General features: G+C 43.5%; 1 protein-coding gene across 1 annotated transcript; it reads left to right on the top strand.

The window, feature by feature from the left end:
- The first annotated feature begins 30,165 nt into the window (after positions 1-30,165).
- On the top strand, positions 30,166-99,571 carry UBXN2B (UBX domain protein 2B). The gene is made up of 8 exons (XM_073583959.1): positions 30,166-30,390; positions 61,798-61,898; positions 67,615-67,735; positions 69,119-69,211; positions 78,121-78,230; positions 83,037-83,174; positions 86,295-86,456; positions 90,447-99,571. The coding sequence occupies exons 1-8, from the start codon at positions 30,229-30,231 to the stop codon at positions 90,607-90,609; spliced, it is 1,050 nt and encodes a 349-aa protein (XP_073440060.1). The 5' UTR covers positions 30,166-30,228; the 3' UTR covers positions 90,610-99,571.
- Positions 99,572-144,179: the final 44,608 nt, after the last annotated feature.

Raw genomic sequence — 144,179 nt, 5'->3', positions numbered from 1 at the left:
TGGGAAGTGCATTCCAAAGAATTGGCGCAGCACGTGTAAAGTCTTGGAGACGGGAGTGGGAGGTTCTGACTATTGAGGATACTAACCTCAGGTCATCAGCAGAACGGAGGGCGCGGGTAGGGTGGTATACTGAAACAAGGGAGGAGATGTAAGGTGGTGCTGAGCCATGGAGGGCTTTGTGGGTGAGGGTAATAAGTTTATACTGAATTCTGGAGTGGATGGGTAGCCAGTGTAATGACTGGCACAAGGTAGAGGCATCGGTGTAACGATTGGTGAGGAATATGATCCTGGCTGCAGCATTCAAGACAGATTGGAGAGGGGAGAGTTTGGTAAGAGGGAGACCGATTAGAAGAGAGTTACAATAGTCGAGACGAGAATGAATAAGAGAAACAGTAAGAGTTTTTGCAGAGTCAAAAGTAAGAAAAGGTCGAATTCTAGAAATGTTTTTGAGGTGCAGATGACAAGAGCGAGCCAGTGATCGAATGTGGGGGGCAAAGGAAAGCTCGGAATCAAGTATGACCCCAAGACAGCGGGCATGTTGCTGGGGAGTAATAGTGGAACCACACACAGAAATAGCAATGTCGGGTATAGGTACATTAGTAGCGGGAGGAAACACCAGGAGTTCAGTCTTTGACAGGTTCAGTTTCAGATATAGTGAGGACATGATATTAGACACAGCGTTTAGACAATCGCCAGTGTTTTCTAGAAAGGCTGGCGTGATGTCAGGAGAAGAAGCGTATAATTGGGTGTCATCAGCATAGAGATGGTACTGGAAACCAAATCTACTGATTGTTTGACCAATAGGGGCAGTGTACAAGGAGAAGAGGAGGGGGCCTAGAACCGATCCTTGAGGAACCCCAACAGTAAGGGGAAGGTGAGAGGAGGAGGAACCGGCAAAAGAAACAGTAAAGGAGAGGTCGGAGAGATAGGAGGAGAACCAGGAGAGAACGGTGTCCTTGAGGCCAATGGAATGGAGCATAGTGAGGAGGAGCTGATGATCCACAGTGTCGAATGCTGCAGAGAGATCCAAGAGAATTAGCATGGAGTAATGACCATTTGATTTAGCTGTTAGCAGATCATTAGAGACTTTAGTGAGGGCAGTTTCAGTGGAGTGTAAAGAGCGGAAACCGGATTGGAGAGGGTCGAGAACAGAGTTTTCTGAGAGATAGCGGATAAGACGGGAGTGGACCAGGCGTTCCAGGAGTTTAGAGATGAAGGGAAGATTAGAGACAGGTCTATAGTTAGCGGCACAGTTTTGGTCGAGGGATGGTTTTTTAAGTAGTGGATGTATGATGGCATGCTTAAATGAGGAGGGAAAAATACCAGAAGAGAGAGAGAGGTTAAATATTTTAGTTAGGTGAGGGGTGACAGCAGGGGAAAGGGACTGGAGGAGATGTGACGGAAATGGGTCACTGGTGCAAGTAGTTGGGCGAGAAGATGCAAGGAGCCTGCTTACTTCTTCTTCTGTGACTGGTTCAAAATCAGAGAGTGAGTTAGATGCAGTGGGGAAGGGAGGACAGTGCATGGTATGAGGGGATTTGGAGATAATTTCCTGTCGGATCTGGTCAATTTTTTCTTTGAAGTAATTGGCCAGATCGTCAGCTCGGAGCTCCGTGGTTGGGGCCTGTACTCTTGGATTGAGTAGAGAATGAAAAGTGTCAAAGAGACGTTTCGGGTTATTGGACAGTGAGGTGATGAGGGTGTTGAAATAGGCTTGTTTGGAGAGGTGAAGGGCAGTGTTGTATGGTCTAAGCATAAACTTAAAATGGATGAAATCTTCGTGTAGATTGGATTTTCTCCACAGACGTTCGGCGCACCTGGAGCACCGCTGCAGGAAACGTGTTTGCACCGTGTGCCAGGGTTGTCGCCGTCTGTGTTGTGGTGTTCCATTTATAGGGGGTGCAATAGATAGACAGTAGGAGACCGCATAATGTGAGGCTCTGGATTCCTGCAGAGCAGACGCAGAAACCTGACGCCTAACACACATGTGGTGTACTACAGATGTGTGAATATAGCCTTAGAAGCCATTAGGACTTTACACAGCAGTAATGACTTGACTTGCTCTATTACTTGATATTTTATTTGGGCAGTCATCCTTGAAATGAGATGGAAGTGGAGTAAAGTGTCACTTCATCTAATCGTAGATGTGTTTATCTCTGCAAATACCTACATGTTTCATCAATATAGGTTTGGAATGTGGATTTCTTTTTACATGTTTAGCGTAATGATGTAACTTCCTTGGTGTTGTCCCATATAAGTGCATTTTGTACCTTTACTCTATTATTGATAAAAGCCTGGGATGGGCTGAAAAGTTTCCAATTGGATTTCCATGAAATGAATTAAACATCATTTGTTCAACAAATGAGTGCCTGAACCTGTTTCTGCATTTGTACTTTTCTCCACGAGCACCACGATCTTACGGAATGCTGCTCACCGTCTATTATTTTATACAGCAGTACTGAATGGTGTAGTTGCGAATCCTGCACTTGGATAAGCTATATTAAACTGCAGGCGGATCTGGCTGGTTTTCCAACTCTGCTCCACTCTCTTCCTGCCATTTTATAGGCTTCAATATGCTGTGTAACCTGACAATCACTGTGCCGGTAGTACATCTTGCCTTGAGAAGATAGATTTGAGTTGTTTTTTCCTAGTGGATGATGAGTTCATGAGATGGGGGAGCGGATCTGATGGATCACCAGTGGACAAAGAAGTACATTTCTTATATTCTTATTCAAAATTTGTTAAAACTATAGGCCCATTTAAAGGGAACCTATCAGCTGTTTCAGCATCAGGCTCCATTATTGATGCCTTGTATGTTCAGTCTGAAACGCAGAAAAAGCAAATGATGTCACGATTCCTCTGCTCAGAGTGTCTGGGACTCAGTGATGGACAGTTCTGTCATCCTATCCTGTGCTGGGGCATGCTGAGCTGTCTGTGCTTTGATTGACAGCTTGGTTGACCTATCTGACTGGAAGGTGCAGGGATTTCCACAGGTGCTCCATGTTCTTGGTAATTGCCCTGCTATTTAGGTGATCTGTCTGGCCCAGATCATTGCCAGGCAAAAGCTTATTCTAAGCCTGTGCTCTTTGGTTTGTTCGTTTGAACCCTGTGCTGTAAGTTCTGATCTTCTTCTGCTGCTGACCTTTGGTCCGTGTTTGGACTATCCGTTTGTCATTGCCCCTTTGCATCTGATATTCTGCTGTTGACCTTTGGACTGTGTTCAGACTACATGTTTGCTATTGCCCCTTTGCTTATCCGCTATTTCTCTGGCATTCTGACTCTGGCAAGTGACCAGACTTATGACTTTGTATTTTCCCTTATTTACTACGTCTATGTCTTTCGGTATTGACCCTGGAACGTCTGACTACGCTGATTCACGGCCTGGCCGTAGGTTATGACAAGCGTCACACTTGAAAAAGCAATGTGGGTCTATACCAAGGATGACTAGTCCAACTCACAGGTTCCCAATGGGTATTTTATAGTCTCGCTCTCGTAGATCGACAGCGCTCTCCCTATAAGTGTACACCGTGTACGTAGTGCCAGGAACATGCCTTTTAGACAAGTTGTTCTCCGACCACCTCTTCAGAGTATGTTTTCTCTGAAAATAGTGTTCGAGAGTGAAACTTGCAGCTACAATATCGGAGCAGGTTTTAGCTGACAGGTTCACTTTAAACCATACGCCCTGTTAAAACAGTAAAAACTACACAATAATCATTATTTTAATACATTTCTATTATTGTTTCTATTATAAGTTATTTTGCTCTGAGTATCCGCGCAGAACGGCCGCAGTCTCTGTAGCTGTAGTATATAATGTGGTTGTACAGAACTGGAGATGGAAACCTAAAACAACAGCAGAGACCGCGACCGCTAACAAAGTGATTTCTACTTATCATGTACCTCTATGTCTGGATGACAGGGGGAACACATTAACTGAAACTGTTAAGAGTCTCCCTTTAGGCGCCCTCTTTCCATACCAGAAGATGGACATTTTTGCACTTAGTAAGATTTGCTAAGGTCAAATATCGGATGCATGGTTTCAGCCTCTGCTGACCAATTCACATGACTTTGTTCAGTCTGAGTGGATGGGAAAGTATCTGTGTCTCACAGAATTTTTTACATTTTTTTTTTTAATAGAGCTTTATAAATGTTACTATTCATTTTATGAGCGCCATCTAGTAACTGAGGGGGATCATGTCAACACTTTTGAAATTTCACCAGCATTATCAAGATATTCAAAATTGGGAGTCCATCAGTGGGTGGTTAACCCCTTAATGTCCAATGACGTGCACAGTATGTCATCAGACATTTCCCCCGCTTTGATGAGGGCTCTGGTGCTGAGCCCGCGTCAAAGCCGGGACATGCCAGCTGTTATGAACAGCTGACATGTGCCCGCAATAGGCGTGAGTGTAATCGCCGTCCGCCCGCGCCTATTAACTAGTTAAATCCCGCTGTCAAAGCTGACAGCGGGCATTTAAATAGTATTTCCGGCCACCGGGCCGGAAATGACCTCATCGCCGACCCCCGTCACGTGATCGGGGGTCGGCATCGTGTTGCCTGGACAACCAGAGGTCTCTATGAGACCTCTATGGTTGTTCCAGGCATATGGCTTTCAGCGCCACCCGGTGGTCGGCGCTGAAAGCACAGCAGTAAATCTGCTACATATGGGCGATCTGCTCATCGCCCATATGTAGCAGAGCCGATCGGGTTGCGCATGCTTCTAGCTTCCTATGGACAAATAAAAGGGGATATAGTGGGAGACCAATCAATTTCGTATAGTTGGTACATACACCACCCCAGACTATATTATAGCAAAAAGGACAGTCATAAACCTAATCTAGATAAAACGACAACACATGACCATAGTCCTATCAATAAAAAAATATTTTTATTTGATAATACCATAAAAACAAGGTTAATTAGTAAATTGGCAAAGCATCATTATTGGTATGTTGTTGTGGTAACACATGTTTATAATCACATATTTTCATGACACTATTATATCTTTTATGCAACACTATTGTATCATGAGTATATCATGATTCTGTACACTGTTTTCAGCGGTCACATTAATTTAATAATTTATCTGCGATAAATTTCTGATGTATGGGATCCTACACATATATGTAACCTCTTTTCAAGATTATGGTTAGTTGACCCTTCAATTTTTTATATGATCATGTATACTTGATGCTTTGCCAATTTACTAATTAACCTTGTTTTTATGGTATTATCAAATAAAAAATTTTTTTATTGATAGGACTATGGTCATGTGTTGTCATTTTATCTAGCTTCCTATGGAGGCTATTGAAGCATGCCAAAAGTAAAAAAAAAAAAAAATTAAAAAAACCTAAAAGTTCAAATCACCCCCCTTTCACCCCAATAAAAATAAAACAGTAAAAAAAAAAATCCCACATACACATATTAGGTATCGCCGTGTTCAGAATCGCCCGATCTATCAATAAAAAAAAAAGCATTAACCCGATCGCTAAACAGCGTAGCGAGAAAAAAATTCAAAACGCCAGAATTACGTTTTTTTGGTCGCCAAGACATTGCATTAAAATGCAATAATGGGCGATCAAAAGAACGTATCTGCACAAAAGTGATATCATTAAAAATGTCAGCCTGGCACAGAAAAAATAAGCCCTCACCTGACCCCAGATCATGAAAAATGGAGACGCTACGGGTCTTGGAAAATTGCGCAATTTTTTTTTTTTTTAACAAACTTTGGAATTTTTTTTCACCACTTAGATAAAAGAGGACATAGACATGTTTGGTGTCTATGAACTCGTAATGACCTGGAGAATCATAATGGCAGGTCAGATTTAGCATCTACTGAACCTAGCAAAAAAGCCAAGCAAAAAACAAGTGTGGGATTGCACTTTTTTTGCAATTTCACCGCACTTGGATTCCCATTTTTGAGTACACGACATGGTAAAACCAATGGTGTCATATAAAAGTGCAACTCGTCCCGCAAAAAATAAGCCCTCACATGGCCATATAGACGGAAAAATAAAAAAGTTATGGCTCTGGAAAGAAGGGGAGGGAAAAATGAAAATGCAAAATCAAAAATACCCCTGGTCGTTAAGGGGTTAAGTAGATAACTGACCATATGGTAATAAATAGCAAGATTTCAAGACTACTTGGGTCTGTTAGTATAGCACAAAATCTGAAGAGTCACATATTTATGCACAATAGGACATAGAAGAATGCAAGAATTAAGACAAGAGATGGGAGGCAGAACTATCAGTATGGGAAGGGGAGGGACAGTTGTGATAGAAAATATTGATCATCTCATAGATAAGGAGTGTGAAAGTTTTACTGTTCTATGATGGCAGTCTGGTCCAGGGTCTCAAATGATCTGAGGAGCGCATTGCTTAATTGATGTATAAAGACTTAAATCAATGTGACAAATTTGTTCTTGTTCTGTCACAGGTTGTCATGAGCTTGTACTCCCAGACTATTCTGTCTTTCTGTGATATGGACTTTCATACTAATATTTTCATGACCATGATTCTGTGATCAGAGCTACAAAAATCCTTTGCAACAGGTAGATCTAATCTTCTCTCTTTTATTGTGTTGATATTACGACTCTGTTGTTGGGTGTCCTGAGACCAGGGGCTCCTTCTCTGTCCCTAACGCTAGGGGCACCGTAGCTTTCCCTGTTCCTCTTATTACTTCTGATGGTGAAGACGAACAGGGATAACGAAAAATATCAAACAAACAAATATACTCACACATACAACAGAGGAATGCATCGGGGAGTGGAGGATGGGGTTAAACCAAAGTAGGAGAAGAAAAGGAATTATCACACACTCAAACAACATTCACTGATAAATCCATCAAACGCCTTCTCCGACAATAACCACGAATAATCTTCAGCCATGCAGCAAAAGCTTGCTCTGACAATGAGTGCTAGTAGCCAGGGTCCAGTTTATATAGGAGAGGGGAGTGGCTAACTGTACACAGCTGAGTCTTAATGCAGGAAAGCTTCCAGGAGCTCTCAACTGAGAAGATTAACCCCTGCACTGCTAAAAGAAACTTTCACCCTTTAATATGAAGGTGAAGTGCTTCTAATCAGTGCAGGAGTAGGAGAAATCAGATGCTGCGGTCTTTTGGCTCCTCTCTGTTGCTGTAAACCCGTGACAGTTGAGAATTCATCCTTACTCTGTGCTTTTGTCCTGTTTTCCCTACATAAAGACCCACAATCAGACATATGGTACATATAGTTGGGTCGCCCTCCCAGGGCTGTGGGGTACTCGGTACTGGGCTGGTATCAGCGGGATGTGTCACAGCAGCAGTGACCCGGTCCGTGACCCTGGGCGCCCAAGTAATAGGGAGATTGAATGGTGGAATGTAGTTAATTGAATGAATAGCTCGTGACGCAACCTGTGGTGTTCAGCAATTGAGGTGTTAAGCCGATGCTGCATGCAGATCCGCTGGGACTGATGGTATGGTGCAGCAAGGATGTAAAAGCTCCCCACAGGTGAAGCTGTAGTCCCAGGGCAGTGTAGATAGAGATGATAGTTGGGAGACGTGGATGGTGCAGAAATGTAGCAGTGCTGAGGGTGTTGGCGCTAGAATGAGTGGAGGACACCAGGGCTTGTAGTTCCAAAGCTTTACTCACAGTCTGTTGTACACACAGGTGCCTGACTCCGTGCTGTGTCCTCCGGGTCAGGGACTCAGTCAACCTCCAGGCAAGATGGAATCCTCCCTTCCAACGCTCCGCCAACATGTGCCTTTCTGAACGTCTCCTCTATAGCGCCTTTAAGTGTGAAGTACTCCTAGTACTTAGTTACACTGGAGTTCCTCCTAACAGATGTTCCCAAGAACTATCCTTGTACGGCAGACAACTGTAGCCTGCTTCGGGGACTCCTTGCTCCTAAGTCACGGTTCACTATCAATGTTGCTGTTGTGCCCTCAAGTCTTATATGGGAGTAGTGCATTTACAGCCCACTACTCCTCCGGTGTCTGCTGCAGGACCATTAGTATCCATATAACCTCGGGGACCGGGCCCCGGCCTTGCGCTTAGAACTTCTAGGTAGGGTTCTCTCCTAACCCACGTCCTCTGTTCCCTTTTACTTCTACGTTCCGTACTAGTCTTTCCTTCTTATAGAAGATCAGGTTTCTGTTCAATGTCTTTCTCCTTCTTTCCTTTCCCGTGCCAGCAGACCCAGGTCACTGTGATCTGCTGCAGCACCTCCTCCCTCCATCCCTCTCTCAGGGATCCTCTCTCCTCCGACTGACTGGCTGACTTACTGAAATTCTAAACCTTCCCGCTCTTTTATGTATTCTAACTCCACCCGCCTCCCAGCACGTTTCGTGTTCCAAGCAGGGAGCCACCAAAGGTGCTCTGCTACACTCCAAGCAGGGAGCCGCAATGTGGCTTTGCTACACTACTTTGTGATGATGGGTGCAGGTGTTGGAGCGTGGTCAGGAGCCTTCAACTTACCTGGATGGTGGGGTACCACACCTCAGGAGGAGGTGCAGTACCCCTGTGGCAACTGAATCCTCAGGCAAGATATAGAATAAACGGGCACCAACCACAATATCAATTTAGGTGGGATCACCTAGTGCATATAAATGGATTGACATGAGAACACATGAAAAGAAGAAAGTATATGCACACAAATAGGGATCACCACAAAGATATGAAAAAGTATCAATTTTATTAATGGACACAACAAACAGACACTTTGTGGTTAAAAACAATTAAAAAGTCTGAACAACCAGACATTAATAACAAAACAAAGACAATGGGTCATTTTGATACATAGTTAAATGCTATGGGTCCCAAGACCAACCATACAGTATAATGCCAGGTATCTGCTAGTTACCATAACCTAGGGTCTATCAAATCAATTGTTATGACAATCATGACCTTAAATCAAAAAATACCATATTATCAATAACTACTATGGTTACATAGAAATTCTACATATACCATGGACAGAAAATTGAATGCTTATCATGTTGCCAACACAAATAAACATACATTAATAAGTCCCTTTCCCTAGCATGATATCACCTGGTTTCTGAGGATGAACAAGCTACCGGGTAGGTTTGGGGGTCCCATGTAACCTACCCGGTAGCTTGTTCATCCTCAGAAACCAGGTGATATCATGCTAGGGAAAGGGACTTATTAATGTATGTTTATTTGTGTTGGCAACATGATAAGCATTCAATTTTCTGTCCATGGTATATGTAGAATTTCTATGTAACCATAGTAGTTATTGATAATATGGTATTTTTTGATTTAAGGTCATGATTGTCATAACAATTGATTTGATAGACCCTAGGTTATGGTAACTAGCAGATACCTGGCATTATACTGTATGGTTGGTCTTGGGACCCATAGCATTTAACTATTTATCAAAATGACCCATTGTCTTTGTTTTGTTATTAATGTCTGGTTGTTCAGACTTTTTAATTGTTTTTAACCACAAAGTGTCTGTTTGTTGTGTCCATTAATAAAATTGATACTTTTTTCATATCTTTGTGGTGATCCCTATTTGTGTGCATATACTTTCTTCTTTTCATGTGTTCTCATGTCAACTGAATCCTCAGGGGCGCCACATAATTAAAGGGAAATTGTCCTCAGGTTTTTGCCACCTAATCTGAGAGCAGCATAATATAAACACAGAGACCCTGATTCTAGCGATGTGTCACTTACTGGGCTGCTTGTTGTAGCTTTGATAATCTCCTGCTGAATAATCAATGATTTAATTAGTAGAAAACTAGCAAAGCTACTGCCAGGTAGTCTTCCATATTCATGAGCTTTCTAAAACCCCCACCCCATCACTGATTGGCAGCTTTCTGTGTACACTACATATGTTAGATCTAGCGCAGATAAAACAAGGATTTTATCAAAATGACAAGCAGCCAAGTAAGTGAAATATCACTGGCTTCAGTGGCTCTAACCCTACATTATGCTGCTCTCAGACCGGGTAGCAAAAACCTGGTATTAGGTTCCCTTTAAGTAAACCACATTAGGTGTAAAGCAGCTGAAGATACCTGGCATCTTGTATTTATCTTATTATAAGTAGTTTCAGAGAAATGTTCCTGTTGTTGAAGATGAAAGGGGGCTTCTGACAAACATACTTCTCAGATTCAGCAGGACCCTAAAATACAGGAATCTGGAAATATGGATTTTAATGGGGTTTCTTTTTCTAATAAAGGTTATAGTTCCCATGCAGCCCCACCAGATGTGGATTGTAGGTGGCTACTAGAGGCACCAGGTTGCTTTCTTATTTAGTTCTGTATTGTAGGAGATTCCTTGATATTCTGGTGGCTCTTGCACTCTGGTTTTCAATTGTTCTCGGGTGGTAGCGCACATTCAAAAATGTCTGTCTGAGGCCACAATGGTGTTTGACTATCTTTAGGGTGGATATGAAAGGTAACATCAAACCTCAGAGAGACAGAAGAGTCTGTGAGTACAAACTCATAACAACCTGCGACAGAGCAGGAATGAATGTTATCACATGGAGTTATGTAATTCTACTTCAATTAAGGAATGTGCTCCTCAGACCTCATGGAGGCATTGCAACCCTGAACCAGACCTCAATCAGAGGATAATAAAACTTTCACACTCCTCATTTATGATCTGTCCAAAATGTACAGCCACTTCCCTTAGTGATAGTGATAGTTCTGCTTCCCATCACTTGTCTTCTTACTGAACTCTTTTCCTGTTGTGTATGACCTGAGTAGTCCCTACAACTGCTATTTGTTACCATCAACAGGTACCAACCACTGAAGACTCTCTATCTAATGGCTAATATGGTGCAACAATATACTTTTCCAATAACAAAGTATTACCAGTGTCTCCATAAGATTTTATGCAGTGCCTGTAGACCTACATCATGATAATCTTGTGCTGATGTACAGCCCCATGAGACAAAGTGCCAACTCCTGAAATCCATACCTGCATAGATGCCAAAGACAGACAAGCAGATACAGCATTGTAACACCTTGCAAAACCCAGAGCGTCACCGTGACAGTCGCTGTCACATTGTGGTATAACACTGACCACCTGTGTCATTTACAGTGACCTGTCAGTGTCATCTACCTCTAGGAAACAGCATTTTCTGCCCCTAGACTATCATCATGATGATTTTTTTCTGATAGTGGTAACATTGTAAAGATGCCTCTTGTCACAAGTGCCTCTTGGGACATAAAGTAGAAGACGAGGTTATAAGGCAAGGCATAGTGTATATGTCATTACATACATACTGTATATATCGATGATGTGAAGAGTCAAGAAGATGCTGCTGGTCTCCTGACAAGGTACACCCTCCGGATTACATGCCATTACGAGGCTGTGCAATGAAGAAAGGTGTGCTGATGTCGGCTTTATCTGCACATTAGGCATGCACTGAAGGAGGATTGTAATTGGGCAGTGGAGTCAGAGTTATAGAGTCGAAATCGGAGCCGGTCTGGAAAACTAAGAGGAGTTGGAGTTTTGGGTTATCGACTCCCTATCTCTGATTGTAATGACAAATCCCTGACCGTGCAAGAACAAGGTTGACTTGATGTCACCAGGGATTGGCTGCAGTTGTCACATGTCAAGATGACACAACAGAGGAAACACAGACTAGCGGACTTACCATTTCTTTCTCCCCTGGCAGGAGGAGTTGTTGTCAGCGGGGCAGTGGTAGTGAGTGAATTTCAGCAGACGCCCAAGACAGCAGGGTATAAACCTCAATCGAGGACTTTCAGCTGTATCTGGGACAGTTGGGACTAGAGATGAGGGGATGTATACATGGATCTCATGGAAGACAGTGGTACCTGGCGACTGAAGGGAGGCCACGAATCTCTAACCTTCTGATGTCCCTAGCGCGGCTTTTGATTAGCCAGAGCTATAGCAACGTCATCTGTGCCTCATGCTCATCTCTAGATCTCTAGTTATGACCTCTGGATCTAGCGTCCAGACCGGTGGTACTGGGCAGCTGGACAAGAGGCCGCAAATCTCTTACCTTCCGGTGTCCCCAGTTCGGCTTCTGATTATCCAGGGTTGGCGTGACGTTATCTGGGTGTCATGCTTATCTCTAGCTGGGAACTGTGGATTTTTGCTCATTCACAATTGAAGCTTCCAGAAGCTTTTTGGTGTCTGTGACGCCGTGTTCATACATTGCAGAAATACTGATGTCCTTGACCAGGGGTCCCACTAGATCCATGGCTATGCAATCAAATGGCACCTCAATAATGGGCAAGGGCACTAACAGGCTACGAAAGTGGGCCACTGGGGAGGTCAGCTGGCAGGTGGGACAGGACCTACAAAAATTCACAATATCCCGGTGACAACCAGGCCAGTAGAACCTCTGGAGGATCCGTTTCTGTTTTGTTCTATGCCCAAGTGACCACCTAACACATGTGTATGGGCCATGTCTAACACATTGGCTCTGTACAGCCCTGGCATCAGTAACTGTTCAATTACCTCCCCTCTCAGCTTGGTGAACCAATATATCAACTCCCCATTCATGGCAATATATGGGTATCGGATGTCAGCCCCCGGCTCTTGAGCAACAACATTAAGCACCGTTACATTTTCAAGTGTCCCTTTTAGAGTTAAATCCCAGACTTGGGCGGTTTCCAAAGTTTCTCCTGGACTCCTCCAACTTAAGGACATTGGCCTCAGTAGATGCTGCCTCATCCTCATTGCCAACCAGCACACAAAACGGAAACCTGTCTCTGCAGCCTGCGATGCAATTTCCCCTTTCCTCCACAAGTCGTAAAATAATGCAAAGTCCCGCCCTATTAAAATAGGGTGCAACAGGTCTTTGACCACGCCAACCTCATGGGACTCGGTGCCACAGTTTGTGTTTATGACCAATTAGGCCACAGGGTAGTCCTTAGTGTCACCATGGATACAGCGGACACCTACTTTCTTTTCAGGAATCAGCTGGTGGGGAATTGTGGCCCTCACCAGGGTTACCAAACTCTGAGTCCAGCAGACCAGTCATTTGCACTCCCATTTACTATCACGGGGCATGCCTGAGGTCCCTCGCCTACTTGAGGGACAGCACTGCAGGCGGGATATACAAAATATGAGCAGCACCATCCTATGCTGCTATCCATTGTCTCAGTGGTCATGGGGAAACGGTCGGCTATGTGACCTGAGTATGAGACCTCCAACAAATTATACTATTGGACAGGTCATTTGACTCAGTTACCTCCTGGGCTAGTGGAAGTCCCCCCCCTTTTTGGTGTCCACCCCCTTTGGGAACCCCAGTATGGGGATGCTCTGCCCCCTTGCTTCCCTAAGGAACTCTCAACTGCCTGGCATTACAGGGATCTCCCTGGTCAACCCAGGATTGCCCCGGCCTTGGTAGGGAGTGTATTAGCCTGTCCATGACAACCCTCTCCACAATCTGTGCTGGGGAGGAGGATTCAGGTTTCAACTATTTTTGGACCAGATGTGAAGGTCAAATATTAGGGACTGGGGAGGTTTGTCACTTCGATAAGCCCACTGCTGCACCCATTGCTCCCTTACAGTCAGAGTCACTCCTAAGCATGCCAAGATCTCAGACTTTAACTTGGCGTACTCTTTTGCATCCTGCAACGCCAAGTCATAATTCGCCTTCTGCGGTTCACCGGTTAAATATGGCGGCAGAACCTCCGACCACTGCTCCGGAGGCAGTTTCTCCCGCTCCGCCACCCTTTCAAACACCGCCAGGAACGCTTCGACAACATTACCCGGGGTCATCTTTTGCAATGCTCTTCTTACAGTCTTCCTCACGTGAGATTTGGGGTTGGGGCGGTTGCCCTACCACGGAGCGCCTCGGCTAGGTGTTCCATCTGTTGCCGCTGTTGCTGTTGCCACTGCTCCTGCTGTTGCTGCTGCCATATCTGTTGCTGTTGGAGATTAGCCTGCACAAGTTGCTTTATTAATTCCTTCATGTTGTCAGATTTCGCTCCTGCAGCCACTTTCACCCAGGACATGCGATATCTGTGCGATAGTCACACTGCCCTGTGGGATTCGTGCCCTTGCTTCTAGTACAAATTGTAGAGGTTTGTACTTAGCTGCGTTTGAGGTAGTCACAGGAAGCGGTATAGCTGCAATGTCCAGGCAAGTTTAAAGTTCATAACCCGCTCCAGATGGCAAAACAAAAACACAGCCTTATCTGGCACAAAAACATAAAGTAAAAAGTCCATACAAGACACACAATTGGTCCGCCTGCTCAAGATAATGTCCGGTTCTCTAGGCCTTAGCACAGACCAACACAATGGAGATCCACACATTTCCAGCTCCAGATACTAAATGAGACATTCGCCTCCATTTTATCTGCCAAACCACTCCTCTGGGGTGGAGATATGTGTGCAGCTCGTAAAACCCGGCCCTGGAATGCCCTAATAACTCTCTCAGTACTATATGTGCCGGAGCATGCTTCCAAGCTCACATTACCGCAGCTAATAGCCGCAATGAGACATATCTCCCCGAAGGGCTCATCCGGCGGCCATCTTACAGCCCGCAGAAATAAATACATAGAAATACACTGTTGACTACAACGTCTGACTGCAATACCGCTCAAGATCACCAAATTCTCCCGTCTACATCTTGATGGGCTGTGGTTCATTGCTAGAGCTGCTACGTGTGAACATGAGATTATCAGTTTGAGTCTTGAGGAAAGCAGATCACAAAACAAAAAATGAATAATGGAATTTATGGACTAAGCAGACAAGCGGCCCCGCCCCACGAGGACCTACGGAGCGATGAAGATGTCAGAGAGAGGTATTAGAAATCAGGAAGGCAAGACTGTGCCCTCAAATTGGGACAGTCCTGTTGAATTCGGGACGGTTGGCAGCTATAGGTAATGTATTACTAATCCCAGGCTACTGATCTGTTCTCACTGCTGGAAGAAGTCACCTTCGCAGCCCCGCTCTTACTACTCAGAGCAACCCTACAGTGATAACTTCTTCCAGCGATGAGAATAGCTTAGTAGCCTGGCATTAGTAATACAATGCCAGGCTGCCGACCCGTGCCTTTGCTCACCGCCTTGCGTCAGCACTCGCTGCAGCATACTGTATGAGCAGTGATAGGGGTAAATTGTAGCTCAGAGCACAGCTCTGGACTACACCAAAAGGAATGTAGCAGATGTGGACGGCCACAGACCGAATCTCCTATGCCCAGTGGCTGCCGTATTTGCTGTTGTGTCATGCTCAGACACTTACCAGCAGATAAAAGTAGTAGCCCCCGGCAGCTGCTTAAAAAACATTTGATTTAGTAAAAATAACTGATTCAATAATCAATAAACAATTATTAACATAAGAATGAATATCGTGACATTCCCTAATCGAGCACAGTCCCTTCAACTGAGCCTACTGCTCTTATATATTTACCTTCTACTGACACCTAGTGGTCATATTTTATAACAGTGAGATTTAATGTGGATAAATGTAGAGTAATGCACCTAGGACGGAGTAATCCTAATGCTGCATATACACTAAATGGGAATATACTAGGGACTAGAGATGAGCGACTTTGCCTTTTTTAGGGTCGAGTCGGGTTTCATGAAACCCGACTTTCGCAAAAGTCGGGTCGAACGAAATCGGCCGACTATAGGGAAAAATCGGAGGTCCGACTGAAACACGAAACTCAATGCAAGTCAACGGGGAAGCAAAGTTGGCAGGGAGTGGAGGACAGTAAACACACCTACAGTGCCCATTTCAATGCCAAAAACATCAATTCTTATTACTGAAGCTTGTCAACCTTAATTTACTTCATAATAATAGTTAGGCATTGAAAACTGGGGGTTATTTGGCTAAAGTTGTGGGGGGGTAGGGCTGGCTCCAGGTTTTCGTGTGCCCTGGGCCAAAGAGTGTCAGTGCGCCCCTTTAACACATACCACAACTCATGATGCTCCAATATGGCACAGAAATATAGGTATAGTACAATGACAAATACTTCACTGCTTACATGACTGATCTATTTTAAATTCTACAATAGCTAAAAAAAAAAAAGGACAGTATATTACTCCACACAGTGTTATGGCCACCACATTGTGCGCCATACAGAATAATGAGCCCCATATATTTCTCCATACAGAATAATTGGTCACATATAATGTTCTATACAGTATATGATGAGCTCCACATAATGCCACAGTATATGATGGTCCCTATGGACGATGCTCCAGTGTATGATGGGCCCTAATAATGCTCCCTATATAGTGGGCTCCATTTGTAATGCTCCAGTGTATAATGGGCCCCGTAAATGCTGCTCCAGTGTCTGATGTCCCCCATTTGGAATGCTCCAGTATATGATGGGCCTCATGGATAATGCTCCAGTGTATGATGGGCCCTACTAATGCTCCATATATAATGTGCTCCATTTCTAATTCTCCAGTGTATAATGGGCACTGTAAATGCTGCTCCAGTGTTTGATGTCCCCCATTTGGAATGCTCCAGTATATGATGATGGGCCCCATTTTTAATGAACCGAGGTATGGTATGTGAAAAGAGCTACATGGAGTTATCTTAAGGGTGTGCTGCCGCATCCTTCACTTTTGATGAGGGTGAAGGGCACAAGGAAAGGGGTTGCTCCTGACCAGAAGCCTGCACTGACGACTCAGTGCTTGTTTTTTTTTAAACTTCAGAACAGTAGGCGATAAGAGCTGGAGGCTGTTCCACCAATGTATGGCAACACCAGTTCCTGATGCTCCGGCTTTAAAAGCAGTCTACCTACTCCTATAAAAGGGAGCCTTACATGCCTTCCGGAGCTACACCATGATGCAGGCTCAACACCTCCTGCCCTAGCTGCTATTGTGTTTTTGGCACTACCAGCAGATGCATCACCACCACCATCACTAACAGGTGGCCCCCCATGCCCACGACCGCATCCTCTTCCAACATACTTCCTCATGTTTTTTAAAATGGACTCAAAATACCAGCAGATATATGGAACTGTATCAGAAGCGTACAGCTCTATACCGTCAACGGAACAGTAAATCTCCATATATATTTCATGAGTCATACACAGACGCTCACAGGCTCAGTATGGATTACTCAATAAAATAACAAGTTGAAAAAGGGTTCAGTATCACCAGATACAAGGTATATATAGTATAGTGTAAACATTCTGAATCTCTGTATATATTTCAGGAGGCAGACACAAATGCTCTCAGGCCCAGTATGGATTACACAAGAGTATGAAAAGCTGTAAATGGGTTAAGTAACACAAGCGTACAGCTGTATATAGTGTTGGGGTAATCTTAAATCTCCAAATATATTTTCGGAGTAACAGACAGACGTTCACAGGTTCATTATGGATTACACTTGAAACTAAATAGCAAAAAAGGTTACTGTATCAGAAGCGTACTGCTGTAATCAGTGTTGGCCAAATTTGAAATCTCTGTATATATTTCCGGAGTCACCCTCACACGCTCACTCAGTCAGGGTTTGACCGTAATAAAAAATGTTATTAAAAAGGTACTGTATAACAAGAAACAAGCTGTATCGAGTATAGAGTAAAAATTGGTATCTCCAATTCACCGTCTATATAGAAGGCGGAAACCACACACGCTCACTCACTATGGAGGATACCTTACTAAAACATTTTGAACAAAGGTACTGTATCAGCACATACTATACCAGGTGTATCCAGTCTAGGGGTAATTGTAAATTTTCATCTACACTTACGGAGTCAGACACAGACACTCAGGCTCAGTATGTATTACACCATAATTTAAAAAGTAGAAAAAGGGAAAGGTAATCAAGGCGTACACCAGTATACAGTGTTGTGGTACTTTTAAATTTTCGTATATTTTTCAATTTCAGTAAGCCAGTCCAGACTCTCTGCTACTGCAAACTACATGGATAAAAGTACAGACGGAAAGTCGATTGTTTGCAGAAATTTGGGAATTACTCATCACGGGAAAACCTCACGGTAGATGTTGCAGAGGCAATGCAGACCCTCAATTACTGTGTCTGTGGAGACAGTGAAAACGCTTCTTTGTGAAGAAAGGATAGCTTTATCGCAGTAGCGTGGATCACATCACCGTTACTCGTCTCCATCAAATTGTGATCACAGGGAGAGATGTACACATGGTCCTCACTACCTATCATGATGTGTCTGGGCATTTTGGAGGGCAAGAGACAGAAACAACAAGCTGTAGGCGATTCTATTAGATTGGCATGAGAGGAGACATTGGAAAATGGTGGCAGGAATGTCACACGTCTGTGACTAGGAAAACTGTGAAAGCTGATCATAAAGCACCACTGCATCCGATTGTGATTTGCCGTCCATTAAAAATGGTAGCCAATGATCATCTGAAGGTACAGGCCAGTAGGACAGGCCATAGCTACATCTTAACCATCATTGATCAATACACCAAATTTCTAGTGGCCGTCCCTGTGAAGGATTTAACTGCCCAGACTACACAGCGGTGGAGCAGGGAGAGTTAAGTATTGCAACTTGCAATTGCTGTGGCCATGACCAAGCAGGGGAGGCACACTCGTGGGCGACGGTACTGGCACAGGGACCCTCATAGTACGCTGGTGTGTCTGACAGCAAGTGGGCCCCCCCACCGTCAGAGACACTGTGTTGAACTATGAGGGGCCCTGTGCGAGTGCAGTCGGCCATCAGTGGGCCCATCCACCTGTTCAGAGCAATGGCACTTGCCCGAGTGCGCCAGGTGTTGACTCCAGCCCTTGGGGGGTGTGGGCAGCCCAGTTACGGAGGTTTAAAAAATGCCATATGTTGATGTGTTGGCTGGACATTCAGCAGCTGTAAATGGCAGAATTGGGCAAGTCAGAGGAAGAGGAGAACAAAAGCGAGGCAGTTTTCTGGCAACCTAGGTGTCATCAGGGGAAGGTGGGACAAAATCCTTGGAAACCCATGCATGGTTCATTTTAATGAAGGTTAGATCATCAACATTTTGGGTCGACAGACGGGTCCTTTTTTCTGTCAGGATTGATCCAGCAGCACTGAAGACTCTTTCAGATAACACACTAGCAGCAGGGCAAGCGAGCTCCTGTAAGGCATATTGTGCCAATTCAGACCAGGTGTCCAGTATAGAGGCCCAATAGTCAAAGGGGAATGACCTGTGAGGGAGAACATCGATATGGAAGGATAAGTAGTTTGTAACCATAGTTGACAACTGCTGTCTCCTGTCACTTTGAATCGATGCAGTGTTAACTGTCGTGTGAGTGGTACTTGAGAAATCAGTCCACAACATGGTCATGAAACCCGTCTCCAACGCCACTTCAGCTGTGTGCACCACGAACACCTCTTCCATTGTGCCCACTATGGCTCGAGGGAGAAACAGCACCGCTGCTGTGTGCTGGGAAAGCCTCAAACGGTTTACCAGAGTTGCTTGTTTGTTAGCCAATATTATCTCTAGGCTCTCCTATGGCATGATGTTGTGTAATGTGCCTTTGTAGCATGGATCGAGGATGCTGGCCAGCCAGTAGTCGTCATCCTTCATCATTTTGGCAATGCGGGGGTCCCATTTTAGGGTCCGCAAGGCATAATTGCACATGTGGGCCAATGTTCCAGGTGTCAATAATGCACTGCCACTGCTGGGTGGAGGAGCACTTTCTGGAAAATCCACATCCCTACAGTCATGCATAAACCCTGTACCTGACCTTGGAACGCCAACATTTTCTCTTGCCCCATGAGAAGCATCCTCCTGCCCAAAATAATCATCCCCCTCATCCTCCTCTTCTTCCTCCACCTCTTCCAGGACAGTTCCCTGATCAGACAATGGCTGACTGTCAGCAAGGCTTCCCTCGTCCTCCTCCTGTTCCTCCTCCGCTGCAGACGCCTGTTCCTTAATGTACGTCAAACTTTGCAGAAGCAGACGCATAAGTGGGATGCTCATGCTAATGATGGCATCATCAGCGCTTACCAGCCGTGTGCATTCCTCAAAACACTGAAGGACTTTACAGAGGTCTTTCAGCTTTGACCACTGCACACCCGACAATTCCATGTCTGCCCTCAAACTGCCTGCCCGTGTATCCTCCCACAAATGCATAACAGCCTGCCTCTGTTCGCACAGCCTCTCAACCATGTGCAGGGTTGAGTTCCACCTTGTTGCAACGTCTATAATTAGGCGGTGCTTGGGGAGGTAGAGCAATCGCTGCAGCTTCTGCATACAACTGGAGTGTACGGGCGAGCAACGGATGTGCGAGCACAGTCTTTGCACCTTATGGAGCAGGGATGTTAACTCCGTATAATTATTAAGGAAGCACTGCACCACCAGGTTCAAAGTGTGAGCCAGGCAAGGTATGTGTGTGAGTTTTGCAAGGCCTACTGTATGGCTGCCACAAAATTACAGCCGTTATCACTGACTACCTTGCCTGGCTCAAGATGTAGACTGCCCAGTCATGACTCAGTTTCTTGCTGCAAGTAGTCGGCCAGTACCTCCGCGGTGTGTCTGTTGTCGCCCAAACACATCATCTTTTACACAGCCTGCTGATGCTTACCACTAGCTGTTCGATAGTGGGACACCTCATGTGCAACACTGCCAGCTGCGGATGGAGTGCTCGTGCGACTGCGCTCTGTGGACAAGCGTTCGCTTATAGAGGAGGAGGCTCAAAAGCCTACAGGCAACTGTTTTCTATACCGTGGGCTAGGCAGCACTGTTCCACCGCCGCTGTGCCCTGTGGAGCCTGCATCCACCACATTAACCCAGTGCTCAATGATGGACACGTAACGGCCCTGGCCATGCCTACTGAACCATGCATCTGTTGTGAGGTGCACCTTTCCACTCACTGATTGCTTGAGGGCATGAACAATGCGGTCTTTCACATGCAGGTGGAGGGCTGGGATGGCTTTTCGAGAAAAGAAGTGCCGACTGGGTAGGTCATAGCGTGGGACAAAGGAGGCCATGAGCTCGCGGAAAGCTTTGCTTTCAACCAAACAGTAGGGCATCATCTCTAACGAGATTAGTTTGGCAATGTAGGCGTTCAAACACAGTGTACGTGGATGAGAGGATGAGTACTTTCTTGTCCTACTCAGAGTGTCTGGTAGGGTGAGCTGTACTGGAGAGCTGCATATGGGGGAACTAGCGACGACACCTCAACATTTTGTGCTGGGGGTGTGATTAACGGTGGCAGTGGTGTTACAGTGGGGGAAGTGATGGAGCGTTGCTGGCTACCTTTAGTCGTAGCAGGTGCACATGTGCTACCTGATGTTTTGTAGTCAGTCCACACTTGCAAGTGCATGTTGATTAAATGTCTAAGCATGCAACTGGTATTCAAATTTCTGAGTTGTTTACCTCGGCTAAAGGTCCTTTTCTCACTTCTTACAGGTAACCTTTGCCTCATCAGTAGGATTTTGGACAAAGAAGTGCCACACTGCACTCTTCCTACTATGGTAGACATTTTCTAATAACTTGACCGTCTGGCCAAGCTGTCCTGCAACTCTTTTATTTTTTGGTCCACGTTTTTGGACAGCTACAGGTCTGCCATATCACCGCTGCTGCGATGTCAATGCCTACTGCGGATCCTTCTCGTTATCTGAATTATTGCCAGCGCCACCCTACTCCCCCAATGGATGCCAATCCGGGTCAAGAACTGGGTCATCCATCACCTCCTCTTCAAAGTCATTTGCACCTTCCTCTTTACCTTCCTCTGTGTCACCGTGTAAGGTGGTATAGTATGCGGGAAAGGGCACCTGAGTTTCGTCAGGGTCAGATTCTGGCTCAGTAGAGTGCGAGAGCAATATAGTCAATGTACCAGCAGAATCATCTAGCAGTGGCTGTGCATCAGTGCACGCCATGTCAGATTCATCTTGGACTGGGGAATTCAGGATTTGACTGGATAACCCAGGCATGGTATGTGAAAAGAGCTCCATAGAGTAATCTAAGTGTCGGCTGCCGCATCCTTCACTTTTGGTGGGGGTGAAGGTCACAAGGAAAGGTGTTTTTCCTGACCAGAACCCTGCACTGATGACTCCGTTCTTGCAGGTTTGGAACGTTCAGAAAAGGAGACAATAGAGCTGGTGGCTGTTTCGGCAATGTACGCCAAAACCTGTTCCTGATGCTTCGGCTTTAAAAGCGGTTTTCCTACTTCAAGAAAAGGTAACCTTACAGGCCTTCTTGGGCCAGACAATGACGCAGGCTCAACACCTCCTGCCTTAGCTGCTATTGTGCTTTTGCCAGAACCAGCCGATGCACCACCACCATCAGAACCAGCCGCGCCCCCCTGCCCACGTCCGCGGCCTCTTCCACCATACTTCATGTTTGGGAAAATGTCCCCAAAATACCAGCAGAGAGATGGTACTGTATGTGGATCATCCAGCTGTGTAAGGTGTATTAAAAATATTAAATCTACGTATATTTTTTGTTAGTCACAGAAGCTCTTCCAGTATGTATTTGACCATAATACAACAAGCAGATATACCGTACTGTGTTATGAATGAGTCACCGTAGGAGGCAAAAACAGAAATACTAGCTAAGTCCAGAAAACCAGAGAAGTTGGCAGCTATCGGATTGCAGACCCCTGAACCTAACAACAACAACTAGCAGTAGCCGTGCCGGGTTCCTACGGTGCGCTAGACCACTCGATCACAGCCGGAGAACTACATAGCCTAAAGACAGAAAGGGAAATCTAAACTGCCCCAGAGCAGACCCCAAAGCAATAGGCAGCCCCCAACATATAATGACGGTGAAGCAAGATGAAAAAACACTCACACAGAGAGAAAGATAGGCTGAGCAAATGATGGGGCCCAAGCTAACTAAATAGGACAGAATAGAAAAGATGCTGTCTGCAATCCGCCAAAACCCTCTCAAAAACAAGAGCCAACAGACTAATAGGGAAAAAAGCCCTGAAGATGCTAGGTTTCAAAAAGACTATATCAGTACTCAGGTATTTTCTGAAGACAGAGCAAAAAGGAATTCAGCTCACTCAGCAGGGAAAGGCAGAAATCCAGAAAAACAAGGCAAAACAAAACCAAAACACAAATGCAAAAAGTAGAGAAGAAAACTTAGCTTTTGAGGAACAGGAATCAGACTGGTCTCCAAGAATCCCTCAGAGTAATCACCCGCAAGGCAGAAGGGTGTCGGCTGCCTTATATCCAGTCAGCAATTCTAGTCACCCAGTCATCATCATTCTGCTCAGGTGCTTTGCAATCAGCCTCACTACCTTCCTTCACCAGAAGAGGGAGTTCATCAGACCTCAATGGTGAAGGGGAAAATGAACTCACAACAGTACTGTATCAGAAGTGTACAGCTGGATATGTTTTTTGTGTAACTAACAATCTCCGTATATGTATTTAAAGAGTGTCACACACACCCGCTGTCTCTGTATAGTTTGGACCGTAATCAAACAGCAATATACTAAACTGTTTGCAAAGCCCACAGCTCTATACGGTGTAGGTCTGGAAAACTGGCAAATCGCCTCGGCTTGTTTTTCCAGAGTACCACACAGATAGCTTGTATTTGTCCGTGATCCCAGCCGGTACACGGTAGTGTGTGAGGAGCGTACACCGTTATCCGGTGTCTGTATGGAAGATTGTAAATCTCAGGCTATGTTTATATGGAGTGACACGCTGTCTCTGTATAGTTTGGAACCTAATCAAACAGCACATATACTAAACTGTTTGCAAAGCCGACAGCTCTATACGGTGTAGGTCTGGAAAACTGGCAAATCGCCTTGGCTTGTTTTTCCAGAGTCACACACAGATAGCTTGTATTCGTCCGTGATCCCAGCCGGTACACGGTACTGTGTGAGGAGCGTACACTGCTATACGGTGTCTGTATGGAAGATTGTAAATCTCAGGCTATGTTTATATGGAGTGACACACGCTGTCTCTGTATAGTTTGGACCGTAATCCAACAGCACATATACTAAACTGTTTGCAAAGCCGACAGCTCTATACGGTGTAGGTCTGGAAAACTGGCAAATCGCCTCGGCTTGGTTTTCCAGAGTCACACCCAGATAGCTTGTATTTGTCCGTGATCCCAGCTGGTACACGGTACTGTGTGAGGAGTGTACACTGCTATATGGTGTGTGAAAAAATGAACGCTCGGTAAATGAGCAGAACAAAATAATAAAAGTTGGAGTGCTTTGAAAAAAGCAGTTTCAACAGCAGTGTACACACAGCAATGCAGCTATCAGGTAGCCTTAAAAGGCAGCCTAATCACCACCAGCGCTGCTGCACACAACTAATATCCTCCACTTTCACTGCACACTAACTGTGTATTGAAAAGCGCTAGCAGCAGAAGCTATTTTTTTTTCTTCTTCCCTGCCTAACGCTCTCCCTATTCAGCATCAGCAGCAGCACCTCTCCCTGTTCTAAGATCGGCAGAAGTAAGATGGCGGTCAGCGGTCACTGCCTTTTATAGCCCCTTTGACGCCACACAAAGCCAGCCAATCACTTCAATGGCCTTCTCTAAGATGGTGGTGGCTGCTGCACATGTCATCGCGTTGCCCACAGTGTGCGTCCTCCATCATTGGCTGAAGAAAGGCACTGGACGCATCATTTGAAACGCAACATTGCCGCGCGGATCGGCGACCTCATGGCCAACCTTACGCTATGGTCGGGTTTCGTTTAATTTGACCGACCTGTTTCACTCAACTCTACTCGGGACTACAGAATAGGAGAAGGACTTGGGCATTCTGGTTACACGTAAGCTAAGCAGCCGTACTTAATGTCAAGCAGCAACTGCAAAAGCAAACAAGATTTTAGGATGTATAAGAAGAGAGATAAAATCCTGCGATCCCAACGTATTGTTACAGTGGGAAAAAAAAGTATTTAGTCAGCCACCATTTGTGCAAGTTCTCCCACTTAAAGAGATGAGAGAAGTCTGTAATTGACATCATAGGTAGACCACAACTATGAGAGTCAAAATGAGAAAACAAATCCAGAAAATCACCTTTTCTGATTTGGCAAGATTTATTTTGCTAATTATGGTGGAAAATAAGTATTTGGTCATTAACAAAAGTTCATCTCAATATTTTGTTATATATACTTTGTTGGCAATGACAGAGGTCAAACATTTTCTGAAAGTCTTGACAAGGTTGGCACACACTGTTAGTGGTATGTTGGCCCATTCCTCCATGCAGATCTCCTCTAGAGCAGTGATGTTTTGGACCTGTCGCTGACGCTGGGCAACACGGACTTTCAAATCCCTCCAAAGGTTTTCTATGGTGTTGAGATCTGGAGACTGGCTTGGCCATTCCAGGACCTTCATATACTTCTTTCTAAGGCTACTTTCACATTAGCGCCGTGCGACGACCGTCGCCCTGCGTCGAGGCGACGTACCATCGCACGCTGTGAAAGGCGTGCACAACGGGGGCAGCGGATGCATTTTTTCATCGCATCCGCTGCCCAATTGTAATGTCCGGGGAGGAGGGGGCGGAGTTTCGGCCGCGCATGCGTGGTAGAAAATGGCGGAGACGACGCATGAAAAAACGTTACATGTAACGTTTTTGTGTGCGTCGCGGCCGCCAAAACATGACGCATCCGTCACACGACGGATGCGACGTGTGGCATTGCGTCGCTAATGTAAGTCACTGGAGAAAAAACGCATCCTGCAGGCAACTTTGCAGGATGCGTTTTTTCCCCAAAACGATGCATTGCGACGTGCGTCGCACGACGCTAATGTGAAAGTAGCCTTAGCCACTCCTTCGTTGCCCTGGCGGGGGTGCTTGGGATCATTATCATGCTGACTCATCCACGTTTCATCTGCAATGCCCTTGCTGATGGATGGAGGCTTGCCCTCAAAATATCATGATACATGGCCCCATTCATTCTTTTATGTACACGGCTCAGTCGTCCTGGTCCCTTTGCAGAGAAACAGCCCTAAAGCATGATGCTGCCACACTCATGCTTCACAGTAGGTATGGTGTTCCTTGGATGCAACTCAGCATTCTGTCTCCTCCAAACACGACGAGTTTTGTTTCTACCAAACAGTTCTACTTTGGTTTGATCAGACCATATGACATTCTCCCAATACTCTTCTGGATAATCCAAATGCTCTCTAGCAAACTTTAGACGGGCCCGGATATGTACTGGCTTAAGCAGGGGGACACGTCTGGCACTGCAGGATCTGAGTCCCTGGCGGCGTAGTGTGTTACTGATGGTAGCCTTTGTTATGGTGGTCCGAGCTCTATGCAGGTCATTCACTAGGGTTCCCGTGTGGGTCTGGGATTTTTGCTCACTGTCCTTGTGATCATTTTAATACCACGGGGTGAGACCTTGCGTGGAGCCCCAGATCGAGGGAGATTATCAGTGGTCTTGTATAGCTTCCATTTTCTTATTATTGCTCCCACAGTTGATTTCATCACACCAAGCTGCTTCCCTATTGCAGATTCAGTCTTCCCAGCCTGGTGCAGGGCTACAATTTTGTTTTTGGTGTCCTTCAGCAGCTCTTTGGTCTACACCATAGTGGAGTTTGGAGTCAGACTGTTTGAGGTTGTGGATAGGTGTCTTTTATACTGATAACAAGTTCAAACAGGTGCCATTACTACAGATAATGAGTGGAGGGCAGAGGAGTCTCTTAAAGAAGAAGTTACAGTTCTGTGAGAGCCAGAAATCTTGCATCTTTTTAGGTGACCAAATACTAATTTTCCACCATAATTTGCAAAATAAATCTTGCCAAATCAGACAAGGTGATTTTCTGGATTTGCTTTCTCATTTTGACTCTCATAGTTGTGGTCTACCTATAATGTCAATCACAGGCCTCTCTCATCTTTTTAAGTGGGAGAACTTGCACAATTGGTGGCTAAATACTTTTTTCCCCACTGTACCTTTATAAATCACTTGTGCAGCCACATCTAGAATATAGAATCCAGTTTTGGGCTCCACATTTTAAAAACGATATTCAGAAGTTAGAGTAAGTTCAAAGGCGGCAACTAAATTATTACAAGGGATGGAAGGCCTCTCATATGATGAGACTTTGGGAAAGTTGGGCTTGTTTAGCTTAGAAAAAAGATATCTCTGAGAAGATCTAATTTACATGTATAAATATATGTGTGGGGATCTTTAGTTAGAGCAGTCAGACTGTGGAATACCCGACCACAACAGGTAGTAATGGCAGACATCATAACAGCTGTTAAAAAAGGGCTGGATGATTTCCTTGATACACAGAACATTGTGAGTTATAGTTAATTTAGTGACAAAATGTACAAATGGTGGAGAAAGGTTGAACTTGATGGACCAAGTTCTTAAACAGAATCTGTCACCCCATTTTAGCCCTATCAGGGGCTTTTGCAATGCTGTAGATAAGTCCCCGATGTAACCTGAAAGATAAGAAAAAAAGAGTTATATTATACTCACCCTGGCATTCGGTCCGGTCCGATGGGTGTCGCCATCCCGTCCGGCGCCTCTCATCTTCATACGATGATGTCCTCCTCTTTGCTTCTCCCTCAGCTCCTGCGCAGGCGTACTGATCTGCCCTGTTGAGGGCAGAGTAAAGTACTGCAGAGTGCAGGCGCGGGACCTCTCTGACCTTTCCTGGCGCCTGCGCACTGCAGTACTTTACTCTGCCCTCAATAGGGCCGATATGGTACGCCTGCGCAGGAGCCGAGGGAGAAGCATGAAGGAGGACATCATCGCTAGAAGATGGGAAGCACCGGATGGGACTGCGACACCCATCGCAACCGACTGCACCTCCGGTAAGTATAAGTTAACGTGTTTTTCTTATCTTTCAGGTTTCATCGGGGGCTTATCTATAGCATTACAGAATGCTGTAGATAAGCCCCTGATGGCGGTGGCCGCAGCTTATAGGGCTAAAATGGGGTGACAGATTCCCTTTAATTCAACCTATGTAACTAAGTATGGCCTTATCAGTAACACCCCCTAGTGGCCACATTGTGCTACTTATTCCCTATTTATTGAGTATGTTCACCGCAACATATAGATTGCTCTAAAAGGGAATCTGTCACCCCCTGGGACACTTTTCAGCTATTACTATGGGCATACAGGTAATAGAAACTATGAGGCATACAGGTAAGACTAGGTTAACATTTCTGTCTAGATGTGGAGAAATAGACTTTTATCTCATTATGTTAATGATTTCTTCCAGGCTCCGGGGTGTGCGCTGCTTGGAAGAAATCCCTTCCTCCGCCCTTCATTATACTATCACCCCCTCCCTTCAGCGTCACACTGACCTGTGAAGTGCAGTTGTGGTTCTTGAATCCCACGCCCTGAACTTCCTCAACAGTGTGTACCTCTTCCTTCCTTATATGGTCTGGTTCTTGCACGCTGGCGCCGGTGCACAGGAACGCTGAATACACGGACCATCGAGAGAAGAAAGAGGTACAGATTGTCGCGCGAGTGCAGGAAGCATGCACGGAATTCCGGAGCCACAACTGCATGTCACAGGGGTGATGAGGAGAGGAGGCAGGGATTTCCTCCAGGCACCGCACGCATAGGAACAGCGAAGAAATCATTAGCATAATGAAATAAAAGTCTATTTCTCCCCATCTACACATAAACTATGAGGCATACAAGTAAGACTAGATTGACATTTCTGTTACCTGTATGCCCATAGTAATAGCTGAAAAGTGTCCCCGGGGGTAACAGATTCCCTTTAATCCGATATCTTGCTGTGAGCATCATCTGACACATAGGGTGACTGCCCTCTATGCTATATTCTCATTATGTAAGCATTATGTAGGGGCAGACATTAATTATAGGCTGTAACCCCACTTACACCCTCCTCCAAAATGTTTGCCGAAGAATCTTTTTTTTTGTTGTTTTTTTTTTGCATACACTATTGATATGATGGGAAGGAAATATCCCGCAGTGTTGACACTTGGCCTTCTTTACCCATTTCTTTTATGAATGATAGATAACTGTACTGTGGACACCATGAATATTCAGTGTGCAGGGATTTAGTGGCCATGTGATGTGTCTTTCTATGAATGGAGTCACTAGTGGGTGTGAGCACTTGTGAATTACATGTTTGTTGGATCACTATATCCTTTTCACATATTGTCACAATGACACAGGCATTGTTTGCACAATATTTATGGAAGTGATATCTAACACACAACGTTGATATGATTGATCGCTGTGCTTGATGCTTTTTTTCTGCTTAATGACACGATGATGAAATTAATGACTGTTCACACATTGTTTCGATGAAGAAGAGCTCACTGGAGCTGAAATGATGCATGGGTGAATAAAAGGTTAATTTCAATGGCTGTGCTGCCTGAATCTCCACGTTTTTGCCTTTAGCTCAAGATTACTACTCACCCCCATACACAGGCTGTGTAAGATGAAAGCTAAGAAGTGTTAGTTGTAGTCAAGCGCAGCTCTGCAGCCAAGCTGATAGTAGGAGAGAAGTGGTGCTGCTGCAGATGTCTTTGTAATGAGACAAATCTCAGTTCAGCTGTACTGTGCCAGTTATACAAGCAGCTCTGCACTGAGATCAGAGATCAGCCATTACACATAACACAACATTATAGTTTATGGAGCATTATACTGTATAGAGCAATATATGGGGCCCATTATTCTGTATGGAGAATTATATGGGGCCAATATACGGTATGGAGCAATATATGGGGCACGTAGTGTATGGAGCACTATGTGGTGACCATAATATTGTACGGAGGACTATGTGGTGCCCGTAATACAGTATGGAAGACTATGTGGTGCCCATAATACTGCATGGAGGCCTATTTGGTGCCCATTATACTGTATAAAGGACTTATATGGTACCCATAATACTGTACGGAGGACGATGTGTGCTGACCCTGCGTGTACACCTACTGGAGACAGACACCCATAGACTTTTGCATCTGGGTGTCCATCTCCAGGCGGCGTACATGGCCAAAGATGATGAACGTTGACTGTTTGCACCATTACAGTCCATGGCCCCCATCGGTGCATCCTCGACGGGACCACTGAGCGCGGACAAAAATGCAGTGTGAAAGCCCCTAAGATATCTGATTGCAGAGAGCAGGGTAACATTTCATTCAGCTTCCTATGACCTACATGCCATATACAGGCTTCCGAGGAACCATCCTACTGACAGGCTCCTGTGACTTCTGTAAGGCACTGGGGCAATAACAGTGAAAATATCCACTGCTCCTGGAAGGGTTAACCTGCCTCACTGCCAGGCGTCCGCTTTACAGGCAGCGGTCCTCCATGGTCTCCATGTGCCCCGCAGTAACGCCGGAGCGCCCGCAGCCCTCACCGGTCTCACCCCGCACAGAACTGAGCCTGCGCCGACATGTTACCATAGTGACGAGCGCAGCGCCGACTGGTGACAGGCATGTCAGGGAGCACAGGGCAGTGACGTCAGCGGCGGGGATGCGGTCACCTGCAGCTGCTCACTGAACATGGAGGACTCCCGAGCAGAGGAGACCGGACAGGACGAGGCTGAGGGTCAGGAGGGAGAGGAGGAGGGAGGCGGAGGCTGCGGGGAAGATGAAAGTCACAGGGAGGAGGCGGAGCAGGAGGCGGGGCCAGCGCCTCTCAGACCCTCCGTGCTGGACATTCAGGTGTGTGGGGTCCCGGCGGCGTCCTCTCCTCCCCGGGGGGAATCTGCCAGTGCGGCGCTGTCTGCAGTGTCTGGTACTGGTGGGCGGCGACGTCGTCATTCTCTGTGCACAATGCATAAGGTGCCATGTAACTACCCTGTATACACCCTATACCCACCCTATACACACCCTGTACATGGCCAGTAAATACCCTATAAACACCCTGTACATGGCCAATAAATACCCTATATACACCCTGTACATGGCCAATAAATGCCCTATACACACCCTGTACATGGCCAATAAATACCCTATATACACCCTGTACATGACCAATAAATGCCATATACACACCCTGTATATGGCCAATAAATAACCTATACACACCCTGTATATGACCAATAAATGCCCTATATACACCCTGTATATGGCCAATAAATACCCTATACACACCCTGTATATGGCCAATAAATGCCCTATACACACCCTGTACATGGCCAATAAATAACCTATATACACCCTGTATATGGCCAATAAATACCCTATATACACCCTGTACATGACCAATAAATACCCTATATACACCCTGTACATGACCAATAAATGCCCTATACACACCCTGTACATGACCAATAAATACCCTATACACACCCTGTATATGGCCAATAAATGCCCTATACACACCCTGTACATGGCCAGTAAATACCCTATACACACCCTGTATATGACCAATAAATGCCCTATATACACCCTGTACATGACCAATAAATGCCCTATACACACCCTGTACATGGCCAATAAATACCCTATATACACCCTGTACATGACCAATAAATGCCCTATACACACCCTGTACATGGCCAATAAATAACCTATACACACCCTGTATATGACCAATAAATGCCCTATATACACCCTGTATATGGCCAATAAATACCCTATACACACCCTGTATATGGCCAATAAATGCCCTATACACACCCTGTACATGGCCAATAAATAACCTATATACACCCTGTATATGGCCAATAAATACCCTATATACACCCTGTACATGACCAATAAATGCCCTATACACACCCTGTACATGGCCAATAAATACCCTATATACACCCTGTATATGACCAATAAATGCCCTATACACACCCTGTACATGGCCAATAAATAACCTATACACACCCTGTATATGACCAATAAATGCCCTATATACACCCTGTACATGACCAATAAATGCCCTATACACACCCTGTACATGGCCAATAAATACCCTATATACACCCTGTACATGACCAATAAATGCCCTATACACACCCTGTACATGGCCAATAAATAACCTATACACACCCTGTATATGACCAATAAATGCCCTATATACACCCTGTATATGGCCAATAAATACCCTATATACACCCTGTACATGGCCAATAAATAACCTATATACACCCTGTACATGGCCAATAAATACCCTATACACACCCTGTATATGGCCAATAAATGCCCTATATACACACCCTGTATATGACCAATAAATACCCTATATACACCCTGTACATGGCCAATAAATGCTCTATACACACCCTGTATATTACCAATAAATGCCCTATATACACCCTGTATATGACCAATAAATAACCTATATACACCCTGTATATGACCAATAAATGCCCTATACACACCCTGTACATGGTCAATAAATAACCTATATACACCCTGTATATGACCAATAAATGCCCTATACACACCCTGTACATGGTCAATAAATAACCTATATACACCCTGTACATGGCCAATAAATGCCCTATATACACACCCTGTATATGACCAATAAATACCCTATATACACCCTGTACATGGCCAATAAATGCCCTGTACACACCCTGTATATTACCAATAAATGCCCTATATACACCCTGTATATGACCAATAAATAACCTATATACACCCTGTATATGACCAATAAATGCCCTATACACACCCTGTACATGGTCAATAAATAACCTATATACACCCTGTACATGGCCAATAAATAACCTATATACACCCTGTATATGACCAATAAATGCCCTATACACACCCTGTACATGGTCAATAAATAACCTATATACACCCTGTACATGGCCAATAAATGCCCTATACACACCCTGTATATGACCAATAAATGCCCTATACACACCCTGTATATGACCAATAAATGCCCTATATACACCCTGTATATGACCAATAAATACTCTATATACACCCTGTATATGGCCAGTAAATAACCTATACACACCCTGTACATGGTCAATAAATAACCTATATACACCCTGTACATGGCCAATAAATGCCCTATACACACCCTGTATATGACCAATAAATGCCCTATACACACCCTGTATATGACCAATAAATGCCCTATACACACCCTGTATATGGCCAATAAATGCCCTATACACACCCTGTACATGGCCAATAAATGCCCTATACACACCCTGTACATGGCCAATAAATGCCCTATATACACCCTGTATATGACCAATAAATGCCCTATATACACCCTGTACATGGCCAATAAATAACCTATATACACCCTGTATATGACCAATAAATGCCCTATACACACCCTGTACATGGTCAATAAATAACCTATATACACCCTGTACATGGCCAATAAATGCCCTATACACACCCTGTATATGACCAATAAATGCCCTATACACACCCTGTATATGACCAATAAATGCCCTATACACACCCTGTATATGGCCAATAAATGCCCTATACACACCCTGTACATGGCCAATAAATGCCCTATATACACCCTGTATATGACCAATAAATGCCCTATACACACCCTGTACATGGTCAATAAATACCCTATATACACCCTGTACATGGCCAATAAATACCCTATATACACCCTGTACATAGCCAATAAATGCCCTATATACACACCCTGTATATGACCAATAAATACCCTATATACACCCTGTATATGACCAATAAATACCCTATATACACCCTGTACATGGCCAATAAATGCCCTATACACACCCTGTATATGACCAATAAATGCCCTATATACACCCTGTATATGACCAATAAATGCCCTATATACACCCTGTATATGACCAATAAATACCCTATACACACCCTGTACATGGCCAGTAAATGCCCTATACACACCCTGTTTATGACCAATGAATGCCCTATATACAACCTGTATATGACCAATAAATGCCCTATATACACCCTGTATATGGCCAATAAATGCCCTATACACACACCCTGTATAGGGCCAATAAATAACCTATATACACCCTGTATATGGCCAATAAATGCCCTATATACACCCTGTATATGGCCAATAAATGCCCTATACACACCCTGTATATGGCCAATAAATGCCCTATATACACCCTGTATATGACCAATAAATGCCCTATATACACCCTGTATATGACCAATAAATGCCCTATATACACCCTGTATATGGCCAATAAATGCCCTATACACACACCCTGTATATGGCCAATAAATGCCCTATACACACACCCTGTATATGGCCAATAAATGCCCTATACACACCCTGTGTATGGCCAATAAATGCCCTATACACACCCTGTCTATGACCAATAAATGCCCTATACACACCCTGTATATGACCAATAAATGCCCTATATACACCCTGTATATGACCAATAAATGCCCTATACACACCCTGTATATGGCCAATAAATGCCCTATACACACCCTGTATATGGCCAATAAATGCCCTATACACACCCTGTATATAGCCAATAAATGCCCTATATACTACCTGTATATGGCCAATAAATGCCCTATAAACACCCTGTATATGGCCAATAAATGCCCTATACACACCCTGTATATGGCCAATAAATGCCCTATAAACACCCTGTATATGGCCAATAAATGCCCTATACACACCCTGTATATGGCCAATAAATGCCCTATATACACCCTGTATATGACCAATAAATGCCCTATACACACCCTGTATATGGCCAATAAATGCCCTATATACACCCTGTATATGACCAATAAATGCCCTATATACACCCTGTATATGGCCAATAAATGCCCTATATACACCCTGTATATGACCAATAAATGCCCTATATACACCCTGTATATGGCCAATAAATGCCCTATATACACCCTGTATATGGCCAATAAATGCCCTATATACACCATGAATATGGCCAATAAATGCCCTATATACACCCTGTATATGACCAATAAATGCCCTATACACACTCTGTACATGGCCAGTAAATGCCCTATATACACCCTGTATATGACCAATAAATGCCCTATACACACCCTGTACATGGCCAATAAATACCCTATACACACCCTGTACATGGCCAATAAATGCCCTATACACACCCTGTATATGACCAATAAATACACTATACACACCCTGTACATGGCCAATAAATACACTATACACACCCTGTATATGGCCAATAAATACCCTATACACACCCTTTATATGACCAATAAATACACTATACACACCCTGTATATGGCCAATAAATACCCTATACACACCCTGTACATGGCCAATAAATGCCCTATACACACCCTGTACATGGCCAATAAATGCCCTATACACACCCTGTACATGGCCAATAAATACACTATACACACCCTGTACATGGCCAATAAATGCCCTATACACACCCTGTACATGGCCAATAAATACACTATACACACCCTGTATATGGCCAATAAATGCCCTATATACACCCTGTATATGGCCAATAAATGCCCTATATACACCCTGTATATGGCCAATAAATACCCTATACACACCCTGTATATGGCCAATAAATGCCCTATACACACCCTGTATGTGACGTTTCTCGCTAAATACGTCCGAGAGTGGACCCTCTGGGTCGTGGATCTGGAGCCCCTGGGCCGAGTACACCAGGTGAAGACCGACCCCTATACAGGGATCGTTAGGGGCAGGACCGCAGGGGGCAGAACCGCGACAGCCGGTACCAAGAGGGACGGCTCGAAGGACAAGGCAGGACGGGAACCAGAGTACCAGGACGGGATAACGGAGGGCACTAGGCAGAAGACCACAGGAGGGAGAGTCGGAGCGGAAGGGACAAGGAAGAGACAGGCAGAAGGGAGCGGAGCAGGACACAAGGCTAGCCGAGGGGAACAGGGCAGGACACAAGGCACGCAGAGGGAAATAGCCCTAGACAAAAGGGCAGGCAGGGTTACTCTAGAGCAGATATGCGGCCGGAGAGTGCAGGGTAGCCACACAATCACCAGGCGCCCTCCATATAGGGAGGACGCCTGATATATCCTGAGCCAGGAAGTACGTCCTGCAGCCCCGCCCCTCAGCGACGCCCCCCACTAGCGGAAGAGAGCGGGGGAACGCGCGCCCGCGACCTAAGGCCGGCGCGGGTACCCGCAGCAGGGCGGAGGGCAGAGCGGAAGTGCGCGTGGACAGGAGCGCGCAGGTGAGGGAACGCTGCGGCGGGCACCGCAGCTGAAGGGGCATCGGCGGGCACGGCCGCCGATGTCACAGTACCCCCCCCCTTATGTCCTCCCCTTCTGAGGTTGGCCAGAAATCTTTTCATGATAAGGGGGGCATCGACATTCTCTCGAGGCTCCCAGGACCTCTCTTCGGGACCAAAACCCTTCCAGTCGATACGAAAAAGAGTCTTTCCCTTGACCCTTTTCATGACCAAAATGTCCTTTACTTCAAAGACATCGTCCGAACCAATTGGTGAAGGAGGGGAAATGGAAGTTGGTTGTAACCGATTCAGAACTACAGGTTTAAGGAGCGAGACATGGAAGGCGTTAGGGACTCGGAGTGATGTCGGCAACCTCAATTTGTAGGCTACCTCATTAATGCGCCCAAGTACTTCAAAAGGCCCGATGTATCGAGGACTTAACTTGTAAGCAGGGACTTTTAGGTGGATATGTTTGGTCGAAAGCCAGACTTTGTCCCCGGGATGGTACGGGGGTAGATCCCTTCGTCTCTTGTCTGCGTGTCTCTTAATTCGGATGCTGGCTTCCTCGAGCGCCTCCCTGGTCTCCCTCCAGATTTGCGAAAATTCCTTGGCGAGAGTATCTGCTGCAGGAACTCCAGACGATGCGGAAAAGGGCAGCGGAACACCAGGATTTTGCCCAGTTACTACAAAGAACGGCGACTTGGCGGTTGATTCGCTGGGATGATTATTATGAGCAAATTCTGCCCAAGGTAGGAGAGAAACCCAATTATCCTGATGGGCGTTGGAAAAGTGGCGTAAGTAGGTAGTCAAAATTTGATTAATTCGTTCCACTTGGCCATTGGTTTGCGGATGGTACGCTGAGGAGAAATCGAGAGATGTGCCCAGAACCCGACAGAGAGCCCTCCAGAATCGGGAGGTAAATTGGACCCCCCGATCAGTCACAATTCGTTGAGGAAGACCATGCAGTCTGAAGATCTGGTGGATAAAGATCTCGGCCAACTTCGGAGCTGATGGCAGTCCGGACAAGGGAATGAAGTGGGCCATCTTGGAGAAGCGGTCTGCGACGACTAAGATGGTAGTACATCCAGCAGAGCGAGGCAGATCAGTCACGAAATCCATTGCGATTTGCTGCCAAGGAGCCTCTGGCACAGGCAACGGGTGAAGGAGACCGGAGGGCAGAGTCCTCGGAACCTTGTTCTGAGCACAGGTCATGCAGGAGGCTACAAAGTCCCTTACGTCTTGGTGGAGGGAGGGCCACCAGTAATACCGGGAGAGAAGCAAAAGGGTCTTCTTGATCCCAACGTGCCCAGCAACCTTGGAGGAATGCCCCCAGCGCAGCACCTCCAGACGCCTGTTCTGAGGGATGAAGGTCTTGCCTGGCGGAAGAGTAGAGAATCTTACAGGAGCCACGGAGATAACTTTAGCCGGCTTGATAATATATGATGGATCCTCCTCCTTCTCAGGTGACTGCAAGGACCTGGAAAGTGCATCAGCCTTGATGTTCTTACTGCCGGGCCGGAAGTGGAGCTTAAACTCAAAACGGGAAAAATACAGGGCCCACCTGGCTTGTCTGGAGTTGAGTCTCTGGGCGGATTGCAGGTAGGCCAAATTTTTGTGGTAACCCAAGAAGAACAGCATGGGCTAATTGCGGCAGGACATAATAGGCTATTCTCTCGAGGTGGAGTGCTCCGATTTGAAAATCTACTTCGACGGTAACCGTGGTGATGAATCCGGGTAGAGGTTTACCATCGACGGAGGAAATTGCACGAGGGTTCCTCAGTACATTTACCGGGATCCGGAGTCTATCAACCTCCTCCTGGCGGATGAAATTACCAGCTGCACCCGAGTCCACATACGCCTCCACAGATCCACGCTCCCGACCTGCAATTATCAAAGCTGAAAGGGTAAGGGGGAGAGAGGAATCATGATCACCTAGGGGGTCCTCTCTTACCTGACCTAGGTGGAGGCATTTCCCGGTCTCTCTGGCCTCTCTGGACAAGAGCGCACAAAATGGTTGGCCCCTCCGCAGTACAGGCAGAGTCCATTGGTCATCCTCTCCCTGCGCCGCTGCTCGGACAGTCTGACACGATCAATCTGCATGGGCTCAGGAGCGGTGCTAACAGGAGATGCAGGGAAATGAGGGGCAGGAGCCTGGTACAGCCTAAAGGGCCTTCTCTCCCTGGCCGCCTCTCGAGCGCGTTCCTGAAACCGCAGATCAATACGAGTGGCCAGAGAAATGAGATCCTCCAGGGTGGTGGGAGTGTCTCGCCCGGCAAGCTCATCCTTGATCTTACTGGAGAGGCCTCTCCAAAAGGCTCCCACAAGAGCCTCATTGTTCCATCCCAGCTCTGAAGACAGGGTCCGAAAGCGGATGGCGTACTGCCCCACGGTAAGGGAACCCTGGCGGAGGTTAAAAAGTGCCTCCGTAGTGGACGCTAAGCGACCCGGTTCATCGAATACCTTGCGAAAGGTTTCCAAGAAATTCTGGATGCTGGACACTACGGGGTCATCCCTCTCCCACAACGGATTCACCCGGGACAGGGCCTCACCCTCGAGATGGGACACAATGAACGCCACCTTGGCGCGGTCAGTAGGATACTGCAGGGGTGCCAGCTCAAAGTGCAGTCTGCACTGATTCAGAAAACCCCGACATAACTTAGGGTCTCCGCTATACCTGGGGGGTTTACCCAGACGGGGAGACGGGGCTGAAACTACGTCCCGGAAGGGAGTTGGAGCGGCCGCAGAGGATTGCAGGGCAAGCAATCGATTATCCACGGACGCCATGTAACCTAAGATGTGGGATTGAGCGTCGCGCTGCTGCGCGAGCTCCTGCTGGAGGCTGGCCAGGAGGGGGGCGTGCCCGGGGTCTGAGGTCTGCAGGGCGGATAGCCGGGTGTCCATTGACTTCATGAAGGACATTATCCGGGTCTGATTTTCTCGTAGGAAAAGCAGTTCCTTCTGTGTAGCGGCCGCGGCACCGGCGGGATACATGGCCTGGTGATACTGTGACGTTTCTGGCTAAATACGTCCGAGAGTGGACCCTCTGGGTCGTGGATCTGGAGCCCCTGGGCCGAGCACACCAGGTGAAGACCGACCCCTATACAGGGATCGTTAGGGGCAGGACCGCAGGGGGCAGAACCACGACAGCCAGTACCAAGAGGGACGGCTCGAAGGACAAGGCAGGATGGGAACCAGAGTACCAGGACGGGATAACGGAGGGCACTAGGCAGAAGACCACAGGAGGGAGAGTCGGAGCGGAAGGGACAAGGAAGAGACAGGCAGAAGGGAGCGGAGCAGGACACAAGGCTAGCCGAGGGGAACAGGGCAGGACACAAGGCACGCAGAGGGAAATAGCCCTAGACAAAAGGGCAGGCAGGGTTACTCTAGAGCAGATATGCGGCCGGAGAGTGCAGGGTAGCCACACAATCACCAGGCACCCTCCATATAGGGAGGACGCCTGATATATCCTGAGCCAGGAAGTACGTCCTGCAGCCCCGCCCCTCAGCGACGCCCCCCACTAGCGGAAGAGAGCGGGGGAACGCGCGCCCGCGACCTAAGGCCGGCGCGGGTACCCGCAGCAGGGCGGAGGGCAGAGCGGAAGTGCGCGTGGACAGGAGCGCGCAGGTGAGGGAACGCTGCGGCGGGCACCGCCACTGAAGGGGCATCGGCGGGCACGGCCGCCGATGTCACACTGTATATGGCCAGTAAATAACCTATACACACCCTGTACATGGCCAATAAATACCCTATACACACCCTGTACATGGCCAATAAATGCCATATACACACCCTGTACATGGCCAATAAATACCCTGTACATGGCCAATAAATTCCCTATACACACCCTGTACATGGCCAGTAAATACCCTATACACACCCTGTATATGGCCAATAAATACCCTATACACACCCCGTATATGGCCAATAAATACCCTATACACACCCTGTATATGGCCAATAAATGCCCTATACACACACCCTGTATATGGCCAATAAATACCCTATACACACCCTGTATATGGCCAATAAATGCCCTATACACACCCTGTATATGGCCATTAAATGCCCTAAACACACCCTGCATATGGCCAATAAATGCCCTAAACACACCCTGTATATGGCCAATAAATACCCTATACACACCCTGTATATGGCCAATAAATGCCCTATATACATCCTGTATATGGCCAATAAATGCCCTATATACACCCTGTATATGGCCAATAAATGCCCTATACACACACCCTGTACATGGCCAATAAATGCCCTATACACACACCCTGTATATGGCCAATAAATGCCCTATACACACACCCTGTATATGGCCAATAAATACCCTATACACACCCTGTATATGGCCAATAAATACCCTATACACACCCTGTATATGGCCAATACATGCCCTATATACACCCTGTATATGGCCAATAAATACCCTATACACACCCTGTACATGGCCAGTAAATACCCTTTACACACCCTGTATATGGCCAATAAATACCCTATACACACCCCGTATATGGCCAATAAATACCCTATACACACCCTGTATATGGCCAATAAATGCCCTATACACACACCCTGTATATGGCCAATAAATACCCTATACACACCCTGTATATGGCCAATAAATGCCCTATACACACCCTGTATATGGCCATTAAATGCCCTAAACACACCCTGCATATGGCCAATAAGTGCCCTAAACACACCCTGTATATGGCCAAAAAATACCCTATACACACCCTGTATATGGCCAATAAATGCCCTATATACATCCTGTATATGGCCAATAAATGCCCTATATACACCCTGTATATGGCCAATAAATGTCCTATACACACACCCTGTACATGGCCAATAAATGCCCTATACACACACCCTGTATATGGCCAATAAATACCCTATACACACCCTGTATATGGCCAATACATGCCCTATATACACCCTGTATATGGCCAATACATGCCCTATATACACCCTGTATATGGCCAATAAATACCCTATACACACCCTGTATATGGCCAATAAATGCCCTATACACACCCTGTATATGGCCAATAAATGCCCTATACAAACCCTGTATATGGCCAATAAATGCCCTATACACACCCTGTATATGGCTAATAAATGCCCTAAACACACCCTGTATTTGGCCAATAAATACCCTATACACACCCTGTATATGGCCAATAAATGCCCTATATATACCCTGTATACGGCCTATAAATACCCTATGCACACCCTGTACATGGCCAATAAATGCCCTATACACACACCCTGTACATGGCCAATAAATGCCCTATACACACACCCTGTACATGGCCAATAAATACCCTATACACACCCTGTATATGGCCAATAAATGCCCTATATATACACCCTGTATATGGCCAATAAATGCCCTATACACACCCTGTATATGGCCAATAAATGCCCTATACACACACCCTGTACATGGCCAATAAATGCCCTATATACACGCTGTATATGGCCAATAAATACCCTATACACACCCTGTACATGGCCAATAAATGCCCTATACACACCCTGTATATGGCCAATAAATTCCCTATACACACCCTGTATATGGCCAATAAATGCCCTATACACACCCTGTATATGGCCAGTAAATAACCTATAAACACCCTGTATATGGCCAGTAAATAACCTATACACACCCTGTACATGGCCAATAAATACCCTATACACACCCTGTATATGGCCAATAAATACCCTATACACACCCTGTATATGGCCAATAAATGCCCTATACACACCCTGTACATGGCCAATAAATACCCTATACACACCCTGTACATGGCCAATAAATGAATCATAGAATCATAGAATCGTAGAGTTGGAAGGGACCTCCTGGGCCATCTGGTCCAACCCCCTGCTCAAAGCAGGATTCGCTAAATCATCCCAGTCAGATGTCTGTCCAGCCTCTGTTTGAAGACTTCCATTGAAGGAGAACTCACCACTTCTCGTGGCAGCCTGTTCCACTCATTGATCACTCTAACTGTCAAAAAGTTTTTTCTAATATCTAATCTGTGTCTCCTCCCATTCAGTTTCATCCCATTGCTTCTAGTCTTTCCTTGTGCAAATGAGAATAAAGTTGATCCTTCTACAATGTGACAGCCCTTTAGATATTTGTAGACAGCTATTAAGTCTCCGCTCAGTCTTCTCTTTTGCAAACTAAACATTCCCAAATCCTGCAACCTTTCCTCATAAGACAGGGTTTGCAGACCGGTCACCATTCTGGTCGCTCTTTTCTGAACTTGCTCCAGTTTGTTTATGTCTTTTTTAAAATGTGGTGCCCAAAACTGGACACAATATTCCAGATGAGGTCTGACCAAAGAGGAGTAGAGGGAAATAATGACTTCACGTGATCTAGACTGTATGCTTCTGTTAATACATCCTAGAATTGCATTTGCCTTTTTTGCTGCTGCATCACACTGTTGACTCATATTCAGTCTGTGATCTATTAGTATACCCAAGTCTTTTTCACATGTGCTGTCACTTAGCCCTATTCCTCCCATTCTATATATGCTTTTTCCATTTTTATTGCCCAGATGTAGTACTTTGCATTTCTCCCTGTTAAAAACCATTCTGTTAGTTGCTGCCCACTTCTCCAGTTTATTTAAATCTTTTTGAATCCTCTCTCTCTCTTCTCTAGTATTAGCTATCCCTCCTAGCTTTGTGTCATCAGCAAATTTAATCAGTTTACCCTCAATTCCTTCATCTAAATCGTTGATAAAGATGTTGAACAATACAGGGCCCAGGACAGAGCCCTGTGGTACCCCACTTGAGACATTCTTCCAACTGGATGTGCAGCCATTTACGACCACTCTTTGGGTCCGATCACTAAGCCAGTTATGAATCCACCTAACAGTTGCCTTGTCCATTCCATACTTAATCATTTTTTCAATAAGGATTGTATGAGAGACTTTGTCAAATGCTTTGCTGAAGTCAAGATATACTATATCTACAGCATTTCCTTGATCCACCCAATCAGTGATACCGTCATAGAAGGAAATTAAGTTAGTCTGACATGACTTATTAGTTACAAACCCATGCTGACTCTGTTTAATCACTTCATTCTTATCCAGGTATTGACATACATGTTGTTTAATAATTTGTTCAAAGATCTTTCCTGGTATAGAAGTCAGACTCACCGGCCTATAGTTACCTGGGTCCACCTTCTTCCCCTTTTTGAAGATAGGAACAACATTTGCTCTTCTCCAGTCTTCTGGCACTTCTCCTGTTCTCCAAGAATTTTCAAAGATTATAGAGAGGGGTTCAAAAATTTCTTCTGCTATCTCCTTCAGTACTCTGGGGTGTAATTCATCTGGACCTGGAGACTTGAATTCATTTAGGCTAGCTAAGTGTTTCCTCACTATCTTTCTGTTTATAGATATCCTGGATTCTTCTATTCCCTTAATAGGACAGTGAATAACAGTTGATGTTACATTTCCTTTCTGAGAGAAAACAGATGCAAAATAGGAATTTAAAAGTTCAGCCTTCTCAACATCCTGTCTTACCATTTCATCATTTTCATCCTGTAAAAATCCTATGGCATCTTTGACTTTTCTTTTACTTTTGACATATCCCCAAAATCCTTTATTATTGCTTTTGACATCTCTTGCAAGCCTCAATTCATTTTCAGCTTTAGCTAATCTGATTTGTGCCCTGCAGGTTCTGCAGACAGCATTATATTCTTCTTTAGATATGCCTCCCTCTTTCCATTTTATAAACATTTGTTTCTTCCTTTTTAGCATGTGCTTAAGTTCTGTGTTCATCCATCCTGGTTTCCTTAACTGCTTCCTATTCTTCCCTCTTTTCGGAATTGTTAACAACTGTGCTTTGAGAATTTCATTTTTCAAGATTTCCCATCCTTCCTGGACATTTTTGTCTTTAAGGATATCCAGCCATTGGATCCCTCCAATTCTCTTTCTGAATCCCTTAAAATCTGCCTTTCTGAAATCTAACCTTGACGTCTGAGTCTTCACAGGTCTTCCGCCTCTAGTTATCCAAAATTCTAAAATAGCATGGTCGCTACCTCCTAGGGTCCCAGCCACTTTTACCTCCTCAACCATTTCCTCCCTGTTTATAAGGATTAGATCCAAAGTAGCAGTTCCCCTTGTTTTCTCCCTTACCTTTTGGAAGATAAAGTTGTCAGCAAGAGAGGATAAGAATTTCCTTGACCTGTTAGTTTTGCCTGAGAGAGATTCCCAACAAATGTCTGGATAGTTGAAATCTCCCATGACAACTATGTCATATTTTTTGGAGAACTTGGCCATTTGATGCATAAAGAGTTCATCCATAGCTTCAGGTTGCACAGGCGGCCTGTAGTAAATGCCTACAATGGTGTCCTTTCCATTGTTCTGTCCTTGTATTCTTACCCAAACAGTTTCCACAGAACTCCCAGTCTCTGAAGCTTCAATCTCTGTGCAGATATACGCGTTTCTAACATACAATGCGACACCCCCTCCTCGTTTATCAAGTCTGTTTCTTGCAAATAAGTTGTATCCTTCTAGTCTTGTATTCCAATCATGTGTATTGTCCCACCAAGTTTCAGTGATTCCAATGACATCATATTTCTTTTCCTGTGTTAGTAGTTCCAATTCTCCTTGTTTGTTGCCCATGCTTTGTGCATTAGTATAGAAACATTTTAGTTTGTGATTGGTTTCTCTTTCTCCAATATTTTTATTAATTAGATTCTTTCGTCTTTGTTCTTCCTTTCCACTTCTAATAGCAGAGTTCTCAATAGCATTTGTCAGGTGTATGGCTTTTTCTGGTCTTTTGCTTCCCTTCCCATGTTGTTCTAGTTTAAAGCTCTCCTTACAAGTGTAGCAAGGCGACTTCCAAATACATGCTTTCCAGTCTTCGTAAGGTGCACCCCATCTCTAGCAAGTAGTCCATCGTATAAGTAGTTCACTCCGTGATCCAGAAATCCAAATCGTTGCTGACGGCACCATCGACATAGCCAGTTGTTCACCTGCAGAATCTTATTCCACCTCCTTGTTCCATGGCCATCCACTGGGAGGATGGAAGAGAAGACCACCTGCGCTCCCAGTTCTTTCACTTTCTTGCCTAAGTCTTCAAAGTCTCTGCAGATGGTTTCCAGGTCGTTTCTTGCAGTGTCATTTGTCCCCACATGTAGTAGCAGGAATGGGTAGTCATCTGTAGGTCTGAAGAGTCCTGATATCCTGTCAGACACATCTTTAATTTTTGCACCTGGAAGACAACACATTTCTCTTGAAGTTATATCCGGTCTGCAGATAGCGGCCTCAGTTCCTCTCAACAGGGAATCCCCCATGACCACCACTCTCCGTTTCTTCTTCACAACATTTTTCTTTCTCCATCCAGGAGGACTCTGAAGGCGTACAAGGTTGCTGCTTGTTGGCAAAGTCTTTTCCTGATGTATTTCTTCATTGTTTTCCTGCGTGAGAGCCTGGTACTGGTTTCTGAGCAGTATGGGTGCTGACTGCCTCCTGATCCTCCTGCTTCTCTGGGTCACATGTCTCCATTCCTCTGTTTCTTCAGGTGCACTTCGAATTTCTTCTCTTTCTGTAACATGAAGAGATAATTCTGCTCTGTCCAAGAACTCTTCACCTTCCTTAATGATCTTCAACGTAGCTAACCTCTCTTCGAGATTTTGCAACTTTTCCTCCAACAGGGACACAAGCTTGCATTTGTGGCATGTGAACTTTGGCTTTTCCACTGGTAAGTCTGTGAACATGTAGCAAGAAATGCAGCTCACCAAATGGCTCCTGGCCTCTTCCATCTTGAGATTTCTTAAAAACGATGAAAGATGAGCCTGGTTTTCCGATTTCCTCTTTTCAGCTGCAACGGCCAAAACCCAGTGATCGTTGAGCTCGCGGAGACTCTTCACTTATCCCAGAAGGCACTGGGAATATGCAAATGATCTCCTCAAGACTCTTCCCCTGGTTTTCCGATTTCCTCTTTTCAGCTGCAACGGCCAAAACCCAGTGATCGTTGAGCTCGCGGAGACTCTTCACTTATCCCAGAAGGCACTGGGAATATGCAAATGATCTCCTCAAGACTCTTCCCCTGGTTTTCCGATTTCCTCTTTTCAGCTGCAACGGCCAAAACCCAGTGATCGTTGAGCTCGCGGAGACTCTTCACTTATCCCAGAAGGCACTGGGAATATGCAAATGATCTCCTCAAGACTCTTCCCCTGGTTTATACACACCCTGTATATGGCCAATAAATACCCTATACACACCCTGTACATGGCCAATAAATGCCCTATACACACCCTGTACATGGCCAATAAATACCATATACACACCCTGTATATGGCCAATAAATGCCCTATACACACCCAGTATATGGCCAATAAATAACCTATACACACCCAGTATATGGCCAGTAAATAACCTATACACACCCTGTACATGGCCAATAAATGCCCTATACACACCCTGTATATGGCCAATAAATGCCCTATACACACCCAGTATATGGCCAGTAAATAACCTATACACACCCTGTACATGGCCAGTAAATAACCTATACACTCCCTGTGTATGGCCAATAAATGCCCTGTACACACCCTGTATATGTATACCAAAAGAAAAGAACCTCTGGACCTGAGCTAAATTAAATGTACCATAAAACCAACCATATGAAGGAAGATAAAATACCTTTATTAATACAGGTAAATAAGTAGTAATCTACATAAAAAATGGTTGTGCGTACAGAGTTTAAATATAAACGAAATCTTCGGATATATAGAATCATCAAAGTGCATATATTATCAATAACATATACAGAAAGGAGCATCGACCAAATTGGGACTAAAAAAACTGATTAATACTCAGCAATGTGACTAGTGCAAAAAGTGCATCAATATAAAGTGATAATATTAAATCTCAATGCATATATCAAAAGAAAACATGATGGGATCAAATCACACAAAAATAAATATAAAGATGAATTCAAATATAAAGTGCCAAAGTGCAATTAAGCAAGAGTAACAGGGTGTTCAAATAATATAAGCCCCGCACATGGACGTGCTGAAATGTAATCAATGCAATACAATATAGCAAGTACCTGGTATAGATGAGACACATGCACAACGCAGCCCGACACGCGTTTCGGTATTACTCCTATGCACACCCTGTGCCCTATGCACACCCTGCATATGGCTTATAAATGCCCTATACACACCCTGTACAATGGCAATAAATACCCTATACCTAGCTATATACAAATAAAAAAGCCAAGAAGCCAGCGCTGCCTATGGTCAGAACACAATACATAAATTGATCAATTCTTTGAGCCACCCCGCCACGTCACAGCATTCTCATATGGGGCACTCGTACGGTGCGTTTTTTATATATGCTGTGCCATTACAGCCTCCTAAATGTATTAAAATCAAGACCATATCAAATGCCAACGTACCCGAAGCGTTTCTGTATTTTATACATTGGCCTCCTTACGGACACCCGATTTGACATTGGGCCTTTGGATTTTGATTTATGGGATATATGTCACACTAATTACTCTATGGTCACTGAACCTACAGTACAGACCAAAAGTTTGGACACACCTTCTCATTCAAAGAGCTTTCTTTATTTTCATGACTATGAAAATTGTAGATTCACTCTGAAGGCATCAAAACTATGAATTTACACATGTGGAATTATATAATTAACAAAAAAGTGTGAAACAACTGAAAATATGTCTTATATTCTAGGTTCTTCAAAGTAGCCACCTTTTGCTTTGATTACTGCTTTGCACATGTGGCGCCCCTGAGGGTTCAGTCGCCACAGAGGTACTGCACCTCCTCCTGAGATGAACCGGGACTTGATAGCAAGGAGTCCCCGAAGCAGGCTACAGCCGTATGCCGTACAAGTAGAGTTCTAAGTAACATCAAGAAGGAAGAACTTGGGTTTAACACACAACTACAAGTACCTTAGTATAAGTGCTAGTGTGGAGACGCTCAGAACAGGCACACAAAAGGGAGAGCTGGAAAGGTTAATTCCATCTGCCTGGGAGTTGGCTGAGACCCTGATCTGGAGACCGCGGCATGGAAGCGGGCACCTGTCTGTGCCAAGAACGTGAGTAAAAGAACTAGAACTGCATTCATCTGTCTCATTGCCTTTTTCCTGCGCCAACCCACTCAGCACTGCTACATCTCTGTGCCTAACACTGCACCGTCTGCTTCTCCTCATTTGCCAACCTCATCTACTCTGCCCTGGGACTACAGCCCTCCCTGTGGAGGGCTACAACATCATTGCTGCACCACACCATCCGTCCCAGAGAAGCAACCCTGCAGCACTGGTCAAACTGCCCAGAAACCACAGGTGGCATCACGAATCATCTTAATGACTTTATCCCCATCACTCTACCCCCCTTTTACATGGAAGCCCAGGGCCACGGACCGGGTCACCGCTACTATGACACTTCCCTCTGAGATACCGACATACCGGCCCGGTACCGAGTACCCCACGGCCCTGGCGGGCGACCCACACACTCTTGGCATTCTCTTGATGAGCTTCAAGAGGTAGTCACCGGAAATGGTTTTCACTTCACAGGTGTGCCCTGTCAGGTTTATTAAGTGGGATTTTTTTGCCTTATAAATGGGGTTGGGACCATCAGTTGTGTTGTGCAGAATTCAGGTGGATATACAGCTGATAGTCCTACTGAATAGACTGTTTGAATTTGTATTATGGCAAGAAAAAAGCAGCTTAGTAAAGAAAAACGAGTGGCCATCATTACTTTAAGAAATGGAGGTCAGTCCAAAAAATTGGGAAAACTTTGAAAGTGTCCCCAAGTGCAGTGGCAAAAACCATCAAGCGCTACAAAGAAACTGGCTCACATGAGGACCGCACCAGGAAAGGAAGACCAAGAGTCACCTCTGCTGCAGAGGATAAGTTCATCCGAGTCACCAGCCTCAGAAATCGCAGGTTAACAACAGCTCAGATTAGAGACCAGGTCAATGCCACACAGTTCTAGCGGCAGACACATCTCTACAACAACTGTTAAGAGGAGACTTTGTGCAGCAGGCCTTCATGGTAAAATAGCTGCTAGGAAACAACTGCTAAGGACAGGCAACAAGCAGAAGAGACTTGTTTGGGCTAAAGAACACAAGGAATGGACATTAGACCAGTGGAAATCTGTGCTTTGTTCTGATGAGTCCAAATTTGAGATCTTTGGTTCCAACCACCATGTCTTTGTGCGACGCAGAAAAGGTGAATGGATGGACTCTACATGCTTGGTTCCCACCGTGAAGCATGGAGGAGGAGGTGTGATGGTGCGTTGCTGGTGACACTGTTGGGTATTTATTCAGAATTGAAGGCATACTGAACTAGCATGGCTACCACAGCATCTTGCAGCAGCATGCTATTCCATCCGGTTTGCATTTAGGCTACTTTCACACATCAGTTTTTTGCCGTCAGGCAGGATCCGGTTATTTTTAGAAAAAACGGATCCGGCATAAATTTTGGAGAACTGTAGAAACGTCTAGCAGGTTATAGCTGTTTCCTGGGGGCTGGCCAATTGGATCTGAGCATGCGCAGACTTAAAAAAACAGATCCGGTGGCTGGATCCGTCTTTTTCTGGATCCGGCGCCTTCCGGCGCCCATAGACTTTCATTGTGGCAAAAAGCTGGAAGCGTCGGATCCGGCGCTTCCGGCTTTTTCGCCGGAGACAAAAAACGTTACAGTAGCCGTTTTTTCCAGACGCCGGAACGAGACAAGTAGCCGTATCCGGCAAAAAACGGATGAAACGCAATGCCATCAGGCGCGATCCGGCGCTAATGCAAGTCAATGGGGAAAAACTGGATCCGGCATTGCATTTCGCCGGATCCGGTTTTACAAAAAAAAGCCGGATCGCGCCTGACGGCGAAAAACTGATGTGTGAAAGAGGCCTGGACCATCATTTATTTTTCAACAGGACAATTACCCCAAAGACACCTCCAGACTGTGTAAGGGCTAATTGACCAAGAAGGAGAGTGATAGGGTGCTACGCCAGATGACCTGGCCTCCACAGTCACCAGACCTGAGCCCTATCGAGATGGTTTGGGGTGAGCTGGACCGCAGAGTGAAGGCAAAAGGGCCAACAAGTACTAAGCATCTCTGGGAACTCCTTCAAGACTGTTGGAAGACCATTTCCGGTGACTACCTCTTAAAGCTCATGAAGAGAATGCCAAGAGTGTGCAAAGCAGTCATCAAAGCAAAAGGTGGCTACTTTGAAGAACCTAGAATATAAGACATATTTTCAGTTGTTTCACACTTTTTTGTTAATTATATAATTCCACATGTGTTAATTCATAGTTTTGATGCCTTCAGAGCGAATCTACAGTTTTCATAGTCATGAAACTAAAGAAAACTCTTTGAGAAGGTGTGTCCAAACTTTTGGTTTGTACTGTATATACATTTAAAATGTTCCTATTTAAAGGGAATCTGTCACCCCTTTTTTCGAATATGAGCTTCCGGCACCGCCATCAGGGGCTTATCTACAGCATTCTGTAGGCCGGAGCCTCAACAGGAAGGAAAGAAGTGGACGGCATAGTATGAAGATGGGAGGTGCCGGACCGCAACATCCATCGGACCAAGGCCAGACCGCCCCCAGGTGAGTATAATCTAACGTGTTTTTCTTATCTTTCATGTTGCTTCGGGGGCTTATCTACAGCATTACAGAATGCTGTAGATAAGCCCCTGATGGCGGTGGCGGCAGCTCATATTCGAAAAAAGGGGTGACAGATTCCCTTTAAACCCAGGTTACCCATAAATCAATAATATTGGAATGTAACCATGCTTGGATTGGATTGGGGTTCCCCCTACTGGGCACTTTGTTATAAGATATCTGCTGTTTTAACTAGTGATTTTATTATTTAAAAACAAAGTTTAATTTTTACTCTCATATATGGTTCTCTTCTCTTGGCTAACTAAAATGTAAGTCCGAATTTGTTATACCTATGCACACCCTGTAACTACCCTATTCACTTCCTGTACGTGCCCAATAATACCCCTCTTGGGGTATTTTGCTGGGTCTGTTCTACGTGTTATCTGCCTGTTTTGTGGTTCAATAAAGCAAAGCCACACTGTTTTACTCTCCACAGTACCCTTTACACACCCTGTAACTACCCTAGACACCCTGCACATGCCCAATAAATACCCTGTAACTACCCTATGTACACCCTGTATCTACACTATACACACCATGTAACTATTCCATATACACCTTGTACATGCCCAATAAATACCCTGTAGATACTCTATACACACACATTGTAATAACCTATATACACCCTGTTCATGTCAATTACAACCCCAATTTCAAAAAAGTTTGGACAAGTGTGTAAAATGTAAAGAAAACAAGAATGCAATAATTTGGAAATCTCTTCTAGCCTTATATTATTCACAGCAGGACATTGGACACTGGATCAGAAAATGAAAGGTAGACATTTTTTCATTTCATTTAATATAACTTGATGACAGCAACACTTCTCAAAAACGATGCGATGGTTAGCAGGACACTGGAAAAGTAAGTGCTACTAATGAAAAACAGCATCAAAAGAGCCTGCTACAGAGGCAGAGTCTCTCAGAAGCAAAGATGGTCAGAATTCTGCCAATCTGTGAACAACTGGGTCTAAAAAATTGCGGAAAAATTTCAGAAAAATATTCATCAAAGTAAAATTGTAAAGACATTGACTCAGTGATTCTGGAAAATCCATGTGCGCAAGTACAAGATCGACGATCAATATTGGATGATCTACGGGCTCTCGGGCAGCACTGCCTTAAAACCAGGCGTGATTCTGTCATTCGCTTCATGTGCTCAGGAATACTTTTAGAAATCATTGTAAGATAAAGCTCTATAAGGCAAAGAACCCTCCATATATCAACACAATTCAGAAATGCTGCCGTCTTCTCTGGGCCAAAAATCATTTAAAGTAGACTGTGGCAAAACTGAAAACTGTTCTGGGGTTGGAAGAATCAAAATGGGAAATTCTTTATGGAACCCACAGATGCCGTGTGCTCTGGAGAGGAACCATCCAGCTTTTGTGAGCGCAGAGTTCCGGATCCTCCATCTCTGATGGTATGGGGTTACAATTGTGCCTATGGCATGGACTGGTTACACATCTAGAAATGCTGAGTATTATATAGAGACGTTAGAGCAACATATGCTCCATCCAGACAACATCTATTTCAGTGAAGACCATGCATATTTCAGCAGGACACTGGTAAACCATATACCACATCCATCGCAACAGCATAAGAAGAGTTCGTGAGAAGAAACGACTGCCTGTTGTGTGTGACTCCAGCCTAACGCAAAGTCTCTCAACACTGTCCCCAATTGCCATAGATCTTTAGTAATATTGGTCTTCTTATTTTGGCCAAAGGGGCCTTTTAGGCCTTCCTTGCCCAGGCCTTTTCAGTGCCCAGGTGCAACTTTAACCCCTGCAATCACTATAGAAACGCCCCTTGCTGCTATATCTATTGGAGGCGAATCCTAGGATTTAATATAATATTAGTGATTAGTGACACAGTTTTTTCAAAGATCCACAAGATGGCGCTCTCAGCCGGTGATAATTTATCCCATTGAAAACCGTGTATGCCATTGAGCAGGGTGCCTTTGAATTGAAAAGATTGGTCAAATACAGTATAAAAAGAACAAAAAGGAATCTGACACATTGTGTCGAGTAGGATGACAATGTTCGAGTACACAAACGTCCATAGATACTTTTGTAGCAGGCGTATTCTACACCATATGGGCACTGCAAATGCAGTGGGAATGTCTCAGGTTCGCATTGATTAATACGGCACTCTTGTGTGTTGTGTTCCGTAACCCGTACAGCAGGGATCCGCACTCCAATGGAGGTGAATCTACACCTTTCAACATTCCCTGACAGCCTGTATCTGTCAAGGGCTTCTGAACCTTGCCACACGGCATAAATGTAAGGAAACCACAGCGCTCAGCAAATCTATACATTTATTAGCCGATGCATGGGTGAGAAAAATATCACTTCATCTAAAATACATATGAGATTCCATTTCAGCATAGAGAGATGACCTCTATCAAGCCAAATCTGAAGGACAAGCAGCCCCTATGGATGAAGAATCAGGCCCTGAGCTCATACATCCATTCATACTGATTCTTCTCGCCAATGGCTGGGCCACAAGTCCTGTAAGTTGTTAGTTGGGGTTTCTAGGATAGGTTGGATATGTCAAAGTGTGCTGAACCAAGAAGTTTCTCAAGCAAAAGTTTGCCCAGACAGCACACTGTTTCTGCTAGTGAGTCCTCATGGTATCGCTACCTGTGTAAGCAACGCACACTCGTCTGAGTGGCCACATGGTGTCTAGGAAAAGTCATTGCTCAGACCATCAAACTGTCTCTCATTGTTCTGATGATATAATCACGCTAATTAGCATACTGCAAGCCCTGTTCTAAAATGTTTTCATTTATATCGAGATTGAATACTTTATAAACCACAATAAGGGGCTTTGCTGCGAAGTACAAAGAGGGTTCAGTAAAGTCAAGGTTGGGAGTCCTGGGGAAGCAGACTCTCTATACCCCACAGCCTTCCATGCTGGTTGCAGCAGATGGAGAGCAGCCTTCGGCATCTTCTGAGGGCCCTTCTAAAGGGGGTTTTACACTAAGCGAGATCGCTAGTGATATCGCTCAAGCGTCACCGATATTGTGACGCGACAGCAATCACGCTAGCGATCTCGCTAAGTGTGAAATGTAGTGGCGACCGGACCCCCCGTCGGCTATCGCTGATCGTGCTCGAATGTGCAGGTACATTTTTCCATCGCTGGCGTCCCGCTGTCCAGTAATTATCGTTGTGTTTGAAGCTTAAAAACGACGAGCGACGTCGATAGCGACGCATGGCTCAGCGACACAGGCGTGACTTACCGGCCACGCCTCCTCTGCCCTATTGGTCTTTACAGCGCTCACAATGTGCGAAATGTATCTGACAAAGGTATAAAAGACAACGCTGGAGCGCCTCATTCAACACTTTGTTCCCATGCATAGTGGATGTTAACCGGTTTGGCTTCAACGTTCCAGTGTGAGTCGCTACAGCGTTTATATTTAAACGGCTTTCACAACGCGGTTGCTTCGGCGTCCCTATTGCAATCGCAAAATCAAACCAAAAATGCACTTTTGTCTCTAGGGAGAAAAATGCTGGTTTAGGCTAGTTTCACACTTGCTTTTTTTTGCAGCGCGTTTTTCCCGCAAAAAAACGCATTAAAAAAACGCATACAAATGCATACAAACGCTGCGTTTTTTTCCAGCATTTTAATGCGCATGCAGGAAAAAAACGCAGCGTTTTTGCGCGTTTGTATGCGTTTTTTGTGCGTTTGCGTTTTTTTACAGATTTTGGAAAAACCCCACAAAAAAGAAAAAACAACCATTCAACAACACACAAGACCAATGGGACTTCATTGTGGGTGTGGTATGTTAATATATATACACCCTGTCTACAGTATTCTTCACATTTGCTTGATTCTTCTCGTGACCATGGATCTGCGCTGGAAGAGTTTTCACTTCAACTTGGATTTGGACATCGCGATGGCTCAGGCGTATGCAGTTGCTTGCCATGAACAAAGGAAGAGAGAGAGGCAGCGAAGACGGCGGCGTTTGTGGATACATCCGATTGTTGAACTCCGGGAGAGCCGTGGGGCATACCACACCCTCTACAGCGAGCTACGTGCAAACCCGGAGAAATTTACTGATTATATCCGGATGTCCCACGAAAGTTTCATGGATTTGCTTGCTCGTGTCCAACAATCCATCCGGAGACAGGACACACAGCTCCGTCGTGCGATTCCTCCTGAGGAACGGCTACTGGTGACATTACGGTATGTTTTAAAAACAAAGGGGTGTGGTCTGATGTTTTTTTTTGTAAATTTAGTATTCAAAACCTTGGGTAATTAGTTTTCGTGAATGTACTAATATTTTTTTTATAGTTTTTAAAAATAATATACATAAATATTAATTTTACTTCTTTGTCTGTTCACAGATTCCTGGCGACTGGAGAAACCCTATCCTCACTACACTTCCAGTACCGTATTGGAATCTCTACCTTGTCTGGAATTGTTGCTGACACCTGCCGGGCTCTCTGGAATGTTCTTTGCCCAGAATTTATGCCCCTGCCCACCGCTGAAAAGTGGATGGAAATTGCTGACAAATTCTGGACAGTATGCAATTTTCCCAACTGTTTGGGAGCTGTTGATGGGAAACACATACGGATCATCAAACCCCAAAGAACGGGATCTGAGTACTATAATTACAAAAAGTACTTTTCAATAGTACTCATTGCAATTGCGGATGCCGGATGTATGTTTGTAGCAGTGGACATTGGAGCATTTGGCCGTGGTAATGACTCGCAGGCTTTTAAAAACTCAGACATGGGCCGGAGGTTGTATGGCAACCAATTTAATTTCCCTATGCCACGGCCTCTTCCTCACACCGAAGCTCCGCCACTGCCCTTTGTAATGGTTGGCGATGAGGCTTTTCAAATGTGCGGAAACTTACTGAAACCCTACTCCAGCCGGGACTTGGACCACACCAAAAAAATTTTTAATTACAGGCTGACCAGGGCCAGAAGAACTGTCGAGTGTGCTTTTGGGATTCTTGTTTCCAGATGGCGAATTCTGGGCACGGCCATTAATCTTAAACTTGAAACAGTCGATGAGGTGGTGAAGGCCTGTGTGGTTCTACATAACTTTGTGATGGCTAAAGAGCACCCGACCTTTGAACTGGACGATGATGCTCCTAACCCATTGCCTGAATTCACTCAGCACACTCTCAGGTCATCCGTTGAAGTTGGCCAAATGAGGGACAAATTTGCGGCCTACTTTATTTCTGATGTAGGACGGGTGCACTGGCAAGATGAAATGGTGTAATGTTGTTGTTTATGGTAATAAAAATCCTTATTTGATACCATTACTGAGTGCACTATATTTTTTAAACTCCGATTAATTAAAAAACTTCCCATGTATAACTGAATTTTGTTATGTTCACACACCTGGGCAGGTAAATACACATACGAGTTAAAATGCAGCATTGCTAGTCTGCGTTAAATATATTGGAATGAGCAAAGCTGCAGGCCATGAATCAGGAAACCATTTTTTTTCAAGATAAAATTGTGCAAATAGTTTAAAACAAAGTATGTGATTTTCTCAAAACACAACACTCAAAACCCAACCCCAATGAAAGTCCATGGGGAATACAAGTCAGCATTGAGTGGATGAATGTAATCTGCTCCATTAAAAGTTATTACACTAGGCCTTTGAATGACTATACTAGGCCGTGGTATTTCAAATATGAGTATACTAGGCCTTGGGGCTAGTAGTATAGTAATATGTGAAATACCACGGCCTAGTATAGTCATACCAAGGCCTACTGTAATAACTCGATTTTTAACAACTAGCATCTTGTTTCACCAAAAACAAACTGGTGAAACTAGAAAGAAACTTATTTTTTAGACAAGTTTCAACAGTTTGTTTTTCATGAAACCAGATTCTATTTTGTAAAACTAGAGTTATTACACTAGGCCTTGGAATGACTATACTAGGCCGTGGTATTTCAAATATGAGTATACTAGGCCTTGGGGCTAGTAGTATATGTGAAATACCACGGCCTAGTATAGTCATACCAAGGCCTACTGTAATAACTCGATTTTTAACAACTAGCATCTTGTTTCACCAAAAACAAACTGGTGAAACTAGAAAGAAACTTATTTTTTAGACAAGTTTCAACAGTTTGTTTTTCATGAAACCAGATTCTATTTTGTAAAACTAGAGTTATTACACTAGGCCTTGGAATGACTATACTAGGCCGTGGTATTTCAAATATGAGTATACTAGGCCTTGGGGCTAGTAGTATATGTGAAATACCACGGCCTAGTATAGTCATACCAAGGCCTACTGTAATAACTCGATTTTTAACAACTAGCATCTTGTTTCACCAAAAACAAAGTGGTGAAACTAGAAAGAAACTTATTTTTTAGACAAGTTTCAACAGTTTGTTTTTCATGAAACCAGATTCTATTTTGTAAAACTAGAGTTATTACACTAGGCCTTGGAATGACTATACTAGGCCGTGGTATTTCAAATATGAGTATACTAGGCCTTGGGGCTAGTAGTATATGTGAAATACCACGGCCTAGTATAGTCATACCAAGGCCTACTGTAATAACTCGATTTTTAACAACTAGCATTTTAAACAACTAGCATCTTGTTTCACCAAAAACAAAGTGGTGAAACTAGAAAGAAACTTTATTTTTTAGACAAGTTTCAACAATTTGTTTTTCATGAAACCAGATTCTATTTGGTAAAACTAGAGTTATTACACTAGGCCTTTGAATGACTATACTAGTCCATGTTATTTCACATATGACTATACTAGCCCTTGGGTTGGTTTTTAACATGTATTTACCCATCAGTGTGTGTGAGCGGCGCAAACAACATTAATGAAACTTATTAATGGTGAACCACAAATGTAAATTTATTTTTTATCACAAAAAAAAAATTTAAAAATTATTTTTTACGGCGTTTGGGGGCAGATGGTTTCAATTTGGGGGTGTGCAGGGAATATGCAACACTTGCAGTTGAAGACGGTGTTTGAGGGGAAGGGGCAACAAAACTTGTGGGGGAAGGTAGTCCAGTTAAGGGAATTAAACTTGGAACACTTGTAGGAGAGGAAATCTGTTCAGTTACATTAGTTGTAATGGCATGTCGCCGTAGGCTTGTGTGCCTGGACCGACTTTGGCCCAATGCCCGCCTTGATTGATTTCGCCTTGAAGTAGGGGCAAATATGGAATGTAGGTCCCCCGTCTGCTGGTATGGCTGCTGCTGCTGAGGTGGCGGCTGCTGCTGCAGAGGTTGCGGCTGCTGCTGAGGTGGCGGCTGCTGCTGAGGTGGCGGCTGCTGCTGAGGTGGCAGCTGCTGCTGAGGTGGTTGCTGCTGCTGAGGTGGTTGCTGCTGCTGCTGAGGTGGCGGCTGCTGCTGAGGTGGTTGCTGCTGCTGCTGAGGTGGCGGCTGCTGCTGAGGTGGCTGCTGCTGCTGAGGTGGCGGCTGCTGAGTTGGCTGCTGCTGCTGAGGTGGCTGATGCTGCTCTTCTTGGTCAGTGCTCGTCCTTGCAGGAGGACTGGTGGCGGCAGTGATGGCCCAGGTTTGCAGAGTGGTGGTGGCAGGGCTACTACATGTTGTTGTAGCGGCAGGGCTGTTCCATGTTTGCCTAGTGGTGGCTGAGCTCCACGCATGCATGGGATTGGCGGTGGTGCTCCAGACAGGAGCAGCGCTTGCCATGGTGGTGTCGGTGAAGTGACCAGCTGCACTCAGACTTGTGGTGGTGTAACGGTGGGTGTCCAGCCTTTGAAGAGAGGTGTCCGTGCAGTGGTATGCAGCACAAGTCGGTAGTGAGGTGAAGCGAGTCAATGGTGGCACAGGTGGAAAGGACACCACTGACTGCTGACCGTACCGATTATGCTGCATAGCCTGCAAGAAAGCATTGTTGCAGGCCTGCAGCACATTCAGCTGTTGATCAGGACTAAGGTGTTCCGCCATGCCCTTTTCAATCTTACTAAAAAAATGGTGTGCTGGTCTGTTGAGGTCGGCCTCCAGACGGTCAAGGCGCTGTTCTACAGAATTGAAGCGGTGTTCAAAGTGGTTAAAACCACGTTCCATCAGTGCAAAACCGCTTTCAACTCTGTCGGACAGTGACTTGAGGCTGGAATTAAATGTCTCGCTCAAATGCATAAACTCGGGCAAGACATTCCTGTCCAAGGCCCTCTGCCGCTGGCGGGTAGTGCCCGCATAACCAGTGGCAGAGACCTGGGACAGGGGAACACCTGATGGCCCAGCTTCCTGGTCACCAGCTGTGTGTGTGTGGGACCTGCAAGGTGCTTCCTGGCTGTCGGATGGCTGGGACGGGTCAGAGGACGTCCGACGAAGGACCGCTCCAGGGCCAGGTTGCAGGGTGCTGCTCCAGGTGCTGTGGAAGAAAGGAAAATCATTACTACCATGCCTTTACAAGAAGCATCAGCTGTGGATTAGAAAAACACAGATTAATAAAAATAAAAACCCAAAATGTATAATACTTACGATCTTGTGGCAAGGACCGGTCTTAGGAACTGCAACGCGTGATAGTGACGGTATCTAGTTCTGGTCCTTGACGCAGATCCACTGCGAACCTGGCCCTCAGCACGAACATCACTGTTGAAGCGGTCCTTGATCGAACGCCAACGTGTTCGGACTTTGTCCACTGTTGATAAAAAAAAACAGTGCCGTCAAGTACAACAGTCACTGCTTCACAATTTAGCAATACAATACTCAAAGCAGTCACTGTACACCCCGATGACACTGTTGGGTTTCCTGCTAGAATACGCCTAGCACGAAACCCAACAGTGCCGTCAAGGACAACAGTCACTGCGGCACAATGTAGCAATACAATACTCAAAGCAGTCACTGTAGACCACGATGACACTGTTGGGTTTCCTGCTAGAATACGCCTAGCACGAAACCCAACAGTGCCGTCAAGGACAACAGTCACTGCGGCACAATGTAGCAATACAATACTCAAAGCAGTCACTGTAGACCACGATGACACTGTTGGGTTTCCTGCTAGAATACGCCTAGCACGAAACCCAACAGTGCCGTCAAGGACAACAGTCACTGCGGCACAATGTAGCAATACAATACTCAAAGCAGTCACTGTACACCCCGATGACACTGTTGGGTTTCCTGCTAGAATACACCTAGCACGAAACCCAACAGTGCCGTCAAGGACAACAGTCACTGCGGCACAATGTAGCAATACAATACTCAAAGCAGTCACTGTAGACCACGATGACACTGTTGGGTTTCCTGCTAGAATACGCCTAGCACGAAACCCAACAGTGCCGTCAAGGACAACAGTCACTGCGGCACAATGTAGCAATACAATACTCAAAGCAGTCACTGTACACCCCGATGACACTGTTGGGTTTCCTGCTAGAATACACCTAGCACGAAACCCAACAGTGCCGTCAAGGACAACAGTCACTGCGGCACAATGTAGCAATACAATACTCAAAGCAGTCACTGTAGACCACGATGACACTGTTGGGTTTCCTGCTAGAATACGCCTAGCACGAAACCCAACAGTGCCGTCAAGGACAACAGTCACTGCGGCACAATGTAGCAATACAATACTCAAAGCAGTCACTGTAGACCACGATGACACTGTTGGGTTTCCTGCTAGAATACGCCTAGCACGAAACCCAACAGTGCCGTCAAGGACAACAGTCACTGCGGCACAATGTAGCAATACAATACTCAAAGCAGTCACTGTAGACCACGATGACACTGTTGGGTTTCCTGCTAGAATACGCCTAGCACGAAACCCAACAGTGCCGTCAAGGACAACAGTCACTGCGGCACAATACAGAGCAGGGAAATACTCACTAAACGCCTTTTTGGCGGATGCTGTGGCGCTGTCCCAGCCATCCATCAACGCTGCGGCCACCTCATTCCATAGCCGCCGTGTCACCACATTGTCCTTGTACAGCCGGTCACGGCTGTCCCACAACGGCGAACGCTCCTGGACCAGGCTGATGAGCTGCTCATTATCCAGGTAGACGTCTTCATCCCGTTGTGGAACCTAGACAAAACACATTCATTAGAATAATCAAATTTAAATTGACTAAAAAGTTACAAAAAAAGAAAAAAAAAAAAGAGTAAAAATAGAAGATAAAAAAAAAAAAAAAACATTACAAATCATTTGATACTTACATTACGTATCACCACCGGGACTTGGCTTCGCTGCTCCTGCTGTTCGCCCTCACTATTCCCGTCCGCAGATGATGATGACGATGTCTGAAAGTTGAAAAAAACGTAAGAGATTTGGAGAAGCAGCAGATATACTTACCAGATGCACGAAAATAATCACCTCACGGTCTGCTTGCGCCAATTCCTGCCGCGATGGGGAATACTCCGATTCTGAAGACATACTGCATGTAAAAATAATAAAAATCATTAGTACATACATAATTTAAAAGGACAGGCATATAATGTAATATACTCACATTCTTCGCTGATATAATGGGTTCTTGGTTGAATGTCTGCTCTTCAATCTGTCTAGTGTAGTAGTGGCAGAGTTTTGGCAGGCACCTCCTTTATATAGCCTTTTTTTTTTGGACTTTAGAAGATTCTAACTAGGATAAAAAGTGGACACCACCCAAAAAACGCTGCGCTAAAAAAGCGCATACCTGCGCATGCCAGTGCGCACGTATGCGCATCCATAGGCTATAATGGCCATTTTTAGCGCAAAACGTGCGCATACGTGCGCATGCGATTTTTTCAAGGGCCAAAAAATGCAACATGCAGCGTCTGGAAAATACCAACGCACACCCCAAAAAAACGCAGCGCATGAAAATCGCATACATGCGCTTACAAGTGCGCAGGTATGCGCACCCATGTTAAATATAGGGGAAAAATCGCATGCGCACGTATGCGTTTTTTTCCAGCGCTAAAAAACGCAAATGTGAAACCAGCCTTAGAAGCTAACCACGGCGCTCCAGAGATTTAAACTGAAACGCTACTACGTCCTCTTTAATGATGCCGCCGGCCAATGACAGCGCAGCGGTGACCACCAATCGGCGCTTTGGGGGGCGTTGTAAATTAAACGCTGAAGCACGCCCACCGAGGTCTGAATCGTTTTTTGTTTAGTAATGTGAAAGGTACTCAACGAGCAACGAGGTCGCTATGCAGATCGCTGATCTCTCTAGAGTCGTTGACGAGATTGGACTGTTTGAAAGCTATCTAGCGATCACGTAACGACACAACAGCGATCTATGCCTGGTCGGATCGCTATCGTTATCGCTGGTGCGTTGCTTAGTGTAAAAGGCCCTTAAGTCATCCGGGTCACAGCAGGGCACCATAATCATTGCTGGTCCTTGATGTTTTGCTTCTTCTGTCTTTTTGTATAGTTGGCATTGGAACGCTTATGTGAGGATGGATTCGGAGAGCAGCAGTCAGAATCTGACAGACATAATTCCTTGGAAACCAGCCAGGAGGATTCGCTTGAATGGTAGGGGCGCTAAGCAAATCCGGTGTATATGTGCATTTAAGGAGGACATGCTGATCCTTTTCATCTGTCTGATCTGTGAATTCTTGCATTTCCTATTACATGACAATTCAGGGTCATCATTTCTTCTAACTCTCTGGTGCAGCTCCTCATTTACTCCTGCGGGAAATGTGCGAAGAAATTGGAAACTGTTACCAGTTTTGGGGGGGGGGGGATGTCCCATCTGACACTGTGGAACCAGCGCTAACTATGTCAGGACAGCCCTCTTTAAGAAAAAGGAAGAATCACACATTGCAGAGCCCTACGGACAGTAAATACGTATAGAATAGGTAGATATATAGATGTCAGTGACAAATACAATTAGTACAGTGTGTGTGCAGCTTACTGTACATGTATTTAATTAATCAAAGATTATTTTTCTGAAAACAATGGCGTGAGCTCCCGCGTGATTTTCGTAACCAGGGAAAGCCGACGGCTTGAAAAAGGCTTACACACAGAGCTGAAACGTCGCACACAAATGGGCTGTTAAAATAGCTTTTTTACACTAAAATGATGGTGTTCTGCTTCTTTGTTTTTTCTAAAATAAGGATTGGTATGTACCTGTGAAACCTTGCACCCAACTATTGCCATTGTTCAGGTGCTGCTCCTTGCTCAATTCTATCCTATCTATCTATCTATCTATCTATCTATCTATCTATCTATCTATCTATCTATCCTTTGTATACAGTGTACAAATGACTCAGAGAATTGCTCTTTGTAAAAGCTCATGTTAAAATCGCACTGCATTCGGATGTAAATAGGATACTAAGTGTGAAAAATTGGATTGTACTTGCATGACACTTGTGCGACTCTCGGAAGGGGGCTCGGACCGATTTTTCATACGTTTGGTGTAACTCCAGCCTTAGACATAAAGGAGGACCTCCTACACATTATTTTTAAAATTATGTACAGTGCCTTGTGAAAGTATTCGGCCCCCTGGAACTTTTCAACCTTTTCCCACATATCATGCTTCAAACATAAAGATACCAAATGTAAATTTTTGGTGAAGAATCAACAAGTGGGACACAATTGTGAAGTTGAACGAAATTTTTTGGTTATTTTAAATTTTTGTGGAAATTCAAAAACTAAAAAGTGGGGCATGCAATATTATTCGGACCCTTTAACTTAATACTTTGTTGCGCCACCTTTTGCTGCGATTACAGCTGCAATTCGCTTGGGGTATGTCTCTATAAGTTTTGTACATCGAGAGACTGAAATTCTTGCCCATTCTTCCTTGGCAAACAGCTCGAGCTCAGTGAGGTTTGATGGAGATCATTTATGAACAGCAGTTTTCAGCTCTTTCCACAAATTCTCGATTGGATTCAGGTCTGGACTTTGACTTGGCCATTCTAACACCTGGAAACGTTTATTTGTGAACCATTCCATTGTAGATTTTGCTTTATGTTTGGGATCATTGTCTTGTTGGAAGACAAACCTCCGTCCCAGTCTCAGGTCTTTTGCAGACTCCAACAGGTTTTCTTCAAGAATGGTCCTGTGTTTGGCTCTATCCTTCTTCCCATCAATTTTAACCATCTTCCCTGTCCCTGCTGAAGAAAAGCAGGCCCAAACCATGATGCTACCACCAACATGTTTGACAGTGGGGAGGGTGTGTTCAGGGTGATGAGCTGTGTTGCCTTTACGCCAAACATATCATTTGGCATTGTTGCCAAAATGTTCGATTTTGGTTTCATCTGACCAGAGCACCACCTTCCACATGTTTGGTGTGTCTCCCAGGTGGCTTGTTTCAAACTTTAAACAACACTTTTTATGGATATCTTTGAGAAATGGCTTTCTTCTTGCCACTTTTCCATAAAGGCCAGATTTGTGCAGTGTACGACTGATTGTTACCCTATGGACAGACTGTCCCACCTCAGCTGTAGATCTCTGCAGTTCATCCAGAGTGATCATGGGCCTCTTGGCTGCATCTCTGATCAGTCTTCTCCTTGTTTGAGATGAAAGTTTAGAGGGACGGCCGGGTCTTGGTAGATTTGCAGTGGTATGATACTCCTTCCATTTCAATATGATCGCTTGCACAGTGCTCCTTCGGATGTTTAAAGTTTTGGAAATCATTTTGTATCCAAATCTGGCTTTAAACGTCTCTACAACAGTGTCACGGACCTGCCTGTTGTGTTCCTTGGTCTTCATGATGCTCTCTGTGCATCAAACAGAACCCTGAGACTATCACAGAGCAGGTGCATTTATACGGAGACTTGATTACACACAGGTGGATTATATTTATCATCATTAGTCATTTAGGACAACATTGGATCATTCAGAGATCCACAATGAAATTCTGGAGTGAGTTTGCTGCACTGAAAGTAAAGGGGTCGAATAATATTGCACGCCCACTTTTCAGTTTTTGAATTTCCACAAAAATTTAAAATAACCAATAAATTTTGTTTTACTTCACAATCGTGTCCCACTTGTTGTTGATTCTTCACCAAAAGTTTACATTTGGTATCTCTATGTTTGAAGCATGATATGTGGGAAAAGGATGAAAAGTTCCCAGGGGCCGAAAACTTTTGCAAGGCACTGTAGTGGGACTCTTACACTCATGAAGCCTATGCACTAAATGCAAGGGCTGCCAATAATTTGAAGTCGGGACTGCAATACGCCATGGAAGACATATAGATGAGGGCCTCAGAAAAGATTTTTGAAGGAGGACATCATACATATCTTGGAAAAATGTATGCGCAGTCAAGGGAAGATGGTAAGGGTACAGACTGAGGGCAAGGCAAGGTATGTGCCCCCGGCGTCTCCACCATCAGAAGTAATCAGGGGAACAGGGTGAGCTAGGGCGCCCCTAGGGACTCCCGACAACAGAGCCGTGACTGTTAGCTTGCCAAGCTTCAGAGCCGCCATCAGATTACAGCAATTATGGCATGCAACCATGCCTGTTTGTAGGTTCAGCGACGAGAACCACAAATCTGTCTGGTCTGTTATACCTTTCCACTACTTAGTTTCAGCAGAGCCTGTTGCCCCTTCATCGAGGTAGTGCAGTGCTTCCAGCTTGCGACCGAAATGGACAATGTGCTCCAAGATAACAATTTTGAGGGGGTGGAAGGGGTGCAGGAACTGGTGGAGGAAAGCCTGATGAAAATAAGGCCCACTCATCGGCGTCAACTACACTCTGTGTCGTCCCCGGCCTCCACAAGGTTCACTCAGTGTGCTGTCAGCGCAATATAGTGTCACTAGCCACAAGCACTTGTCCATGTGTTGGTCATTAAGTGGACCTTCCTAGTAACTGCTTTGGTCAGGGCATGGGTGAAGGTATGGGATGCGTGCTTGTTGACGGAATAACGGGACAAATAGTAGCAGCTGGGCACCGAGTACCAAGGAATGGACGCCATGAGGTTGCGGAAAGCCTGTGTCCACAAACCTAAATGGGCACAATTCCAGGGCAAAAGCAGTCAGGAAATGTGCCCATTTAGTCTTTGGGCCTGTGAGCGGGTGGCCGGGTATTTGCATTTCAAGGCCTGGGATAGGAACAGCTGAGCGCTGCGCTGGGACAAAGAATTGGATATGTAAAAGAAGGAAAGACTGTCTTTTTCCCCTCATGTTACCTGCCCGTCCTTTATTGTGTGACCTTTAATGGTTGAATAAAGAAACACTGCACTGCAAATCTGGGTGAGTGCCGCATCTTTTTCCTTCTTTTACAAATTTAGCATGTTTTTTCTGATCCTGAGCACTGTTATTCCCAGCAGTGTTTTACACACACTGTGCCTGTGATTGATCCTCGACTTGTTGCTGGTGGATTAGAGCCTTGGTGCCGTTTATCTGGGCTTTCTTTGAATTGAAAAGAATTGGATATGTAGCACAGGGGAAGAGGCAGTAGTGTCACCCATGTTCGGCCCACCTAGCTGGTGGTGGTCAGGCTGGGAGTGGTCAGGCCCCTGCTGATCATGGTACGGTACAGGTTGGAAATGACCATTCTTTTATCATCCTCACTTTCTTTAAAAAATTGTAGACTGTTAAACACCTAACACTTGGCCTGGGATCTTGCTGTGTGTAAGTGCTCTGGGGAACAGTTGCCTACCTTCTCCCTCTGGCCACCCCACAGCCTCTTCCTTCCTGTTGCAGTGCTGTGGATCCCTTCCCCTCTGTGCTTCTGTCCTCACTCTGCATGGAACCTTCCTAGATTGGGTCAGTGACGTCATCGTCCATCACATCGTATTCCACTTCCACACTCTTCCTGACTCGTTGACTTAAGAACATCACTTGTTGGCAACTGTGTCTCATCATCATGTACAGTACCTCTTGAGACATTAATTGCTGTTCCCCACTGTTGTCTTCTGACCATGACTGCTCAAATATTTATAAATTTATAGTGCATTACTGCACATTATCTCCTCATGTCTTTCGAAACCTGAAGAGCGAGAGACCAGAATCAATAAATGGAAATGTAAAGAGCTCCTTGAAGTAGTGAGTGTGGAATCACTTGTGTCCTGGGGCTCGCCATGGTGGGAGGAAAGAGGATCAGGGTGAGGATTATTAGGTCCAGATTCTTGGCTGCTAAAACTGTTCCGTGTGGAAGACAGGGTGGTGCTGGGAAACATAATGGAAGCATTATCTGCCATACAACAGAGCACCTGTTTGCACTGTTATGGCTTCAAGAGAGTTGTCCCGCGCCTCCCTGCAAAGTGGGACAGGAAGCTACATTTCGTAGATGAGTGTGCTTGTTGTGATTCCTCAGCAGGTACAGTTTTACCTGGCCTCTTCTACATGCACCATCAGCAGCATGTTTACTTCCCCATCCTTCACCGCACACCTTACATATTTTAAATGAGGTATATAATATATGCCTGCAAACTTTACGGTATTAATAGAGAAAATAAAATATATAGCCCTGAAAAGGACTTTTGGGGAGGGAAGGAAGCAAGAGTGTACAGCACAAGATCGCAAATAATTCTTTGAGGTAAAAGATTTTTTTGAAAACAAGCCGGAAAATGCTTTATCTCACAAGAACAATTAGCTCTGATCCCATGCTGTAATACCTGTATACTCTCTTGTTCTCCCCTCTGCTGCCCATGAGCTGTGGTATGATCAGACCATGTTCCTGCACGGTAAGGCACAGCCATTACACAGCACACAGCAGAGGCACATTTATAAGATTATCTCAGCACAGGAACATTTTTTTAAACACATCCAATTGTGGAAATTATCATTCCAAGATGTATTGATTAAAATCAACTTTAAAATTAACTTTGCTCGTGGGAAAACCCCTTTAAATGCCCGAATCCACTGATTGAAATAAGAAAGACTCATAGTAGACTCCCGCATTGGCTCCATTTCAGCGATGTCGGGTTTCCCTGCGATCATGTTATATTGTGTGTCACTTGAGTACTGTAGCCAGTCAAACAGTTGCTGATCACATGTAGCTCATCAGTATTCTGTCAGAGCGAAATACTGCTCTAAAGAAATAGTAGAGGCTGCAGCCAGTCAGTGGCCGCTGATTGACTGCAGCATTCACATGACAACATCATGGAGACTCAGCGCTGCCATTGATGGAACGGAGCCAGTGCCGAGGTGACTATATGTTTCACTCAGGGGACTTGGGCATTTAAGATAAGTTTGTCCAAGTGGACAACCCCCTTAACATCATAGATATAATTGATAATTATTTTCAAATTCTTTATTATGTAGAGTAATCGAATGCTAACATCGTTTTTGTTTTTATTAGTTATTCTAGATTTCATTCTCCGGGTAAGATAATAAATGAGCTTTTTAAAGAAGCAAAGGAGCATGGAGCCATCTCTGTGGAAGAAGCCAGTAAAATGTCAGAGGAACTGTTTAAACCAAGGGTATGTCTATTGCTTAACAGTGAAGGCCCCCTTTTACTTTTTGCACATCATCACATGATGATTTATAGGCCTCCTCTGTCTCTAACGGTTTCCCTCTTCCCAGATGTTTTAATTTTCACTTGAAAAGTCTCATCAAAAAGACAAAAATAAATGTTGAAAATAATAAAAGTTCACAAATGAATAAAATTGCAATGCAAAAGAATATCTATATATGCCTTATCATGTCTGTCTGTAACCGAAATCCGGCCGCGCTGATTGGTTGCGGCTGCCACGAAGATTCTCTTTAATAATTCATTTTATTGAATATAAAAAATATTTACTAGTAAAAAACATAAATAGGCATTCCCAAACTCCTCATCACCCATACAATAACATTGTTTTCTCAGAAATACTATGAGAGAATTGCCTTTTCCTTGTATTCTGATATTACAAATAAAAAATCATATCAAACTGTGACACATATTTTGTATGTACTCCAGAATGGGGCGAGGCAGAAATAAAAGTTTGTGATCCACAAGTTGTCTCAATACTTTAAGTGATTAAGGAAAATGTAATTTATTCACGCCTGCAAATTATGCATCTATAGTTTGTATAAGAGCTCAAATTAGGATGCAGAATTACAGATTTATAAGTTCGATAATAGTGTTTCCATAGATAGAAAAAAGCTGACTAGCACTTCCGAACCAAAAAAGACAAGTGTGAACAGGCGCAAGCAAAGAGAGCCACTCTATGTAACGAACAAATAAAACTGCACTCTGAAAAACTATAATATGTACACATTTAATATATGAAATTGGAACAGCATTACTGCTCTAGAAAACAGGTTAAAAAAGTAAGGCACTTGGCGCACAAATTGGCCAATTCGTGTGAGCCCAACAGCCAACGACAAGGCGTACCCCTTTGTTGGGACTCTAAACCTAACATGATGCCTCTCCTCAGCTAAAAGCTTACAATTATCTGGGCAGTTATTGGTCAATTTGCGTGATAAGTACCTTCATTTTTTCACGTTCTCTACAGCAGTAATGCAGTTCCAATTTCATTTATTCAATCTTTCCATATTATAGCGTTTGAGTGCAGCTTTAATTTATTAGTGCACCCGTAAGGAGACATGCACCGTCCCCAAAGGTACTGTATTGTAGGGGAGAAGATACACTCGTAGCCAAAAGTTTGAAGTCTGACACAGTTTTTGTTTATTCACAAAGTTTGCTGCGTCAATATGTATTGACAAATACATGAAGTTTATGCCAAGACTCAAAATTTTCAGTGTTCACCCTTATTTTTAAGACTTCTGCAATTCGTCCTGGCAGCTATTATGACTGTCATAAAGTTATTACTGAAAGACAAAGATGTATTACTGGTTGATGTCTTTTTTTTTTTTTGCAGTCTTTTTCCGGTGGCGGCTACATTCTGGGCGATTCATCAATAAGGCAATCTGAATACGTTCACGGGGAGGAGCTCTTTTCTGGAGGACCTGATGTAAGCGGTTTTATAATAAACTGTAAATACCCTTTTTAGAGTGTCCGTACACTTAGTAGTATTAGTGTCCCGCATGGCAAAATCACACATGATTTTACTGTGAATTGCCATGTGGAATCTGGAACAGGTAAGGCCTGTTTCACACTTCCGTTTTTGACCATCAGTCAAAGTCCGCCATTTTGCAAAAAAAACGGATCCGCCATTTTTTTTTTTTGGCGGATCCGTTTTTTTCCCCATTGATTTGCATTACCGGCGGATCTTGACGGATGGCTATCTGTTGGATCCGTTTTTTTGCGGATCCGTCAATTTTTTTGCGTCCGCCGACATGCCTGGACGGACCATGCAATGTTTTTTTTGCTGCAGGATCCGCATTTTATAGTGCGCATGCCCGGAGGAATGAAGTCAGCCGGAAATGTAACCCTGAACTCATTTCTGGCGGACAGAAAAAATTCTCTCTCTCTCCTGCGGTTCCATTAAAATTCTTCATTCATCGGATCCGTCAAAAAACCGGTCCGGTGCCATCCGTTCACATCAGTTAGCAACGGATCCGCTTTCCGCCATTTTGGCGGATTTTAACTGACATAAAAAAATTGAAGTGTGAAACAGGCCTAAAGGATATGTTTTTAATGTGTTTCTCAACTAATAAAGGAGACTTGTAATCCCCTTACCAGAGTGTAGAGGTATTACAGAGACATTGTCTAACTTCTCAAAACCTGTCCAGCATTACAAAGACAATCTACTAATTTGAAGGAGAAATATCTAATATTTAACCCCTTCACCACCTTGGGTTTTTCCGTTTTTGTTTTTCGCTCCCCTTCTTCCCAGAGCCATACTTTTTTTTTATTTTTCCATTAAAATTGCCATGTGAGGTTTTTTTTTTTTTTGCCCGACGAGTTGTACTTTTGAACGACACCATTGGTTTTACCATATAGTGTACTGGAAAATAGGAAAAAAAAATTCAAAGTGCGCTTAAATGGCAAAACGAGTGCAATTCTACAATTGTTTTTTAGGTTTATTTTTACCATGTTCGCTAAATGCTAAAACTGACCTGCTATTATGATTCTCCCGGTCAGTACGAGTTCATAGATACTAATCTTGTCTAGGTTCTTTTTTATTTTAATGGTGAAAAAAATGCAAAGTTTTGTCAAAAAAAGAAAAAAAAAATGTTTCCATTTTCCGAGACCTGTAGCATCTCAATTTTTTGTGATCTGTGGCTGGTTAAGGGCTTACAGTATTTTTTGGGTGTCGAGCTGACATTTTTATTCATACTATTTTGGGGTAGATGCAAGGTTTTGATTCCTCATCATTGTATTTTAATGCAATGTTGCGGCAACCTAAAAAAAAACATAATTCTAACATTTTTTTTTTTTCTCATTACGCCGATTACCTATCGGATTAATTCTTTTTATATATTGATAGATGGGGGGGATACTAAATATGTGTACTATTTAGTTTTCTTTTTATTGTTTTATTTTGAATGGGGCCAATGTGGGGTGATTTCAACTTTTTATATTTTATTGTTTTTAAAAACGTTTTTTCTTAAACTTTTAATGGCTTCAATAGCCTCCATGGGAGACCAGAAGCTGCGATTGCTTGTGTTACACAGAGCAGTGCTAAGGTCCTAAGGTCCTGCAATTACCTGCACATGAAGAAAAAGACATAGCGTGTCTTTTCTGCCTCTTCCTGATGGCTGCGAATCCCAAGCGTTCTAACTATCAGCTTCTTAGATAATTGTGTAACTCGTACTCACACCACCAGGCGTCCGCAGATAGGTTAACTCGAGTGGCAATGCAACTGTAGAAAGACCTGGAGAAACAATGTTGTTTTCTTCCAACATCTTGTATTAGTTACAATGAACCGTAGGTAAAAAGGAGTAATCTTTACTGGGGAGTACACATGAGTCTTGAGTAATGGCTGCTTTAGGCTAAACTGAAGAAGAAGGGAGGAGCAACCTAATACAGAGCTCAACTACGGGAGGGGCATAGGGACAATCTTCATGCAGTCTAATCTACCTAGCAACAACAGGGAATTTGCTAATTGGAGGAAAAACTCAACACAGAGAAATATGTAGATTACAGGTTGTTCCCATTCGTGGGACACAACAGTATCCGAAAAACTACTACATTTCTAATTGGAGATATTTGCTAATATTATTATTACATCTACTACATATTGGGATAAGATCTTGGAGATGGAAATACCTCTTTAATGATGTAGAGAAATAGGACATCTACTGCCATGTTTTCTACATACAGCTCTGGCAAAAATTAAGAGACCACTGCAAAATTTTCAGCTTGATTTCTCTTTATAGGTATATTTAAATTTTGTATTTTCAGAAAATGAGAAATGGTCAAAATAAAAAAAATTCAGTGCTTGCAGACCTCAAATAATTCTAAGAAATCAAGTTTATAATCATTTAGAAACCACAATACTAATGTTTTAACTCAGGAAGAGTTCAGAAATCAGTATTTTGTGGAATAACCATGATTTTTAATCACAGCTTTCATGCGTCTTGGCATGCTTTCCACCAGTCTTTCACACTGCTTTTGGGTGACCTTATGCCACTCCTGGTTCAAAAATGTAAGCAGTTCTTCTTTGTTTGATGGCTTGTGACTATCCATCTTCCTCTTGATTACATTCCAGAGGTTTTCAATGGGGTTCAGATCTGGAGATTGGGCTGGCCTTGACAGGGATTTGATGTGGTGGTCCGTCATCCACACATTGATTGACCTAGCTGTGTGGCATAGCGCATTGTCCTGCAGGAAAAACCAGTCCGCAAAGTTGGGGAACATTGCCTGAGCAGAAGGGATCAACTGTTTTTCCAAGATAACCTTGTATGCAGCTTGATTCATTCGTCCTTTGCAAAGATTAACCTGCCCAATTCCAGCCTTGCTGAAGCATCCCCAGATCATCACCGATCCTCCACCAAATTTCACAGTGGGTGCAAGGCACTGTGGCTTGTACTCCTCTCCAGGTCTACATCTAACCATTAGATGACCAGGTGTTGGGCAAAGCTAAAAATTAGACTCATCAGAGAAGCTTACCTTACTCCAGTGCTCTATGGTCCAATCCTCATGGTCTTTGGCAAACTTCAGCCTGGCTCTCCTTTGCTTCTCATTGATGAAAGGCTTTTTTCCAGCTTTACATGACTTGAGCCCTGCCTCAAGGAGCCTGTTACGAACTGTTCTTGCTGTGCACTTCACTCCAGCTTCCATTTGCCATTCCTTTTGTAGGTCACTTGATGTCATCCTGTGGTTGCTGACTAACATATAAGATAACGGTCATCCCAGTTAGTGGAGAGTCGTTTTCGCCCTCTGCCGGTCTGTGGCTTTGTTGTCCCCAATGTCTGATGCTTGACCTTGTTATAATGGACTGCCGTTTTAGAAATTTTAAGGATGGAATAAACATGACGCTCACTGTATCTCTCTGCTAGTAAAGCCAGAATTGAGCCCTTCTTTTCCTCACTCAAGACTTTTCTTTTCAACTACTTTGGCATGGTTAAAAGTTATTTTTTAATTCCTATTACTTTTGGGATATTACTAGCACTTGTTTTGCCCTCCAGCTTGTCCTATTGCAAGAGGATTGTGAACACTACAGCAGGGTTTTTTATAACTTCCTTTGTTAATAAGATTTGGTTCAGGTGATGGCCTTATCAGAAGCACATTAAGTAGAATGAGGTGTACTCTGGTTGGGATTCAACTGATAATGGAATGGAATGGCTGTCATACACGTAGAGAAGCTTATTTTTATAAAACTGTGTAGTGCTCTCTTAATTTTTGCCAGAGCTGTATTTCATTGGATCGCTGGAGTACCCATCTGGGCAGCGCTTTGTGTTCAGCTTTTTGTTAAGAGACTACAACACGTAGGGATTGTCCAAAGTTAAGCTAAATTTAAGCATTAGGCTGCAGAGAACATGAGTGTTATGTCCTGGCAGTATATACAGGGTGGACCATTTATATGGATACACCTAAATAAAATGGGAATGGTTGGTGACCCAGATCCGCACGATGAATTTGCCAAATGGGCAAAACAGAAATTGGAACAGGACCCTCAGTTTACACGGAACATTATGTTCAGTGATGAGGCAAACTTTTTTGGATAGGCCATTTATATGGATACACCTAAATAAAATGGGAATGGTGGCAGTTTTCTAGCATAGGGTGTCTTGCATTGAAATCTGCTGCAGTGACCCGGGTACTGCATTCACCAGACATCAACACAATTTCTATCTGCTTCTCACGTGTTAATTTCTGCGACATGTCAATGGCTGCAATCAAAGAGAGGCTTGTAAATAACTCATGAAAGAATAAAGTTACGTTAAAACCAAGCACACCATTGTTTTTCTTGTGAAATTCTCAATAAGTTTGATGTGTCACATGACCCTCTTACCATTGCAAAAAATAAAGTAGGATCCAAAATGGCCGACTTCAAAATGGCCGACATGGTCATCACCCATCTTGAAAAGTTTTCCCCCTCCCATATACTAATGTGCCACAAACGGGAAGTTGATATCACCAACCATTCCCATTTTATGTAGGTGTATCCATATAAATGGCCCACCCTGTACTTTTGTAACTGTGACTTGAAGATCAAGAGGGCTACAAGTTAGGTGACATTTTAAAGATAAGAGTTTGGCATCTGAGCAGGAAACGGTAGATTTGTAAGTAAGAGCGACTGTGACTGTCATGCTGTGATCCCGCTCCTTAAAAACCTTCAGGTGTGCTCGCTCATAGGAACATATCAGGGGTCTTTTTTCTAAAGATTTCATCTAATGTCTCCCTTGTACCTATTCAGGACATATGTTATTATATGCCACTTAATCTTAAAATGTGTGGTATCTTTCAACTGTGTCACAGAATTTCATTTTTCTCTTATGGCAGTGTCCTTCCCCATATTGCAGCCTGCATTTTGTGTGTTAATTAGCTCAGCCTCCAATATTTGCAAAGCTTCTATTCTGTACTTATTTCCTTTTTTATATAACCTGTTTTGTCTGCTCTCCCTGAGACTCTAAATGCTTTTCCTTTTCTCTAGATATGGAGATCTGTGTACAACATTCACAGCAGCCAGTTCTAACATTAACAGAAGGGAGGGGAAGAGCAATGATTTAAATCAGAATTGAGAAAAGCTTTTAAAGATTTGTATCTGCTTTCCACATCTCTGTGTTTTACAGAAAACTTAGAAACACTTTGCAGCTGGAAAAGGTTAGATTTTTTTGATGACTAATTGAGACTTATCTGCACTGAAGTCCAAAATTCTTACATTTATTTGTCAGGGTAAAATGAAGACGATTCCCCTTTTACCTTGTTTTCCTACAAATCCTTGGGTGGATTAAGAGTACTGCATCTCGAAAAATACTATAATGCAGCCGTGCTAGCCCAACCGAGTTCAAATTGAGCTGTATTCTCACTCCCATGTTGGGTTTCAGTGGAGAGAAGAGCAGTACTTGACTTCAGTATTAAAATGCTCTTGTTCTCTATTCATTCCTCCCAACCTGCTATATTATCTCCTTCGCTGTCCCATTTCCTGGCCCTTTTGAATTGCCTATCAAAATTGTACACTCTTCACTTTCCTCATACTCCTCCTTCCACACTAGTTAAGAATACAAATTTACCTTCTGGTCAAAGTGTGGGGGAGTTACTGTGCTAGGCAAAAAATGTCTTCTACATATTGTTGTGTTTGTAGATGGGACAAGAATAAGATCCAAAGATTAGAGATCGTTGAACCCCTAAATGTTCGGGTTCTGCCTAACAGTTAAAAAAGGTTCGGGTACCAGAGCAGTACCTGGACTCAGACCGGGCCCGAACATCCAGTACTCCCATCAACTGCTTCTATTCTCGCTGTTATTAGTGGCACTGAGTGTAGGCTGATGGGAACTGCGGCTGTCTGACCGACGGCAATGATTTTATGTCCAATCAGAAGCAGTGTTTGCCACGCTGTTATGCACATGACAGCGCGACAAACACCCGGTGTTCGGGGGGCCGAACCCGAACAGTAACACGGACTTCCTCGTGAAGTCTGTGTTCGATGTCCATACCCAAACAGTAGGTGTTCGGAACGGACGACAAACATTACTCTTTGGTTTCGTCCATCTCTACCGAATATACTGGAGGATTATGAAATGTATCTACATTGTACAAGTGATTTTTCGCTTTTTCAAGCACAGCGCCATGGCAGTGAAGGAGTGGCTTCGTAAGAAGCATATGAAGGTCCTGGGGTGGTCTAGCCAGTCTCCAGATCTCAACCCCATAGAAAACCTTTGGAGGGATTTGAAAATCTGTGTTGCCCAGCGACAGGCCCAAATAATCACTGCTCTAGAGGAGATCTGCATGGAGGAATGGGCCAATATACCACCAAGAGTGTGTGCCAACCTTGTGAATGAAGAATTACAGAAAACGTTTGACCTCTGTCATTGACGGCAAAGGATATATAACAAAATATTGAGATGAACTTTTCTTAATGACCAAATCCTGGATTTGTTTTTTCATTTTGACTCTCATAGTTGTGGTCTACCTATGATGTCAATTACAGGCCTCTCTTATCTTTTTAAGTGGGAGAACTTGCACAATTGGTGGCTGACTAAATACTTTTTTTCCCCACTGTATATAGTGGTCCTGTCACAGATGTGCCACTTTTAGGTGCGCTTTTAATATCTTTTACAGTCTATCACTGATATCTCCCCTATATGGTACCCCTTAAATGGCATTATTGAACAGTCCCAAAGACACTAAAAAACTAAACTCCTTCATGTTTCTGGCTGCCAGAATCACAGTCTCAGGAGCTTGGAAAGCGGCTTAACTTTGGCAAAATAAAACTAAAACTCTCCTATATAATGGTCAATAAGGAACTATTCAGTATCTTTCAGGACAATTTTACTTTATTTTAAAAAAAAAAAACCTGGTTACCTTGGATTAAGAGAGAGAGAGTTTTCCACATCAAGCTGACTGTGGCAGACTAATATTTTTTCTCTCTTTGAGTGATTGATGACCAGTGCAGCACCCTTTCTACCTTTTCTTCTAGTTCTTTTAAGAACCCCATAGACATTAGACAAATGTCGGCCAATATTGACAGCTATGGCGATGACGTGACTGATGGTTGATAGATGTATGATGTTGGACTGTCAATCGCATTGTTTTCTTTCAGATAGAGAACACAGGAGTTCTTTGTCGAATGAGTCCTCCTGATCTGGCTGTCGGCTGCACGATCGGCCAAAGCATTATTTGACTGCCTCTTATCTCTCTTAAGGTCCTTTTACATACACGGACCAGCAGCGTGATACTATCGCCGGTCAATACATTTTTATAGATCAGCGGTTGTTTGGCTGCCTGTTTACAATGACAGACCAAAGTAAACCATGTGCACTGAGCAATCTATATTACATCACTCTATGTATAGGCAGCCATAGTTTGCAGCGGTGTGAGTCCTGTTTACACAGGACGTTACATTGCCAATAAAGTTGATGTTTTAAGCTGTGCAAAAGATAATTTCACCTGATGAGCGAACAAAAGGCAACCTGTTTACACGGCAAGATAAATCTGAAACTAGTGTTTTTAACAACACTCGGTCATGACTATCTTGCAGTGTAAATGCCCCTTTACTTTCTGAGCGAGGGGATAGTCACCCGCAGATTCCACTGTGCATACCCTGTACTTTCTCTGTTGTCTCTTCCTGTTTTTTCGTTTTCTCCCCTTCTTTCTCTCTTCTTCCTTATTTTTTCTCACCTTCATTTGGTTCTACTTTACTCTAAGAATAATAGAAGAAGAGGCGGAAATCACACTAGGTAATGTCACCAAGAGGGTAATCTTGTACCAGCCTCAGAATTCAACATTCTTGATTTAATTCCATTTGTAATATCTAAAGAACATGTTACTATTGTGGTCAAAAAATCATTGTAGCATGGACTTCTACCTCCCACCATGCGATATTATGTGTATACATATATGTTGTTTTGATTCTTCCTTTCTTTTATTGTAATATTGTTTCTTATATCTCTTTTATTAAATGTATCACATTTTTATTTCTAAACTTTGAGAAAATAAAATAAGTGAAAAGAAATATTTTCTGTCCGCATAACCCCAAACGCATTTGTAGCCCCCTTCCAGAATGAATCCACGCACATCAGTCTCTGTGACACAATGGAGATCAATATTCCTAGTATGCACATATAGCAGTAAGCTATTTTAAAGTATGCTGACCTAATAAAATCAGCCCTAATTCTTTTGTATACCCAAGTATAGCTTTATGCCAGCTCTGTGCGAAGAGGAGCCGTGCTATGAGAGTGCCCCAGACCTTAGCTCGTGTGCTGTCGACAAGACATGTCAACATGCTGTTGTAGAGCCAGACCTCATCCAACAGGGCATCCAACATTGCCAAATAGTATAAGACTGGAAGAATAAGAGCACATCCGGCAACAATGAAAATGTAATTACGTAACTTGCTGTTTAGCTAGGCTTCTTTTTATAATGGATGACACAAAGAATATATTTTGATGTGCTACTTGTAACTATAGGCATGTAGTATCAGTTTTATTACTGCCTAGCTGTGCGTGTTGTTATTTGCTGCTCTTATCGTTCCGGTGCGTCACTGATTGTCATGTCAAGGCTGATTGACCATTTCAAGGGCATTAGCCTGTCTCTGTGCCAACACGTTGGTAATCCTCTCTGCTCTCATGCCTGTGATCCTAATTGTCCATGAACTTTGACTTGGAGCTAGAGAAACTAACAGTGAAAGTCCACAAATCTACTAAAGCAAATAAGACGGCCGCGTCTGTAGTTATTGTACAGTAGTTTTCTTTGTTACATTGTGGCGTTTCCACGTACAAGTAATAACTGGACTAGTGTTTCTGAATTCCATTATAACGTGTTTTATCATTTTTTACATCAACCTGACTGTTCATTATCGTTTTTTGACAGGTACAAATATTGCTCAAACTATGGAGCAATGGCTTTAGTTTAGACGATGGAGAGCTTCGTTCTTACACAGATCCAGTCAATGCTCAGTTTCTGGAATCCGTTAAAAGAGGGTAACTTTCTTTTTAAGTACTGATCCTATTCTTTTGAGACTCCGGAAATAAATGAAATGCTTTATTTGTGGCACATGCATTTATGGAATTGATCCAGCTCCATGTGGGAACTCTGGGACAAGGGATCCAGACATGCACAATTAGCAGAATACCTCCAGGTCCCTCTGTGTGTGTGCCTATGCTGCTACTACATCCCAGATGCCCATCCATGTAAATGGGATTGAGCTGCAGTGCCAGGCTCCACCGCATAGCCAGGTGTATTGCTTTGTGGGGACTGTTGCACTCCAGTGAGGACCTCCTTCCTTCCTTCTGTTGGGGCTGTCATCATTCTTGAATATTTGAGCAAAAAGTAATTTGCAGACTTTTAAATAACAATAAGCTTTCCTCTTGTAGTAAAAATAATGACTACATAATTATACTACTTATAAATAAATATATATTTATATATATACTGTTTATATGTGTGTATATATACAGTGGGGGAAATAAGTATATGATATGATCCCTTGCTGATTTTGTAAGTTTGCCCACTGACAAAGACCTGAACACTCTAACTTTAAGGGTAGGTTAATTTTAACACTGAGAGATAGAATAACAAAAATAAAGTCCAGAAAATCACATTGTATAAATTATATAAATTTATTTGTATTTTGCAGTGAGAAATAAGTATTTTATCCCCTACCAATCATTCAGAGTTCTGGCTCCTACAGACCAGTTAGAGGCTCCTAACCAACTCATTACCTGCCTTAGGCTATGTGCCCACGTAGCGTTTTAAAACGCTCACTAAAAACCGGACTCCTTCCCAGAAATCGCGTGGCTTTTTCCGTGCGATTTCACCGCGATTTCACCGCGATTTTACCGCGATTATGATCGCGATTTTGCCGCGATTTTCGCATGCGATATTCAAGCACTTTCCAAGTGATTTGAAGCATCGCTTGGAAAGTGATTGACAGGTTGGTCACACTCGTCAAACATAGTGTTTGACAAGAGTGAGCAGCTTTTTACTATTGAGGCCGCCTATGCAGCATCAATAGTAAAAGATAGAATGTTAAAATGCTAAAAAAAATAAAAAAATCGGTGTATATTTACCTTCCGGCGTCCCGCGCTGCATTCCCGGGCCACAGCGTTCCCAGTAATGCCTTGCGAGACCTGTGATGACGTAGTCTCGCGTTGTTTTAGCGATCTCGCGAGACCACGTCATCACTGGACCGTGCCGCAAGGCATTACTGGGAACGCTTAGGCCGGGAATGCAGCGCCGGACGCCGGAAGGTAAATATACACCGATTTTTTATTTTTTATTCTTTTTTTTACAGTGGTATGGTACCCAGGGCCTGGAGGACAGTCTCCTCTCCTCCACACCGTGGGTACCAACCGCACATGAGACGCTTACCTTCCCGCATGGTGGGCATAGCCACATGCGGGAAGTAATCGATTCTCATGCATTCCTATGGGTGCGGAATCGCGGCAATTCTTTGCGATTCCGCACAAAAGAATGAGCATGCTGCGATTTTTTCCACGATGCGATTCCGCCGCGGAAAAAAGCGCAGCATTAGCACAGCATGTGCGGAATGCCATAGGAATGCATGGGGGCGTTTTGTGCACGATTTTTAAACGTTTTCGCGCCGAAAATCGCGGCAAAAACGCTTAAAAATCGCTACGTGGGCACACAGCCTTAGAGACAGCTGTCTTACATAGTCACCTTTATAAATAACTCTTGTCCTCTGACTCAATTAATCAGTCAGACTCCAACCTCTCCAACATGGACAAGACCAAAGAGCTTTATAAGGATAAAAATATATAAGGTTAACTTGCGCTAAAATGTACACAGGTTATATGCAAAACATACAGCTAAAACAAGTCCAATAACCAAATGACAGGGCGAATTACCTTGAATAAACCTTGGTTGGCAAGGGAGGAAACATACCGAGGAGGAAAATCTTCAGGAGTAAATTCAAGGAAAAGGTCCTTTCCACTGGTAATCAATCTCTCTGAGATAACGGTTGTCTCTGATGCAAAAAGGGTCCAATCTCCCTGCACGAGACTAGCGTGCAGCTGGAGATATGAAGCGCCAACCTGTGCAGCTTACAGGCGCCGCATAAGGGGCAAGCCTGCAAGGTCCAAAAACGCTACAGGACCTTGCGTGACGTCACAGTCACGTGATGTATCATGTGACAGGCAGAAAATAGCTAAGGAGCGCTGTGAGAGCCAGAAACAGGTGCAAATCCTACGCATTACGGAATTCTCGGATTCCTTCTTCAGGGATGGCTACAGAGAGTGAAAGTAACCCCTTATATAGCCAACAGAGACATATCATCACAAATTGAAAGCGAACAATTCAATCTCACTATTGAGACCATTTATATATATATAATATATAGAGAGAGATTTATTCATAATTTATTTTGCTACTATAATTACTACTGCTATAATAATTCATAAGTGCATGACAGTTTTCCCGCATTTTTTTTGAGGCTTGATATTGCTAGAGGCCTCAATAAGGGGGGATTGCTAAACAATGCATACACATAATATTATGTTTGGATTACCCCAGTTACTTGCTGGACCCCAGAAGGTGCATTACTTCTAGGAAAAATCATAATAATCTTTGAGATATTTCTGTCAACTCATTCCCATTCATATCTGCTGCCATACAGTCCAAACACCATGCCTGCTGTAATGTCTGTATGAACAATACAGAAGGAAATCTCCAGTATGGAGGATCCTAGTAAAGTTTTTGAAAATTAAAAAATACTTGGCTACTACACAGAACACATCCATTTGGTCACTTCCATTGCCAATTATTTTAACATTCACCCTAAGAAAATCATGCTGGTGAAAGAAGCTTTACAAATAGTATGAGTTTACCCATCTTAGATGTGGATGGATGCTTCATTTTTTGCCATGGATGTGGCTATAATGGACAAAGTGGATTACAGTGTTTCACCATGTATAAAAGTCAAAGCAGATCGGTCATCAAACTATCAGACAGTGTAATATTCAGGCAGGACCAATGTAGCCAAAACATCTTATCACGATTCCGTTGTCGGATGTCTCAACCAGTGGCTCCTTCCCTGTCCCTAACACTAGTTGTGCCCTAGCTTGCCCTGTTCCCCGGATTACTTCTGGTTGTGAAGACGCCAAGGCTACCTTGACTTATCTCCTGAATCTGCTCTCAGTCTGCTCATTACCCCCACTCAGGGAAGAGGAAAGTAGTAGTGTACCATAATACACCAACCAGACTAACAAGGTAAAACAAACAGGGATAAAGGAAAATACATATACAAATAAACTCACATAAACAGCATAGGTAAACACCGGGGAGTGGAGGATGGGGTAAAACCAAAGTATGAGATGAAAGGGAACTAGCACACAACCAAAACCTAACAACAGTCTCAGATAAATCCACAAAACGTCTTCTCAAACAATAACAACAAACCACCATCTCCTAACCATGCATCATAAAGCTAGCTCTGGCATTGAAAGCTAGCCCTGGCATTGAAAGCTAGCCAGGGCCCAGATTATATAGGACAGGGGAGTGGCTTACAGTGAACAGCTGAGAGCCTTTATGCAGGAAAGCTTCCAAGAGCTCTCAACTGAGCAGAATAACCCATGCACTGCTAAAAGAAACCTGCACCGTTTAATATGAAGGTGAAGTGCTTCTAAACAGTTCAGGAGTAGGAGAAATCAGACGCTGCGGTGTTCTGGCTCCTCTCTGTCGCGGTAAACTAGTGACAACGGCAAATAAAAATATGTTGTGCGGAGCGCTCTCCTCATTAATGCACTGGACTCAACCATGTGTGTGAACTTCTAATTGGTCCTATTAGTCAAAGGGTCCAGTATATTCCAGCTGCAGGAATAGGTAAATGGACTTTCAATAGTGACGTTTCAGCAACACTCAGAGATACAAGAGCGATTTATAATGGATGTTCTGCATCATTTGTTTTGTTAAATTTACCTTATTTTTCGGATTATAAGACGCTTTGGATTATAAGACGCACACCAAATTTTGAGGAGAAAAATAGGAAAGAAAACTTTTTAAATAAAATGGTGGTGCTTCTTATAATCCATGCGTCTTATTGCTTACCAGGGTTGGTGGCTTCGGTGAAGCGGGGTCCCAGAGTCGCTGCAGGAGGAGGCAAGAGTGGAGCATTGCTGCAGGCCGAAGGCTGGGATGATGGGGTGTTCCGATGTGCGGCATGCTGCTGCGGGTATCTGGTGGCGGTGCCGCGCTGTTTCCCCGGTGCTGCGGGGGGCTTGGCTGACATTTTGTGAAAGGCCAGAGGCCCCGGCAGTTCTTCCAAGGTTTCCTGTGCGGTGGACTCCGGGAAAATGACTGCCGGGGGCGGCGCATGCGCAGACGGAGACCTCGGCACCAAGATCTCGGGAGATGAGATTTCAGCGCTGAGATCTCATCTCCCGATGTGGCACCGCCACCGGGGACACAGCGCCGCAGCGGCGCGCCGATAAGGTATATCCGCATTATAAAATGCACCTCCATTTTCACCCCAAATTTTGGGGAAAAAGAGTGCATCTTATAATACGATAAATACTGTAAGTGTATTTTTTATTCACCAGTTAAATAAAATGTAATATTCCCTTAGCATAGGTACTGGGGGGTAATGGGTATAGAGGGTAGATACATAGGAGCACTCAAACCCTTAATCAGCTCCTGACTATCACCAAAGGCAATGCATTATTACATTAGATGTGACATACTGTATCATAGGTAGAAAATATTGTACCTGCTATGAAGCAAAAAAAGTTTCTTCACCTGTTCCTATGTATTATCTATCCATTATATTTTAGGGAAATTCCTTTAGAGCTGCAGCGAATGGTACATGGCGGTCAAGTCCGCTTAGATATGGAAGACCATCAAGACCAAGAATATGTTAAACCAAGGCTAAAATTCAAGGCCTTTAGTGGTGAGGGCAAAAAACTTGGAAGGTATAAGTGTAATTTATTTAATTTCAGATGTTTTTTTCCATTGCTTCAGTTCACTTGAGTTAATGAATATATTAGTTATGAGGCATGACAAAACTGTATTTAGGCATTATTTGCAGGGAAACACGCTGGCCCACATTTATCAATCTTATTTGCACAGATTTTAACTTCGCCCCTCAATATTTATCAAGTTTTGCACATTATAATAAATGTAATATTAATTATATAAGTACTACTTTTTAAAGGGTTTGTCCAGTACTTTTCTTTTGAGGGCCTAGCCTTATGATAGGTCATCAATAGGTTGGTGTAGGTGAGACACCCGGCACCCCCACTGATCAGCTGTTCCTGATGCTGATGGAAGCCGGCTGTGATCACTTTTGGAGCATAACAGGACATCTCCATCAACTGTATAATGGCTGCAGTTTGGAGCTACACATCCACCCATATTCATTCAACGTACTACATGGCCACAGCCACTATGCATTTTGACAGAGCTGTGTACTGTATAGTACACCAGAAATAGCTGATCGGCGAGGGTGCTGGGCGTCACACCATCATTGATCTGCTGTTGATGACCTATTCTAAGGCTAGGTCCTCAATAAAAAAAAAAGTACAGGACACCCCTTTAAGCACTGTAATATACATCCCAATTTTAGATAAGGGTCTGAAACCAATGTGCCAAATGTTGCAAGTCAATTCAAAATATTGTACAAACTGCAACTTTTTATGCTTGTTATTTGGTATACTTCATGATTGTACATAAGAACAGTAGATAAATATGTGAAATGCTGCTTGTTAATATAGCATGTTGCAAAAAATGTGACTTGCATGGTAAAAGGTATCTGTCGGTAGGATCAACTCTCTAAGCCGTTTATATGGTCATGTAGGTCCTAGGAAGCTGAATAAAGTGAGTGATATCTTGATATCTGCAATCCAATGTCTTATTCCAGAGAAATCCACATTTATCTTATATGTAAGTGAGCTACTAAGAACTATGGGCCGAACATAGATCTCCCTGAGAATCTGCCCCAGAGCTTGTTTTAAATGAAAGAGGGAGTTACCAGTGTGAGACATGTAATGACTGATAGACTGTTCAACTGATGTAGTGTCTCACATTAGTAATGCCCCCTTTAATGAAAATTAGCTCTGGGGGCAGATTCTCAGGAATATCAATATCCGGCCCATGGAGCTAAGCAGTTCATTTACATATAAGAAAAATGTGGATTTCTCTGGAATAAAATATCAGCTCACAGATATAAAGGCGTCATTTTATTCAACTTTTTAGAACTTGTGTCTCCTTATAAACGGATTAGAAGTGCTGATCCTACTGACAGATTCCCCTTTTAAAAATGCAAGACAAATGTATTTATTTCCCACTACAATATGTGACTTTTTGGCAGTTTTTTCTATAGAAGTCTAATCGTAAGTGTGTTGTACTTTATTCTGGAAGGTTAACCACACCTTTCTCATCATCTTTAAGTTTTGGTAAAGGTATTAAAACAATTGTAATAAATGGAGTAAAACATTGATAAATTTTGGTTTTAACATATCCAACAATGTCAACAATATTTGTAAAAATTTAGACGTAATTACAATGATAAATGTCCCTCTCTGTGGGTGGGGAAATGTAATATGGCACATTGTATAGTATAAAAAAGTCCTTTATTGTACAAGGCCAAATAGGCACAGACAACACTATTGGGCTTCCCCTCTGCTGGCTATAAAAATTACGTGGGAGACCACGACTTTTTTAAAAAATTTAATTCCTAATTTTACACACAGGATGTACACAGCGGGTGCTGAATACAACTCCCATCATTGTCGCCTGGACACGCGGGTCCGTGTGAAAAACCTAACGTGTGCACCACTATGGAATACAATGGGTGTGTGTCCGTATTTTCAGTCCTTAAAATAAAGCCCACATACGGACGCAAAAAATGGACGTGTGAAGGAGGCTTTAGATACAGTCAGTAATACAATTAAAGAACTTAAAATACTAGGAATTTAGGGAGGACAGGATAGAAGAAAAAGAAACTCAGAAGTAACTCGTGGGGTCTTCCACTTGCCTCGTAGCTAGTGGTAGTCAGTCCATTGGGATTGTGTATTATACCGTGTGCCTAGAACATTTTTTCACACATCATCTGAATCTTTTTCCATGGTTGCACTTTGATTGTCCTATGTGTATGATTTTGGAGCCCTGGTCATCACTTAGCGAAGCCTATTCTGCTATCTTTGTGGCTGCCCATTATTTGGAAGTACATTTTTCTGAGAATCCGAAGCAGATTTGCTTGCCAGCTTTCCTAGATAGTTCAATCTAAGGCTAGGGTCACACAAGCGTATATTCTCTCATCTTAGAGGATCTGGTCATTTATGCAAATCACAATCTGATCAGATTGTGTTCCAAATCTCCATCTTCTCCATTCTGTCAGTCCTTGAAAAACGGACTGCACCCAGATGTCATCCATGTGCAGTCCGATGGTTTCTCAGACTCATTGACTTGCGTGGTTATCCGAGCTGGATATCGTGTCCTATTCGGATATGCTGCAATTTTTTTCCTTGGACTGGCTCTGTCCATTGAGAAAATCGGGCATGTGCATGGCCCCATAAAATAAAATTGGTCCGAGGGCAATCCGATATTCTGTTCATATTTTATTCTTCAATATTATTCATATTTCATTCTTCATTTCAGCTAGTTTACTGGTCATTGCTGCTCCAGGATGCAATGTTTTCTACAGTCTCCTTTCATCTATTACCTCCCTGGAAGGAAAAGAAGAAAAAGATAGAATTACAGTTGTATGGAGGCTGCAGTGAGAGGAGAGGACAGTCAGTGATCAGTAGGTTTGATACCATCTTAAGACCTTTATGCTAAATAGTTTTTTTTTTCAACCTGAACCTGAGGTTTGTTAAAATCTATGACTTCTAAGGGAGAATATATTGTCAGACATAGGCGCCACGTGGTGATACAAGGAGGATCTGCAGCACGTTAACGCTTCCGGTGCTTATTTGCCTGGTCTCACTTTTCTGGGGCCTTCTACTCAAGTAATTGCATCCATTCACCAATGCTGATTGACCATGTTAATTTATTGATATATGCATCCTTGTTTTTTTGCTTCTGTCATACAGCTTGACTCCCGAAATAATCAGTACACCATCCTCCCCTGAAGAGGAACACAAACCATTTGTAAATGCTGAGGTAGAACTTGATGAGCATGTCCCAACAACGAAAATTCAGATTAGACTAGCTGATGGAAGTCGCCTCATCCAGAGATTCAACCTCAGTCATAGGTAATGACTTTACAACTTTACTTATGCATTTTAGGACATAGATCTGTACTATAGAGGAGGCTATGGACCCCCGCATTTCCTATTCAGTGGATCTGTGTAAGGGTATGTTCACACAGCTTTTTTTTCAGATGGGCAAAAACATCAAGTTTTTTTAGGCTTCAGGATAGACCTGCATTTTTGTTAACGTTTTGTTAATGCTTTTCTTTTCTAGTCTTCTGTTAGCCTTTCTTCAGCATTTTTCAGGAATCAAGAAAATGTTGGCTTTTTTCAGGAGAAAAAGGATACAAAGCTCTCAAAAAGACGCCAAGGTGTCTTCAAGGAATTTTTAGCCTTTCCATTAACTTGTACTGTACAGTATGGAGTTGCTTCACAGCAGAAAACATCTGAAGAATGATCCAATTACTTCTTTTAACTCCTTGTTGTGAAAACCTGAAGAAGATGTTCAAAAGAAATAACAATTTCATTTTTCAATTAAAAATTAATAGGAGTCTTTTAAGCATTTTTCCAACTGCTTTTCCAGGCATTTTTAAAAGCATTTTAACACTTTATCAACATGAGCGCATGTAGCTCGTGCTACTTTAAGTGGCCTGCTTAGACTGACTTTGTCTCCCATTGAGTACATCTGGGACATCATTGATCGGCAATAGCACAGGGAGCTGCCAGGAGTGGATCTTGATGATTTGTTGAAATGCATTTAGTGTGGCAGAAAATTCCTGAAGACAACCATTAATAACCTAATACCTTGACTTTATCTTCTTATTATGGTTATTTCATTGTTACGAAATGTGTATAGCAAATTTTTCAGTTTGTAAGACGCACCTTTTTCCCAAAAAAATTTGGGAGTGAAAGGGGGGTGCTCCTTATAATCTGAATGTAGCTTACCAGCTACGGTGAAGGGGGTCCCAGGGGACACTGCTGCAGGAAGCTGACGGCAGTGCAGAGATCTGAATCTGCGCATGCACCGCCTCTGGTGGTCATTTTCACAAAATCCACATAATTGAAAACCTTGGAAAGTGCGGGGATCCAGGTTTTACAAAATGTCAGAGGAGCCCCCGCACTGCTGAACCCATTACCAACCTGGGACCAGCAACATCGAACCTCCAAATATCCCTTCCTAGGGACCTCTGCATCGCACCATTCCCATCTCTGCCGCCAGCTTACTGCAGCAGCAACTCTGCTACCTGGGACCATGCTCCACCGCAGCCACCACCCCCGGTAAGCTGCAGTAAAAGCAGACTATAAGACGCACCAACATTTTAATAGAAAAGTTTTTTTCCTGTTTCCCTCCCCAAAATTTGGCATGCATCCTATAATCTGCAAAATACGGTATGTATGTGTGTGTGTGTATGTATGTGTGTATATATATATATATATATATATATATATATATATATATATATATATATATATATATATATATATATACTTTGTTACTTACTTTGCAAAAAATTTAGGCAGATGTGGAAAGAATGATTTCAAAAATAGAAGTACAAATCCTTATTTTGTATGAAGCGAAATGCAAAATGAATAAACAATGGAGGAATCTAAATCAATTAAGTATTTTGTGTGACCAACCTTTACCTTCAAAATAGCATCAATTCTTCTACGTACACTTGCACACATTTTTGACTCCTTAACGACATATATTTACATCATACGTTGTGTCCCTGACTTTGAGGTTTGATCTAATTATGAGTCCACATCTTTCCCAGCACATGACGTCTTATTTAATCAGTCATCATGTGCCTTCAACAGCCATGGGTGGAGATCCAGCCATGGCTGTTAACCAGTTAAATCCCGCTGTCAATGTCTGACAGTGGGATTTGGCACGTCATTCCAGCCACTCATCGGCACACCTGTCACGCCTTCGTGAGGTGCCATAAGGTTGTCATGACAGCCGGGTGTCTGCAGAGGACCCTCGTGCCTGTCATTATGATACTGCTGTGAACACTAAACGTTGGCCAGCATTCATAGGAGATTGTGATTTCTGCTATACGTAAAAAATCCCCACAGAGGTTAAAATCACCCCCTTTTGCCCCATTGAAATTAAAACAATTAAAAAAATGCACATATTTGGTATCGCTGTGTTCAGAAATAAAAAAGAAAGGCTAATCAGATCGGTAAACAGCACAACAAGAAAAATATCGGAACCCCATAATCACTTCTTTTGGCCGTCGCAACAGTGCAATAAAATGTTGATTAAAAGAAATGATTAAAACATTGTATCTACCCCAAAATGGTCTCAAGAAAAATGGCAGCTCAGAGAGAAAAAAAGCCATCACACTGTCCCAGATCCCGAAAAATGGAAACTCTTCTCGTAAAATACCAATCAATGCAAAAAACATTTTTTCTTACAAATTTTGGAATTGTTTTCATCACTTAAATAAAAAGTAAACTGTTTGTGTTTGGTCTCTGCCTACTCGAACTGACTTGGAGAATCATATTGCCAGGTCAGTTTTACCATTTATAATCGGTAAATAAAAAATCCATAAAGCAATTGTGGAATTGCACTTTTTTTTTGCAATTTCACCGCATTTTTATTTTTTTTTCCCGTTTTCCAGTACACTATATGGTAAAATCAATGGTGCCATTCCAAAGTACTACTCGTCTTGCAAAAAAACAAGCTCCCATAGTGACAGAAATATAAATAGTTATGGCTCTTGAAAGAAGGGGGAGGAAAAAACGGAAAATGGCCTTGGTGTGAGGGGGTTAAAGGAATACAACAGGGATTCTGTTCCAAACATTTTTCAGAACTAAGCACGGATATTCTGTGGATGGAGGGTAGCGCAAATCTTTTCCTTTTCATGTAATCGTAGACAGACTCAATGTTGAGATCAGGTCTCTGCAGAGGCCAAGTCATCGCTTCCAGGGCTCTTCGTTCTTCTCTATGCTGAATACAGCAACTGACTATAGGGATATATATCAGAGACTGAGCTTCATAGAACATTTTTGAACGCATAGCAGGAAAGTAAGGTTAATAACATAGTTTTCATTACAAAATCTTCAAATTGCTCAATCACTCAAGTTAATTGATGCAAAAATGAATACACCCCACATTATTTTGTATGACCTTCATGATTTTTAAGAACAGCACTAGTGATGAGCGACCGTGCTCAGATATGGTGTTATACATGCCGTACAGTTTTGAAGCCATCAGTTCCAAAAATATTTATCTTGGTCTCCCCACTTTAGAGTATAGAGTCCTAGTAGTATTCAAATTTTTCAGTACGGTCCCTTGCAAATTATAGGTGTGTTTCTTTGTGCATGGGCCGTAAGAGACTTCATGGACAAATACCATTCCTCTGAAGTGTATTGTGTCACGGTAAACACTCACCCCGGTTTGGCTTTCTACCTCTTTAGCTAACTGCAGTGAACTTGCACTTCAATTTTGTTGAATCCCGCTGATCAGTTCCATCTTTGTTAATTTTTTGTATCGCTTTTGTTACACTATTCTGACTGATAAGTAAAGCTTTGTTGATCATCTTGTTGCCTTAACCTTTCTCCTGTAAAGAAATTATTTTCTCTCTCAGGTGACATTTCTCTTCCATGTGGTGCCATTGCTGACATCTTGACATGGGAAGGGGTTTTCCTTAGGTAGTTCCCATTTATACTCAACTACCTGCTGAACACCTACTTAGGCGTACCCGTGGTTCAATTCTTGATAATTTGAATGTTGTAGTCTAAACTTTAGTTTTGCTCCTAAGACTTTCTTTGCGGTGTACTCATTTTTGCAACATGGTCTTGAATGAATTTTTTAGGAAAATTACTTTTTCTGGTGTGCAAAATAGCAAATCTTGTTTGTAAATCAATGGCCCATATTTATGGAAGCACTTTGTAGTATGGGACACCATAGAAAATCTTAATTCTGAAAGCAAACCAAAGTTTTTCTGACAACTCTGTTGGGGTGAACTTATTTATGCTGAGCACTGTATATATTTGGACACAACTCTTTTCCTTGTGTATATATAGTCTCTTTTTCTTTTCTTTCAGAATTGTGGATGTACGACACTTTATCATTCAGTCTCGCTCAGACTTTGCACAGACTGATTTTGTTTTGGTGACCACATTTCCAAACACAGAACTTACAGACGAAGACCAGACACTGGAAGAAGCCGATATACTCAACACTGTGATTCTTCAGAGAATGAAGTAATTCTGCCCTCCCACGTTCTGTGGCTGAACAAATATTTAAGTGCCATTTTCTGCCTCCAGCCATTAGGGCTTTTATACAGTATTATTGTGATTATGCATTTATCATATATCCATCAGTGTAAGCTGATGATTAGGGTTTTTTTTATGCATGTTTTTTCCTGGAGCCAATTATATAGTTTTCACAGACCGTCCTATTTTATATTACCAAGCATGGTATATGGATAAAAGGTAACTGTGAAGTTAGAGGAAATGTGTGAAGATACAATAATGCAGATGCATCATGTCAGAGATTTCCTAATATATTTTAGTATAATCTATTTTCTTAATATAGAGCTGATCATACGGATCATGGATGTCGATGGGAGATTCCTTATTTACATTCCATTTGAAAAAGTTCTCAAATCAATGAAAGTGGGATGTAATACAACAGATTAGAACTTTAGTAGTACAATAGCCAAGATATTACAATATCCAAGTGAACATACGAAATGTGTGGACCTCATGTTAAGTTCTCCACCTGCCTCCTCTAGACTGCACTTGGAAAAATGGTGGCATGTTCCTGTACTGTTTTCCCATCCGGTGGAGTTTTCCGGTATACAATGTATATGTGTATGCGTATCTGCGGTATGTATTATACTTACATTAGTCAGCTCTATCAATACCACTAGTAACAATAACATCTGTCAAAGGTTAGAGATATTAAGTAAAAATAGAGGATATGAGCAATTCGGCCAATGACTAAATTAGGTAGCCAACCAGGTCACCGAATCTCCAAAGCAGTAGATTTTATAAGGGGTCTTCACAATATGCAAGAGGGGTGAAAATGGGTAAAAAAAATATATATATAATACCGCCAATGGTTTTTTTGGGTTTTAGTCTTATGGCGGTAATATTTTTCTTTTAGTCAAAACTTTGTAAAAAATGTAGGATTGTATTCCTATTTTCTGACACAATATTTTTTTTTCAATAGAGGGATAATTTTTTTTTGTGAGCTCTGGCTTTTATTGGTACCATTTTGGGGTTTGTTCAATGTTTTTAGCCCACTTTTTTAGCATGTGAGATGATGAAGGGACTTGCACCTGCAATTGTTTGATACTTCAGAATTGCAGTATATAGCTAAAGGGCCGATCTTCTATGAAGCCCAACCCCAGGCAGGTTTCAAGAGATTACAGACATGGCAGCAACAGGGCCTTCAGTAGGCGCCGGCTACCATGGCCTCCTAATGGCTCCTCACAATTGTGCGCACGCATATCTAAACTATTTAAATTCCTCTCTCTCTACATTTGACAACGGCATGTAAATGGCTAAACAACAGCAATTGGAGATAGCATCGGTAGATGCTATTAGAGGCAGGTGCTGGCTGTACAATGCAGTTGGCACCTGCCCTGTATGGAGCATGCTGAGGATCCTGCATCGTTCATAGGACATGTATGTCCTACGCAGGCAGGGGGTTAAAGAAGTGATAGGGTCAAGGGTGGTTCCCAAGATAACTGTAACACAAGCTACTAGAAAACGTAACTCTCGCTATGATTATAAGCTGTCAGAACACACAATCTGATGCGAAAGCGCCTATGCTAACCCTGTCAAGTGCTGAAAGTGCCTTCAGTGAAGTTTCTGCACATCTGAATTGAACCATGAAGCAATGGAAGGGGTAGGTTCTTTCGTTTGGATCTTGCATTATTTCCCATCACGTGTGTGTGTGTGTGTGTGTGTGTGAAGGAAAGAACAACAGAGGCAGTGTAATGTAATGTTCTGTTGAGAAACCTTGGATCCTGGTATTTACCGTGGGTGAAATAAGTATTGAACACGTCAACAATTTTTTAAATAAACATATTTGTAAAGGTGCTATTGACATGAAATTATCAACAGATGTCGATAACCCATCAAATAAAACCATGCAGTGGGTTGTGAAAGTATTCTACCCCCCTTGTCATTTTTTGTCTTTTGCTACCTCACAACCTGGAATTTCACTGTTTTTTTAGGGTTTGCATCAATTCATGTAAAGAACATCCCCTAATACTGTGAACATTTGGTTTTCTTTTTATTGTGAAGCAAACCACAGAAAGGACAAAATAACTGAAAACTTCAGTGTTGTAACTACTCATCCCCCTAAAGTTAGTTCTTTGTAGAGCCTCCTTATGCGTCAGTTAGAGCTGCAAGTCGCTTTGGATAAGTCTCCAGCGTTTCCTCTGGTGAACAGCAATTGTCAAGTCTGACCACAGATTATCAATTGGATTAAGGTCTGGTGTTTGACTATACCACTCCAAAACATTTACACGTTTTCCTTTAAACCACTAGTGTGTTGCTTTAGCAGTATGTTTTGGGTCATTTGTTTTGTTGAAAGGTGAACCTCCATCCCAGTCTCAAATCACTGATAGACTGAAACAAGTTTTGCTCAAGAATTTCCCTGTATTTCGCACCATCCAACTTCCCCTCTACTTGGACCATTTTCCCTGTCCCTGCTACCAAAAAGCCCACAGCATGATGCAACCACCACCATGTTACTCTGTTGGCATGGTGTTCTTGATGGGATGAGCTGTGTTGGTTTGGCGCCAGACATAGCTTTCACCTTGGTGGCCAAACAGTTAAATTTTGGTCTCATCTGCCCACAGCACCTTCCTCCATACATTTGAGGAGTCTCCCACTTGTCTTTTGGAAAACTTAAAATGAGCCTTAGTATTTTTGTGTGCAAATTGCCTCTTCAGAGAGAAAGAGGACATGAACTCTATAGCGCCACCTGTTGGTAGTAGCGATCCTACAAGTCACAATCAACCCTTTAACGAGTCTTGCAATATGACTTAGGATAAAAGCCAAATCAGAATCTCAATTTGCAGACACAGTGTTTCGGGCTATCGGCCTTCATCAGTGCAAAGTATGAGAACTGATTTGGCTAGGTGAGAGGCTCTGGACTGGGGTCTAAGGGGTAAGGTTTCTCCTTGTGGAGAGTGACATGCCAGCTCGGGCTTGTCAAAGTAGGTAAGGAGGCTTATTCGCCGTGCAATGCTCCTCTGGGAAATTTAATATTTTTTGTGTGTAAGTAAAGGCTTTCTTCTGCCCACTCTTCCATAAAGACCTTCTGTATGGAGTGCACGACTTATTATGGTCGTATGTACAGACACTCCAGCCTCTACTTGGGAACTCTGCAGCTCCTTCAGGGTTACCTTTGGTCTCTGTGCTGCCTTTCTGATTAATGCCCTCCTTGCCTGGGCTGAGTTTTGGTGGGCGGCCCTCTTTTGGCAGGTTTGTTGTGGTACCATGCTTTTTACATTAGATGATAATGGATTTGATGGTGCTCCCAGGATTCAACAAAGATTGGGATATTTTTATAACCCAGCCCTGACTTGTACTTCTCAACAACTTTGTCCCCAACTTGATTGGAGATCTCCTTGGCCTTCATGGTGTTGTTTGGTTAGTGTTTCCTCTTAATGGTGTTACAGTGTCTGTGGCCTTTCACAAAAGGTGTGTATATACTGACAGACCATGTGACACTTAGATTGCACACAGGTGGACTTCCTTTCACTAAGCATGTGACTTATGGAGTTAATTGCTTGCACCAGAATTTTTTAGAGGCTTCATAGGAAAAGGGTGAAAACATATGCAAATGCCTATTTTTAGGTATTTGATCCCATAAATTTAATTTATGCCTATATTTTTCTCAGTTCACTTCACCAACTTAAACTATATAGTGTTGATGCATCAAACAAAAATCGGATTACAAAAATATTTAAACACCCGATTTTAATGTGACAAAATAGGTAAAAAGCCAGTGGGGGTGAATACATTTGCAAACCACTATAGATGTCCATAAAATTAAGTTATGTTTAATAATGAAAAATGACACTGGGAAAAAGTATTGAACACTGAAAAATGAGGTGCAAAAAGTCATGGAAAGTCATGACACCAGCTGAAATCTATCAATAATTAGAAAGCAATCCTGCAACTTAGTTAAAATAATACAATCTGCTTCAACTGATGGCCTACAAAAAGGTGCCTCATTATCAAGATGCCACAGAAGAAACAACCAGTGAGCTGTATCAAGACTATTGCAACCTTATTGTTGCGAAACATGCTGATGGCATTGATTGCAGAAGAATATCCAAACTACTGTGCCGCTAATTATAGACCTGTCTCTAATCTTCCCTTCATCTCTAAACACCTGGTCCACACCCGTCTTATCCGCTATCTCTCAGATAACTCTCTCCTCGACCCTCTACAATCCGGTTTCCGCTCTCTACACTCTACTGAAACTACCCTCACTAAAGTCTCTAATGATCTAACAGCTAAATCTAATGGTCACTACTCCATGCTAATTCTCTTGGATCTCTCCGCAGCATTCGACAATGTGGATCATCAGCTCCTCCTCACTATGCTCCATTCCATTGGCCTCATGGACACCATTCTCTCTTGGTTCTCCTCCTATCTCTCTGACCGCTCCTTTACTGTATCTTTTGCTGGCTCCTCCTCCTCTCATCTTCCCCTTTCTGTTGAGGTTCCTCAAGGATCAGTCCTAGGCCCCCTCCTCTTCTCTTTGTATACTGCCCCTATTGGTCAAGCAATCAGTAGATTTGGGTTCCAGTACCATCTCTATGTTGATGACACTCAATTATAGACGACTTCTCTTGATATCACGCCTGCCTTTTTGGAAAACACCAGTGATTGTCTTACCGCTGTCTCATTGTATCTGAAACTAAACCTGTCAAAAACAACTTCTCGTGTTTCCTCCCTCTACTAACCTACTTTTGCCCGACATTGCCATTTCCGTGTGTGGTTCCACCATTACTCCCCAGCAACATGCCTGCTGTCTTGGGGTCATACTTGATTGTGAGCTTTCATTCACCCCCCACATCAGGTTACTGGCTCGCTCTTGTTATCTGCACCTCAAAAACATTTCTAGAATTCGATCCTTTCTTACTTTCGACTCTGCAAAAGCTCTTACTGTTTCTCTTATTCATTCTCGTCTGGACTATTGTAACTCTCTACTAATTGGCCTTCCTCTTACCAAACTCTCCTGTTGTGAGTTCATTTTCCCCTTCATTACTGAGGCCCGAGGAACTCCCTCTTCTGGTAAAGAAAGGTAGTGAGCCTGATTATCAAACACCTGAGGCTGATGATGATGACTGGCTGAGTGGAGTTACGGACTGGATATAAGGCTGCCGACGCCCTTCTGCCCTGCGGGTGATTTCTCTGTGGGATCCTTGGAGACCAGTCTGAATTCCTGCTCCTCTAAAGCTAAGTTTGCTGCTCGGCCTTTTGCTTTTGTGCTTTGACTTTGTTTTGCTTTGTTTTTCTGGATTTCTGCCATTCCCTGCTGGAGTGTGCTGAATTCATTTAGCTCTGTCTTCTGAAAATACCTGAGTGCTGATTTAGTTTTTTGAAGCATAGCTGCTTCAGGGCCTTTTCCATATCAGCTTGTTGGCTTATGTCTTTGATAGGGTTTTGGCAGATTGCAGACAGCAGCCTTCCTGTCCTTTCCTATCTAGATAGTTGCGGGCCCCGTCTTTGCTCAGTCTAAATTTCTGTCTGTGTTAGTATTTTCATCTTGCTTCACCGTCATTATATGTTGGGGGCTGCCTATTGCTTTGGGGTCTGCTCTGGGGCAGTTTAGATTTCCCCTTTCTTTCTTTAGGCCTATGTAATTCTCCGGCTGTGATCGAGGGGTCTAGGGCTTCGTAGGAACCCCCCACGGCTACTGCTAGTTGTGTTGATAGGTTCAGGGGTCTGCAATCTGATAGTTGCCAACTTCTCTGGTTTTCTGGACTTAGCTTGTATTTCTGCTTTAGCCTCCTACGGTGACTCATTCATAACACTCTCCCCTCTCCAATCCATCCTTAATGCTGCAGCCAGGATCATATTCCTCACCAATCGCTATACCGATGCCTCTACCTTGTGCCAGTCCTTACACTGGCTATCCATCCACTCCAGAATTCAGTGTAAAGTTATTACCCTCACACACAAAGCACTCCATGGCTCAGCACCACCCTACAGCTCCCTAGTCTCAGCCTATCACCCTACCTGTGCCCTCCGTTCTGCTAATTACTTGAGGCTAACATCCTCATTAATCAGAACCTCCCACTCCCGTCTCCAAGACTTTTCACGTGCCACGCTGTTTCTTTGGAATGCACTACCCAGGCTAATACGATTAAGCCCCAATCCTCACATTTTTAAGCATGCCTTAAAAACGCAATTGTTCAGACTGGCCTATCGCCTCAACGCACTAACCTAAAAATTACTGTGTGGTTCATTTCAAAATTTTTTTTACCATATCCAGGTTCCTTGCATCATGTTCTCACCTGCTTTTTGCATTTAATAGCCCTCTGTGTCTCTACTGTTACATATTTAGACTGTTAACTGGTTCATGCAGCAACGGGAACATCTGATTCTTACACTAGAGATGGCCCAAACAATAAAAACAATTGTTACCATCCACCTTTTGTGTCTCCCCTTTTTCCTTATAGATTGTAAGCTTACGAGCAGGGCCCTCATTCCTCTTGGTATCTGTTATGATCTATGTGATTATTGTTATGCTGTAATGTCTATTGTCTGTAGAAGTCCCCTCTATAATGTCAAGTGCTACGGAATATGTTGGCGCTATAGAAATAAAATTATTATTACTGAAGGCTCCAGTGAGCACTGCTGGGGCTATAATCCAAAAGTGGAAAGAACGTAATTTTGCCATAAACCACCATGACCAGGGGCCCAACGCAAGATTTCAGACAGAGGAGTGAAAATAATTATCAGTAGAGTTGTCCAAGAGCCAAGGACCATTTGTGGAGATCTACAGAAAGACCTGGAAGTGATGCACTCAACCTCCATGGCCTGTATGCACGCTCATCATGCAAAACTCAATTGCTGAACAAAAGGCATGTTCAAGCATTTTAAAGTTTGCTCAGCAACATTTAGACAAGCCTGTGAAGTACTGGGAGAATAACTTCTGGTCAGATGAGATCAAAATTGAACTCTTTGGATGGCTATAAAGCACACCATGTTTGGAGGCCAAAAGGCACTGCATATCACCCCCCAAAAAAAACCAACAATGAAGTTTGGAGGTGGGAACAGCATGGTGTTGGGCTGTTTTTCATCACACGACACTGGCAAACTTAATAAAATTGAAAGAAAGATGAATGGACCAAGACATTCGTGATAAAAATATGCTGCCATCTACCAGGCTGATGAAGATGAAACAGGGGTGGACATTTTAAAAAGACAATGATCCCAAACAGCCAAGGAAACTCTCACTTGGTTTCAGAGAAAAAAATAAAGCTGCTAGAATGGCCCAGCCAATCAACTGAGCTGAATCCAATAGAACATTTATGGAAGGAACCTAAAGCTCAGAGTTCATAGAAAGAGCCCACAGAACATTCAAGATTTTAAAAGTGTTTGTGTGGACAAATGGGCCACAATCTCACCTGAGCAATGCAGTTTCTTCATACAGGAGGTATCTTGAAGCTGTCATCACCAACAAAGGCTTTTGTAAGAAGTCTTAAATACATTTCAGTAAGTGTTCAATACCTTTTCCCTGTGTCACTTCTTACACATACAGTTGTGGAAATGTCAATACTTTTGGCCACAACTGTACCTTAATTTATGGACAGCTAATGGTTTGATGTCTTTGCCTGTGTGTATTGGATGTGTTGTTACCAACATCTGGTGAGAATTTCATGTCAATAGCACCTTTAGAAATATATTTACTTGGAAAATTGGTGACGTTCAATACTTATTTCACCCCCTGTATCTGGATACTATTTTGACATGATCTACAAACTATCTAGACTTTGTCACAGATCAGGTACATGCCTTCCTGGCAACAGTATGCCCCAAACTTGGTATTGACTTCAAGCCTCAACTTTCAGGAGTGAAAAGATCTAGATCTGACCGGCTCACATATGTTTTGGTGGCAACAAGGGAGCTTACACAATATTAGTAATGGTTGTTGATGTTTACTGCTGAACAGTGTATAGATGTGTCCAACTTTACATTTTGGCAAATTTTATTAAGGACTCCCAATTTGTCACTACACAATTTCACCACATTATCAGTACATGCTATGAAAACCTTCATCAGGCTAACTCTTATCACAGCTGCTGGATGTCCACATAGAGCATCTTAGGGCCAATATACATGCGCGGACCATGAGTGTTAAATGACCGCCGATTATCTATATACAGTCCAATTGTCGGTCGTTTACGGGCCAGTTTACACCTTCCAAGGAACGTTCTATGCACACAGAACAGTTTTTTAGTACGTTTGTTCTGTGCCCTTAGAATATCACATTACTAGATGCATTTATCCTGTTTACACAGGGTGATTAACCGGCAAAAATGATCATTTTTAAGCAGGATTAAAAACCATGATATTTAATCAACCGTTTTATTCATTCAACAAAGTGATTTCCGTCCTGTCTAGCTGGGCTTAGCTGCTTAAATTAGTGTTTCTACGTATTAATATAGACACCTACAAAAAGGTACAGTGAAGCCATCTTATAACAAGAAAAAGCTACTTGAGTTCTGCCAAGAGGAAAGGTGAGGAAGAATCTGTGTGTGTATGCTTGTGTCTGTGTGTATGTCCATGTGTGTGTGTCTCAGCTCCTACATACCATTCTCAGATAACAACAACCAGATGCTGACAGTTTCCCTTTAAATAATGTGTACTTTCAATGAAAGGCACACACCTCGTTGTAAATACGTTCATGAAATATGCTCAAGACTACTTTCCTTGTTATGGTTGTCACCTGTCATAAACAAAAACATGTACAACCAAAGCAAGGCATATACCTTTGTAGCAACCAGTAAGAATAAAGCTATCATTTTTTTTTTTAATAAAGCATTGCGTAAGTTAATTTAGATGCAGACTCTTTCTTTGCACTCTTTCATATATTAGACTATATGTTTATTTTATTTTTTTATTGATATGTTCTGTCAAAAAGAACTGAACTTGATGCACTTAATAAATAGATAATACGATAATTAGATAATCACTGATTTATGTTAAAGTTGTTTAGCATGGACACGATTGTGCAGTCTGATTTTTACATTTGTTTTTTCTGGGATAGTACTGAATACAAGTCCATGTGTCTTTTTGCATATTCACCATTGTATTATTGCATTCCCCATTGTACATTTAGTACATAGTAATATATTTGATCACAAACTATGCTGCTTAAAACAAAACCCTGTTTTAAAATATTCTACGGTTATCATTTGTAACACTATAAGGGTGTGTGTGTGCACACGTTGCGGATTTTTTCCTGCATAAAAATCCGTATCGCTTGGCAGAAACCGCAGGGTAAAACGCATGCAGTTTTCCTGCGGTTTTCTATCCTTTGTCCAGCGGAATTGATGCAGATTCTTGAGAGTGTGAGGGTATGTGCACACACTGCGGATTGGGGTGCGGATTTGGCCGCGCGGAATTTGTATAATCTGCAGGTATATCTGCAGGTCAAAAGACCTGCGGTTTTACCTGCGGATTGCTCTGCGGTTTTGCCCTGCGGTTTTTCATCTCCACAATGGAGGAGATGGCAAACCGCAGCGGAATCCGCAGAAAGCATTGACATGTCAATTCTTTCTGCGGTTTCAAAACCGCACGGAAAAATCCGCACCGTCTGCACTGCGGTTTTTTATCCCCATAGGGAATAATTGTACTGTACACCGCAGTAAAAACTGCTGCAGACCCGCAGTGGCCAAATCCGCTGCGGCACCGCAGCAGAATCCGCAGCGTGTGCACACACCCTGAGTGTCCCGGAAAGAAAACTGCAGCAGCGGTTCTGCAAAAAAGAAGTGACCTGCTGCGGAAAATAAACCGCAGCAAATCTGCGCTGAATTTTCTGCAGCATGTGCACAGCGGTTTTGGTTTTCTATAGGTTGACATGGTAATGTAAACCGCATGGAAACTGCTGCGGATCTGCAGGGCCAAATCTGCTGCGGAACCGCAGCAAAAGCCGCAATGTGTGCACACACCCTAATAGGATGAGACTTCAATATTTAATCTGTGAGATCCAATCTCTGGGAACCCGGCTGATTTATAACAATGAAGGACTTGGGCTATTCTGCATGCAGTGTGTCTAGTTCATTCTTGGGATCCAAAGGGTAACATTTCCCCTTGCGGAGAGTGACATGTCAAGCCTGGCATGCTTAAGGTGAGGAGAGTTTTAAGCCTTGCAGTGCTCCTCTGGGAAATTAAATATGCAAATTGTCTGAATCATTGGCAGCTGCAGTACCTTGCTTGTATGGACAAGCCGCTCAGCCTATGTAAAGAATGAACTGTGTAAATCGTCTCTTTATAGAGGGAGAAAACTAGAACTCTAGTGCCACCTTTTGGAAGTAGCAATCCTAAAAGTCAATGTCAACCCTTTAATGAGCCTTGCCACATGACAAAGCTCCTGCCACAAGTCATGTGACAAGGCTCGTTAAAGGGTCGACATTGAGTTTTAGGATTGCTACTTCCAATAGGCGGCACAGTCCTCTGAAGAGACAATTTGCTTATGTAATTTTCCACAGGAGCATTGCAAGGCTTAAAAGTCCTCACCTTGTCATGCCAGGCTTGACATGTCACTCTCCGCAGCGTTACTCCTTGAACCCCTTTGATTTCCACCCCTTAAAGTTTTATACGTAAAATCGTCCCTAAGACCCATCCTACGTGGTAATATATGTGAGGCTAATGAAAATGTAGAGTCCCTGTGGGTGGAGATAAGAAGAGAGAAAGAATAATAAAATACTGATAGGGGTTTGTTATTAGAGATGGGTGGACTCCTGGATGTTCGGGTTCGGCTGAACAGTTCCAAAAAGGGTTCGGGTACCAGAGCAGTACCCAGTCCCGAACGCAGACCCCATTCACTAGAATGGGGGGCCCAAACATCGAGAGTTTGCCACACTGTCATATGCATGACAGCGTGGCAAACCCCGCTTCTGATAGGTGGTGAAATCATCCCCGCTGGTTAGAGCCGTGGTTCCCATGCTGACATGACAGCATGAGTGCTCAGATGTGATCGGAGGTATAAAGTTTACCTCCAGTCACTGGTGTCAGCTGATGGGACTACCGCATTGTGCATAGAGACTCTCTGTATATTATACAACATCGCTGCAGATGGTCGGGCTGCAACTCTATAAAAACACATTGGGAATCTCGTAAGCTGCACTGCGATTTCCAGCCCCCAATTCAAAAGTTCAGTTTGTTAAAGAGACAGTGCAGCTTAAATCAAAATGGCCAAAAAAGACCCTGCACAGTCTCCCACTGCTGAAACAGGGCAAATACTACCCGATACTGTCCATTATGAAGAGAGGGAAACAGAGCCAGCTTCAGAAACAGACCAAGACTCACGACCAAGGCGCTCTGTCAAACCAACCATAAAGGCTGTCGAAAACTATCACAGTACAAAGGATGAGTTAAATGAAAACCTGGACGACCTATGGGAATGAGTCACCTCCCTCATGTCAAGCATCCAACACCACAAAAATGATGCAGCGGCTCTACAGGACACTATAAAACGGCTAGATACGGCCCACGGAAGATACAAGAGACTATACGCAAGGTACGTTGCCTTTCTAAAAGACTCTAATGATGAAGCCTCATCAGAATTAAGCAATGTAGATTCCACAGAAAGAGAAAGGGCCGCCGCCGTGCAAGACACCGAAGATAAAGCGGAGGTCCATATTGCTCATCTGCAAGAATCAAGATCTCACACCTCAGGCTCATCCAGACACTCTGCTCGGTCATACAAATCATCCTGCTCAGGAACTTCAGCCCTCAGCGACAGAATCCTAGAGGCCCGTTTAACTGCAGAGCGATCCAAACTAAGACGTTCCTTTACAGAAAAGAAAGCAGAAGCACAGGCAGAAGCCAAGAAAGCAGAAGCAGAGGCTCAAGCAAAGATCCTTCAAACACAAATAGAGGAAGAAATCGCACTAGCTGAAGTAAATACTCGAGCAAGCATTGAAGCAAAACCTCGACCGGATTTGCCTACCACCACTGGAAGAAGAGGACCCAGCTGTCCGTACTAGTGATTACGTGCAGAAACAGATATCTGCAGCACACAACTTCTCCAGCGACGTTCAACCCAACAATGTGGAAACGTCCAAGTCAGCCCAACTTACGGTGCCAGTGTTACCCACAGCATCTGCAAAGACCCAAGACCAACGCCATAATGTGTCCCCTTAGGAGCAGCAATCATCACAAGATGCATTCCAGTCCATCTCCACAGTTCAAGCCGCAGTCATCAAAATCTCCAGAGGTTAAACCACAGCTCAACCCTGCGGCAACATCATTCTACCTGGGAACAATTCACCCTTCCACGCCACACAGCTTATACGCCCGAGAGGCAACACAAGCTAACATGGCAAAACAAAGGATTGAAGGATCAGATATGCCCGAGTTAGCCAGGTTTATGGTGAGCAAAGATCTAATCAGCACCAGCCTCTCAAAGTTTGACGACTGCAGAGAACTACAGAGCCTGGAAAGCAATCTTCAAGGCCACCATTGCTGACCTCAACCTATCGGCAGAACGGGAGCTCGACCTCTTGGTAAAATGGTTGGGTCCTGATTCCACAAACCGTATCAAGAGTCTTCGGACCGTCTGTGTGGGGCAAGCTGAAGCAGGTCTCACTGCTGCCTGGCTGAGACTCGAAAGAACCTATGGCAGCGCTGAAGCCATAGAAAAGTCCCTATTCAAGAGACTGCAGAACGTTCCAAGGATCAACCTTAAGGAAGCCCACTTAAACGATCTTATGGAGCTGGAACTTGCAAAAAGAGACCTGCGTCTGTCTGGTTTGTGCTACCTGGACACCGCCCATGGGGTGAACCCAATCATCTCAAAGCTGCCACATAGTCTGCAAGAAAAGTGGGCAGTGTGCGTTTCCAGGTACCAAAGGTCACATGATGTCACCTTTCCCCCGTTTAATCAGTTCTGCAAGTTTGTGGACGAACAGGCCCAAATGAGGAACGACCCTAGCCTAGACTTCCTGGAGTCTAACACTACAGCTCCAGCAACACCGTCATCAAGGTATGAAAGCACCTCACATAGACGCAAGGACTTGAGGAGCAGTATAAGTGTCAGAAAAACTAACCTGCCACTACCTGCAGTAACTGCCGATAAAAAGTACACTTCCATCGAGAGATAAGTCTTTCAATTGTGAGTGTCCCATTCACAAAAAACCACACTCACTGAACAAATGTAGAGGCTTCAGGTCCAAAACCATGCAGGAGCGCAAGAAAATCCTCAGCGAACTTGGGGTATGTTTCAAGTGCTGTGCCTCATTAGAACACATGGCCAAGGACTGCAATTCTGCCATTAAGTGCGAAGAGTGCCATAGTGACAAACACCCATCAGCTTTGCATCCAACCTCAGCCACCAGCGATCCAGCAGTCGGAGTTACCTCTAGTCCGGCTACAAGCCATGGTGGGGAGCCACAGAATAACGCCAAGTCTACCACGGCTGTCTCCTGCTCATGCTCAGAGGTATGTGGGGAGAGCCAAAGTGATAAATGCTGTGCCAGGATATGCCTAATCAGAGTTTATCCAAAAGGGCAACCAGAGAAGACAGTAAAAATGTATGCCATCATTGACGATCAGAGCAATCGATCCCTAGCTGGACCTAAGTTCTTTGAAGCCTTTGGAATCAAGGGACCAGCAACGCCATATACTCTGAACACTTGCTCAGGCCGAATAGAGACTAGCGGCAGAAGGGCACAAGGTTTCATTGCTTCTGTCAATGGAGGCGTAGAAATACCCTTACCTACGCTAATCGAATGCAATCAAATACCCGACCAAAGGGATGAGATCCCTACCCCGGAAGCTGCGTTCCACCAACCACACTTAAGGCACCTAGTCAGTGTTATCCCACCTATGGACTCAGATGCTGAAATCCTACTTCTGCTCGGCAGAGACAATTTAAGGATACATAAGGTCCACCAACAGTGTAATGGCGTGTAACAGTGTAATGACTGCCCCTACGCACAGAGACTCGACGGGGTGGGTAATCATAGGAAATGTGTGCTTGGACCGAACAAGAGTCGATTCTTTTAAGACCTATGTACGCAGAGACGGATGAGCTACTTTCTGCAAACCATGCCCTCATCACTATGAGGTGAAAGAGAAGCCTCCAGATCCCGTACATCTGCCGGATGTCATTCCTTCTCCCTATGCAGACGACTTGGGAAGATCGGTGTTTCATACAACTAAGGATGACAACAATGTAGTCCTGTCAATGGAAGACAAGGAATTTGTCAGGATAATGGACAATGATTTCCTTAAGGATGAGACCAATCACTGGGTTTTTCCCCTACCCTTCCGAGCTACCAGGGTAAGACTGGTACCTACCCTCATTCAGAGTATATCACCCACGAAAACCTAAGCAAATTAGAGTTGTCTTTGATTCAAGCACCAAACATCAAGGTGTATCTCTCAACGATGTCCTCCTCACGAGGCCTAATCTTACAAACAACCTAGTAGGAGTGTTGATGAGGTTCCGGAAAGAGCCCATTGCCATCACCGCCGACATTGAACAGATGTTCCCTTTGTTTCATAGTCAGGACCATAGGAATTTCCTCAGGTTCTTATGGTACAAGGACAATGACCCCAGCAAAGAGATGGTGGAGTATTGCATGAGGGTGCATGTATTCGGGAACAGCCCTTCCCCCACAGTGGCAACCTATGGCCTGTGAAGAACCGCTCAAGAAGGAGAAACCGAATATGGAACAGATGCCAGAGACTTTGTAGAGAAAGACTTCTATGTAGATGATGGACTAAAATCTCTACCCACAGAAGAAGCGGCTATCGATCTACTCAAGAAGACCCAAGGTATGCTGTACCAAGCTGAGCTTAGATTGCACAAAATTGCTTCAAACAGCCAGGCTATCATGAGAGCCTTTGATTCAAGTGACCACGCACCAGGATTCAAGGACATAGACCTGGGACCAGACTGTCCGCCTGTGCAGAGAAGCTTAGGCTTGAGGTGGAACCTGTCAGTCGACACCTTCAGTTTCCAAATCAACTGTGCAGACAAACCATTCACTAAACGTGGTGTCCTGTCAGTGGTGAATAGCTTATACGACCCACTGGGATTTGTAGCACCAATTACCATACAAGGTAAATCCCTTCTTAGACAGCTTTCCGAAACCGTCAAGGACTGGGATGCCCCACTCCCCCCTGATAAGGAACCAAAATGGGAAACCTGGAAGCAGTCTTTGTGTGCCTTGGATGAAATCCATATACCAAGATGCTACGCCAGAACCTCACTTGTTGCTAGCACTGGGAAGGAACTCCCTGTGTTCTCTGATGCGTCCACGGAGGCCATTGCAGCAGTTGCCTATCTGAAGGTGACGGGACCTGACAATCAAGATTACGTTGGGTTCATCTTTGGCAAGTCTAAGTTGGCTCCCAAGCCTGATCACACTATTCTCAGGTTTGAACTCTGTGCAACCGTGCTTGCGGTAGAACTCACAGACTTTATACAGAGCGAGCTGGACACAAACATAGACGATGTACAATACTACAGTGACAGTAAGGTTGTCTTAGGTTACATCTACAACCAGACAAGGCGCTTCTACGTTTACATCAGTAACCGCATCGAGAGAATAAGGAGGTCTTCCAAGCCTGAACAATGGCACTATATCCCATCTGAACTTAATCCAGCTGACCATGCCATTAGACCTATGTCTATAAGGTCCTTTACTAACTTCTTGGCTTTCAGGTCCTAAGTTTCTGTTGGAACAGAAGGGAAGTGAACGTGTCCAGGAAGTCTTCAGCATCCAGAATCCGGATGGCGATCCAGAGGTCTGCTTCGAGGTCAGTGCTCTGGCGACGAACAGTAAACCAACCTCCAGCTGCGGTTGCCAGCGCTTTGAACGCTTCTCCAATTGGATGAAACTCGTCAGGACTATAGCAAGGTTAGTCCACATTGCAGATCTTATCTCAGCTCACTTGGAGACAAAGACTGTCACGGTTGGCACGTCTGCCATAAACCCTTCTCTGCTGAGGATGTTTCTCACTGTGAGTCCCTTATAATACGTTACATCCAGCAGAGCGTATTCAGTACTGAATGGGAATGCCTACACCACAAACAGCAGATCCCTCTGAAAAGCCCCATTGCCAATTTGAATCCAGTAATGGACAGCTTCGGTTTGCTGAGAGTCGGTGGTCGTTTAAATCAAGCCAAGATTGTGGCTTCAGAGCAACATCCTTGCATCATTCCCAGTAAACATCATATCACTGATCTACTGATCCGGCACTTTCATGAAAAAACCGAGCACCAAGGCAGGCAGATCACAGAAGGCAAGGTACGGTCTTTAGGGCTTTGGATCATAGGTATGAAAAGATGTGTCGCAGGATCACTACATCGCTGTGTGCAATGTCGGAAAACCAGAGGAAAACGGGTACATCAACAAATGGCCGAACTGCCCTCTGACAGACTGAGTGCCTAACCGCCTTTCACCTACGTTGGCCTAGATGTCTTTGGGCCATGGATGGTATCTGCACGCAGAACTCGAGGTGGCCACGCCAACAGCAAATGTTGGGCCGTACTATTCACTTGCATGAGTGTCCGTGCCGTACACATAGAGGTAATAGTCTATGGACACGTCCAGCCTGATCAACGCCCTCTGGCGGTTTCTAGCGATCAGGACCAGTGAAACAGTTGAGGTCTGACCTCGGCAGCAACTTCATTGGTGCATGTCGAGAGCTGAATATTGACATCAAGCCAATTCAGGATCAACTGGCAGAAAGAGGTTGCACCTGGATATTCAATCCTCCACATAGTTCTCACATGGGAGGTTCCTGGGAAAGGATGATCGGGATCTCACGCAACATCCTGAATTCTATGTTTATGGATGTAAAGTCTTCAAGGCTTATGCATGAGACCTTGGTTACTCTTCTGGCTGAAGTTTCTGCCATAACCAACTCAAGACCACTTGTCCCAGTGTCAATGGATCCCGAAATGCCGACCATTCTTACACCAGCTACTCTTCTCACCCAAAAGACCAGGAACCTGCTAACAGTTAGTGGAGAGTTTAGTCACGCAAACACCTAGCAGAAACAGTGCAAACGTGCAGTACTTCACTGATTATTTCTGGAATCGGTGGAGAAAGGATTATCTCGAGATTCTCCAAGGAAGAAGAAAATGGCGACAGGATAAACTGAACTTGAAAGAAGGAGACGTGGTACTAATGAGAAAAACAAGCCCGAAGGATCGACTGGCCTATGGGAATCGTTACAAAGACTTTCCCTAGTCAAGACGGTAAAGTCCGGAAGGTGGAGCTGAAGGTCCTTAGGAAAGGCAAGCCTAAGACATTTCATACTACCAATTGAGGACATTCCGGTAGGATGAACCATGAACAGAACATTGCCCTACTACTTCGTCCATTGGATTATGGTTGGGTCAGAGACAGTTTGGCCTAGTGCAGCTTCTCCGATCCGAAGATGGGTATCTTTGGATTGTCTCAGGAACTGTCTGTTACCTACCTCATTTTGAAGTTATTATTGCATGCATGCATATCTGTGTTTATTTTCTAGGTTATTGAACTTTAAAGAAAAGCAAAAAACAATATAGTGAAATCCCTTACGGAATTTCAGACAGGGAGTGTGCTGTTCCATCTAAGTTATGATTATATGGTTTAATGGATTGAATTATATTACCATTCTTTGTATAAGTCTTGCGTTTGGTCTGCTGCCACCTGCTGTCCTTTTTCTGTATGGCAGCCTGCAGCTAATTAATTCTAGTACATGCCTTCCACTTCCGGGTCAGGTCACTCCTTCTCTTCCTGCTGGCTGCCATTCTTAGTTTCACTTCACCTGGGAGAGACGCGCCTGTACCTAGCTGTGAAAGGCATCATTTGTTGCACATTTGCTGCACAAGTGCTGCACCTTGCTGCACACACTTTGCTGTACCACCTTGGTTGTTACTTCTGCATGTCTGTAGAAGTACTGCATTACCAATCTTACACTGCATGTCCAGATTTCCAATAAACAAGTCTGGACTTCACAATCCTTGGTGTGTATCATCTCTCCGGACGCATGAACAGCAAAACAGCAACAATTGTCCTGTCTGCTCTGCATCGAGGAAACGGAAGGTAGGAATCTCTCCCCGCCCCAATCAACTACACCTCCATTTGCCTCATGTGGGGACAGAACAGGGGGCTGGTATTCTCAGGCCGGTAAGGGGCCAGGGATATTGCCCCCCCAGCCTAAAAATAGCAGCTAGCTGCTGCCCAGAAAAGGCAGATCTATTAGATGTACCAGTTCTGGCACTTTGTCCAGCTCTTTCCACTTACCCTGTAGCGGTGGCAAGTGGGGTTAATATTTTTGGGGTTGATGTCACCTTTGTATTGTCAGGTGACATCAAGCACACTGCTTAGTAATGGAGAGGCGTCTGTAAGACACCTAGCCATTACTAATCCTAGAGTTCCATGGTTAATAAATAGCCAGAATAAAGTCTTTTATTAGAATTAAAATAAAACAGTTTTCCATTTTTATTTAAAAATGACAAACACAGTTATACTCCCCTCACGCCTAATTCCACCAAAGCCCTCGATCTCCTGTAATAAACCAAAAATAAAAAAGCAACAATATACCATACCTCTCTGTCGTTCAGTTCCACGTAATCCATATCTGGGGGATAAACAGTTTTCAACCTGGACAGTGCCAAGATCCGAACGTCCAGGCTGAGAACCATTGGTGACAGCGCAACAAACACTCGGTGTTCGAGCAGCTAAACCCGAACAGGAAGTCCGCGTTCGGTGTCCATGCCCTAACAGTAGGTGTTCGGTACGGATGCCGAACTTTACTGTTCGGGTTCGCCCATCTCTTTTTGTTAGAAGTCTCCAAATATAATGGAAGCTGCAGAAAATAACCTCATAAAGCAAATAGATGAGGCAGTGAATCAGGGAGAAGTTATTATTATGGGGAACTTCAACTACTCTGATAATTTGTGGAGCAGAAACCTGCAGGTCCAGCAAAGAAAACAGGTTTTGAAAGACAATAACCTTTCACAACTGGTTAAAGACCCAACAAGATGGGGGGCACTGCTAAACCTGATGGGTTAGAAGTTATTTGGGCAGTAGTGATCATAAAATAATGTTTTTATGTATCCTATAATAAGATAGTTTAGGGGCTACAAGAACACTAAACTTCAGGAAGGCAAATTTCCAGCAGTTAAGAGATGATTTTTGTGCCATAAACACGTCAACATCCTGAGAAATAAAAGTAAACAAAACACATTGGATACTTTTCTAAACATCTTGAATAGGACCTGTGCACAATATGAACCCTATGGGAACAAAGAAGCTAAAAATAAGAGGAAACCACTATGACTAAATAGCACTGTAAGGGGCACAATAAATGATCAAAAGAAAGATTTCAGAGAATTAAAGCAGGTTAAACGTATGCAGTGACGCAAGGCAGACAGGATAAGGGTTAACAATTTACCAGTTTAATTAACGGGGGTTAACTCCTCGCAGGGAGAGAGATGATTGAGGGGTTAATGCAATAAGAAGCAAATGCAGAATAATAGCAGTCCAATTATCAACTTATCATGTCCTTTATCTTCCTCCTCCGCAGATGATCCCACAGGGATTGTAGCATCGGCCATGGCCGGGGAGATGTCCACTCACTCCCTTCTAGACCCTTCACAGTCTGGCTTCCGCCCCTTACATTCGACTGAAACTGCACTCATCAAAGTGACCAATGACCTTCTGACAGCAAAACATAACGGTGACCACTCTCTGCTCATTCTTCTTGACCTATCTGCAGCTTTCGATACTGTTGACCACCATCTCCTACTCTCTAGGCTCCAGTCACGAGGCATTAAGGACACTGCTCTCTCCTGGTTCTCTTCCTATCTCTCTGACCGCTCCTTCAGTGTTTTGTTCTCTGGCTCAACGTCATCTCCTCTTCCTCTTGCTGTTGGGGTACCTCAGGGCTCAGTCCTTGGTCCCCTTCTTTTCTCTCTCTACACGGCCCCAATTGGACAGACCATCAGCAGATTTGGCTTTCAGTACCAGCTTTATGCTGATGACACACAACTATACACATCTTCCCCCGACCTCACCCCCGCTGTACTACAGAACGCCAGTGACTGTCTGTCCGCAGTCTCCAATATCATGTCCACTCTCTATCTGAAACTCAACCTCTCTAAAACTGAACTTCTTCTGCTCCCACCGTCTACTAACCTCCCTAAATCTGACAATTCCCTCTCCGTGGATGGTACCACAATAACACCCCGGCAGCAGGCACGCTGTCTGGGTGTTTTGTTTGACACCAATCTCTCCTTCACATCCGATATACAATCTCTTGCCCGCTCTTGCCGCTTACACCTAAAGAACATCTCTAGAATCTGCCCTTTTCTCACTATGGAAACAACAAAAACCCTCACTGTTGCATTGATCCACTCCCGCCTGGATTACTGCAATGCTCTATTAATTGGCCTCCCCGTCACTCGACTATCCCCCCTCCAGTCCATACTTAATGCAGCGGCCAGGATCGTCCATCTGGCTAATCGGTACTCGGACGCGTCCGCTCTTCGCCAGTCCTTACATTGTCTGCCCATTCATTATAGGATCCAATTCAAAGTACTTGTTCTCACCCACAAAGCTCTCCACAGTGCGGCACCCCCCTACATCTCCTCCCTCATTTCTGTCTATCGGCCTAGCCAATCGCTGCGCTCTGCAAACGACATTCGACTAACCTCTGCACTAATCCGTACCTCCCACTCTCGACTCCAAGACTTCTCCCGTGCTGCTCCTATCCTCTGGAATGCTCTACCCCAAGAAATCAGGACTATCCACAATTTGCATAGTTTTAGGCGCTCCCTCAAAACACACTTGTTCAGAGCGGCCTATCACGTTCACTGATCAAAGTAATTCTCTGTGTAAGTGTGCTTATGTAGCCCATTCACTATCTCCATCCATCCTTCACTCCCTCAAGATGGCTAGACCTTCATTGTAAATACACAATTGTAAATACACACCTGTACTTTGTATCTCCCCCACCTCATTGTAGATTGTAAGCTCTCACGAGCAGGGTCGTCTCATTTCGTCTTATTTTGCTTCAATTATTGTATTGTTAACGTTGTTACTTATGACTTGTGTTTTGAAACTGTTAAACTGTAAAGCGCTGCGGAATATGTTGGCACTATATAAATAAAGATTATTATTATTATTAGTTGGGGTCCTTTTAAATGATGGTCCATCTTCTGGCAGCAGCAGTCGGTCTCCAGTACCTTCCGCTGAGCCCCTGGTCTGTTTAACTCTTGGGCAAAAGAATAAAGTTCTCCGCAAGATTCCTCATGGCATGTGTCTCTCTGAGCAGCTGCAGTCACCTGAATGGCTGCTCTGCTCAGCGTGCGCTCCTCTATGTGCCAGCCAAAGTGAGGTTTGCTGCAGTAGTCTGTCTCACACTGGTGCCGCCGTGTGTCTGTAAGTAGTGGGGCAGGCACCTCAGGGTTCTGCACCTGGCCCCCTGTTATGAATGGGTCACCAAGGAGGATAGCAGGACCAGGCTAAGCCACCAGAAAACCAGAAAGGTTGGTAACTAAGCGGATTGCAGACCCCTGATCCTATCCACACACCTAGCAGTAGCCGTGGAGCGTACCTACGATGCCCTAGACGCCTCGGCACAACCAGAGAACTAACTCAGCCTAAAACAAGAAAGGTGAAATCTAAACTGCCCCGGAGCAAAGGAATAGGCAGCCCCCAAACATATATTGTCAGTGAGACAAGATGAAAACACAAACGCAGGCAGAAAATTAGACTGAGCAAATAATGGGGCCCAAACTGACTAGACAGGACAGGAAAGGAAAGACACCGTCTACAATCACGCAAAAACCCTGAAAAATCCAACACGTCTGATGCACAAAAAACACTGAAGTCACACGACTTCGCCCCCACCATATCAGCACTCTGGTATATACTGAAAGCAAAGCAAAAAGAGACCAATATAACAGGGGACAGAACAAACTGACACATGCAGTAACATGGGCGGTGATCCAGCACAGCCCCAGCAGGAGCAAGCTGACCCGCACAAAGCAGAGATAGACAAAACCAGATCAAATGCAAAAAGATTTGCAAATGAACCACTTAGCTGAACCATGCAGGAACAGAGCAGGAGATATCAGACCTCAGAAGGCACAGGAAGAAAATCAGCAGCGATTGAAGGAAGTCAGCTGTCTTAAATACACCAGTCAGAAATCCCAGATCTCCAATCGTCATTATCAGGTGGCAAGCCTCTGTCAATCTGACCAGCTCCACTACCTCCAGTAACCACCAGAGGGAGCCCAGAAAGAGAACTCGCAAAACCTCTGTCAATCTGACCAGCTCCACTACCTTCAGTAACCACCAGAGGGAGCCCAGAAAGAGAATTCACTACAGCCCCCCCTTCCTCCGCTTGAGCACAGCACTCTGTCTAGCCGGGCGCACGGCGCTTTGCACACACACTGTCTCGTTTGGTGCGTTTGCTTAATTTCTGCCTCGTCTTGTCTCCGCACTGTCTGTCACCCTGCAGAATGCACCGCACGCCTGCCTCTGCACTTGCTGCCAGCAGGAAAGTCACTGTCTCATTGGGCACTTTCAGCTCTGCTTCCTCACTGCCTGGCTTAGTCATGCCCCCGCTTCCCAGGTCATGGGGCCTGTCTTGCCCCCTATTCTTTTCCCCAGGTAATATGGGACGCAGCCTCAGCAGTTCTGGACCCAGCATGATGCAGGCACCTGCAGCCCAGTCTCCCTCACACTCCCTCTCTCCTTTAGCTCGCCATTCCACGGGTGAGGACTCTTGGTGCCCCGTTATGTTCTTTGGAGGTGGGCCAGATGCCCACAGATTTCACACCCATTTCTGCCTCTCTTGCACTTCGTTTTGCCAAAGAAAATTGTTCTGCGGATATTGCATGGGCGGAACATAAGCAGGGTCACACTGAGTACTTTGAGGCACCTCTTGAATTTTCTCATCAGGAGTACTCACAAGTTCAGGTATCTCATGCAGAATTTCAACATAGGTTCTTCTCCATGGCATCTAATGACTTCCTCCACTAAGTTATCCAACTGCGCACTAGGTGTGAGTTCTACCTCTGCCTCTTCACTGGGGCTGCCATGATTTTCAACTTTATTGGTTAACTCTGGCTCCACCCAATTCACCTCCGTGCTCCTGAGTAACACAGACATCTCGCTGCAGGTAGATGACGCCTTCTCCCTCTCTCCTCAGCCTTGGTTCTGCCTTGCTCTGGGTGAGGTTTGCCTCCGCTGAACGTGCCATTTCTTCCAGGTCCAACGTTCTCTCCAGTGAGCATGACCTTTGGAGATGTGAGTGAATCTTCGCTGTCGGCTGTTTCATGTAGGGCAAATCCTTGACATGTGTCCCTTTTTTCCACAAGTCCACTCTTGTGGAAAAGAGTGGACATGTGTCCACTCTTCTGCACCTATCTTGTGGGTGCTTCAGTCTAGATCGCCATCCTCCAGGAGAGGCATAGCCCCTCTGTAATCGCTCTTCATCCCAGGATCTAGGACTACATTCTGGGACTGCTGATGGAGTTTCTCTTTCGCTCCATATCTCTCCTCTAACTTCTCTTATCTCTTGCCGTAAATTGGAAGGTAGCAGCAAGGGCTTCCTTTATTTTCTGCATTTCCTGCTTTAATTTGCGGGACCACTCCGGCTCTGCCACGTTCAGGGTAGGTACTTCACGGCTCCGGGTCATCCCTGCCAAGGCTGCAGTCCCCTGCTCCTATTCCCTTATGCGCACTTCAGCCCCAATTTCTAAGAAAGTCATACGCGGCCTAGCATGCAAGCGCAAAGCTTGTTTAAGCGGCATGTCTCTGATGCCCACCACTAGTTGGTCTCTCAAAATTACCTCAGGAGGCCCTACACTGACATCATCCCGATTAGCGATCGTGGCTTGAATCTCCAGCAGCGCGTTCATATATTGGGTCACAGACTCCCCCTACCTTTGATCATGGCGGAACAAGTGCATCCGGAGTTCCCCAACATCAGTGGGATCTCCATGCGTTTCCTCTAGGATCTGGAGTACCTTGGTCAACATGTCCCGTTCATGATGGGGGCAGAATTTTACAGAACACCAGGCCTCACCCTCTAGGGACATTAATGCTATCTCTGCCTGCTGCACAGGGGCCATGGGGTTCATCCGCAGCATGCTCGTAACTCTTTCAGTCCAGTCCCACAACATCATGTTGCTCCCCATGAACTTTGGAAGGTAACTAAGCATCGCCCCCAACGGTAAGCTGGCACCCATAACTGCTTGGTCTGCTGCCTCTGTGCCCATGGACTGCATCCTGCCGACTACACCCAGTGAAAGCAGGTTAAATGGATGCAGTGACGCAAGGCAGACAGAACAAGGGTTAACAATTTACCGGTTTAATTAACGGAGTTAATTCCTCGCAGAAAGAGAGATGATTGAGAGGTTAATGCAAAAAGAAGCAAATGCAGAATAGTAGCTGTCTAATTATCAACTTATCATGTCCTTTATGTTCCTCCTCCGCAGATGATCCCACAGAGATAGTAGTACCAGCAATGGCCGGAAGATATCCACAGTTCTGGCATCAGCGGTCGGTCCCTGGTACTTTCCGCTGAACCCCTAGTCCGTTTAACTGTGTAGCAAAAGAGTAAAGCTCTCCGCAAGGTTCTCCGCAGCACGTACCTCTCTGAGCAGCTGCCATCAACTGAATGGCTGCTCTGCTCGGCGTGTGTTCCTCTATGTGCCAGCCAAAGTGAGGTTCTGTCACGCGGGCTTAGGTCAACTAAGGCTGAAATACCCGGAGCCCCTGTGGTGTCCCTTTAACAAGGGGAAGCCCTGTCTGACCCTCAACCCAGGGTTTTTGCTGATGGTGCAAATGCCTGAGCCTCCAACCTTTCCTTATCTCCTGCTCAGCCCTAAGCTTAACCCTCCACCCTCCACCCAGTGAGGAGACAAACCACCAAAGCCCCACACAATAATGACAGACAGGGAGAACTTAAACTGCACCGCGCCGCACACACACAGGACTATACAGTAATGTGAACAGGGCACAACAAAACACAAATATGAGAAGGTGAAAAGGTAACAACGGATCATACGCCACCAGTTACGAATCTCTCTCTCTCCAACACCTCCACTCCAGACCGGAACCACTTGGTATGAAACACAAGCAATAATCGGCGACGCCCATAGGCCAGCACGACTATTTAAAGACCGTGGGCGTGACCAAACATCCAACCTGATCTCCAGCTAGAATAACCCCCGATAGCCTGAGAAAATCAAGCCGGTGCCACTAAGGCTATAGTGGACGGAGGTGGAACTACCTCTGCCTGCCGGACGCTGTGGTGTGAATAGCGTCCGACATGACAGTACCCCGTCTTCTACGAGGGACCCCAGGGCCCTCAAGACTCATAGGACCCGGCTTGTCCGGATGACGACGGTGAAAAGAACTGACCAGCCGATCCGCATGTATGTCCGAGGCTGGTACCCAAGATCTCTCCTCCGGACCATACCCCCGCCAGTGTACCAAATACTGAAGAGTACGGCGCACTACTCGAGAGTCCACTACCTTGGAGACCTCAAACTCTAAATCGCCATCCACCATGACCGGAGGTGGCATCGGCGTCGTGTCCACAGAGCCTACCACCTTTTTCAATAAAGCCCTGTGAACACGTTGTGTATCTTGTATACCGCAGGAAGTTCCAACCGATAAGCAACTGGGTTAATGATGGCAGCAATCTTAAAAGGCCCAATAAACCTTGGACCCAATTTTAAAGATGGAATTTTGAGTTTTATGTTTTTAGTCGCTAACCACACCCATTCACCCACACACAGGTCCGGACCTGGCACGCGTCTACTGTCAGCCACCCGTTTGTGCCTCGCACTCATGCTCAACAATCGCTGTTTCACCCTCCTCCAGACCGATGATAATTGAGCTCCTAGCTGGTCCTCCTCCGGGACGCCCCCCGAGTCACCCTGACGTAAGGTACAAAATTGAGGATGTTGACCGTAAACACAAAAGAAAGGAGACTCTCCCGATGACTCTTGGCGGTGATAATTTAACGCGAACTCGGCCAGAGGAAGGAAAGTAGACCACTCCTCTTGGTTGTCGGACACAAAGCATCGTAAATACTGCTCCAGATTTTGGTTCATGCGCTCAGTTTGACCATTTGACTGTGGATGAAACGCCGATGAATGTGACAACTTGATCCCCAAACGTGAGCAAAAAGCTTTCCAAAACCTCGCCATAAATTGAGTTCCCCTATCAGATACTATGTCCGACGGAACTCCATGGAGTCTGACCACCTCCTGCACAAACACCTGAGCAACGTCTTTGCATTGGGCAAGGAAGGCAACGACACAAAATGCGCCATCTTTGAAAATCGGTCAACCACCACCAGGATGACAGTGTTCCCTGCCGAGGCTGGCAAGTCAGTGATAAAATCCATGGAGATTTCTGTCCATGGCCTATTAGGTACCCCCAGAGGCTGTAGCATGCCAGCTGGACGGGCTCGGGGCGACTTGGCCCTAGCGCACGTGATGCAAGCTGCCACGTACGAGACCATGTCCTGCCGGATTTTGGGCCACCAGAAATGACGCGATACCAGCTCTAAGGTGCCCTTAACCCCTGGATGACCAGCCAGTACTGAGTCGTGGTGTTCCCTCAACACCTTAAGACGAAGAGGAAGGGATACAAATGATTTGTTGGCGGGAAGTCCTGGCGGTACCTCCTCTTGGGCCTCGGCAATCTCCGCCTCTACCTCAGTCGTGAGAGCCGAGACCACTACACCTTCCTGGAGGATGGGTACCGGCTCTTCCCGAGGTTCTCCCCCCGGAAAACACCTAGACAAGGCATCCGCCTTGGTGTTTTTAGCCCCGGGACGGTAAGTCACCAGAAAATTGAAACGTGTAAAAAACAATGCCCAGCAAGCCTGCCTAGGAGACAGACGCTTGGCCGACTCCAGATAGAGCAGGTTCTTATGGTTGGTGATGACTGTGACCTGGTGAGCCGCTCCCTCCAAGAAGTGTCGCCATTCCTCAAAAGCCAATTTGATGGCCAACAACTCCCTGTTGCCGATATCATAATTCCGTTCGGCCGGTGACAGCTTCTTGGAGAAGTAGGCGCATGGATGCATATCGCTCAAGGACGAGCCTTGTGACAGTACTACCCCCAGTCCCACCTCAGACGCATCAACCTCCACCACAAAAGGTTTAGACACGTCCGGTTGCACCAGAATGGGGGCTGAAGCAAAACTGTTCTTCAGACGCTCAAATGCACGTATCGCCACCTCAGACCAGCTAGCCAGATCGGTACCTTTTTTGTCATGTCCGTGAGCGGTTTGGCTATAGTAGAAAAGTGTTTTATAAATTTCCTATAATAATTAGCAAACCCAAGGAACCGCTGGAGCGCTTTCAGATTATCTGGCCTTTCCCATTGCAGCACCGCTTGCACCTTCGCGGTGTCCATTTTAAACCCTGCAGCGGACACAATATATCCCAAAAAAGGCAACTCCTGAACAAAAAATAAGCATTTTTCCAGCTTAGCATAGAGCTTATTCTCCCGGAGCAACTGTAACACCTGCCTGACATGCTCTAAATGAGTGTCCCGGTCGCTCGAATAAATGAGGATATCATCCAGGTATACAATCACAAATTTCCCCAGGACATGAGCAAATACATCATTAATAAAATGTTGGAAAACAGCAGGCGCGGTTGTCAACCCAAATGGCATAACCAGGCTCTCAAAATGACCCTCAGGAGTGTTAAACGCCGTCTTCCACTCATCCCCCTGACAGACCCTTATGAGGTTATACGCCCCCCTGAGGTCAAGCTTGGAAAACCACTTCGCCCCCGCCACCTGGTTGAACAAATCAGGGATCAAAGGCATCGGGTAGGGATCACGGATCGTAATCTGGTTTAACTCCCGGAAATCCAGACACGGGCGTAACCCCCCATCTTTCTTCTTAATGAAGAAAAACCCCGCTGCTACAGGCGAGGACGAAGGCCGGATGTGTCCTTTGCTCAGACTCTCCGCGATGTAGTCTTTCAGAGCTTGTCTCTCTGGACCAGAAAAATTAAACATCCTGGCCTTAGGTAATTTGGCCCCGGGTTTTAACCTAATCACACAGTCATAGGCTCGATGTGGAGGCAGTTCTGAGCAACCCCTCTCAGAGAATTCATCCGCGAAATCCTGCAAAGCCTCCGGAAGGCTGGGCGTCATGGTGGACACACTTGTGGCCAAGCAATTGTCCTGGCAGAAACCACTCCATTGGACTATGTCCTGAGTTTTCCAATGAATCACCGGGTTGTGCCTGGACAACCATGGAAAACCCAGGACCATTTGTGCTGGGAGATTACGGAGGACCCTACATGTAACCCACTCAGAATGTAGGACCCCAATGTGGAGTTTCACCTCAGCCACAAACTCCGTAATCTCCCCTTGTGGGAGGGGAGCGGCATTAATGGTAACCACCTGAATGGGATGAGGGAGTTTTTCGATCTTAAACCCGACAGTGCGTGCAAACTCCTCATCTATGAGATTGGTGGCGGAACCGCTATCCACAAACACTGATATTGGTAGCTCTCTGCCCACGATAATAACCTTGGCAGGAAGCATACATTGAGATACCATCATGGAGGATATGCATACGCTCAGTTGGGCCTCCTCCATACCCTCTGAGCTTAACAGTTTTCCGCCGGTGTGACCTTCTTCGGTAGCACAGGACAAACATTAACATAATGATTTCTTTTACCACAGTAAAAACATGCTCCGGGCTTCCTGAACCCAGGAACGCGACACTTAACCTGTGACACCCCCGCAATTTGCATAGGTTCAGTGGGCTCACCTGCAGCAACCACACTTGCACCCCTGCTTTCCCCCAGGGGCAGCGTCTCCTGTGCCCCCTGACGCAAACGGCGATCAATACGTATAACCAAACTCATGGCAGACTCCAACGATGCTGGAGTCTCATACATCAGGAGGGCCTGTTTAACGTTCCCTGATACCCCATGAATAAACTGGCTCCGCAGCGCTGGGTCGTTCCACTGTGTGTCTACTGCCCAACGGCGAAATTCCGAACAATAGTCCTCCGCCAAGCGCTCCCCCTGGCGGAGGGCGCGGATTTTAGATTCCACTAGAGCCAATCTGTCAGGATCATCATAAATGAGCCTGAGTGCAGAAAAAACATTATCGACAGAATGAAATGTAGCAGAGTCAGCTGGTAAGGAAAATGCCCATGCTTGGGGGTCACCACTCAGTAATGATAACACCAGACCCACCCGCTGAGCCTCATTACCTGAGGAGATAGGGCGCATGCGGAAGTATAACTTGCAGGCCTCCCGAAATATGACAAATTTGCTGCGTTCCCCTGAGAATCGTTCTGGCAGCGGGATCTTCGGCTCTGCACCGATACCTGCAGATGCCGTTTGCACCTTCGCTACTACCAGGCCCTGCTGCTGAACTGCCCCTTTCAACTCGGAGACCTGTAAGGACAGCGCCGCCAACTGGCGGGTTATGGAATCCATGGGATCCATGGACTCCTGAAAAATGTAGGCCGATTATAATGTCACGCGGGGCTTAGGTCAACTAAGGCTGAAATACCCGGGGCCCCTGTGGTGTCCCTTTAACTAGGGGAAACCCTGTCTGACCCTCAACCCAGGGTTTTTGCTGATGGTGCAAATGCCTGAGCCTCCAACCTTTCCTTATCTCCTGCTCAGCCCTATGCTTAACCCTCCACCCTCCACCCAGTGAGGAGACAAACCACCAAAGCCCCACACAATAATGACAGACAGGGAGAACTTAAACTGCACCGCGCCGCATACACACAGGACTATACAGTAATGTGAACAGGGCACAACAAAACACAAATATGGGAAGGTGAAAAGGTAACAACGGATCATACGCCACCAGATACGAATCTCTCTCTCTCTCCAACACCTCCACTCCAGACCGGAACCACTTGGTATGAAACACAAGCTATAATCGGCGACGCCCATAGGCCAGCACGACTATTGGGCGTGACCAAACATCCAACCTGATCTCCAGCTAGATTATCCCCTGATAGCCTGAGAAAATCAAGCCGGCGCCACTGAGGCTATAGTGGACGGAGGTGGAACTACCTCTGCCTGCCGGACGCTGTGGTGTGAATAGCGTCCGACATGACAGGTTCGCTGCAGTAGTCTCTGTCTCACACGGCTGCTGCTCTGCGTCTGTAAGCAATGGGGGATGCATCTTAGGGTTCTGCACCTGCCCCCCCGTTCCTCCACCCAAGCATAGCACTCTGTCTAGCCGGGTGCACAGCACTCTGCACACACACACTGTCTCTCCGGAGCGCTCGCTAAATCTCTGCCTCGACTCGTCTCTGCGCTGTCTGTCACCTTGCAGAGCGCATCACACGCCTGCCTCTGCACTCGCTGCCAGCGGGAAACTCAGTTTCTTTGCGCGCTTTTAGCTCTGCTTCCTCACTGCCTGGCTTAGTCACGCCCCCTCTTCCTGGGTCATGGGGCTTGTCCTGTCCCCTATTCTTTCCCCCAGGCAACATGGGATGCAGCCTCAGCAGTTCCAGACCCAGCATGATGCAGACACCTGCAGCCCGGTCTCCCTCCTTACAAAAGGATAGTGACGAGGCATTAAATAATTATTTAAAAAAATATAAAGTGTGGAAAAAGCAAATAAATCAAGGCAAGCAAAGACTGAGAAAGAGATTCGTTGCCAAAGAAAGCAAAAATAATCTAAAAATATTATTCAACTATATACGGTAAACAGTAAGAAACAATGCCAATGTTGGCCCTTCTAAAATAGTCTAGGTGAAATGGTGGAAGAGGATAAGGGAAAGGCCAATCTGCTAAACATCTTTTCCTCTATTTATACAAAAAAAAAATCCCATAACAGTAGGCATGATCAGGCGCACAAGAAATTGTTCATTAAATGTCACCAGCAGGAAGTACGGTGCCTCCTCAAAATCACTAAAATAGTGAAATCCCCGTGGCCCAGACAGCATACACCCCCCAGATACTGCATGAATTACTTACAGTGATGGAGAGACCATTACTTTTAATATTCACAGATTGCATAACAGGGTTTGTATCACAGGACTGGAACATAGCAAATGTGGTGCCAATATTCAAAAGTGGGACAACATCAGAGTCTAAAAATTATAAGCCGGTAAGTTTAACCTCTACTGTTGGTAAAATCCTTGAGGGTTTCCTAAGGCATGCTATCCTGGAGCATCTCAATAAGAATAGCTTCATGACCAAGTAATAACTTGGATTTATGAGGGATCAGTCCTGTCAAGCTAATCTTATCAGCTTCCATGAGGAGGTAAGTACCAGACTGGACCGTGGAAAGAGTGGATTTTGTCTATATGGACTTTTTAAAGGATTTTGATATGGTGTCACACAAAAGGTTGGTACATAAAATTAGAGTAATGGAACTAGGGAAAAATATCTGTAACTGGGTCAACAACTGGCTCAGTGATAGAAAACAAAGTATGGTTATTAACGGAATACACTCGGGTTGAGTCACAGTTAACAGCGGGGTACCACATGGGTCAGTAGGATCCTCGTTTTAACTTTTACTAATGACGTTGTAGAGGGCATACAGAGTAGAATTTCCATATTTGCAGATGATACTTTAATGTTACACAGGGATTTTTATAAGCTTGAGGCTTGGCTGAGAAATTTCATTTGAAGTCTAATGTAGATAAATGTAAGGTCATGCACTTGGACAGAGGAAATAAAATGTATAATTACGTGCTAAATGGTAAATCACTTGGTAAATCTGTCACTGAAAAAGACTTTAGTCTATGGGTGGACGGCAAACTCAACTTTAGTGACCAGTGTCAGGCAGCTGCTGACAAGGCTAATAAAATCATGGGATGCATTAAAAGAGGCATAGATGCTCATGTCGTGAACATAGTTTTGCCTCTATACAAGTCACTAGTACGGTGACGCTTAGAATACTGTGGACAATTTTGTTCTCCGGTGTATAAGAAGGACATAACTAGAGCGGGAGCAGAGAAGAGCGACCAAGGTTATTAAGGGAATGAGTGGATTGCGATACCAAGATAGATTATCAAACTTGGATTTTTTTAGCTTGGAACAATGAAGGCTTAGAGACAATCTTATTATAATGTACAAATATATGAGGGGGCAGTACAGAGATCTTTCTAGTGATGTTTACTTTTTGCAGTGACGCCGGCGCTGATTGGGTGGGAACGACACCAGCACGGGAGGTAAGTATATTATTTAGAAGTTGTCCAACTGTTGGACAACTTTTTTAACTCTTCATCTTTAAAACTATGAAATGGCAGATAAATACCTGAGTGCAGTTGTGCTTGTAGCTATAAATTCTTCAAATCACCATAGAATAAAAACTATGAACAATTTTGACATGAAAGAACTAATTTTTACATGTGAGTGGATACCTAAAGACTGTCAGTCTTAAATCTTCACATTTCATTCATTTTTAGAATGTTGCTAAACTTTGCATTTAGGAAACAAATGAACAAAATTCTGTGCAACTGTCTACAAAGCCTTTAACTATTTAATTTTTTTAAATAGATGTAATAAGCCAATGAACAATTCCATAAAGGAATATAATAGGAATGTGTATACAGTACCTAAGGCTATGGTCACATCTGTGTCACAGATTCTCTCTGGAGCCTCCATTGCATAATCTGCCAAAAGGAGAAACACTGGTGGAACCCAACAGACTGAGTCAGTGGGTCTGTTAGGCAGCTATGAACTTAACCTTATGCAGTTTTATCTATAGACTGCAACCTGTGACTTTCAAGATGTTATAAAACTAAATATCCTTTCATTCCATGAAAATTTCTTACTGTCCTGGAATACAGATTTAATAGTCTATAGCTTCCTATATTACAAAAAATTAACCTGTCTCTGCTCTTACCAGAATGCACATGATATGTAGTGTTAATCCCGCATTTGCACAGAACTAACAAATCTGTAGCTGGTTGGTTGGACTTTCTCTGCACATTTAGAAGTGCCCTGGCCATGTAATGTACCATATCTGGGAAGAGTAAACACCTAGGATGGAGTAATCCTATAGCTGTATATAAATTAAACAGGAGTATACGCAGGACTACCGAACAAGAGAATGACTTGGGTATTCTGGTTACAACTAAGCTGAGCAGCAGTACTCAATGTCAAGCAGCAGCCGCAAAAGATGACAAGATTTTAAAATGTATAAAAAGAGAGAAAATTAGTACTTTCTAATAGCTGAAACTCATTGGTTTTCCTTTGTCCCTGGATGTACAGCCATCGTCCTTTTAACAGAATTTTCAATAAATCATGGATTTTATTCTATCTTATCTGCTGCCTCACTGGAATCCTTCATCTGAGATGTTTCAGCCTGGATCCGGGCTTATACTTGCGAGACTACCAGCTGAATCCTGTTATCATGTCTGCAATGAGCTGACTCCCTTTCTTCCTTTTGCTTGATTTAATATTGCAAGATTATGAAATCGTGCCTCCACGCAACATTGACTGACCCTAACTGTCCTTACTGCACCCTTACTATAGACAATGTGCAACACCAAAGTAGCAATAACTATAGAAAGAAATACACATAAATTACAGGATGAGGCGCAGGCCTATGAACAAGTTCACAATCACAAGGGAAAGATGGAGACAAAAGACTTGGAAACCTCCCAGACCCAAAATGATGGAGAAGGGAAAGGGTGCTAGGAAGGAAGACACAAACAGACCGTAGGAATGCAACTGAGATTACTAAAACAAAATAATCTCTAGCTAAGGAGCTGGATCTCCAAACACCATCAACCTTGAGGTACAGCCAGCAAAGAAGGTAGGTATAAGGGGAGTATAAGTCTCTACTAAGAAGTGATAAGACAGAACCAAATGGGGAAATGAGAGACACCTAAATAGAAGCAAATCAAAAAAAGAAAAGAACCATCAACAGTTGGACACAGAAAAAACAGGCTGTAGCTCAGCAGTAAGGGAAACCTACCACACAACAAAGGCATAACAAGTTATGTATGGTGTTTGTCAGAACCATAGTATTTTTCTAATTTTTTTTAATACTATTTTTTCCTTGTCTTACCATGATACTTTTCCATTAATCTCATAAGTGTATAGGCTTGAGGTAAAGGTTTATTCTTTGGCATGCTCCTGAAAAGGGTAAATTAGAGGGGTAAGGCTTCTGCTGCTCACAGTTGTCTCACAGCCAGAAACAAAATAGTGAGGAGGACAAGGGATCATGACTGATGTCTTTGAACACATACTAGATTTTTTTTGTTCATCACCATCCTCCAATTAAAATACACTGCATATGAGAACTATTTTCCAATCCTAGGAGGTCGACAGGATTGGTAACATGCTCCCCATCAGCTGCTATTTTGTGGAGGGATCCTCTATGTGCTCTTTTGCAAACTGCTACGCTAACTAGTGCAGGAAGATAAGCTGTGATACTTATTGTGAAGAAACCAGAGTATATCTTAAATACCCAGATGACTATGTTTTTGCAAACCAAGAAGAATTGACTTTTATCTGTACTGTATATTGGCTTGTGGATTTAAGTGTTTATTTCTGGTGGGTCAAGAAGACAGACTTGCAAATTGATATACTGTGTAAGCCTGTAATAGTGACTTGTACATAGTGTGTGTTTGTCTTTGTTTATTGTGTGCTAATATGCTAATTGTGCATTGTATTCTGGAACTAATTTGTTGACTTCTAAAGTAAAGAGGTAAAAGAATGTGAGAGTAGACTGAAGGACACTGGGTAATTCTAAAAATAGCTTACATGCCTGGGGTATAAAAAGACTCAAGAGACAGAGCGAGCAGATGTCATCACACAGAACTACCAGTTGGATATTCTTTAAAACAGTGAGGGTGATAAACTTAATAAATTTAATACTTAATAGAGCACTATAATGAAATATAATAAAATAAAATCCAAGTTGGAACACCCCTCTGAAACTATGGATGGCAGACCATCCGGAGAGAGTGACTATACACACTGAATATGGGGGAAAAAAAACGGCAAGGTGGCAGGTGAAAATAGATAAGATATATGCAACAAAGTGCAGTTATAATTAAAATACCCTTTATTAAAATATGGGTGTACACATAAAACAATTAAAAGAAAGACATACCAGGCATGTACACGGTATCATAATATAATATGTTATAGCATGAAGCTTAATATATAACCATGTAAAAATATAGAAACAAGCTCAATAATAAACAGGTAATAGTTGTATATTTCTATATAGACCCCAAAGATAAAAAAGTGATAAAAAAGAAAAATGAAAAGAAAAAATTATATAGTGAGATATAAAATATATATGAATATTGTGTATATAATAATGCACAAATGGAGTGACACAACAATAATCAATGTAAGATAAAAATTTGTGGAGACGCACATAATATAACAAAAATTGACAAAATGTGTACAAAAGAAACCACACTAAATGTATGGAAACCACAAAGTGAAAATCAGGGGATGGACAACTACCTGGTGAGCTGTAGAATGTGCCTGGTAACGCGCCCTGACGCGCGTTTCGGAATGAATTACCTTCGTCAGGGGGAGAAGATACTAATAGCCGGCACTTCCATTTATAATGAGGTCAATATCGGGTGGGCCACAGAGCGATAGCTGCAAGAGGACCGCTTGTCCAGCATAACGCCACAATATGTATGTGGGAGTATAGAATCCAATAAAGGAAAGAATAAAATGAGAAATAAAAATGATAATGAATAAAGATAAGTGAATAAACAATACTAAAGAAATGAACAATTCACATATAACATGTGAGAAAGAAAAGATGACACTAAATGTGACAACAATTTAATAAATAAAAGAAGGAAATAGTGTATAGTACATAGAATAATGTGAAAAACAGTGCAAAAACATAATAATAGGGAAATAGGAGAAGTATATAAGAAAAATATATATATCTCTCCATCCATACTGCAAGACTCAAAATGTATCACCATTGCAAGATAAATTGATCTAAATAGTGCTAAAAAGAGGTGCACATATTCACATAGTAATATGTATCTAGATATAATTAATACTCCGAGTGCACCATTGTTACAAGGTAATAATTGTGTGCAGTACGAAAAAAGGAGGAGATAACATATTATACCTAATATTATATATATATGTATATTGCTAGAAAGATATATTTATATCTCCATCCACATTCAGTATCATGATGTATACGAGAAGATCTTGTCACTGTTTCCTCTTTCTCAGAAATATGCAGTCCATAAGGATACAAAGTGCCGACCAAAGGATCTAAAATAAATACAAACGGAATTAAAAAAAAGTACAAGGGTATGTTATAAAAACGGAATAAAAGATAAACTCTCATTCAGACCCAGTGGGGACACAGTATTCAGTGTCCAGATCCACTGGGTTTCTAATTGTGCAAGACGCTTGCTGACATTGCCTCCCCTAGCCCCCTTACAAATCATGTCAATGCCAGACACTTTTAATGAAGTAGGATCACAATTGTGATAGATTTTAAAGTGCCTTGGCAAGGTTTTAAGGGAAGCAATGTCCTCAACCTCTCTCGCTGCCTTTATGCCTAAAACGTGCTCACGAACCCTCACCTTTAGCTGGCAGGTGGTGAGGCCCACATAGATGAGGGAACATGGGCACGTGGCATAATAGACTACAGCGGTTGATGAACAGGTGATGGATTGTTTGATGTTAAAAATGCACGAACCATCTGAGCTTGCAAAAGTGCAGGCCCTGGCAATGTTGCAACAAGCAACACAAGAGCCGCAAGGTTTGCATCCTGCGGGTCGTGTGTGATGAGACGTGAGATTGTTGACTGGTTTGGAAATGTAATGGCTTTTCACTAACAAGTCACCAAGGTTGGGTGATCTACGAAAGGCAATATTGGGACAGTCGCCAATGTATTTAGAGATTATCGGGTCATTTTTTAAAATAGGCCAAAATTTTTTCAAACGAAATCTCATTTGTTCATTGTGACCATTAAACGTAGTGATAAACCTAACCACTTCCTTGGATTCGGATCTGTTCATGTTCGTGTAAAGTGCATTGTGACGTGACGTATGCTTGGCTCTGTTAAAGGCTCTCTTTAATGATCGTCTGCTATAGCCACGTTCAAGGAATCTTTCCTTTAAAAGATCAGCCTGTTTGAAAAAATCAGTGTCTGTAGAGCAAATGCGTCTTAAACGCAAGAATTGTCCAATGGGTATTGAATTAATAAGCGTACGAGGGTGGGAAGATGAAGCATGGAGAAGGGCATTGACGGAGGTGTCTTTTCTAAATAAATCCGTCTGAAGATGATTGTCAAAGTCCCTCATAACTAGAACATCGAGAAATTCGATGGTTTTAAAGTCACTGTGATATGTGAGATGCACATTGATGTTGTTGGAATTCAATACATCAATGAAATCAGGCAACATACCGATGGGATCCTGCCAAATAAAAAATATGTCGTCAATGTAGCGTGTCCAAAAGGGGACACGCTCCATCTGTTCAACTTGACCGGAAAAGAATAAGTCCCTTTCCCACAGACCCAGGAACAGGTTGGCATATGAAGGGGCAAAGGAAGCACCCATGGCTGTTCCCTGGGTCTGTAGGAAAAAGGACTCCTTGAAAATGAAAAAATTGTGTGATAAGGCAAATTCTAATAAATTGATGAAAAATATAATGAAAGCTCGTGAAAACGAAGAATGCTGTAAAAAATATGAAACAGCCGCTATCCCATCGGTGTGCCTGATGCTAGTGTATAAAGATTCTACATCACATGTGACAAAGAAAGAATTTTCATCAATGTGTAAACCATCAACTTTCTTGAGAAAATCATTGGTATCTCTGGTGTAGGACGGGAGGGCAGTAACAAGTGGTTGTAGAATGTAATCTATGTACTTGTTTACATTTTCTAAAAAGTTACCCCTCCCTGATATAATGGGCCTACCAGGTGGTATCTCTCTGTTCTTGTGTATTTTAGGCAATAGGTAAAGGGTGGGAATGGTCGGTTCATGGACCTGCAAAGCCAGAAAAAGATCATTGGTAATAATGCTATCTTCCTTAGCGTCATTTAATAGTACTTTTAATTCAGACTGAAATTTTAAAAGAGGATTGAACGTCAACCTCTTATAGCAATCCAAGTTATTTAACTGGCGAAATGCCTCGGCTTCATACATGTCCTTGGGCCAAACCACCACATTCCCACCCTTATCCGCTGGCTTGAACACTATATCTTGGATACCTGACAATCTCTTCAGACAATTTCTCTCCACACTATTCAAGTTATCCACATGACTGTATGAGGGAATTTTTTGAAATTCACTACTCACAATTTTGACAAAAGTATCTATATTAGGGCATGAAGATAGTGGAGGGAATTTAATAGATGATTTCTTAATGACACCTGTGACCTCACCTTCATTAGTATTATGTTCTCTTGCTAATTTTTCGAGATCAATTATTGCCTTCTGTTCCGCCTCTGTTGGAAAAAGTTTAAACTTATCTGGATTATGAAATATATGCTTAAATAACAATCTCCTGGCAAAGAGATGTAAATCTTTAACTGCAGTGAAGCAGTCAAAGTTTGCCGTAGGGCAAAACATAAGCCCTCTGCATAATATATCAATTTCCAAAGGTGAGAAAGTATAAGTACTCAAATTAATTACCTTCAGACGACTAGAGTTCAAGTCCGGAGAATAGTTTCTCTTATTTGGGAGAAAACGTAAATTTCTTTTCCTCTTAGGATTAACAATAGATGCAACAGAGGCAGAAGAGGAGGCAACAGAAATATCGCTAATTGATGGATGAGAGACAACGGAGACGGAGCGTTCTCTGTTCGGGTTATCACTCATTTGTCTTTTCCAATGGTAGATTTTACCTAAGGATAGATCCATCTGATCCCTAGTCAATTTATTAGTATGTTTCCGCTGTATATCCTTTACCAATGTCTCTAGATCTTTATCAAGATCATCATTGAGTGTACCAAACTGTTCTGAGGACAGGGTAGACTTTGCTTTGACAAACAGGTCATCCAGTTCCTTATCCACGTTGGTGATTAATTTGGTATTTAACCCAACCAAGAGCTCCATCAATTTCCATGAGGTCTCATTACATGTATTCTCCCAAGAGACCACAAATTCATCATCTGTTACTACAAAGGTCTGAGTCACCCGTACCCTCAAACCTCTTGGTATCAATTGTTTCTGTATATAATTTTGCAAAAATGCTTTAGTCCACCAAATTCTATTACGCTTAAAAAGCAACTTTTTAATAGATCTAAATAGAGAGTCAAAAGTCAAACCATCCGTATTGGATACGGTTGTTGCACCTAAATTGCCAAATACATTGTTCACTTGGCCCTGCCAGGATAACTCTCTGGTCTTGAAATCCATAACAGAGTGTACCACAGCCTGTGCAAAACACAGAAAATATAAATTAAAACAGTGAGGGTGATAAACTTAATAAATTTAATACTTAATAGAGCACTATAATGAAATATAATAAAATAAAATCCAAGTTGGAACGCCCCTCTGAAACTATGGATGGCAGACCATCCGGAGAGAGTGACTATACACACTGAATATGGGGGAAAAAAACCGGCAAGGAGGCAGGTGAAAATAGATAAGATATATGCAACAAAATGCAGTTATAATTAAAATACCCTTTATTAAAATATGGGTGTACACATAAAACAATTAAAAGAAAGACATACCAGGCATGTACGCGGTATCATAATATATGTTATAGTATGAAGCTTAATATATAACCATGTAAAAATATAGAAACAAGCTCAATAATAAACAGGTAATAGTTGTATATTTCTATATAGACCCCAAAGATAAAAAAGTGATAAAAAAGAAAAATGAAAAGAAAAAATTATATAGTGAGATATAAAATATATATGAATATTGTGTATATAATAATGCACAAATGGAGTGACACAACAATAATCAATGTAAGATAAAAATTTGTGGAGACGCACATAATATAACAAAAATTGACAAAATGTGTACAAAAGAAACCACACTAAATGTGTGGAAACCACAAAGTGAAAATCAGGGGATGGACAACTACCTGGTGAGCTGTAGAATGTGCCTGGTAACGCGCCCCGACGCGCGTTTCGGAATGAATTACCTTCGTCAGGGGGAGAAGATACTAATAGCCGTCACTTCCATTTATAATGAGGTCAATATCGGGTGGGCCACAGAACGGCGCATGCGCCGCCGCCGCGACCCGGAAGACACATCGCGCGCGGCGTCACATGACAAAACACTGCCGGGTAAACCCGGCGTGTCAGGGCATGGAGAGACGCCGTCGCCATGTGAGCCATGTGTGACACATCGCGCGCGGCGTCACATGACAAAACACTGCCGGGTAAACCCGGCGTGTCAGGGCATGGAGAGACGCCGTCGCCATGTGAACCACCGGCGTCTAGGCGGCGGTGCACTCCGAGTGCACCATTGTTACAAGGTAATAATTGTGTGCAGTACGAAAAAAGGTGTCTGAATGAGAGTTTATCTTTTATTCCGTTTTTATAACATACCCTTGTACTTTTTTTAATTCCGTTTGTATTTATTTTAGATCCTTTGGTCGGCACTTTGTATCCTTATGGACCGCATATTTCTGAGAAAGAGGAAACAGTGACAAGATCTTCTCGTATACATCATGATACTGAATGTGGATGGAGATATAAATATATCTTTCTAGCAATATACATATATATATAATATTATGTATAATATGTTATCTCCTCCTTTTTTCGTACTGCACACAATTATTACCTTGTAACAATGGTGCACTCGGAGTATTAATTATATCTAGATACATATTACTATGTGAATATGTGCACCTCTTTTTAGCACTATTTAGATCAATTTATCTTGCAATGGTGATACATTTTGAGTCTTGTAGTATGGATGGAGAGATATATATATTTTTCTTATATACTTCTCCTATTTCCCTATTATTATGTTTTTGCACTGTTTTTCACATTATTCTATGTACTATACACTATTTCCTTCTTTTATTTATTAAATTGTTGTCACATTTAGTGTCATCTTTTCTTTCTCACATGTTATATGTGAATTGTTCATTTCTTTAGTATTGTTTATTCACTTATCTTTATTCATTATCATTTTTATTTCTCATTTTATTCTTTCCTTTATTGGATTCTATACTCCCACATACATATTGTGGCGCTATGCTGGACAAGCGGTCCTCTTGCAGCTATCGCTGCACTTATACTTCCTCTTACTTTTTTCCTGGATGGGCCCTTGTGCGCGTGCGCCGCCTAGGCGCCGGTGGTTCACATGGCGACGGCGTCTCTCCATGCCCTGACATGCCGGGTTTACCCGGCAGTGTTTTGTCATGTGACGCCGCGCGCGATGTGTATTCCGGGTCGCGGCGGCGGCGCATGCACCGTTCTGTGGCCCACCCGATATTGACCTCATTATAAATGGAAGTGCCGGCTATTAGTATCTTCTCCCCCTGACAAAGGTAATTCATTCCGAAACGCATGTCGGGGCGTGTTACCAGGCACATTCTACAGCTCACCAGGTAGTTGTCCATCCCCTGATTTTCACTTTGTGGTTTCCATACATTTAGTGTGGTTTCTTTTGTACACATTTTGTCAATTTTTGTTATATTATGTGCATCTCCACAAATTTTTATCTTACATTGATTATTGTTGTGTCACTCCATTTGTGCATTATTATATACACAATATTCATATATATTTTATATCTCACTATATAATTTTTTCTTTTCATTTTTCTTTTTTATCACTTTTTTATCTTTGGGGTCTATATAGAAATATACAACTATTACCTGTTTATTATTGAGCTTGTTTCTATATTTTTACATGGTTATATATTAAGCTTCATGCTATAACATATTATATTATGATACCGTGTACATGCCTGGTATGTCTTTCTTTTAATTGTTTTATGTGTACACCCATATTTTAATAAAGGGTATTTTAATTATAACTGCACTTTGTTGCATATATCTTATCTATTTTCACCTGCCACCTTGCCGTTTTTTTTCCCCCATATTCAGTGTGTATAGTCACTCTCTCCGGATGGTCTGCCATCCATAGTTTCAGAGGGGTGTTGCAACTTGGATTTTATTTTATTATATTTCATTATAGTGCTCTATTAAGTATTACATTTATTAAGTTTATCACCCTCACTGTTTTAATTTATATTTTCTGTGTTTTGCACAGGCTGTGGTACACTCTGTTATGGATTTCAAGACCAGGGAGTTATCCTGGCAGGGCCAAGTGAACAATGTATTTGGCAATTTAGGTGCAACAACCGTATCCAATACGGATGGTTTGACTTTTGACTCTCTATTTAGATCTATTAAAAAGTTGCTTTTTAAGCGTACTAGAATTTGGTGGACTAAAGCATTTTTGCAAAATTATATACAGAAACAATTGATACCAAGAGGTTTGAGGGTACGGGTGACTCCGACCTTTGTAGTAACAGATGATGAATTTGTGGTCTCTTGGGAGAATACATGTAATGAGACCTCATGGAAATTGATGGAGCTCTTGGTTGGGTTAAATACCAAATTAATCACCAACGTGGATAAGGAACTGGATGACCTGTTTGTCAAAGCAAAGTCTACCCTGTCCTCAGAACAGTTTGGTACACTCAATGATGATCTTGATAAAGATCTAGAGACATTGGTAAAGGATATACAGCGGAAACATACTAATAAATTGACTAGGGATCAGATGGATCTATCCTTAGGTAAAATCTACCATTGGAAAAGACAAATGAGTGATAACCCGAACAGAGAACGCTCCATCTCCGTTGTCTCTCATCCATCAATTAGCGATATTTCTGTTGCCTCCTCTTCTGCCTCTGTTGCATCTATTGTTAATCCTAAGAGGAAAAGAAATTTACGTTTTCTCCCAAATAAGAGAAACTATTCTCCGGACTTGAACTCTAGTCGTCTGAAGGTAATTAATTTGAGTACTTATACTTTCTCACCTTTGGAAATTGATATATTATGCAGAGGGCTTATGTTTTGCCCTACGGCAAACTTTGACTGCTTCACTGCAGTTAAAGATTTACATCTCTTTGCCAGGAGATTGTTATTTAAGCGTATATTTCATAATCCAGATAATTTTAAACTTTTTCCAACAGAGGCGGAACAGAAGGCAATAATTGATCTCGAAAAATTAGCAAGAGAACATAATACTAATGAAGGTGAGGTCCCAGGTGTCATTAAGAAATCATCTATTAAATTCCCTCCACTATCTTCATGCCCTAATATAGATACTTTTGTCAAAATTGTGAGTAGTGAATTTCAAAAAATTCCCTCATACAGTCATGTGGATAACTTGAATAGTGTGGAGAGAAATTGTCTGAAGAGATTGTCGGGTATCCCAGATATAGTGTTCAAGCCAGCGGATAAGGGTGGGAATGTGGTGGTTTGGCCCAAGGACATGTATGAAGCCGAGGCATTTCACCAGTTAAATAACTTGGATTGCTATAAGAGGTTGACGTTCAATCCTCTTTTAAAATTTCAGTCTGAATTAAAAGTACTATTAAATGACGCTAAGGAAGATAGCATTATTACCAATGATCTTTTTCTGGCTTTGCAGGTCCATGAACCGACCATTCCCACCCTTTACCTATTGCCTAAAATACACAAGAACAGAGAGATACCACCTGGTAGACCCATTATATCAGGGAGGGGTAACTTTTTAGAAAATGTAAACAAGTACATAGATTACATTCTACAACCACTTGTTACTGCCCTCCCGTCCTACACCAGAGATACCAATGATTTTCTCAAGAAAGTTGATGGTTTACACATTGATGAAAATTCTTTCTTTGTCACATGTGATGTAGAATCTTTATACACTAGCATCAGGCACACCGATGGGATAGCGGCTGTTTCATATTTTTTACAGCATTCTTCGTTTTCACGAGCTTTCATTATATTTTTCATCAATTTATTAGAATTTGCCTTATCACACAATTTTTTCATTTTCAAGGAGTCCTTTTTCCTACAGACCCAGGGAACAGCCATGGGTGCTTCCTTTGCCCCTTCATATGCCAACCTGTTCCTGGGTCTGTGGGAAAGGGACTTATTCTTTTCCGGTCAAGTTGAACAGATGGAGCGTGTCCCCTTTTGGACACGCTACAATGACGACATATTTTTTATTTGGCAGGATCCCATCGGTATGTTGCCTGATTTCATTGATGTATTGAATTCCAACAACATCAATGTGCATCTCACATATCGCAGTGACTTTAAAACCATCAAATTTCTCGATGTTCTAGTTATGAGGGACTTTGACAATCATCTTCAGACGGATTTATTTAGAAAAGACACCTCCGTCAATGCCCTTCTCCATGCTTCATCTTCCCACCCTCGTACGCTTATTAATTCAATACCCATTGGACAATTCTTGCGTTTAAGACGCATTTGCTCTACAGACACCGATTTTTTCAAACAGGCTGATCTTTTAAAGGAAAGATTCCTTGAACGTGGCTATAGCAGACGATCATTAAAGAGAGCCTTTAACAGAGCCAAGCATACGTCACGTCACAATGCACTTTACACGAACATGAACAGATCCGAATCCAAGGAAGTGGTTAGGTTTATCACTACGTTTAATGGTCACAATGAACAAATGAGATTTCTTTTGAAAAAATTTTGGCCTATTTTAAAAAATGACCCGATAATCTCTAAATACATTGGCGACTGTCCCAATATTGCCTTTCGTAGATCACCCAACCTTGGTGACTTGTTAGTGAAAAGCCATTACATTTCCAAACCAGTCAACAATCTCACGTCTCATCACACACGACCCGCAGGATGCAAACCTTGCGGCTCTTGTGTTGCTTGTTGCAACATTGCCAGGGCCTGCACTTTTGCAAGCTCAGATGGTTCGTGCATTTTTAACATCAAACAATCCATCACCTGTTCATCAACCGCTGTAGTCTATTATGCCACGTGCCCATGTTCCCTCATCTATGTGGGCCTCACCACCCGCCAGCTAAAGGTGAGGGTTCGTGAGCACGTTTTAGGCATAAAGGCAGCAAGAGAGGTTGAGGACATTGCTTCCCTTAAAACCTTGCCAAGGCACTTTAAAATCTATCACAATTGTGATCCTACTTCATTAAAAGTGTCTGGCATTGACATGATTTGTAAGGGGGCTAGGGGAGGCAATGTCAGCAAGCGTCTTGCACAATTAGAAACCCAGTGGATCTGGACACTGAATACTGTGTCCCCACTGGGTCTGAATGAGAGTTTATCTTTTATTCCGTTTTTATAACATACCCTTGTACTTTTTTTAATTCCGTTTGTATTTATTTTAGATCCTTTGGTCGGCACTTTGTATCCTTATGGACCGCATATTTCTGAGAAAGAGGAAACAGTGACAAGATCTTCTCGTATACATCATGATACTGAATGTGGATGGAGATATAAATATATCTTTCTAGCAATATACATATATATATAATATGTATAATATGTTATCTCCTCCTTTTTTCGTACTGCACACAATTATTACCTTGTAACAATGGTGCACTCGGAGTATTAATTATATCTAGATACATATTACTATGTGAATATGTGCACCTCTTTTTAGCACTATTTAGATCAATTTATCTTGCAATGGTGATACATTTTGAGTCTTGCAGTATGGATGGAGAAATATATATATTTTTCTTATATACAATACTTCTCCTATTTCCCTATTATTATGTTTTTGCACTGTTTTTCACATTATTCTATGTACTATACACTTTTTCCTTCTTTTATTTATTAAATTGTTGTCACATTTAGTGTCATCTTTTCTTTCTCACATGTTATATGTGAATTGTTCATTTCTTTAGTATTGTTTATTCACTTATCTTTATTCATTATCATTTTTATTTCTCATTTTATTCTTTCCTTTATTGGATTCTATACTCCCACATACATATTGTGGCGTTATGCTGGACAAGCGGTCCTCTTGCAGCTATCGCTGCACTTATACTTCCTCTTACTTTTTTCCTGGATGGGCCCTTGTACGCGTGCGCCGCCTAGGCGCCGGTGGTTCACATGGCGACGGCGTCTCTCCATGCCCTGACACGCCGGGTTTACCCGGCAGTGTTTTGTCATGTGACGCCGCGCGCGATGTCTCTTCCGGGTCGCGGCGGCGGCGCATGCGCCGTTCTGTGGCCCACCCGATATTGACCTCATTATAAATGGAAGTGCCGGCTATTAGTATCTTCTCCCCCTGACTAAGGTAATTCATTCCGAAACGCGCGTCGGGGCACGTTACCAGGCACATTCTACAGCTCACCAGGTAGTTGTCCATCCCCTGATTTTCACTTTGTGGTTTCCACACATTTAGTGTGGTTTCTTTTGTACACATTTTGTCAATTTTTGTTATATTATGTGCGTCTCCACAAATTTTTATCTTACATTGATTATTGTTGTGTCACTCCATTTGTGCATTATTATATACACAATATTCATATATATTTTATATCTCACTATATAATTTTTTCTTTTCATTTTTCTTTTTTTATCACTTTTTTATCTTTGGGGTCTATATAGAAATATACAACTATTACCTGTTTATTATTGAGCTTGTTTCTATATTTTTACATGGTTATATATTAAGCTTCATGCTATAACATATTATATTATGATACCATGTACATGCCTGGTATGTCTTTCTTTTAATTGTTTTATGTGTACACCCATATTTTAATAAAGGGTATTTTAATTATAACTGCACTTTGTTGCATATATCTTATCTATTTTCACCTGCCACCTTGCCGTTTTTTTTCCCCCATATTCAGTGTGTATAGTCACAGTTGGATATTCTGCAAAACACTCAACGGACGAGACGACTGCAGCCAATTCATCATGGCACCGTCATGAGGGACACGGATCTATGATTCTATAGGAATCAACCTAGGGGTTGTCGGCTCTGGAAGGACACAGATCTGATCCAGTGACCATCTCTTAACCATGGATATGTTTGGAGAAAGCCAGGTTTTGGGACCTGCCGGTTGCTTGGTTCCATGGAGATGGTCGGATAAGCCAGGTGGTGACACTCGTGTCAACTGGCTTTGGACCTTGTATGGACTCTATGGACTGTTCTCGATCATCTCCCTACACTTGTTGATATTTCTTCTCTGTGTGCATATCACAGGTGGAATAACGACCCTGTGATCTCTGTTGTAACATCTGCCATTATTCCAGCAAGTCAGCGGAATGGTGAGACCCTGTAATGTGCACTATCTTGGGGGTAATTGCTGGGATTGTTCTGTTTGCTATTGGGTGTTGTGGTTCAATAAAGTAGTGCCACACTGTTTTACCCTAACTCTGTGTTGTCTGTGTAGTGTATTCACCACGGGGAGAGCGCGGGTGTTCAGTGGTATGAACACTGGTCCATGCAGTGTTGCTAATGGCAGCTGGGACGAGAGCACCCACTGACCCCATTTCTCCACACTTTTATATATTGTGATACTTATATATTATGATACTTATATATTGATAAGTGCTTCTAAATCATGTCTCCAGCACATCTGTTAAGTAAATGTAAATAGGATAGCCCTTTTAAGAAGTAATTGCTCTATTTAATTGCTGTGTTCCTTTAAGAATGTTATCACAAGCCTTGTCTTCAAGAACGTAATTCAAGCCATAAAGTGCAAGAATATGGTGTGGAAAACTTGACTCTGCTTCTCCACTTTGACCTTTGACTTGATAGAAATAATTAGCATATGGCTCAAGTGGCCATTAAATGTCATGAAGTGAACTAGCAAGTAGTGGCCTCACATTGAGGGATAAAAAACTTCTAATATATATATTTTTTGCACTCTGACTTTGTTTTTCTACAGTTAGAGGCTTTAGGTGTATGAATAAGGCTTGCGTTGTAACATTTGTTGTAAGCTTATTAATATGCTACTGTTAGGGACTGTTATTAAGCAGCATGGACTCTAGGCATTGGTGCAGCGAAGTGGGTCTTGTTGGACAGCACATGGTATGCAGGAAGGCAGACAGACTAGCATAGCAGGAAGCACAGGATGCAGCATAGACCGATGTGCAGATACACATGGGAACAGTATTTGTAGCTGCAATCTGGTAACTGGCTTGTGGCTATTCGGTTACACAGAAATAAAAGATGTATGGGAACAGTATTTGTAGCTGCAATCTGGTAACTTGCTTGCAGAGACGCATATACGCACAAGAACAGAAGAAATGTAAGGCCTGATGCTGGAACCTTGACATGTAAAAGACACTAAAGATTTATATAACTGTAATATGTTTTATGGACATATGTATGCTATTTTTGTAGCCCAGGTGTTGGCCAAAAAAGCTATCCACAGAGCAGACAAAGAAGGTACAAATAAATCCAACATGACTGACTACTAAGCAAGTATCTTCTGGGTGTCAAAGTTCACAATTCTCTGTGCAATGTTCCTGCACTACTGACTAAGGCTACTTTCACATTAGCAGTTTTTAGCGCTGCGCTTCGTGCGCAATAGAAACGCATGCAAAAAAGCATCATGCGTTTTGCATGCGTTTGCGTTTTTTAGGCGCTTGCGTTTTAACCAGTTTCTAGCCATGTTAACTCTTAAAACGCTTGCGATTTCAAACGCAGGCATGCGCATGTCCATGCGTACGTCTGTGTTCCCATAGACTGTAATGTGCTATTTTGGCGCATTCCGTGCGCAAGCGTGCGAATGCGTTTTTTTTTACGCTGTTGGACGGACCCAAAAATGCAACAGGCTGCGTCTGGCGCGCCAAGGCGCACACTACAAAAAACACATGCGCACGAAAGCGCATACGAACGTGTGCAAACACTAGACATGCGCCCGCCATGTTACACATAGGAGCGCATGGCGCATGCACATGGATGCGCTGCGCTAAAAAATGCTAATGTGAAACCAGCCTTAGCCAGGTAAAATCATCTGCTTCTCTTTAATGTCTATAGCCGGTTTCAATTAAACCAAGGGAATTGTTTTATTAACCAACAAGCTGCCTACATTGTGTGTCTAATACAGTTAGAAGTTGAATACATGAGGCCAGCTTCCAAAGGACAAAGGTGCTAGTTGAAGGCCGTCAATAAATTTTATTGCATACTTAAAGAAGATAATGTGGGAATTCCCTTTTAGCTCAAGGTTTTACAGATAATGTATTATAGAGGACTTTGCATTTTTGATATTACTGATTAAAATAACTGCATGAATATGTTCTGTGTTACTGCATTACAACTGAGGAATAGGCTGTTGGCTTTAATTCTGTTATAACAGTAAGTGTCCTTTTTATACAATTATACAATTCAGCCGCCACGTAATAAACAGCAGTTGCTGTACTGTAATAATCACTAGCTGCTGGAAGCTCGGGAGCAAACGTAAGCAGTTTGACAGTTGACACTCTGCTGCACAGGCTGCTTAACATGATATTTGCTGCAGTAAATAACAACTGATTAATCTATGTTATTAGGCAAAGAGAGGACACTACCTCTGACACCATATTGCCCTCCCATGTTACAACTGTGGGGTACCGATAGGTTACTACGGCACTTGGAGTCTAAAGCCCCCGTTACACACAGCGAGATCGCTAGCAATATCGCTGAAACTTCACAGGTTTTGTGATGCAGCAGCGATATTGCTAGCAATATCGCTATGTCTGATACTTACCTGAGACCGGCTCCCCCGCTGGTTATCGCTGATCACGCGAGAACGTCCTGGACCATTTCTCATCGGGCGCTTCCTGCTGGGCTTCCTGTGTCGCCGACGAGCGACGCGTGGACGCGGGTGGGAGGACGTCAGGATCGCCGCGTCTGACAGGTAAGTAGCAACCCCCGACCGCTGCTATGTCGCTGGTGAGATCTGCCTGTGTGGCAGCTCACTAGCGACCACTTAGCGATGCACCAGCGATCCGTATCATTGTCGGGATCGCTGGTGCATCGCTTAGTGTAACGGTACCCTAAAAATGGCTTCATTGTTTGGCATCTTAATTCACCAATTATAAACTGCCCTTGGTAGGGCTTAAAAGGATGCCTATTATTGTTACACTAACAAGCATAATACAGAAGTATTGAAGCATATTATAGGAGCGATCAGAAGATGGCATGGTCAGCTCCCAATAGTGGGACTAAACATTTTCACAATAGTTTACAAATATTAAAAAATAATCTGAATACGCTCCATGTTCTTCATTAAATATGCTTTAATGGGTATGTCAAGGGCTTTACAAAAAATTAAAAGTTTATCTAAGCACTAACAGGCAGGTAGTTGCTACTTACCTGCCTGTTGTGTCCGGCGCCTTTCTTCCCCGGCACTGAGTGGTCACAGACCACTCCTGCCAGGGATTCAGATGCCTCAGCTGACATCACATCTACAGAGCGGAGGCTTATTTTCCGGTCCGCTCTGTAGACAGGGTGGGACTTACGAGGTCATTCTGATTGAAAGCCGGATCCCTGTTGCCTAACTGGGCGAGCCGGCTGTCAATCAGAATGACCTCGGAAGTCCCACACCATCACGTCAGCAGATACAGAGGAATGGCAGTGAAGCAGTCCGTGACAGCTCTGTGCGGGGGGAGATGGGTGCCGTGCACAACAGGCAGATAAGATGCCATTACTTGCCTGTTAGTTCTTAGGTACTTTTTTTTGTAAAGTCCCAGGTACACCCTTTAATATGTCAAAAAAGAGCAAGAAACAAAAGTGCACAAAAGAAAGCAAAACATTGTATGTACGCCGAAATAGTACCATATACAATTGTGGGAAAAAGTGTTTGCCCCCTTCCTAATTTCCTATTCTTGTGCATATTTGTCACATTTAAATGTTTCAGATCACCAAACAAATTTAAATATTAGACAAAGGTAACAAGTAAACACAAAGTGCAGTTTTTAAATGAAGTGAAAAAATCCAAACCTACAGGACCCTGTGTGAAAGTCATTGCCCCCCACCTTAAAACATAAATTAACTGTCATCTTTTTGTAGCAGAGTTCAAATTTCCTAGCCACACACAGGCCTAATTACTGCCACACCTGTTCTCAATCAAGAAATCACTTAAATAGGACCTGTCTGACAAAGTGAAGTAGACCTAAAGATCCTCAAAAGCTAGACATCATCTGTGATCCAAAGAAATTATGGAGCAAATGAGAAACAAAGTAATTGAGATCTATCTGTCTGGAAAAGGTTTCTAAAGCTTTGGGTTTCCAGTGAACCACATTGAGAGCCATTATCCACAAACCGCGAAAACATGGAACAGTGGTGATCCTTCTGAGAAGTGGCCAGCCAACCAAAATGATCCCAAGAGCATAGGGACGAGTCATCCAAGAGGTCACAAAAGATCCCACAACAACATCCAAAGAACTGTAAACCTCACTTGCCTCAGATAAGGTCAGTTTTAATGACTCCACCATAAGAAAGAGACTGGTCAAAAATTGCCTTGTCAGAGATACAAGATGAAAGCCACTGGTGAGCAATAAGAACATAAAGGCTCATCTCAGTTTTGCCAGAAAACATCTTGATGATCCCCAATTCCCAAGACTTTTGGGAGAATACTCTGTGGACTGACAATACAAAAGTTGAAATTTTAGAATGGTGTATGTGCCATTACGTCTGGCATAGCAGAAACACAGCATTTCAGAAAAGAAACATCATACCAACAGTAAAATGTGGTGGTGGTAGTGTGATGGTCTGCATGATTAATATGCAAAAGAATAGGAAATCAGGAAGGGGCAAACACTTTTTCACACAACTGTATATTCTTTGTCCGACATTATCTATATTCCATAATGTTATGTGTACTGAGGAAATCATCCAGCCCTTTTTTAAATGCTGTTATAGTATCTGCCATAACTACCTCTTGTGGTAGGACATTTCACAGTCTGACAGCTCTGAATCTCTATTTTTCTCTCTAGTAAAATAATGACAATTAGGTTCACCTCTGGTGCCAGCACTGTTCTAACAGTGTCGGCACTGACTTTCCCAGGGCTTGGGTGACAGTTTTATCTCGCATGACTCTTGCGGCTAATCAGCACTTGCCTGCACTCTATTCTCTTTAGGACAAATCAAGACATCCAGAGGAAGTGAGAGCGAGAACTTGGGGCTTACGTGACTTTTTTTTCTCATAGAATCCCTGTGGTCTATCAGCGCCGGCATCACTATCCTCTCCTAGGTACGTAATTGACATCTGGAGGGGGTGAGAGAGCAGCCACAGCTCTAACTTCCTCTGGATGTCTTGATTTGTACTAAAGAGAGGAGAATGAAGGCAGCGCTGATTTGCCGCAGGGATCGCGTGAAATAACAATGGCACACGACCCCCAGGAGAATCAGTGCTGACACTGCTGGAGTGGCGGCGGCACCGAAGGTGAGTATAAGTGTTATTATTTAACTGGGGGAAAGCAGGGATTCATTCAGAAGGCATTGCCCAAGTAGTGTACAGTATAACAACACCTTTGTATTCCAACAAGCCTGTTCCTCAAGACGTATGTGCAACGACAGTCTTAAATCAGTCCTCCATTGAACTTTTGTGTTGTATAGAAATAGATAAAATCAGGCGGTAAAAAAAGGGCACAGAACACAAATTGATAACAAATATATAATCACATGGATGACAAATGGTCCTTCATTGTATGCACAAAATAGATATTTGTAAATGAAACCTTAATTGAAATAAGTCAGTCAGTCTGCCCCTTCATAAACGGCACTAATTACAAATCGCCACAGGAAATCCCTATATTGAGCCCAAGCCAACCAGCCAACCAGATCGGCCGAGACCTAGTAACACACTGATATATAAAGATTAGGTAATCTTTGATAATGTAAGTACTAACAAATCTAAATAGATTTATTTTTATCTGGAGAACTCCATATAAAAGAGACTAAATATTTGCTGTTACAGGCATAGTCACTAAATACATTGTCTAGGCTTTGATGTCTGTCACTGACACTAGAAATGTCAGGAGTGCTTATATTCGGAACAGTACATCTGATGAGCCACTCCTGATGGCCTATGAATTGTGCTGCTTCTCCTTTCATACCACTGGTAATTCAGAATTCAGTTATGAATGTATGTTTTTGTTACACGTGAATAGAGATTAATTTAGCTGTGCTGTAAAGGCAATGATTTATTGTCAGATAAGAGTCTTACTCTATAGATATAAATTACTTTACTGCCTTGTTTTATCAGGTCGTAAAGTATATTCTTCAACTTTACTCTGTTTCTTTACACAGTAGTTTAAGTCCAGATTTGGCTCAGGAACTTGGGGACAGTGGGGATAAGGCTATGTGCACACGCTGAGGATTCACCCACGGACTTGAATCTGCGGATCCGCAGGTAAAATGACCTGCGGTTTTCCCCTGCGGTTTGACACCTGGACAATGGAATAGGTGGCAAACCGCAGCGGAATCCGCAGAAAGAATTGACATGTCAATTCTTTCTGCGGATTCAAAACCGCAGCTTTTCCGCAGTTGAAAATCTGCAGCTTGTGCACAGCAGATTGTAAATTCCATAGACTTACATTGTACTGTACACTGTCTGCAGAACTGCTGCGGATCCGCAGCGGCCAAATCCACAGCGGATCCGCAGCAAAAAACTGCAGCGTGTGCACATAGCCTAACAGTTTTTGTATTCTGCTTTTTAGTTATGGAAGTCAATACTTTT

This window comes from Dendrobates tinctorius, unplaced genomic scaffold (genome assembly GCF_039654945.1).
Source record: "Dendrobates tinctorius isolate UK_male_01 unplaced genomic scaffold, ASM3965494v1 ptg000082l, whole genome shotgun sequence".
NCBI classification, from domain to species: domain Eukaryota; kingdom Metazoa; phylum Chordata; class Amphibia; order Anura; family Dendrobatidae; genus Dendrobates; species Dendrobates tinctorius.
Note: the sequence above shows the minus strand (reverse complement) of the source record. Positions and strands in the feature narration are given on the sequence as shown.

Coding starts and splice junctions, on each gene's coding strand:
- UBXN2B (XM_073583959.1), top strand. CDS start 30,229: ATGGAGGACTCCCGAGCAGAGGAGACCGGACAGGACGAGGCTGAGGGT. Junction 67,736..69,118: donor AGGAACTGTTTAAACCAAGG/GTATGTCTATTG, acceptor TTTTTTTTGCAG/TCTTTTTCCGGTGGCGGCTA. Junction 86,457..90,446: donor AGATTCAACCTCAGTCATAG/GTAATGACTTTA, acceptor CTTTTCTTTCAG/AATTGTGGATGTACGACACT.